Raw genomic sequence first — 144,179 nt, forward strand, 5'->3', positions numbered from 1 at the left:
AACAAAAGAGCAAAGAGTATCTTGAATAAATTACAAACATGCACAATGATTAACACACAGGACAAGACCCGTAATCATCTGCGCAATCCACAATGGCACAAAAGTCAAAACACACAGCACAGGTACTCACATGCACCGAATGGTGTGGTGGGGGGATTTGTTCCTCTTCAGATGGGTATAGAATAGGCTACAACCTTTTAGTGTCAATTAAGGACCTCTTACACTGTCGGTCCTTTCAGTTGAGCAGTGAATTTCCAACACAGATTCAAGCAAGGGAGGTTTTGCAATGCCTTTGAAAGAAGGGCACCTATTGGCAGATAGGTAAAAAAAAATAAACAGACATTGAATATCCCTTTGAGCATGATGAAGTTATTAATTACACTTTGGATGATGTATCAATATTCGCAGTCACTACAAAGATACAGGCCGCCTTCCTGAATCAGGTGCCGGAGAGGAATGAAACCGCTCAGGGATGTCACCACGAGGCCAACGGTGACTTTCAAAGTTACGGAGTTTAAGCTGTGATAGGAGAAACTAGCAATGATCAGCAACCTATCAGGTTTCAGGTATGAGTCAGATGCAGACAGTGTTAAAGTAACAAACGTTTATTTCTAGTACAGGGGCAGGCAAACAACAGTTGTAATCACTGACAAATATGATTATAACATGTTTTGTGTAAATGTGTAAATTATATATTTCTGTATTTCATTTTCAATAAATTGGACAAAAACATTTAAAATATGTTTCACTTTGTCATTATGGGGAATAGTGTGTACAGTAGGTGGGTGAGAGAGAAAAGGGCAATTTAATCAATTGTTTCACTCAGGCTGTAACACAACAAAATGTAGAATAAATCAAGGGTTATGAATACCTTCTGACGGTACTGTATATACAGTGCATTCGGAAAGTATTCAGAACCCTTCCCTTTTTCCACATTTTGTTACGCTACAGCCTTATTCTAAAATGTATTAAATAAAAATGTTTCCTCATCAATCTACACACAATATATTCAGAGTATTCAGACCCTCCTAGGCTACTCGGAGGCTAAACCTGCGCTGCTCCCAAACTGTTGCTTGAATACTGTGTCACTTTTTCATGGTAGAGTGGGTAAATGGGGAGCTAAAAAGGGACTTTTATATAAATGTGTTGTTATGAATGACACAGTAATACTCATGAAGGTGTTATGCCTGATTTCATGAAGGTGTTATGTATAGCCCTTTCAAATAAAGTGTTACCCTAAAATGCATAATTAATGTGTACCTGTAAACATGTACTACAAGCTGGAGTAGCAGAGCAGTTTAGAATGAAACATGCAGCTATGAGAAAATATTGAATATTTTCAGTTAAAATAAACAGTCATTGAATTCCACAGGAAACGACCCATTTATCTGTAACAGTCTGGATGATGTACAGTTGACGTCGGAAGTTTACATACACTTAGGTTGGAGTCATTAAAACTCGTTTTCAACCATTTCACACATTTCTTGTTAACAAACTATAGTTTTGGCAAGTCGGTTAGGACATCTACTTTGTGCATGACATGTAATCTTTCCAACAATTGTTTACAGACAGATTATTTCACTTATAATTCACTGTGTCACAATTCCAGTGGGCTAACAAATGGTTAACACAGAGATTTATTCACCTCTGAATCTACAGATCCCTTGTGTAAGTGTATATATTTTTGATACTCACTCCTATTTATTATAACCTTTTGAATGTAGATTTTAGCTTTAAACTATAGTTTTGGCAAGTCGGTTAGGACATCTACTTTGTGCATGACATGTGATCTTTCCAACAATTGTTTACAGACAGATTATTTCACTTATGATTCACTGATTCACTGTAGAGATGAACGTACTTTGGTGCAAAAAGTGCAAATCAATCCCAGAACAACAGCAAAGGACCTTGTGAAGATGCTGGAGGAAACAGATACAAAAGTATCTATATCCCCAGTAAAACAAGTCCTATATCGACATAACCTGAAAGGCTGCTCAGCGAGGGGAAAAAAAGCCACTGCTCCAAAACCAGCATAAAAATGACAGACTACAGTTCATAATTACACATGGGAACAAAAATCATACTTTTTGGAGAAATGTCCTCTGGTTTGATGAAACAAATATAGAACTGTTTGGCCATAATGACAATCCTTATGTTTGAAGGAAAAAGGGGGAGGCTTTCAAGCCGAAGAACACCATCCCAGCCGTGAAGCACGGGGGTGGCAGCATCAGGGTGTGGGGGTGCTTTGCTGCAGGAGGGACTGGTGCAATTCACAAAATAGATGGCATCATGAGGTAGGAACATTATGTGGATATATTGAAGCAATATCTCAAGACATAAGTCAGGAAGTTAAAGCTTGGTCGTAAATGGGTCTTCCAAATGGACAATGACCCCAAGCGTACTTGGAAAGTTGTGGCAAAATGGCTTAAGGACAACAAAGTCAAGGTATTGAAGTGGCCATCAAAAAGCCCTGACCTCAATCCTATAGAAAATTTGTGGTCAAAAATGAAAAAGTGTGTGTGTGAGCAAGGATGCCTATAAACCTGACTCAGTTACACCAGCTCTGTCAGGAGGAATGCGCCGAAATTCACCCAACTTATTGTGGGAAGCTTGTGGAAGGCTCCCCGAAATGTTTGACCCAAGTAAAACAATTTAAAGGCAATGCTACCAAATACTAATTGAGTGTATGTAAACTTCTGACCCACTGGGAATGTGATGAAAGAAACAAAAGCTTAAATAAATCATTCTCCCTACTATTATTTTGACATTTCACATTCTTAAAATAAAGTGGTGATCCTATCTGACCTAAAACAGGGAATTTTTTACTAGGATTACATGTCAGGAATTGCGAAACACTGAGTTTAAAGGTATTTGGCTAAGGTGTATGTAAACTTCTGACTTCAACTAAAGGTGTGCCAAGCTTGAAGCATGAAGACTCAAGGCTATAATCGCTGCCAAAGAAGCTTCAACAAAGTACTGAGTAAAGGGTCTGAATACTTATGTAAATATGATATTTCAATTTTTATTTTTAATACATCTGCAAACATTTCTAAAAACCTTTTCTTGCTATGTCATTATGGGGTACTGTATGTAAATGATGAGGGGAAAAAACAACGTAAACCATTTTAGAATAAGGCTTTATCGTAACAAAATGTGGAAAAAGTCAAGGGATTTGAATACTTTCCGAATGCACTGTATATATAGAGATTTTTAGCAAGACGTAACATATCAAATCAAATGTTATTTGTAACATTATTTGTAAACAACAGGTGTAGACTAACAGTGAAATGCTTATATACGGGCCCTTCTCAACAAGGCAGAAAGAAAAATGTAAAAATAATAACACAAGGAATAAATTCACAATGAGTGGCTATATATCTTGGCTATATACACGGGGTACCATTATCGAGTCAATGTGAAGGGGTAAAGTGACCAGGCAACACGATAGATAATAAGCAGTATCAGCAGAGTATGTGATGAATCAAAAGTGGTGTCAATCCAGATTGTCCGGGTAGCTACTTAGTTAAGTATTTAGCAGTCTTACGGCTTGGGGTTAGAAGCTGTTCAGCTTCCTTTTGGTTCCTGGCTATTTTTAGGGCCTTCCTCTGACACTGCCTGGTATAGAGGTCCTGGATGATAGGACTTTTGGCCCCAGTGATGCACTGGTCTGTACGCACTACCCTCTGTAGAGCATTGCGGTCGATTGCCAAGCAGTTGCCATACCAAGCCGTTAGGAATCCAGTCAAGATGCTCTCAATTGTGCAGCTGCCCATGCCAAATCTTTTCAGCCTCCTGGTGGAGAAGCGGCGCTCTCATGCCTTCTTCACGACTGTGTGTGTGGACCGTGTTAATTCCTTAGTGATGTGGACACAGAGAAACTTGAGCTCTTGAACCACTCCACTACAGCCCCGTCGATGTGGATGGCGGAGTGCTCAGACGTCCGTTTCCTGTAGTCAGCTCTTTTGTCTTGCTGACGTTGAGGGAGAGGTTGTTGTCCTGTCACCACTGAACAATTTTCTTCTACTGTCAAGCACAATGTATAAGAAGTCCAGTTTTTATATAAATTTCTATGTTTGTCACACCCTGGTCGAAGTATTATTGTGTTTGTCTTTATTTATTTGGTCAGGCCGGGGTGTGACATGGGTTTATTGTGGTGTGTTTGTCTTGGGGTTTTGTTAGGTATTGGGTGTGTGGCTTAGTCTAAGGCTGTCTGGAGTGGTCTATACGTATCTAGCAAAGTCTATGGCTGTCTGGAGTGGTTCTCAATCAGAGGCAGGTGTTTATCGTTGTCTCTGATTGGGAACCATATTTAGGCAGCCATATTCTTTGAGTGTTTTGTGGGTGATTGTTCCTGTCTTTGTGTTTGCACCAGATAGGGCTGTTTCGGTTTTCACATTTCATTATTTTGTAGTTTCTTCATGTATAGTTTTTCCTTTCATTAAAATATCATGAATCATCATCACGCTGCATTTTGGTCCGACTCTCCTTCACCACAAGAAAGCTGTTACAATGTTAGCTCATCTACATGTGTTTTAAATGCCAAAGTATTTCTATGAGGGGAATCACTCAATTTGGGCACCATTCAATGTGAAGAAATTAATGTCTGTGCACCAAGTCTGATTACACTGTGCTGTACTCTTCTGCCTACTCTGTGAAACAGGCTATAGCTGATATTTGTCATACAAAAAGCTATTGTTGACAAACTGAATACAGATAAAACAATGTACAGTATATGCTATTCTCAATAGCCCACAACATTGACTCCACAGACATTAATATCTGCACGTTGAATGGTGCCCAACTTGACCGAGTCCTCTCATATACAGTGCCTCAGAAAGTATTCATACCCCTTGACTTATTCCACATTTTGGAATAGGTTGTTACAACCTGAATTCAAAACCGATTCAATGTTTTCTTTCCTACACATAATACCCCATAATTGTGAAAACATGCTTTTGAAAACGAAATACAGACATATATCATTTACATAAGTAGTCAATACTTTGTAGAATGACCTTTGGTGGTGATTACAGCTGTGAGTCTTTTGGGGTAAGATTCTAAGAGCTTTGCACACCTGGATTGTACGATATTTATCCATTATTCTTGAAAATATTCTTCAAGCTCTGTCCTATAAGGAAAATTACAAGCACTGTTTGGTGTGGTGGTAACAAATTCACCTTTTGATTAGACAACCGGAGCTCGAATTGCAGACAGCATCATGATTCATGAAATCTCGTTCTACTCAATATAAATACATTGTGATTTAGATTTGGTATCAGACTAACTTTTCTTATGATATTGTTTGCAGAGCATCAGGCTGGCAGCATATCGCCAGTTCACCCTATGGGGACAAGGGACATTTGGACGAGGTGTACGGGCATGTCATCCCTTCGTCTCTTCCGTAAGGCGCACATACCCAGAAGTAAGAGGAATTTGCATAGGGTTTGAGTTTGTATCAGAACTCAGGATAAGACCCAGATGCAGACAGCTAGAGCCACAGATGTTTATTGACCCAAACAGGGGGCAGGCAAAAGACAGGTCAAAGTCAGGCAGAGGTCCGTAATCCAGGGCAGAGTCTATGCAGTACAGAACAGCATGCAGGCTCGGGTTCAGGATGGACAGAGGTTCGTAAACGGGTCAGAGTCAGGCAGGTACAGAACGGCAGGCAGGCTCGGGTTCAGGGCAGGCAGAATGGTCAGAACCTGGGGAAACTAGGAAACAGAACTTGAGAAAGCAGGGAGATGGGAAACCACGCTGGCAAGACCTGACAAGACAAGACAAACTGGCAACAGACAAACAGAGAACACAGGTATAAATACACTGGGGATAATGAGGAAGATGGGCGACACCTGGAGGGGTGTGGAGACAAGCACAAAGACAGGTGAAACAGATCTAGGTGTGACAGTTTAATAGAACCAGTTAATTTAGTAAATCTAGCCTTCTGTAATTCTTTCAAGATAGAGTGCCTGAGGCTTATGTAAAAATATAATTAGTTAGCTTGCCCACTATAACAAGTTCAAGTGTAACCAGAGAAACTTGCTTTAAAATTGTGTTTGAGTCCATCAGTTGTGTTGTGACAAGGTAGGGTTGTATACAGAAGATAGCCCTATTTGGTAAAAGACCAACTCCATATTATGGCAAGAACAGCTCAAATAAGCAAAGAGAAATGACAATCCATCATTATTACTTTAAGACATGAAGGTCAGTAAATACATTTCAAGAACTTTGTCAAGCAAATAACTGCTAGTCTCACAGTAATTTACCAATAAATAACATAAACACATTTAGCATCTACTGGCTTCCATGCATAACCTACAGGGCACTAATGCAGACCTTTGGAACACCTACATTTTAAAAAGTCTAATAAATCCATCAAATATAGCCTACACCATCACAATGAATCAATTTATTTTAGACAGGTCTAAAGAAACATGATGTGAAGAAAATGTAGTCTATTTCAGAAGAACAGAATAGCATACTCTGTGTTGTCCTTATATTAGGGCCTGATCTGACTATGAAATATGGCTGTGGGCTACGTTAGTTCATTTAGCAGACCAGATTTTCTTAGAATTCTATGGCATTATTTTATATTATTTTATAGTATGAAGAACACAAATGAGAATAGCTGAATTAAATAGAAAGGATCATTTCTCTAAACGATTTGAGAGAGCGTGCACATGCGGCTATTCTGTGTTGAGCGGTTAACAAAGAAACAGGTACTCCTATATGCTTAATTTAGAGTTTTTTTATGTATCTTTAGTTGTGATACAAATGTTGTGCTATATGTTTAGATTTTAAATATATTCTAAGGCTGCATGATGGAACTTTAATGATGATTTGTTTTTTTAAGTCGCATGAAAGACATGAGCTCTTTTGCTCAAGACTCTGAGCTTTTTGCTCAGGCTGTACACACTTCATCAGTCTCTCATTTGCAATATGACAAGAACTTGACTGCACCCCGTTTGTGTGGCCGGAATGCCCCCTAAAAGATTCCATGCCTTTTGCGGCCAGTGGCCGTTGTGCCCTTGGGCTGAAAATAACTATTATAATTCCCTTCTCTCGGCTGCATACAGAAACAACTCTCACTCACATGGCTCTCTGTCATGTGATCTGGTCTTTCTCACAGCACAGGCTACAAGTGAAGGCGGACACATCGGGGAAGCAACTACTTGTCCAATTTGTCCTTGTCCAATTTCAAGGCGCATATTGAAGATATTGGAAGAACTGTCCACATTTACTTTTTGCCAGCCTACAAGATGAGTTGGCTTACCAAACAGAAAAAGCACTTGCCTATGTCAATCTACTATCCCCCATACTACAAAAGTTGACCTATTCTATCTTGTGCGAGAAAGAAATATTTCAAACTGGTCTGGGATAGTTGTGGGATGCAATAGATCACCAATTAATACCACTACCAGCAAAAAAACTGTTTTAAGCAATGAGCCTGACATGGAAGTTGAGAATGTTTAGGTTAAGTGTTGATAAACTATTATGCTATTTCTTCACGCGCAGCAATGAGCACATGGCAGTAGGCTATAAGAGCGAATGTACCATTAGCAGGAAAACACCATTCTCAAAAGTGACCACAAATGTGATGATGTATGTATTGCTTTTGTTATAAAGGTGCATTTTTATGGTGAAAATGATCTTCCCCAAACTTGAAACTCATGTGGTGCGTGTGTATGCCAGTTAGGCTCTACACAAGTTGTAAAGTGGATTAATGTGCTTCATTTTAAGAAGTTATTTTGCCACTTTAGTTGTGACATATAGGCCTATGGGATAGAATACATGAGGTGTGTGAATAAGATTTGAAAAAGTCAGGAAAAGATGTACTTGCTGTTTGCCTTATTAAGATGGGCATCACTCACAAGTGACAATATATCATAAGTGATAGGCAAATATTGTCACCATCACACTATTCATGATTTAATTTAGTCTTTAAATGTACTAAATAATATACAGTATACACCACCGGTCAAAAGTTTTAGAACACCTACTCATTCAAGGGTTTTTCTTTATTTTTACTATTTTATACGTTGTAGAATAATAACAAAGACATCAAAACTATGACATAACACATATGGAATCATGTAGTAACCAAAAAAGTTTTAACAAATCAAAATATATTTTATGTTTGAGATTCTTAAAAAATTCAAAAGGCACTCGCACATCTGAGCAATCTTATTTGCAGGTGCATGGCAACAATTGAACAAGATGAAGGAAAAAGGAAACCGCACACTGCTCTTGATAGTATCACTGATATTTAATAAGCTTATGTATCGGCCTCACGGCCTTCGTCAGAGCTTTTGTGAATTTTTTAAAATTTGAACCTGGGCGCGAACCAGGGACACTCTGCACACGTCAACAGTCACCCTCGAAGCATCATTACCCATCACTCCACAAAAGCCACGGCTGTTGCAGAGCAAGGGGAACCACTACTTCAAGGTCTCAAAGCGAGTGACGTCACCGATTGAAATGCTATTAGCTCGCACCACCGCCATTTCACATCCGTTACATAGACCTAGCCCCACCCACATCCGTTCCACACATCGAATGGGGTGGGAGGCGCAGGAAAAACAAATAAGTGCTACCAAATATAACAATATGCATTTCATAAATATTACAAAAGTGTGTAAATAAGACGTATGAAACACGTCTGTAAAACCACAATGAGGACATAGCAAGTTTTCATTAGTCATTGAGTACATCGTACGAAAAACAGAGTAATCTTAAATAGGCACATAATTCATGTTCAAATTCACAACATAACATACACAGGCATTTCATCATTAAGTTCTTTAGGAAATAATGTCTGGTGGGTGAAAATCCCAAAACATTATCTTTTACTCATTACTCTTTTACTATTATTAATATCTCCTCCCCTGTCTGATATCTTAACTTTCTCTATGCCACAAAATCTAAAGGTAGAAATGTCATGCTTCAGGTCATTGAAATGCACTGCGACTGGATAATCCCTGTCGTTTCTCCTGATTGAACATTTGGGCACATTAGATGTCGAGAGTCTATATGTCAGCACTAGCACACTATTTGGGAGACAGAGATACTAATGAATATCCACCAACAAACTTCATTCTAGAGCTGGCTGAATATGTTTTCACGTAAAACTATTTTAGGTTTGATGATGAATAATACTTCCCAAGCAAGTCTCTTCTTATTATTGGTGTCCTTTGGTAGTAGTTTCCTTGCAGCAATTCAACCATGAAGGACCTGCTTTACCCAGTCTCCTCTGAACAGTTGATGTTGAGATGTCTCTGTTCCTTTAACATTGTGAAACATTTATTTGGGCTGCAATTTCTGAGGCTGGTAACTCTAATGAACATATCCTCTGCAGCAGAGGTAACTCTGTTTCTTCATTTCCTGTGACAGTCCACATAAGAGCCAGTTTCATCACAGTGCTTGATGTGACTGCACTTGAAGAAACATTCAAAGTTCTTGAGATTTTCTGTTTTGACTGACCTTCACGTCTTAAGGTAATGATGGACTGTCGTTTATCTCTGCTTATTTGAGCTGCTCTTGCCATAGTATGGACTTGGTCTTTTACCAAATAGGGTTATCTTCTGTATACCACTCCTATCTTGTCACAATATAACTGATTGGCTCAAACGCATTAAGAAGGAAAGAAATTCCACAAATTAACTTTTAACAAGGCACGCCTGTTAATTGAAATGAATTCCAGGTGACTACCTCATGAAGCTGGTTGAGAGAATGCCAAGAGTGTGCAAAGATGTCAGAGCAAAGAGTGGCTATTTTGAGGAATTTCAAATATGAAATATATTTTGATTTGTTTTATGACTTTTTTTTTATTCCACAGATTTTATTTCATAGTTTGATGTCTTCACTATTATTCTACAATGCAGAGAATAGTAAAAAATAAAGAAAAAACGTTGAATGAGTAGGTGTGTCCAAACTCTTGATGCAGAAAAAAGCTTTTGATAGACGAGAATGATCATATCTCTAGTCTGTCTTGGAACATATGGGAATTGGCTTCAATTTCAAGAATATAATAACACATATTATTTTCCAATCCCTCAGCCATTGTTATAATAGGCAATATTTTGATTTATTTGTTAAGAACAAATTCCTATTTACAATGATGGCCTACCAAAAGGCAAAAGCCTCCTGCGGGGATGGGGGCTGGAATTAAAAATATATTAAATAAAAATATAGGACAAAACACACATCAAGACAAGAGAGACAACACAACACTACGTAAAGAAAGTGTAACGGGGTTCTTCCGTCGAAGGAGAGGCGGACCAATACGCAGCGTGGTTGAAGTTCATGGTTTTTTAATAAGAAAAACTATACATGAACAAACTACAAAACAATAAATGTGAAGACCCGAAACCAGTCCCGTGTGGTACAAACACTGACACAGGAGACAATCACCCACAAAACCCAACACCAAACAGGCTACCTAAATATGGTTCCCAATCGGAGACAATGACTAACACCTGCCTCTGATTGAGAACCATATCAGGCCAAACACAGAAACAGACAAACTAGACACACAACATAGAATGCCCACTCAGATCACACCCTGACCAAACAAAACATAGAAACATACAAAGCAAACTATGGTCAGGGTGTGACAGAAAGACCTAAGATGACAACATAGCATGGCAGCCACACATGATCACACAGCATGGTAGCAACACAACATGACAACAACATGGTAGCAACACAACATGGAAGCAGCACAACATGGTAGCAACACAAAACAGGGTACAAACATTGTTGGGCACAGACAACAGCACAAAGGGCAAGAAGGTAGAGACAACAATACATTATGCAAAGCAGCCACAGCTGTCAGTAACAGTGTCCATGATTTAGTCTTTGAATGAAGAGATAAAACTGTCAAGTTTGAGTGTTTGTTGCAGCTCGTTCCAGTTGCTAGCTGTAACAAATTGAAAAGACGAGTGGCCCAGGGATGTGTGTGCTTTGTGGACGTCTAACAGAATGTGACTGGCAGAACAGGTGTTGTATGTGGAGGATGAGGGCTGCAGTAGATATCTCAGATGGGGGAGTGAGTCCTAAGAGGGTTTTATAAAAAAGCAACAACCAGTGGGTCTTGTGACAAGTATACAGAGATGACCAGTTAACAGAATATAGAGTGCAGTGATGTGTCCTATAAGGAGCATTAGTGGGAAATCTGATGGCCGAATGTAAAGAACGTCTAGCCGCTCGAGAGCACCCTTGCCTGCCGATCTATAAATTACGTCTCAATATTCTACCATGGGTAGGATGGTCATCTGAATCAGGGTTAGTTTGGCAGCTGGGGTGAAAGAGGAGCAAATACGATAGAGGAAACCAAGTCTAGATTTAACTTTAGCCTGCTGCTTTGCTATGTGCTGAGAGAAGGACAGTGTACTGTCTATCCATACTCCCAAGTACTTGTTTGCGGTGACTACCTCAAGCTTTAAACCCTCAGAGGTAGTAATCACACCTGTGGGGAGAGGGGCATTCTTTTTACCAAACCACATGGCCTTTGATTTTGAGGTGTTCATAACAAGGTTAAGGGCAGGGAAAGCTTGTTGGACACTAAGAAAGCTTTATTGTAGAGCGTTTGACACAAAATCCAGGGAGGGGCCAGTTGAGTATAAGACTGTATCATCTAAATATAAATGGATGAGAGAGAGCTTCCTACTGCCTAAGCTTTGCTGTTGATGTAAATTGAGCTCCTTTAACACCTCGGACTCAGTGACCACCTGCAGGAAGAAACTTTGTAGCGGGGCAGGGGAAAAAGAGGGAGGAGCATCATGGCTAGTCACATTAGAAGGGGTGGGAGATGAGGAAATATTGGAAGGGCAAGGAGGCATGGCTGGGTCAAATAGGAATTCTGACGTAATGAAGTGGTGATTAAAGAGCTCATCCATGTGCTTCTTGTCAGTAACAACCACATGGGCAGCTGTGAGGAGGAGGGTTTATTCTCCAGGTCGTTAACCTCTCTGGGATATGAAGCCAGGGAAAATGCAGATCGCCAGTCAAATAAAAAAAAAGTCAAATAAATTACTATAAAATCAAACTTTCATTAAATCACACATGCAAATTAAAGCTACACGTGTTGTGAATCCAGCCAACATGTCAGATTTCAAAAAGGCTTTTCGGCCAAAGCAAAAGAAGCTATTATCTGAAGATAGCACCCCAGTAAACAAAGAGAGAGAAGCATATTTCAACCCAGCAGGCGCGACACAAAACGCAGAGATAAAAATATAATTCATGCCTTACCTTTGACGAGCTTCTTTTGTTGGCACTCCAATATGTCCCATAAACATCACAAATGGTCCTTTTGTTCGATTAATTCCGTCAATATACACTCCTCAAAAAAATTAAGGGAACACTTAAACAACACAATGTAACTCCAAGTCAATCACACTTCTGTGAAATCAAACTGTCCACTTAGGAAGCAACACTGATTGACAATAAATGTCACATGCTGTTGTGCAAATGGAATAGACAACAGGTGGAAATTATAGGCAATTAGCAAGTCACCCCCAATAAAGGAGTGGTTCTGCAGGTGGTGACCAGACCACTTCTCAGTTCCTATGCTTTCTGGCTGATGTTTTGGTCACATTTGAATGCTGGCGATGCTTGCACTCTAGTGGTAGCATGAGACGGAGTCTAGAACCCACACAAGTTGCTCAGGTAGTGCAGCTCATCCAGGATGGAAATCAATGCGAGCTGTGGCAAGAAAGTTTGCTGTGTCTGTCAGCGTAGTGTCCAGAGCATGGAGGCGCTACCAGGATACAGGCCAGTACATCAGGAGACGTGGAGGAGGCCGTAGGAGGGCAACAACCCAGCAGCAGGACCGCTACCTCCGCCTTTGTGCAAGGAGGAGCAGGAGGAGCACTGCCAGAGCCCTGCAAAATTACCTCCAGCAGGCCACAAATGTGCATGTGTCTGCTCAAATGGTCAGAAACAGACTCCATGAGGGTGGTATGAGGGCCCGACGTCCACAGGTGGGGGCAGTGCTTACATACAGCCCAACACCGTGCAGGACGTTTTTCATTTGCCAGAGAACACCAAGATTGTCAAATTCGCCACTGGCGCCTTGTGCTCTTCACAGATTAAAGCAGGTTCACACTGAGCACATGTGACAGACGTGACAGTCTGGAGACGCCGTGGAGAACGTTCTGCTGCCTGCAACATCCTCCAGCATGACCGGTTTGGCGGTGGGTCAGTCATTGTGTGGGGTGGCATTTCTTTGGGGGGCCGCACAGTCCTCCATGTGCTCGCCAGAGGTAGCCTGACTGCCATTAGGTACCGAGATGAGATCCTCAGACCCCTTGTGAGACCATATGCTGGTGCGGTTGGCCCTGGGTTCCTCCTAATGCAAGACAATGCTAGACCTCATGTGGCTGGAGTGTGTCAGCAGTTCCTGCAAGAGGAAGGCATTGATGCTATGGACTGGCCTGCCCGTTCCCCAGACCTGAATCCAATTGAGCACTGGGATCTGGGACATCATGTCTCGCTCCATCCACCAACGCCACATTGCACCACAGACTGTCCAGAAGTTGGTGGATGCTTTAGTCCAGGTCTGGGAGGAGATCCCTCAGGAGACCATCCGCCACCTCATCAGGAGCATGCCCAGGCGTTGTAGGGAGGTCATACAGGCACGTGGAGGCCACACACAATACTGAGCCTCATTTTGACTTGTTTTAAGGACATTACATCAAAGTTGGATCAGCCTGTAGTGTGGTTTTCCACTTTAATTTTGAGTGTGACTCCAAATCGAGACCTACATGGGTTGATAAATTTGATTTCCATTGATCATTTTTGTGTGATTTTTTTTGTCAGCACATTCAACTATGTAAAGAAAAAAGTATTTAATAAGAATATTTCATTCATTCAGATCTAGGATGTTTTATTTTAGTGTTCTCTTTATGTTTTTGAGCAGTGTATATCCAAAATATCCATTTATTTGGTGCGTTTGATCCAGAAAAACACTGGTTCCAACTTGCGCAACATGACTACAAAACATCTCAAAAGTTACCTGTAAACTTTGCCAAAACATTTCAAACTACTTTTGTAATACATTTTTTTTTTTTATGTAAATAATTGGTAAAATTGTAGGCGGGATGTTCTGTGTTCAATACAGGAGGAAAACAAACTGTAGCTAGCTTTCTGGTCACACGCCTCTATCTAACAGTACACTACAAGTTACCCTCGTTCTGAACAGTGCTTCTTCATTACACAAAGGAATAACCTCAACCAATTTCTAAAGACTGTTGACATCCAGTGGAAGCGGTAGGAACTGCAAGAAGAAAACCCATTGAAAAGAGAGTGACCTCAACAAAAATTGAGGTTCTTAAACTGATTCTTAACTCAATTGGTTCTTAACTGATTCCATATGTGTTTTTTCATAGTTATGATGTCTTCATTATTATTCTACAATGTAGAAAATAGTAAAAATAAAGAAAAATACTGGAATGAGTGGGTGTGTTAAAACTGGTACTTGCTAAATTAATTTGATACATTTTATGGTGTTTCTATTCCATGAAAAAACAAAAAACCTCTTGGTTTCTGTTAGAATGGAGCGGAAAATATGGTGCTGTACAACGTGATGGTAGGCAGTACAGTACTGGGCTATTTAGCTAAAGAATCCCTGTGTTGTGCAGAGAACAGCGACGGAGAGGAAGGAGTAGGCTGTCTTTGTTCTGAACTGATTCCATATTTGTTATTTCATGGTTGTGATGTCTTCACAACATAGTTGTGATGTCTACTACAGAATGCGGGACAAGTGGGAGACCGAGGTTCAAATTCCCGCTTGTTTTCATTTAACCTAGAGTGAACGAGAAAAAGGCCATTCTTGAACATGGGGTGAGACATTCTCACTAATTTGTAAATAAAGCCAGTACAATGTGATGGTCGGGAGTAGGCAACAGGATTGGAGGATTGGAAATTGTTTGCCTTCATTAGACAATACTCAACACAAGTGAGACTCATTTCGCCTATGGTAGGTCTACAGTATATCGAAAAATATTTCTTTCAATGACGTGACTCTCCGCCAATAATTACATTTCGAGGATTAGAGGACTCTAAATAAATATCTAAGGGGCACTTTCCATTAGGATCTGTGAGAATATCTGAGAATATCTAAGGGGATTTTATATCATTCTAAATGAATTAATAATAATAATCACTTTGTTTAAAAAGTAACAATATTTTAGAGATTTAGTTTTCATTTAACCTAGAGTGAGCAAGAAGAAAGGCAAATCAGACATCACTTGTTTATATTCAGTCAACACATACTGTATCTCAAGAATATAATGGCATATTTGAACAAGTTATTATAATTTTTAAAAAATTATTTCCTTTCCCCAAAAGGGGATGTATCTCAGTGGTAGAGTGCATGCTTTGCATGTATGAGGTCCTGGGTTCAATCCCCAGCTTCTCTTAAATGTTTTACATTTTCATCTACACAACTCCTACTTTCCAGAATGTTGAAATTCTAAGGAGGAAACAGAGATGTGCTAAATCATTTGGTCTCGTAATCTGAAGAACATGCGTTCAATCCCTGTTCGTATATTTATAGGACAGAAGTGGTATTGTTTGATTTTTATTTATTTTAAATGTATTTTTATTGAATATCCGAAACATAATATTATACTTGCAGTGAAGCCGCTCAACAACTACATCATACCAGTCATCCAACAGACTCCCATTCAGAGAGACACACAGAAGCATCCAGGGTCAATGCCCTGCTCAAGGGCACGTTGACAAATCTACCACTACGCTAAAAAACGTGAACCCAAACCCTCCAAGATCCCCCCCCCCCCACAGTTCCCCAATAGTTGTCCCTCAACCATTCGAGACCCCTCCCACAGTCCCCCCAAGAAAAAAAAATGAAAAAATACAATTAATCCCATTCACCTCACCAAGAACCCCCTCAATGCACCAACAACCAAGAGAATAAACTAAAGAGAAAAAAAGGAAAAGACAGAAGAAAACAGAAAACAACAAAGCAAAACATAATAATAAAACAAAATAATACATTTAAAATAAAATACATTAAGGTCAACTAAAATCACAACAGCAATGCCAATTGTATATGTTTGTGTGCATGTCTGGCACTATTACATGTGCCAGACATGCACATGTAATAGTATATGTATATGTTTATTTGAATGAGAGTGTGTGTATATGCATGTGTACAAACACCTGCACGGCATCAGCCTCAAACAAACCGGCATTAGTTGAAAAACACTGCCCCTCAGTGTAATTCAAACTGACTTTTTATTGTGTTTTATTTTGACTTAAAAATAAATAAAACACTTTTTTCTTTGACCATCATTCTATCTCCCACACAGCAACTCCACTCACACTTGTCTCCAATTCCACATCCCAACCTTCAGCTTCCCTCAGCCCATCCCGTCGATCTCTGCTGGCCACCCACTTCGGGTTTCTAAGCAACCCATATCTTTCAACTATGCTGTGATGTTTAATGTACCATTTCAATCTATCAAATTGAATAGAATCCATAGATTGCGAGTTGAAGATAAATCATTTTACTCAGAGTATTAGTATATTAGTAATTGACTGAACGGTCTCTCCAGATCTCCTAACATTACTATTTCTAGGGTCAATTTTAGATCAATGCTATGCATTTTCAGCCATCCCTGAACCTGAGACCAGAAGCAGGCTACCTGACGGCAATACCAAAATAAATGGTCTATTGATTCTGTATCCTCACAACAAAATCTGCAGAGCTTCGATGACTTCATTCCCCAAATATTCAACATTTTGTTGGTGGCAAGAATTCTATATAATCATTTTAGCTGAAAAGCACAAAGTCTTGAATCTTGCGTTGTTTAATATATCAACTCATACACCCTGTACCATGGAATCTGTAGATCAAAAATCTCTTCCCAACTATTTTGCAATCTGTATGGCACAGTTGTCAACATCCTGGTCCTCAAATGAAACTAGTATACTTTCCCATTTATGCTATTCCTCCGACAGTTTTGATCCTTTATATTGGGCAGACAGACCAGTTCCCTACCTCATCCCACTGCCACATGCCTCCTCCATTTTTGGGGTAATGCTGTAATCAATTGGTTGTACTCTTGGATTGAGCAGACCTTCCCGTACAATTCTGATAACTCCATGAAGGACATAACTCTACCATTCCAATTTACAATATAATTTAAGAACAAAATACCCTTTTCAGACATCTTTCCCATAAATACAGGTATTTTATCAACCAGCACATTTGAGGTTAGCCATAATATTTGTTCTATCTTTTCAGGGGGATGAAACTGAAATTGTAGCCAGCTCTGCAATGCGTTTTTGAAAAAGAGAGATACTTTGAAAAAAGTATCATTTTCAATTAATTCAAAATGAGACATGGCAATCTGCAAGAGGCAAAAAGGCAATTTTTTAAACAATGTATGAGCTTTTCTTAGTAATGTAATTCTTAGTAATTTTTTTAGTAATTCTTAGTAATTTAGTAATTTTTAGTAATTCTTAGTAATGTAAAGTAGTAAAGTAACGTTTGTTTATTCCATGTGTAACTCTGTGTTGTTCTTTGTGTCGCACGGCTTTGCTTTATCTTGGCCAGGTCGCAGCTGTAAATGAGAACTTGTTCTCAACTGGCCTACCTGGTTAAAAAAAGGTGAAATAAAAAATGTAAATTAAAAGGTCTCAGAGCAAATAGCCTTGATTGTTACTCCCATCTCATTCCTCGCTCTCTTCCACGCGCGTGGGTGTGCTGGCAGGATGTACTGATTTTTTATCTGTATATATGAATGACAAAATCATGTTTCTAGTCTATTGCATAGTTACAATGTGTAATCATTGATGTCCCATCAATGTCCCATTGATGTTATTCTGGAGCAGGAGTGTTAAACACCGTTGAAGTGTACATACATATATATATATATATATATATATATATATATATATATATATATACACTGTATGTATACATACATGCCGACACAGCATCATTCACAGAATGGCATTTGATACACCTGGTATTGGATATGACAGAAAAAAACTTGCAAAATAGCAATCTTCGTAAATTAACTTTATGACAAACAAATATGCTCAGTCTCTACATTAACTAACATATTCCTCTCATTTTTTGCTTGACTCGTTATGATGTTATAACTACTGACATTTGCCTCCCCGTAATGTTTTGTCAGCCATCTTTGCTGAAGAAAGTCACCAGGGAGGGGTGGCTCGCATCAAATTCGTCATTGGAACCACTCGAAATGATTTGTCATATAAAAACCTTGGGACCAAAATGCATAATGAGTGCTCTAACTCCCCCTTGTGGTGGTCTGGAGCAATGAAGCCGTGACGCTGGGTATCTCCAAGTCCCGCGGTATAAGCTCGCAACATTTAAAGGAGGAACCACTGTATATCCCTTATTAAACAATTTATGTAAATTATGCTTTGGTCCTCTTATTGCTCACACAATTTCTATTTGATGCAAAATGTTTAAACAACATAATTGGGAATCAAAATGGCAAGCCTTTCGATCTGGAGGGCAACCTTTTGCATCTCCCCAATGGTCCAAATGTGGAATCCGTACCCTGACCGATATCATGGTCAGTAAATATATCCTTGGCATCCCGTAATCCGAACCATTAATTACACATTTTAAGTTTGTTAACAGACTGTATTTAACGCCAATGAAATGTTTTACAATGAAATTGGCCCCAACTCCACACTGTTCACTGTGTCCCCTAAATCAGGTAGGAACATTCCTTCATATGATGTGGGAGTGCCCTGCAGTTAAATGCTTCCGGGGAAAAGTTACGGAATTCATTTTGAAGTGCAAAAATTTAAATATTCCATGCTTGCCATTATGTTACCATTGGTATTGTTGTGGGGTTGGACAGGGAGGGATTTGGGGGAATCTAAGAGGAGACTCAGGGGATGGATGGGTGGGAGGGGAACTGATAAGTAACCTTGGTTGATGGGTGGGATAGGAATGGGTGGGCGGCATGCGTTCTTCGGGGGTGAGAATGGGTCAGGGTTATCTTTGTATGCATTTATTTAAAAAATGTTTTTACCTGTAACCCAAAACTAAATAAAGAAACGAGACTAAGAAAGAAACGTGTGTCAAATACAACATTGAGTAAATTACAGAGAGTAATTGAAAACACAAACTAGCTAGACTGATCATCGTATAATCTCCAAACAGGGATTAACACACAGTAATAATAACGACTGTCTAGTTACTGTCACACCCTGATCTGTTTCACCTGTCTTTGTGCTTGTCTCCACTCCCTCCAGGTGTCGCCGATCTTCCCATTATCCCCTGCGTACTTATACCTGTGTTCTCTGTTTGTCTGTTGCCAGTTTGTTTTGTTTCGTCAAGGCTACCAGCGGTTTTCCCGTGCTCCTGTCTGTCTCTAGTTCCTGTTTTCTAGCCTTCCCGATTTTGACCATTCTGCCTGCCTTGACCCTGAGCCTGCCTGTCGTTCTGTACATTGTTATACCATCCTGGATTACTGACCACTGCCTGCCCTGACCCTGGGCCTGCCTGCCGTTCTGTACCTTTCGGACTCTGCTCTGGACTACTGCCCTCTGCCTGCCCTTGACCTGTCGATTGCCTGCCCTCCTGTTTTTGTAATAAACTTTTGTTACTTCGAAACTCTCTGCATCTGGGTCTTCTCCTGAACCTTGACAGTTACAGCTAATAAAGTTAATGAATAATTGGTGAGGGAGGTAGTAAATACTTTATTGTTAAAAATTCAAGTAGTGGGTCTGGCTAATGGTTAACCACAATCAAAATGAAAGATCATTATAGGGGCTGGCCAGATAGCTGGAACAGGGACGGATCAGGAAAGAAAGGTGTGAACTGCTCTCACTGCTCTCTCCCTTTCTCCCCCATCAAATTGGCAATACAGTCCTTTCCCTTCATTCAAATCCAAGGGTAGCCTTCCTTGGGTGTTTGCCTACATAAGCTCAGTGGGGTTACCCACCAGCATTTGGCCATCGCAACGCAGCACCAATGTAAAGTAGCCCAAAAACCTTGGCCGTAGGCCCAAATGAATTTTAAGTGACTGCTATTCCATTTGTGTGTCTTTGCACATTACTCTCACTCTTCCTTTGCTTTTTCTCTCCATCTGTCAGTGTGACTGGGGGGGGGGGGGGGGTATTTAGCCAACTACAGCACAAGCCCCCTCTTTTCTCTCCTGAGGGGCTTCGGGACAAAATGTCTTATCCCCCTGTGTCTCCTCATGGGTAAAAGCCCGCCCACTGCCCCCCACCCCCCATATAAGAGCCGGTGAGGGAGAGATGATAAGAAGTTAGTCTTGGGACAAGCTCGGACCATGCAGTGTAAAGTCCTTCTCTGCCTCTACTTCCTGACAATCATAAAGCATGGTGAGTGTTGTGCCATTGCCCTCACACTCATGATAACAAACAGGCCACATTGATTTGCATGTTTGCCCTGGTTTCACATTAAATCCAGGTGACAATCTGCGAGTGTGGCGTTGTATGCGTTCAACTATCTCAGATAGCTGAATGATTGCTTGTACTGTCGTTTTCTGATAGTGTCAATAGCAGTAGTAATAGTTAAATGAGGATTGGGTAAGTGTTAGACCATTATTCTGGTAAGCATTGGATTTACATGATGTTGGCATGCAGGTAAAACTTAAGTGTTGGTAATTTTGTTTATGGTTTATAAAGGTTTATATGTCAGACATTGGATTGTTTTTTCCGCAACACCTAATTTTGACAGTTGTCGGACTAGGATTCAGTATAGGCCTATAGGTGGTGACTGAATATGCGTAGTTGCACATTATAGGGAATACATAAATTATTGCTTTTACCACTGTATGTGAATATATAATTAATGTTTGTTGGTAACCATTTTATTTTTCTTTAAATGTGATACATGTCCATGTAAAGAGTTGTTTTAAAACTAATTAAAGGGCACAATCTAATGTTTTTCAGCCAAAAGGCAGTCCTGCCACTTGGTTTGCTACAAAGCTAATGGATGGGGTTGGAGAAATGTAACCACTTTCTGATTAGAGCTATGATGCAAGGACTGACCACTGTCCATGAGATCAACATGTTTAAGCTAGACATTGTCAGTGGCGTGTATTCATGGAAAAAATGTACAAAGAAAAAAACGTAATACATTTTATTTTGTCTCTTTGTGCTCCATAATTTTCCTTCAATTTACAAGAGACTGAATATATCTCACCGAAGAAAACATCAGAGCGAACAAAATAGCGCCTCTCTGTATCTTTATGTGTAGCCCATCTATCTGATGCTATCTGGTCAAAAAGAGTATGATATTGTTGCTCTCCATAGCATTGAATACAAAGGAAGCCAGCATTTGGCCTCCCTTGATAAAACATTTTTATAATAATATTAGCCCATCAGCGTTGAGCTAAACTGAGTGAACTCAACTGTAAATGGTTCTGGCTTTGGATTCACACCAATCACATCACACCAAAAGCCAAACGGAATTTAGAGAAAAAACTTGAATTGTTGCATCTTGTTATGTTGTTGTCCTCCAGTGGCTATAGCTAGCTAGCTAGCTTAGCTAAAATTTACCCTTTCCTAAATTATCCAGGGATGGAGATAGGGATTTGAACTTATGGTTTTACTGAATTCTCCGTACTGGCCAATGAATATATCGGCGATTCTGATCCAACCTTAAATACGTACATTGTTCCCCTTGCCTGAGAGGATGGAAGTTCAATATGTAACTAGATGTAGCAGGCTGATGTTAATTAGCTGGTTCATCGTTGCACATGAAAGGAAGTTAGGCAAACAAGCATTTTAGCCAGGTAGCCTAGAACAACAAACTAATAGTTATAGACCATTATGGCAACATGAAAGAGAGGAGGATGGCATTTTCACTTTTCTACAAGGAGGGCGAGTCAACATGTTACGGCCCTGGATCGCTATTGATTCACTTTGACTGAATGAGCTGCAGAAGATCCTGAAACAAACTAATTGTGTTTCCATCTATGCTCAAAAGTGCTTAGGGTTAATAACAGACTCTTGAACTTGCCGAGTACAGTGTATTTGTAATGTCTTATCACCTTATCACTTGTCTTCCACTTCTTACCATGGTCATTCATCTGCATAGTTTGCTTGAATGCTTCTTGGGCTGTGTATAAGGCCTCTCACTATTGTTTTACGTTGTCAGAATGAGCTGCAAAATATTCTGAAACAAACTTAATTGGATTTCCATCTTGCCTGCGGGTAACCAACATCACACTGTGTTGAATGTACACTGATATTGTTTTGAATTATCAACTGAATAAATTCAATGTACACCCAACTAACAAAACACAACTAAATGTGCATGTTGAAACTCTTGTACTTGCCTGGTATTTGCTTTTTACAATGCCTGATCATCTTCCATCATCTTATACTTTGTCACGACTTCCGCCGAGGTCGGCTCCTCTCCTTGTTCGGGCGGCGTTTTGCGGGCGACGTCACCGGCTTTCTAGCCATCGCCGCTCCATTTTTCATTTATCCATTTGTTTTGTCTTGTTCCCTGCACACCTGGTTTTCATTCCCAATCACACATAATGTATTTATTACTCTGTTCCCCCTCATGTCTATGTGTGAAATTGTTTGTTTGTTACGTGTAGCCCGTATTAGTCTTGTTAGCACCGGGTCTGTGTTTGGCCGGTGTGTGTTGGTTATTTTGTACCATTTCGTGTACTTTGGGCGTATATGGCTATTTTCATTGGATATGAATAAAGTGCGCCTATTATCACCCATGTCTGCTCTCCTGCACCTGACTTACCTTCAACCAGTAGCCCACACCGTGACACACTTCTTACCGTGATCAAACATGTGCATATCTTGTTTGAATTATTGTACTGTTTTATTGCATTGTTGTGTATTAGGCCAATATAAAGGCCAGGACATTACTGTAAATGAGCGCATTATTGCCTATTTTAAATTAATCAGAGAGCGAACAAAGAGACCAAAGATAACCCTGAAGAAGCTACAAAGCTCCACAGCGTGGATTGAAGTGTCTGTCCATAGGACCACTTTAAGCCATACACTCCACAGAGCTCAGCTTTACGGAAGCGTGGCCAGAAAAAAGCCATTGCTTAAAGAAACAAATAAGCAAACACGTTTGCTGTTCGCCAAAAGGCATGTGGGAGACTCCCCAAACATATGGAAGAAGGTACTCTAAAATGTATCTTTTTGGCCATCAAGGAAAATGCTGGTGCAAACCCAACACCTTTCATCACCCTGAGAACACCATTCCCACAGTGAAGCATGGTGGTGGCAGCATCATGCTGTAGGGAAGTTTTCATCAGCACGAACTTTAAAACTGGTCAGAATTGAAGGAATGATGGATGGTGCTAAATACAGGGAAATTCTTGAGGGAAACCTTTTTCAGTCTTCCAGAGATTTGAGACTGGGAAGGAGATTCACCTTCCAGCAGGACAATGACACTAAGCGTACTGTTACAGCAACACTCGAGTGATTTAAGGGGAGACATTTACATTTCTTGGAATGGCCTAGTCAAAGCACAGACCTCAATCCAGTTCAGAATCTGTGGTATGATCTAAGGATCGGTCCAATCAACAGGACAGTTGTAAATCATGTCAAGACCGCAAATTTTAGAGAAACGAAAAATGTCGGTACATATAAGTGTCTTATATCGGCTGAAAGCTTAAATTCTTCTTAATATACCAGCACCGTCCAATTTACAGTAGCTATTATGACAAAATGCCACGCTATTGTTTGAGGAGAGCTCCTAACAACAAAACACTTTTTTCACCACGATAGGTTTGATAAGTTCACCTCTGAAGGTGAAATGTGTACTTACATTCTGAAATCTTGCTCTGATTTATCATCCAAAGGGTCCCAGAGATAACATGAAGTGTCGTTTTGTTAGATAATATCATTTTTCATATCCTAAAAAGGTCCATGTAGCATGCACGAATCGATTTTGTATTTCCACTCGTTCAATTTGAAAAGAAAGGAATCTGTGAAAATCTCACCCTAAAAGTTGTTTCAACAAGTCAAATCACGTTCGTATATATTCCTCAGAGATCCTAGAAGGTAACAAGACTTCACTATATCATTAGGGGTGTAGTATATCCTATAGGACACCATATTTGGTCAGAAAGCGACGCCTTCATGGCACGCCAATGACGCGGGCGGTCATCACTTGAACGACTGTATCTTTGTCAAACAAGCACCATTCGGGGTCAAACAAAGCTAGCTAGATAGCCAATGAGCTGGGCTATATGGGAGTTTATGACATTATATGTCATAAAATGTAGCTATTAACCTTGTACGACAGCATGCCTTTTCAATTTGGACAAGAATTATAAGGATATTCAGAGTTATGAAGTTATGAAACTGGTTGTTTTGCAAATGTTGAACTTATAATACTTGCTAATACTTGGAAAATCAAAGTCCAAGTATATAGATTTGACTATATTCTTGCAGAAAAATGTTATATGAATGCGAATATCTCCTTCACGATTTGCCCAAATGTACCTGGGAACTTCACGCTAAAAGTATTGCACTTCACTCATACTTCAAGTTATCCATCTGAAACGTTGCACCCACACTTCTGCCATCTTGTGGACACTGTCGGAATTACAACCAGGGTGATGGCTTTAACTGTGACCTTTCTCTTGCATTTCAAAGATGGTGGTAGAAAAAGTTTAGTTGGTTTTTTTCTTCGTATTTTCTTCTACCTGATCTATTGTGTTATATTCTCCTACATTCAATTCACATTTCCACAAACTTAAAAGTGTTTCCTTTCAAATGGTACCAATAATATGTATATCCTTGCTTCAGGGCCTGAGCTACAGGCAGTTAGATGTGGGTATGTCATTTAGGCGAACATTGAAAAAAAGGGGGCTGTCGCTGAGAAGTTCTTTAAGGATTGATGTACACCAGTGGAACCCATCCAACTTTTGAGGAGCTGGAGAAGTTTCGCATTGAAGAATGGGCACAAATCCCAGTGACTAGATGTGCCCAGCTCATAGAGACATACCCCAAAGAGACTTGCAACTGTAATTGCTGTAAAAGGTGGCTCTACAAAGTATTGACTTTGGGGGGTGAATAGTTATGCACAATCAAGTTTTCAGTTTTTTTGTCTTATTTCTTGTTTGTTTCACAATAAAAAATATTTTGCATCTTCAAAGTGGTACGCATGCTGTGTAAATCAAATGATACAAACCCCCCAAAAATACATTTTCATTCCAGGTTGTAAGGCAACAAAATAGGAAAAATGCCAAGGGGTGTGAATACTTTCACAAGCCACTGTACTCCAAAAGCACAATATCAACAGTCATATCACAATTGAATCTGGTTTTGCTCTATCCAACTCCCTAAAAACATTTTCTTAGAGAATAGTATTGTATTAGAATAGTTCAGAATAGTTTTCAGATCTTTCTTTACTTTTTAGGAACATGTAGCAAATACATCTCACATCTTGAGGTTTCACTCATAATTCACATTCAAAACCATGTTTATAGGGATAGTTTATGCATCATGTATTTTGTTTGTTGTCACTCATTACCTATCTTGTTGTCTCTCTTCTTACAGGTCAGACACTGATCTTAGGAGTCTTAGGGTCCACTAATCAGATCTTTCTCTTTATCAAGATTCCTACTATACATATGCCTTTTAGCAGGCACTTTTATCCAAAGCAATTTACGGTAGTGCACGCATACAATTTCGAATGGGTTGCCCCAGTGGGATTCGAATCCACAACCCTACCAACTAAGCCACACAGCTCTATGTTCTTTTTCTCTCAACCTCTCCTCTCCTTCCGCTCTCCTGGTCACTCCACCCATCATCCATCCATCATTCTGAAAGTTGTGCTAATATTAACACTTCACCTTCTCCTCAAGTATCAAACTTCACGGCTTGCCTTTAATCCTATCTACTAATATTTATAGCGCTTGTTATTTATTAATATAGGGAACCAGCCTTACCAGTGTTCCTGTAGTGGAACATGTATTTAGCTATATTTACCTATATATAGCATTCTGCAAAATTGAGGCTAAATTTACCTTTTGAGAGAGATGCTGGTCAGAGGTGAGAAGAAAGCCTGGAAAAAAAGTATGAAATGGAATTTCACCAACCCTCCTCCTTTTTAACTTGATGGTTTAGATTTGTGTGTTGTGAAATTGCATACATGTACTGGAGGCCTACTGTGTGTTCAAACCCAATAGGAATGCATTCTTTTCACAACAATAATTAGCTGTTCTAACATTTTGTTGTAAGTTGTTGTACGTTTTTATCTTTGTGGTTTGTGTTTCTCTTGATTGCTTGACAATGGCTGTTATATGTATTTCTCAAGAAATTCCACTCGTGGAACAAGCAACAGTCAGGAATGTAGTTTGCCATAGGATACATACATCTGATACCATTCTGCAGGTTAACGTTTTTCATCATGAATCTTGTTCTGGAAGCAGCTCTGCAGAGTGGTCAGTAGCTGGCACAGCCACAAAGTCATGAAATATAATTTTAAATCTAACTCTAACCTTAATCCTAACCTTAATTACACTGCTAACCCTAATGCCTAACCCTGAATAAAAAATAAAAAAAGGTATTACAATCTCGCCAATTTTTACTTTGCAGCTGGCCTATCTCAGGGGAAATCACTCAGTTCTGCCGCCAGGACAAGATTCATGACAATGCGGTTTGAATGTCTGACTATGAAAAGCCAACTGACACTGAATCTTGAAGCGTTGAAGTGTTGCACCCTCTATAGCCATCATGGATATTATTTGGCACTGCTGGTAATCTACTAGGCAGCAAGTAGCCTAGTGGTTAGAGTGTTGGACTAGTAACTGAAAGGTTGCAATATCAGGTTGCAATATCAAATCCCTGAGCTGACAAGGTAAATATCTGTTGTTCTGCCCCCGAACAAGGCAGTTAGCCCACTGCTCTTAGGCTGTCATTGAAAACAAGAATGTGTTCTTAACTGACTTGCCTGGTAAAAAAATTTAATCTATGAACATTTGAATGTCTTGAAAAATGATTTGGCCACATGTAGTCTTAAATCTATACCTGGTACAGCCAGAAAAGGACCGGCCACCCCTTGGAGCCTGATTCTTCTTAGGTTCTTGCCTTTTAGGGAGTTTTCCCTAGCCACTGTGCTCTGCATTGATTGCGCTTTGGGGTTTTAGGCTGTGAATCTGTAAAACACTTTGTGACAACTGCTGATGTAAAAAGGGCTTTATAAAATACATCTGATTGATTTATTGATTGATTGTGGTCTGCTGGGATAAGTAAATCTGCTCTAAACTCACTGAATTAACTCATGTTTCATCAACTGAGCTTTCAGTGAGTTGACCAAGATGTATATATAGCTATTGATCTTACAGGTTATGTTGAACTTTACATAACTTCATAATTAAGATGTTGCTGATACTCAGAGATGGTAATATCTCTATTTCTAGTATTTCTATTATGGTAGTATTTCTATGTATTTGACATATGTATTTCAATTACTTTTGAGTATTTGGTCATTTGTATTTGAAACATCAAAAAAAAACATGTAATTGTAGTAAGATACTTCAGGGAATGGTATTTTGCATTTTCAAATGACTAAATATACTTTTCTACCATTGTTTATAGCACTTCAAAATGTTGTGGCCCCCTTCATGCCAAATTTGCTGCATTGGTATCAGAAGTCTGATGGCACTATCGTGTGAGGCCATGTGAGGTGTTGATGGATGAGAGGAGGTCCTTGAAATAAAGTTGTATGCACAGGGATGCACTTCCAGAGTGAGGATAATGGGGTGAATTAGACCAAAAGTGGGAAGTGAACTCAACTTTGAAAGCAAACACACACAATGTTATTGCCACACAATCACTACACTCACTCTCATTCGGGTAATGAGTGCCATGCCTCTCATTTCTTTCAAACCGCTTTCTACCTGCACCTCTGATATCTAATTTCAGACACCAGTGCAGTGAATTTGGACTTAAAGGGTGCCACAAAGCTCTGAAGATTAACACGCCATGAACTGTGCCAATTAACTGGACTTTTGGTACTGCTCATAGCGTGTTAGCCAAGGGTCGCAAGTTTATTTATAACTCATTTAAAGCTGAAATCCGTCAAGTGGGAAACACCGCCACTGTTCGACCCAGCAGCTTTGTTATTGTTTAAGTTTTATTGATGAAACAGAGGAGAGGAGTGTCCAGCAGCATGGTAAAAATAATTGTAGTACATATTCTGGTGTTCTATCGCGCGTGTTGTAATATCCCAAAAGGGCATTTTTCCCCCTTTACAGATTAGAAAATACAAAATACATTTATTTGAATTGCATAATTTTTTCGGCACCAGTATTTTGTATTTTACTTTGGTACGTTAGTCTTTAGCGTGTTTTGTAACCAGATACATTTTGATGTAACTTCATCCATCTCTGATGATACTTTTGTTTGTCAATAAGGACAAAACCTTTATGAACATGTATATAGACCACTGATATTTTCAATTTTTTTCACTCTTTCTTTCAGTCTCCCCAACTGAAGTTTGGGTCCGGCCACATACGTCTGCCCTTCTCCCCTGTTCTATCTCAGTCCCTCCTGTAGGCGACTCTCTCCTGGGGATCAGTTGGACCTTCAACGGATCTCATATAGCCTCCTTCGGGACGACAGACGACAACCATGTCGACAAAGGCTTCAGTTGGGACACCAGTTTATTTGTCAATGGGACCTTCTCTCTGACTGTGCTTAATGCCACTCTTGACCAACAGGGCGTGTATGAGTGTCAAGTCAGATACAACGTCTCCGAGCTACACTTCAGCAATGTTACATTGGACATCAAAGGTAAGTCTTTCGTAGTCCTTTCAGTTTTAAATTAGGTCTAAGGCCCTGCTCAAATACCTCTCTTCCACACTTCCGTGATGTATTGAATGATCTAACATGTTTGGATAGGTAAAAACACGAGGTCCTCTTCACAGCTTTCACCAATCCAATAACATTCACTAAAGGGAGAAAGGAAAGGATGCCATGAAGTAGTTTATAATTTGTAGTTGTTCCCTCATGTGACATTCATGTATCCAGTTCTCTCAGACAAGTAAGGGCAACAGGAAGTTAAGTAAAAAAAAACATTGGACACAACTGGTCATGTGAATCTGAATGCTTCACCATGAAACAAATAAATGAATCTCTCTCATTTCTTAGTTCCACCCACTCTCTCCATTCCCTCCACGATGGTGGTACTGGATGTGAAGAGTGAGCTTCAGTGTATTGCAGAGGGTTTTAGCCCTCCACTCATCTACTTCTCCTGGACCAGAGCTGGGGAGGTAGTCCAGCTAGAGCAAGCGGTCACAGCGGTCGACCGCACCCCAGAAGGGACCTACTGGGCGGTCAACATCTTGAAATTTATCCCTTTGGTGGACGACCAGAATGTGATCTATGGCTGTGTGGTCACTCACGCCGCCCTGGACAAACTGCTGAGCTTAGAGTTTCAACTCAGCTTCGTCTGTAAGTGTCAACTTTTTCAATTAATTACTATCATTTGATTAATACAATACATGGTTATCAACATGATACATGTCAAGAGACCATTTTCAGATTTTTTATATGGTATAGAAGTTCATTGAAAAATATAGGATGTTTTTGTATGCTATTTTAATACATGAGAATTAACCAATGATATCAGGCCACACCCGGCCATGAACACAGACACCTGTGTGTGTCTTTTGACACTATATAAATTAGTTATCCTTCAGTGTTTGTCATTATACCCTGATGAAGACAACTTGTCTGTCGAAAGTTGGACATAAATATTGTTGCATCTGAGCTCCTAGAGTGTGCGGCTCTCCTTCATTTTTTAAGTGTTCCACTCCGCTAGCCAGCACCTCGCTTGAATACTGTAGGTGTGCGTTTCTTTCGCCTCTAGATTATAGAAGTTCATTGAACATTAACAATTTGTCATTTAGAATTCTCACTATCCATTTCCATCCGCAGTTTGTGAGTAAAGTCATACCATATATAAAAAATGTATGACAGCTATGATGGGAACAAAACATTTCTGTGCAATTTTATAAATGCCGACAGATCATTTGTTCGTTCGACATGGTGGGATCTTTTTGTGCCAGTAAAGTTAATCATGCGAGAAATTTGTGGAAATGCCTTTATGCGCAAATATTGATATAACCATATTGAAGTAAGTCACGAATTGATATGGTTTGTGGTCCTCCCACTACAATTTCGGAAACCATGCAATTTAAATTAGGCTACAGATAAAATACGTGATGAATTTCACAGGGTGGTGAAAGTGCATGGTATGAGCTGCTGACACAATAAATACTTGACTGCAGTTTTGGCAAATAAAAACACCATTCCCACTTATTCATAATCCCATTATGTAGACTAGCCTAACCACACAGCCTACAAGCACTGTATCTGAGAGCTGTATGCCAAGAGCGCAAGTGCCAAGACCAGAGTAGGGCCATTTGATATTTAACGCAACAGTTTGACAAAACTAATCGGTAGAGTTGAAAAGGCACTGGAAACACAATGAACATTAGATTTTAGTTGGTACATGAAAACTTAAGTGAATTGTGTGCACTATCACCACACTGATTTTTATCTGCAACAAGTCAGTTTGATGGAAACACCACATATTTTCTTTATGCTTACTTGAATAGTCGCATAAAAATGTTGCCAATTAGATGGAAACCTAGCTACTAACCAGGTTTCCAGCCAACCTTTGTGACTTAAGCAAATGTCAGATAAAATGGAAACAGAAAACATTTCGGTAAACTTTCCAAATGTTAAGAAACAAAATACACTACACAAGGTTAGATATTCTTGTGTCTGTAAAATTAATTATGTGAGAAAACATTTAGGTGGAAACACTTATAACCAAATATTGATATAATATTGCTAGTAGAGGGGCAGGCAAAACGACAGGTCAAGGGCAGGCAGAGGTCAGTAATCCAGATAGGGTGCAAAAGGTTCAGAATGGCAGGCAGTCTCAGGGTCAGAGCAGGCAGGGGTGAATAATCCAGTGTGGTGTGGCAAGGTACAGAACAGCAGACAGGCAAACAGAACGGGTCTAAATACACTGGGGATAATGGGGAAGATTGGTGACACTTGGAGGGTGGAGACAAGCACAAAGACAGGTGAAACAGATCAGGGTGTGACAATACCTCCTCCCCCAAGGGTGCCACCTGGCATCCTCCCTGGGCACCTACCTGGTTGAGTGGGGTGTCGGCATTGGAAATAAAGTATGGCTTGGGTCCAGGATGTCCCTAGCGGGGACCCAGCACCTCTCCTCTGGGCCATAACCCTCCCAGTCAACTAGGTACTGGAACCCCCTGCCCTGAGGTCGAACCTTCAGGAAACCTCACCATGTAAGCCGGTTGGCCGTCGATGAGACGGGGGAGAGGGATGGGTCTGGAAACAGGAGACAGATGGCTGTGAGACATTCTGGAAACATGAAAAGTGAGATGTATATGGAGGGTACGAGGCAACAGAATCAAATCAAATCAAATCAAATCAAATGTATTTATATAGCCCTTCGTACATCAGCCGATATCTCAAAGTGCTGTACAGAAACCCAGCCTAAAACCCCAAACAGCAAGCAATGCAGGTGTAGAAGCACGGTGGCTAGGAAAAACTCCCTAGAAAGGCCAATACCTAGGAAGAAACCTAGAGAGGAACCAGGCTATGTGGGGTGGCCAGTCCTCTTCTGGCTGTGCCGGGTGGAGATTATAACAGAACATGGCCAAGATGTTCAAATGTTCATAAATTACCAGCAGGGTCGAATAATAATAAGGCAGAACAGTTGAAACTGGAGCAGCAGCACAGTCAGGTGGAAGTTGAAACTGGAGCAGCAGCATGGCCAGGTGGACTGGGGACAGCAAGGAGTCATCATGTCAGGTAGTCCTGGGGCATGGTCCTAGGGCTCAGGTCAGTTGAAACTGGAACAGCAGCATGGCCAGGTGGACTGGGGACAGCAAGGAGTCATCATGTCAGGTAGTCCTGGGGCATGGTCCTAGGGCTCAGGTCCTCCGAGAGAGAGAAAGAAAGAGAGAAGGAGAGAATTAGAGAACGCACACTTAGATTCACACAGGACACCGAATAGGACAGGAGAAGTACTCCAGATATAACAAACTGACCCCAGCCCCCCGACACATAAACTACTGCAGCATAAATACTGGAGGCTGAGACAGGAGGGGTCAGGAGACACTGTGGCCCCATCCGAGGACACCCCCGGACAGGGCCAAACAGGAAGGATATAACCCCACCCACTTTGCCAAAGCACAGCCCCCACACCACTAGAGGGATATCTTCAACCACCAACTTACCATCCTGAGACAAGGCTGAGTATAGCCCACAAAGACCTCCGCCACGGCACAACCCAAGGGGGGGGGCGCCAACCCAGACAGGAGGACCACAACAGTGAATCAACCCACTAAGGTGACGCACCCCCTCCAGGGACGGCATGAGAGAGCCCCAGCAAGCCAGTGACTCAGCCCCTGTAATAGGGTTAGAGGCAGAGAATCCCAGTGGAAAGAGGGGAACCGGCCAGGCAGAGACAGCAAGGGCGGTTCACAGATGAACAGCAGAGGGGTTAATGATCTTGGAGACGTGGATGGGTCAATAAACCGGGGGGGGGGGGGGTTGCAGGATTTCACCAGGAGGGGCAGATCCCGAGTGGACAGCCATACCTTCTGCCCCTGACGATACCGGGGCACTGGGGTCAATCCGCTTGTCATCAATATCTGGAGGTGGTTTTGAGAAGGGCCAGCCAGGCTCTCGTCCAGGTATGACAGCAGAGGACAAACATCTGGCCCGAAGGTATGCTGACATCTTCCTCCTGCTCAGGGAACAGCAGGGGCTGATACCCCAGGGAACACTCAAAGGGCGATAGACCCGTGGCAGATCAAGGAAGGGTGTTGTGGGCGTATTCAACACTAGTTGCTGGCTCCAGGTGGTCGTAGAGTCGTCTCCGGGTCTTGGTTGACTCGGGCCGACTGGCCGTTGGACTGGGAGTGAAACCCCGAAGACAGGCTGGCCGATGATCCAATGAGTGTACAGACCACCTTCCAGAACCGGGACGAGAACTGAGGACCACTGTCGGAGACCATGTCCATGGATCCGGAAGACGTGCTGGCAGAGGAATGTAGGGCGGCTTTGGAAAACCGATCCACTATGGTCAGAATGGCGGTGTTGCCATCGAACGGGGGGGGGGGGGGGGGGGGCATCAAATGGGGGGGACCCATGACAATGTGAGATCAGGGACGGTGAGGGACAGGCAGAGGTTGAAGCAGAGCTTGCCGAAGAGTCTTGTTCTGTGGACAGATCGTACATGCGGCGACGAACACGGAGATGCCAGGAACCATGGTAGGGCACCAAAAGTATTGTTGCATAAAGGCCATGGTCCACCAGGAGCCCGGGAGGCAGGCAAGCCTGGAGAGTGGGCCCACTCCAGGACCAAGGAGCGGACCGCATCAGGAACGAACATCTAAGGCACTTGGCGGTGTGAAGATACGTCAGATTCTTGTGGGCAGTCCACACAATGAACGGATGTTCCGCCCCCTCCAACCAGTGCCTCCATGCCAACGCCATCTTCATAGTGAGAAGCTCACGATTCCCCACATCGTAGTTCCTCTCTTTGGCATTGAGGCGGTGGGAGAAGACGTAGGAATGCAACTTGAGATCCAGGCCAGAACACTGGGACAGGACAGCCGTCACCAAAAATTCTGAGATTTCCATACCCAACTATAACATTTTCTGTCAAGATAGAACTGCCAAAGGGGGAGGAGTTGCAGTCTACTGCAGAGATATCCTGCAAAGTAATGTCATACTTTCCAGGTCCATACCCAAACAGTTCGAACTACTAATTTTAAAAATGACTCCAGAAATAAGTCTCTCACTGTTGCCGCCTGCTACCGACCCCCCTCAGCTCCCAGCTGTGCCCTGGACACCATTTGTGAATTGATCGCCCCCCCATCTAGCTTCAGAGTTTGTTCTGTTAGGTGACCTAAACGGGGATATGCTTAACACCCCGGCAGTCCTACAATCTAAGCTAGATGCCCTCAATCTCACACAAATCATCAAGGAACCCACCAGGTACAACCCTAAATCTGTAAACAAGGGCACCCTCATAGACGTCATCCTGACCAACTGGCCCTCCAAATACACCTCCGCTGTCTTCAACCAGGATCTGCCTCATTGCCTGTATCCGCTACGGATCCGCAGTCAAACGACCACCCCTCATCACTGTCAAACGCTCCCTAAAACACTTCTGTGAGCAGGCCTTTCTAATCAACCTGGCCCGGGTATCCTGGAAGGATATTGACCTCATCCCATCAGTTGAGGATGCCTGGTCATTCTTTAAAAGTAACTTCCTCACCATTTTAGATAAGCATGCGCCGTTCAAAAAATGCAGAACTAAGAACAGATATAGCCCTTGGTTCATTCCAGACCTGACTGCCCTCGACCAGCACAAAAACATCCTGTGGCGGACTGCAATAGCATCGAATAGTCCTGCAACTGTTCAGGGAAGTAAGGAACCAATACACGGAGTCAGTCAGGAAAGCAAAGGCCAGCTTCTTCAGGCAGAAATTTGCATCCTGTAGCTCTAACTCCAAAAAGTTCTGGGACACTGTGAAGTCCATGGAGAACAAGAGCACCTCCTCCCAGCTGCCCACTGCACTGAGGCTAGGTAACACGGTCACCACCGATAAATCCATGATTATCAAAAACCTCAACAAGCATTTCTCAACGGCTGGCCATGCCTTCCTCCTGGCTACTCCAACCTCGGCCAACAGCCCCCCCCCCCCCCCCCCCGCAGCTACTCAAATCCAGAGAGCAGATGTTCTGAAAGAGCTGCAAAACCTGGACCCGTACAAATCAGCTGGGCTTGACAATCTGGACCCTCTATTTCTGAAACTATCCGTCGCCATTGTCGCAACCCCTATTACCAGCCTGTTCAACCTCTCTTTCATATCGTCTGAGATCCCCAAGGATTGGAAAGCTGCCGCAGTCATCCCCCTCTTCAAAGGGGGAGACACCCTGGACCCAAACTGTTACAGACCTATATCCATCCTGCCCTGCCTATCTAAGATCTTCGAAAGCCAAGTCAACAAACAGGTCACTGACCATCTCGAATCCCACCGTACCTTCTCCGCTGTGCAATCTGGTTTCCGAGCCGGTCACGGGTGTACCTCAGCCACGCTCAAGGTACTAAACAATATAATTACCGCCATCAATAAAAAACAGTACTGTGCAGCCGTCTTCATCGACCTTGCCAAGGCTTTCGACTCTGTCAATCACCATATTCTTATCGGCAGACTCAGTAGACTCCGTTTTTCTGATGACTGCCTTGCCTGGTTCACCAACTACTTTGTAGACAGAGTTCAGTGTGTCAAATCGGAGGGCATGCTGTCCGGTCCTCTGGCAGTCTCTATGGGTGTGCCACAGGGTTCAATTCTCGGGCCAACTCTTTTCTCTGTGTATATCAATGATGTTGCGATTCCCTGATCCACCTCTACGCAGACGACACCATTCTGTATACTTCCGGCCCGTCCTTGGACACTGTGCTATCTAACCTCCAAACGAGCTGCAATGCCATACAACACTCCTTCCGTGGCCTCCAACTGCTCTTAAACGCTAGTAAAACCAAATGCATGCTTTTCAACCGTTCGGTGCCTGCACCCGCACGCCCGACTAGCATCACCACCCTGGATGGTTCCGACCTAGAATATGTGGACATCTATAAGTACCTAGGTGTCTGGCTAGACTGTAAACTCTCCTTCCAGACTCATATCAAACATCTCCAATCGAAAATCAAATCTAGAGTCGGCTTTCTATTCCGCAACAAAGCCTCCTTCACTCACGCCGCCAAACTTACCCTAGTAAAACTGACTATCCTACTGATCCTCGACTTCGGCGATGTCATCTACAAAATAGCTTCCAACACTCTACTCAGCAAACTGGATGCAGTTTATCACAGTGCCATCCGTTTTGTTACTAAAGCACCTTATACCACCCACCACTGCGACCTGTATGCTCTAGTCGGCTGGCCCTCGCTACATATTCGTCGCCAGGCTCCAGGTCACCATGCTACAGTGCCTTGCGAAAGTATTTTGCCCCCTTGAACTTTGCGACCTTATGCCACATTTCAGGCTTCAAACATAAAGATATAAAACTGTATTTTTTTGTGAAGAATCAACAACAAGTGGGACACAATCATGAAGTGGAAGGACATTTATTGGATATTTCAAACTTTTTTAACAAATCAAAAACTGAAAAATTGGGCGTGCAAAATTATTCAGCCCCTTTACTTTCAGTGCAGCAAACTCTCTCCAGAAGTTCAGTGAGGATCTCTGAATGATCCAATGTTGACCTAAATGACTAATGATGATAAATACAATCCACCTGTGTGTAATCAAGTCTCCGTATAAATGCACCTGCACTGTGATAGTCTCAGAGGTCCGTTAAAAGCGCAGAGAGCCTCATGAAGAACAAGGAACACACCAGGCAGGTCCGAGATACTGTTGTGAAGAAGTTTAAAGCCGGATTTGGATACAAAAAGATTTCCCAAGCTTTAAACATCCCAAGGAGCAGTGTGCAAGCGATAATATTGAAATGGAAGGAGTATCAGACCACTGCAAATCTACCAAGACCTGGCCGTCCCTCTAAACTTTCAGCTCATACAAGGAGAAGACTGATCAGAGATGCAGCCAAGAGGCCCATGATCACTCTGGATGAACTGCAGAGATCTACAGCTGAGGTGGGAGACTCTGTCCATAGGACAACAATCAGTCGTATATTGCACAAATCTGGCCTTTATGGAAGAGTGGCAAGAAGAAAGCCATTTCTTAAAGATATCCATAAAAAGTTTTGTTTAAAGTTTGCCACAAGCCACCTGGGAGACACACCAAACATGTGGAAGAAGGTGCTCTGGTCAGATGAAACCAAAATGTAACTTTTTGGCAACAATGCAAAACGTTATGTTTGGCGTAAAAGCAACACAGCTCATCACCCTGAACACACATCCCCACTGTCAAACATGGTGGTGGCAGCATCATGGTTTGGGCCTGCTTTTCTTCAGCAGGGACAGGGAAGATGGTTAAAATTGATGGGAAGATGGATGGAGCCAAATACAGGACCATTCTGGAAGAAAACCTGATGGAGTCTGCAAAAGACCTGAGACTGGGACGGAGATTTGTCTTCCAACAAGACAATGATCCAAAACATAAAGCAAAATCTACAATGGAATGGTTCAAAAATAAACATATCCAGGTGTTAGAATGGCCAAGTCAAAGTCCAGACCTGAATCCAATCGAGAATCTGTGGAAAGAACTGAAAACTGCTGTTCACAAATGCTCTCCATCCAACCTCACTGAGCTCGAGCTGTTTTGCAAGGAGGAATGGGAAAACATTTCAGTCTCTCGATGTGCAAAACTGATAGAGACATACCCCAAGCGACTTACAGCTGTAATCGCAGCAATAGGTGGCGCTACAAAGTATTAACTTAAGGGGGCTGAATAATTTTGCACGCCCAATTTTTCAGTTTTTTAGTTGTTAAAAAAGCTTGAAATATCCAATAAATGTCATTCCACTTCATGATTGTGTCCCACTTGTTGTAGATTCTTCACAAAAAAATACAGTTTTATATCTTTATGTTTGAAGCCTGAAATGTGGCAAAAGGTCGCAAAGTTCAAGGGGGCCGAATACTTTCGCAAGGCACTGTACATGGGACACTTTAAATGTGCCTTTGGAGGCCATGCAATTCAGTACTCATCTCAAAAGCAAAAGTAATTTAGGTCAAGAGTCCATATTAACAAAGGAAAGGGAAGAACAAACCATACAGATAGCAATCAAAACTGTACCATAGAGGCTCAGAATAAGTTAGAGGAAAAGCAAAACGAAATGGAAGAACTCATTCAAGAAGGATCAAGTGTAATATATTATAAAAATAAAGCAAACTCGATAGAATATGGGGGAAAATGCACCAAATAATTGTTTTATCTTTAACATAGACATGCTTCCAAAAAAAAAAATCTGAAAGTTGTTACAAATGACGGAGTCACCCATGATTCACCAAACAATATTTTGAAAGAGGAAGTACTTTAAGCATATGTTTACATTTGTCTCCATCTCCACGAACCAAAGCTAATTGTATGGATTTCTTTTCTATTAATAATGTAAAATTGACAGCTCTACTGTCAATTGATGTGAAGGCCAAATTACAGAGGAAGAACTTCTTGACGCAATTAATGCCTTTAAGTCCGGGAAAACTAGGGCTGGAAGGCATACCAGTGGAAGTATACCAAACCTTTTGATATACTCAGAGGGCCGTTATTAGCATGTTTTAACCGCTCCTATAAAAATGGTACATTATTTGACACATACCAAGAAGGTCTGATTTCATTATTACTAAAACACGATCCAAGTGGTAAATATAAAGATCCAGTCCATTAAAAAAGTCGTAGGCCTCTTACACTTCAGCGTTGTGGTGCAAAAATTATAGGAAAATGCATAGAATTAAAAAGCTATTGTCTGATGTTATACATTGTAGACAATATAAGACAAGTACTGGAAATAATAGAACACTATGAAAAATATGGGAAACCAGGCCAGGTATTCATAGCTGACTTTAAAAAGGCGTTTTGATAAAGTATGACTGGAGTGTGTATATATATATATATATATAAATGCTTGGAATATTCCAATTTTGGAGAATCTCTTATAAAATGGGTTACACCTTAGGTGTAAAACAGTAAATAATGGCTACTAGAAATGAAGACTATTACAAGATCTTCAGTTTCTTGGCAATTTCTCACCACGAATAGTCTTCATTTCTCAGAACAAGAATAGACTGACCAGTTTCAGAAGAAGGTTATTTGTTTTTGGCCATTTGAGCCTGTAATCAAACCCAGAAATGCTGATGCTCCAGATACTCAACTAGTCTAAAGTTTTATTGCTTCTTTAATCAGGACAACCGTTTTCAGCTGTGCTAACATAATTGCAAAAGGGTTTTCTAATGATCAATTAACCTTTTAAAATGATGAACTTGTGATGGTTGCTAATAATGGGCCTCTGTACGCCTATGTAGATATTCCATAAAAAAATCTTCCGTTTCCAGCTTCAATAGTCATTTACAACATTAACAATGTCTACACTGTATTTCTGATCAATTTGACGTCATTTTAAAAACAAGGACATTTCTAAGTGACTGCAAACTTTTGAACGGTAGTGTATAATTACTCTTTCCTCCCCAGACCTCCCGACTGTCACCCTCTCCGCAATGCCCTTGCCCTCCCGCGACTCCCCACTCACCCTCTCCTGCGACATCGAGGGCTTCTATCCGGAGGACGTCTCCGTTTCCTGGCTACAGAATGGCACGGAGCTCCCCGCACCTCTGCTGAGCGAGTCGGGCCCGGATGGCACCTTCAGAACCAGGCGCTACTACACCCTGAGCCCAGAGCAGAGGGAGCTAGCCGGGGAGGTGGAGTGCGTCGTCCATCTGCCCAGCGTCACTGAACCTGTGGTCACCTCCGCAGCCCTGGCCGACATTGACCCCATCATAGGTAAGAAAGAGAGTGGGGAGGGGATAGGGAGAAAGAGAGAGAAGAGGGGAAGAGGACAGAGAGAATGTTCACAAATTCAAGAAATCCCAACATTGGGTTTGATCAAATTCTTAGCTGGGTTTCCACCATAACCCGCTCTTAGAAACAGCAGAGGGTGGTAAGAGGTTAGAGAGATGGACCAGTAACCAAAAGGATTACTTGATGAAAAAGCGTGGACTGAACTGGACTGTGGAGGGCTTCTGGTGTAAATCATTACTACCAATGCTGTTGTTCCCTTGAGCTAGGCACTTAACCCCAAAACTAGCTCTCCATCCAGGGGCGCTGCAACACGGCTGACCCTGTGCCTCTCAACGTGTGTGTGTGTGTGTGTGTGTCTGAGGTTGGGGAAAAGAGAACAAATGTATGTCCTTACCAAATGGACAATAAAGTATATATTCTATTCAGCCTGGCCTCAAACATATTCTACCCTCCTCCCTTGTGTATCTCCTCTCCCAGAGACACAAACTGCGCTGACCAAGTCTGCCAAGGCATCTGTGGCTCTGATGTGCATCTCTCTGGTGCTGGTCTTTCTGCTCTGCTTTGGCTTCTCCTGGAGAAGGCGAGATGGTGAGTAAAACATAATATTATTTCACTTTATTAATAATGTACATCATATTTAAATATTCATATATTTCCATATGTATATCTGAATATAAATACAGTATATAATGAATGATGTGTTCATGCACTGTGTACTGTAATACCTGCTAATGCCATCTTCATGAAAGTAGTATACACAGTATATAGATTGGTTGGTGCAACATATACCGCTGTTCAAAAGTTTGTTGTCAGTTAGAAATTCTTGTTTTTTAAAGAAATGCAAAAAAAATATGTCCATTAAAATAACATCAAATTGATCAGAAATAATATGTTATTGTTGTAAATGACTATTGAAGCTGGAAATTGAATATCTACATAGGCGTACAGAGGCCCATTATCAGCAACCATTACTCCTGTGTTGTAATGGCACGTTGGGTTAGCTAATCTAAGTTTATAATTTTAAAAGGCTAATTGATAATTAGAAAACCCTTTTGCAATTATGTTAGCACAGCTGAAAACTGTTGTCCTGATTAAAGAAGCAATAAAACTGGCCTTCTTTAAACTTGAAGAGTATCTGGAGCATCAGGGTTCAATTCTTGGACCAACTCTCTTCTCTGTATACATCAATGATGTCGCTCTTGCTGCTGGTGAGTCTCTGATCCACCTCTAAACTCTCCTTCCAGACTCACATCAAACATCTCCAATCCAAAGTTAAATCTAGAATTGGCTTCCTATTTCGCAACAAAGCATCCTTCACTCATATTGCCAAACACCCTTGTCAAACTGACCATCCTACCGATCCTCGACTTCGGTGATGTCATTTACAAAATAGCCTCCAATACCCTACTCAATAAATTGGATGCAGTCTATCACAGTGCCATCCATTCTGTCACCATAGCCCCATATACTACCCACCACTGCAACCTGTACGCTCTCGTTGGCTGGCCCTCGCTTCATACTCGTCGCCAAACCCACTGGCTCCAGGTCATCTACAAGACCCTGCTAGGTAAAGTCCCCCCTTATCTCAGCTCGCTGGTCACCATAGCAGCACCCACCTGTAGCACGCGCTCCAGCAGGTATATCTCTCTGGTTACCCCCAAAACCTATTGTTCCTTTGCCCGCCTCTCCTTCCAGTTCTCTGCTGCCAATGACTGGAAAGAACTACAAAAATCTTTGAAACTGGAAACACTTATCTCCCTCACTAGCTTTAAGCACCAGCTGTCAGAGCAGCTCACAGATTACTGCACCTGTACATAGCCCATCTATAATTTTGCCCAAACAACTACCTCTCCCCCTACTGTCTTTATTTATTTTGCTACTTTGCACCCCATTATTTATATCTCTACTTTGCACATTCTTCCACTGCAAATCTACCATTCCAGTGTTTTACTTGCTATATTGTATTTACTTCGCCACCACAGCCTTTTTTTGGGGGGGGGGGGGGCCTTTACCTCCCTTCTCACGTCATTTGCTCACATTGTATATAGACTTATTTTTCTACTGTATTATTGACTGTATGTTTGTTTTACTCCATGTGTAACTCTGTTATTGTATGTGTCGAACTGCTTTGCTTTATCTTGGCCAGGTTGCAATTATAAATGAGAACTTGTTCTCAACTTGCCTACCTGGTTAAATAAAGGTGAAATATATATATATTTTTTTTAAATCAGCAGAAACAGACGCCTAACAAGTCCTCAACTGGCTACTTCATTAAATAGTACCCGAAAAACGCCAGTCTCAACGTCAACAGTGAAGAGGCGACTCTGGGATGCTGGCCTTCTAGGCAGAGTTGCGAAGAAAAAGCCTGTGTTCTTTTGCTCATCTTAATCTTTTCTTTTTTTATTGCTCAGTCTGAGACATGGCTTTTTATTTGCGGGTACTATTTAATGAAGCTGCCAGTTGAGGACTTGAGGCGCCTGTTTCCCAAACTAGACACTCTAATGTACTTCCTCTTGCTCAGTTGTGCACCGGGGCCTCCCACTCCTTTTTCTATTCTGGTTAGAGCCAGTTTGCGCTGTTCTGTGAAGGGAGTAGTACACATTGTACGAGATCTTCAGTTTCTTGGCAATTTCTCGCATGGAATAGCCTTAATTTCTCAGACAATAATAGACCGACAAGTTTCAGAAGGAAGTTATTTTTTTCTGGTCATTTTGAGCCTGTAATCGAACTCACAAATGCTGATGCTCTAGACACTCAACTAGCCCTTCTGCTGTATTCCAGTCGACTTGGACCAATTTACAAGTTTTATCTCTGAAAAATGTAGTTCATTTAATCTGATTGTCATAAGGTTCCATGACTTTGTCCACACAGGGCATCTGAACACACAAAATACATTTTGATTATATTCATTACATTTTGTGTGTTTTATTTAACTTTTGTACACCTCTGGTGGTCCCAGTCAAAAATGACCAGTCATTAGAAATGAATGGGTGAGACTACAATTTGGGTATAAAATTGAGTTCAGGCACATGCCCATTCATCAGATGGACACACTTCCTCTCCCAGACCCCCACATGCATATGTGTTTGAGCGCACACACACACACCTCACTCCCCTTCTTGACTTCCATGGCAACCCCCCACGGGGGTTTCCAATATACAGTTGAAGTTGGAAGTTTACATACACTTCGGTTGGAGTCATTAAAACTCGTTTTTCAACCGTTCCACAAATTTCTTGTTAACAAACTATAGTTTTGGCAAGTCGGTTAGGACATCTACTTTGCATGACACAAGTAATTTTTCCACAAATAATGTTTACAGACATTATTTCACTTATAATTCACTGTATCACAATTCCAGTGGGTCAGAAGTTTAGATACACTAAGTTGACTGTGCCTTTTAAACAGCTTGGAAAATTCCAGAAAATTATGTCATGGATTTAGAAGCTTCTGATAGGCTAATTGACATCCTTTGAGTCAATTGGAGGTGTACCTGTGGATGTATTTCAAGGCCTACCTTCAAAGTCGGTGCCTCTTTGCTTGAAATGATGGGAAAATCAAAAGAAATCAGCAAAGACCTCGGAAAAAAAATTGTAGACCTCCACAGCAATTTCCAAACGCCTGAAGGTACCACGTTCATCTGTTCAAACAATAGTACGCAAATATAAACACCATGGGACCACGCAGCCGTCATACCGCTCAAGAAGGAGATGCGTTCTGTTTCCTAGAGATGAACGTACTTTGGTACGAAAGTGCAAATCAATCCCAGAACAACAGCAAAGGACCTTGTGAAGATGCTGGAGGAAACAGGTACAAAAGTATCTATGTCCACAGTAAAACAAGTCCTATATCGACATAACCTGAAAGGCCACTCAGCAAGGGAGAAGCCACTGCTTCAAAACCACCATAAAAAAAGCCAGACTGAGGCTTGCAACTGATCATGGGGACAAAGATTGTACTTTTTGGAGAAATGTCTGATGAAACAAAAATAGAACTGTTTGGCCATAATGACCATCGTTATGTTTGGAGGAAAAAGAGGGAGGCTTGCCAGCAGAAGATCACCATCCCAACCGTGAATCACAGGAGTGGCAGCATCATGTTGTTGGGGTGTTTTGCTGCAGGAGGGACTGGTGCATTTCACAAAATAGATGGCTTCATGAGGAAGGAACATTATGTGGATGGGAAAATTATGTGGATATATTGAAGCAACATCTCAAGACATCAGTCAGGAAGTTAAAGCTTGGTCGCAAATGGATCTTCCAAATGGACAATGACCCCAAGCATACTTCCAAAGTTGTGGCAAAATGGCTTAAGGACAACCAAGTCAAGGTATTGGAATGGCCATCACAAAGCCCTGACCTCAATCCTATAGAAAATGTGTGGGCAGAACTGAAAAAGCGTGCCTACAAAGAGGCCTACAAACCTGACTCAGTTACACCAGCTCTGTCAGGAGGAATGGGCCAAAATTCACCCAGCTTATTGTGGGAAGGTTGTGCAAGGCTACCTGAAACGTTTGCGCCAAGTTAAACAATTTAACGGCAATGCTACCAAATACTAAATGAGTGTATGTAAACTTCTGACCCACTGGGAATGTGATGAAAGAAATAAAAGCTGAAATAAATCATTCTCTCTACTATTATTCTGACATTTCACATTATTAAAATAAAGTGGTGATCCTACCTGACCAAAGACAGGGAATTTTACTAGGGTTAAATGTCAGGAATTGGGAAACAGTTTAAATCTATTTGGCTTAGGTGTATGTAAACTTCTGACTTCAACTGTAATCTTTCCCCCATTAGAACCACACCTGTTGGGATTCTCACAAACAATCACAACATTGTTTCAGTAATATATAGAACTTTTCTTGCCGCTCTGGTGTATAAAGCTTTTTTGAGGCCAATTAATTCTGTGGCAGCACAATGACCAAATGATATACTGCATGTGAGGCTCTTGATCATATCTTTGATCACGACACTGGTGAGGAGGAAAGAGGCCAGGAAACTGACAGTGAAGATGCATTAGAGGAGGAAGTGTCAGTAGTTGATGACAACAAAGAATATGATCCAGACCAAGAGACATCCGATGTGGAACAATTTAGTGATGAGAAAGGGGCCCTGTTGAGGTTTTTGTTACATTCCGGTCAAATAATGGGAATTTGTCCTGGTCTTCATCCCCACCTGAGAGGAGAGGTCGGCTGTCGGCTGAAATGTTATCTGGATGACCCCAGAGCCAACGAGATATGCCATATCCCGGGTTGATTACATGAAATCCTGCCACTATTTAAAAAATTGAAATGGTTTCGAAACAAATATCCTTGATAAACTTTGACACAAAGTAGTCTGTGATAAATAGCACAATATGTTTAATCTGAGTATTTGTTATAGTCAAAATAATCCATACATTATGCAGCTCAAAAACGAGTTGTATGAGCTCAGGTCAATGAGGCCTACAGGACATAAATAGCTAATTGAAGTTCAAAACTTCTGTCATTTGAGATGGACTGGTGCTGCATATAGAGCCGGTTTCCCGGAAACAGATTAAGACTAGTCCTGGACTAAAAAGCATGCTCAATGGAAATATTGGCACCCCTGTTTTCAATACCTCACCTTGCGAGGTTAACAGCATTGAGCCTTTCTCTAAAATGTTTTGAGATTGGAGAACACTTGGGAGGGGTCTTAGACCATTCCTCCATACAGAATATTTCCAGATCCTTGATATCTTTTTTCTGTACTTATGGGCTGCCCTCTCCAATTCAAACCACAATGGGCTTTAAGTCCAGAGGCAGAGATGGCAATTGAAAACTGTTTATTTTGTGGTCAATTATGGCATTTCTTTTTGGATTTGGATGTGTGCTTGGGGTTATTGTCTTGCTAAAAGATATACTTGCGGCCAGGTTTCAGCCTCCTGCCAGAGGCAACCAGATTTTTAGCTCACATGTCCTGGTGCTGGGTAGTTCATAATGCTGTTGACCTTGAAGGATAAGTTTTACAATGAAATCTCTATTTTGGATGTAAATTGCATGTTATAGAAAGATTCAGACACATTATTTTGGTGACTTCACTTGATTTTGAGAAGCTTACCCCAAACTGCAAATCAACTCCTCATCCTAATTGTGTAGTATGGGTGCCCTTAAAAACATGAACAAATACGTCCTTTTAGAAAAAGCAAAGCTCTCATTATAGTGATGCAGGTCTGTAGTTGTACACATGAAATTTGCGAACATTATCCGCAATGTCATATTCCCTTTTGTGCAACTAGAGCCATTTCCTCAATACAGCTGTTCCATTCTCTGTGTAGCCTGCTACTACAGGTAACTGTCAAAATAAAGGAAACACCGACATAAAGTCTCTTAATAGGGCATTAACCCAAAATGAGCTGCCAGAGCAGCATCAATGCGCCTTGGCATAGATTCTAGAAGTGTCTGGAACTTAATGTGTGGAAGCGCCCCATGCTTTCAATATGCTTTTCCTTTATTTTGGCAGTTACCTGTAGAATAAGGGAGAGGTATTGCTCAAGTCGCAACAAAATGGAATATAACGCTATGGAGAAAGTTCGAAATTACACAATAAAAATGTAAAAATTACGATTTTATTTGATCTTTTATAAACAGTACAATACATACACATACAAATGACAACATCAACTACATCAAACATGCTCAGACCCACTAACACACAGCCCATCTCCAGCGCCCGCATCATTTTCCGCCACATGGCCTGAAACTGCACCATTTTTTGTTTCTCTAAGTAGCATACACACTTTCAAAATTTAAATAATAAATCATTTTATTTTTCCATTGTGTTAATGATGGCAGATTTATTGATTTCCAAGTCTATAGTATACGCTTTTTTAAAGGTAAGTTATGAGAAGAGGATCGTCCAACCCATCGGGTATCTCACTACACCCCACTGTGCCACGTCTTGAAATATGCAGACCGATGGATTAAAAGTATGTTTACATTGTAATACTTCTGAAAGCCAACTTTCTTACTCCGCCCACAACTTCTGGACGTTGAAGTATTCCTTGAAAGCATTGATTAATTAGTCATTATTAGTTTTACACTTAAGACATGACTCTGCTGTTGTGCTGTTGTGCTGTAGAATTTCTGAATTTTGTCTCTTGTATCATACATTCTTGGATATGATCTCTGCAAGGTGTTATATATCTTCCCTATCATATGAACATCCTATTCTGACTCAAATAGGATTCCCTCAAGGTTGCACTGATGTCTGAATGATTTCAAAATGAAACGTATTTACAGTATATGTAACATTTAAGTTGCATGTATTTTAAATCATCTACATTGGTCAGTCCAAAATTACTTTTTAATACTGTCTTGGAAATAAAGGTATTTCCTATTACCAAGTCATTTACAGTTTCTATGCCTTTAGTTTCCATGTGCACCAATTTATTGGTGAATTCTGAAAAGCTATCCAAGGATTGTTTTATAGGTGTTTATAGGAAGACATATTGTTTTTTGTCAAATGTGTTTTATTTGATTCCATATTGTTATTCTGTTCTTACCTATGAAGTTGTTAATGTTCTTAGCTTAATCCTTTGAAAATAGACATGTAAAAATATTCTGGGGATGAGCATGCATGTCTAAAATATGTAACCGTCGCTCCTCTTTAGTGCATTTTATATATGTCGCAAGTAAAAGCCTTGGGTAGAGAGTTGATACAATTCCAAGGTTAAAACCACCCTCAGACTTAGGGAGATGTAAAATGTTCCTTTTTATTCTTCAAATTTTATTTGCCCACACGAACTCTGTTATGACAGAGTATACTTTTTTTAAAGGATGTCTTCTGTGGGGTAATTGGTATTACTGAAAATAAATACGAAAACTTTGGCTGCCATGCTGTTCTAAAAGAGGTTTATTATACCTGTAAGATTTATTGGAAGATGTATTCTATTTAATTAGATCTGCTTTCATGTTGTTGACACAATGATCTTTATATATTTGTTGTTTGTTGTCACTTATTAAAGATCCTAAGTAGTTATTTAGTTTTTTCCACCTAAATTTTATATCCAGATTTTTTGGGGTATTCAGATTTATTTATTTTTTAGCAAAGGGTGCATTGAGTTTTCAATATTGGTCAGGTATATCAAGACATCATCATCAAACAGGTTTAGTTTATAGGGACCTCCCGAGTGGCGCAGTGGTCTATCTGTGCCACTAGAGATCTTGGTTCGAGTCCAGGCTCTGTCGCAGCCGGCTGCGACTAGGAGACCCATGGGGTGGTGCACGATTGGCCCAGCGTCATCCGAGTTAGGGGAGGGTTTGGCCGGCAGGGATGCTCCTGCCCCATTGCACACTAGCGACTCCTGTGGCGGGCCGGGTGCAATGCATGCTGACACGGTTGGCAGGTGTACGGTGTTTCCTTTGACACATTGGTGCGGCAGCCTTCTAGGTTAAGCGGGCTTTGTGTCAAGAAGTTGTGTTTCGGAGGACTCTCCTGTGTCCGTTCGGGAGTTGCAGCGATGGGACGAGACTACCAATTTGGATATCACGAAAAAGGGGTAAAAAAAGGTTTATTTTAATTCATGTTTACCAATACTGTCACGTTTGGATCCTGTCTAATTCTTTCTGCAAGTGATTCAAGGAGGGGGGATAGGGGACATTCCAGCCTTGTGCCCCTTTCTAAAGCAATTTCATCAGATAATGTGTTATTTGTGTATATTTTTTTCTTTAGGGAATTTATACAAGAAGTTGAAGGCTTCCAAAGTGTTGAATAGAAAAGACCATTCAAGCCTTTTCGGCATTAACAACCATTATTGATAAATCAATATCTTGTTTTTTTGCGTATTGAATTAAACTGAAACATGTTCTTGTTTGTAAGTGTCTATTTTTAATAAACCGTGTTTGATTGTTATGTATCAAGTCTGGTAAGACTTTTGCCATTGTATTGCTTATAAACTTTGTTATTTTATTTTCACAATTTATTGCATTTATGGGTCTATAATCAGTAAGGCACTCTCCAGATTTTCTTGTTTTAAATATAACTGAAATTACTGTTTGATACATGGAACTGGGAAGTACTCAATTGAGTGATGTGTTGTCATTTGTGTAAATAGGGGGGGCTACTTTGTCCCAAAATGTTGAATAGAATTCTATGGGAAAGCAATCCATTCCTGGTGATTTTCTCCGTGTGAATGTTTTAACAGTATCTAATATTTCTTATTGGGTAAAGACTTTATTTAAGATAGTGATTTATTTTTCTTTCATTTTAATTTCTAAATAAGATTTAATTTTTGCAGAGCATGAGATTGTAATCCCCCTAATGTATGCCTTAAAGGCTTCCCAAATTATATCGCGGGTCTGCTTTTCTCTGTTCTCCATGTCTACATTTGTAATGGTAAAAGTGTAGATTTTTTTCTTTATGTATTTAATACATTTCGGGTCCAGAAGATGCGTTCTGTTCATTCTCCAAACTCAGTCGCTAAGTGTATGTTCTATTGGTGTAATGTTACATGTTACTGGAAAATGATCCGATCACTATATGATAAAACATTTTTATCTAGTAAATTGTTTAGTGCATTTTTGGAAATATAAATGTTGTCAATTCTTCAATAGCTTTTCTTACTTTGAGAAATAAAGGAATAGTATTTTGTAATTAAGTGATAATGTCTGAGAAGACCATTTTTGGAGGATATATTGGCATGGGTGTTGTTAGGCCCGAGGCAAAGTTGAGGGCTGGCAAACCGTGCCAATATATCCTCCAAACATCAGCTTCATCACTTTTATACAACGGGTCACCTAAATATTCAAATAATGATTGACATTTTCAATAAAAACTTTATTTTTAATTTATTCATACTATTTAATCATTCCACAAGATATACTGTAGTCCCGATACAAATCTAGGGTTGCTACCCAAGCCGGCTGGTCGTTCGTTCTATCGGTTTGGTTGCTGGAGAAGCGACCCAGTCGTTCAGTCTTTTTGTTCTGTATCTATGAACCCGACCCAGTTGTTCATTCTAAATGTTCCACTGCCATACTGGCTGACAACATTCTTATCCCTTGCTTGCTAGCTAGCCAGCTACGGCTAATTTACAGTCACATCAAGCATTGCAGCCAGAATAACAACAAAGTAACTGCATTTGCATTTTTTTAAGTGGTTTTCTTTTTAATTGGATACATCCATAACAATGAGCTAATGAGGCATGACATCGCCTGGCATAGAAAATGTGCTCGCTCGTCAGGACACTGTTGTTCCGAGGAGCTATCCAACAACACAGCTAACACAATCACTTCAAACTGAAGCTGAAAGACCGCAAACTAGCTGCACTTTGTTTCATAATTTAAAAATCAATTGACATTTCTTTGTATATATCCATAAAAAGGATGCCAGCTGATTCATGATTTCGACTGGTTAAGAAACGCTGTCTGCCTGTCTGTTTCGTCCCGACTCCCGACATGTTCATTACCACAGTATGGGACAGCTGGAGATCGAATTTTAATATTGAAACAATTTTGCAAATGTCAGAGAGACAGACAGCAAGGTTTATACAAATCTATGTGTTTAAAAGCGAAATGTTAGTCTAAAAGAAATTAGATCATGTTTAGATGCTTTTAATAGTGGAGATCATGTTTATAAATTGCTTGGCTGGGCTGATGAGACAGTGGATTGCACAGTCAGATGGAACAAAGTAAATAGGCATTTTAACATCATATTTAGCCGGTGGTAACTTGTGTAATAGACCGGCTGGAATGCGGTTTTAACCAATCAGCATTCAGGATTAGACCCACCCATTGTGTAATTGGAAATAAATGCCCTAAAGTTGGCATATCCACACCTCGTGGAAATCTAATTAGCGTAATACACAATTCCTTGTAAAAATCTGTCAGTTTAAGCTAGAGACATCTGCGTCTCAATCCACTGCATCCGCCGATGTCGCACTTCTGCATGTGCCATGAAAGGTGACAGAGCTAGAGCGATATTTGTCAGACCATGAGACATCCCGAATTCGGTCTTCTCACAAAATTGTCTGTGGTGTCTGACCGAACACAATGATGCTCTCCATTTTGCTCTACGGCCCCCACAAAGTCTTGGGACTGTCTGAAGTTGGTACAGCCGATCTGCCAACTTCTGTCTGTATCATTCAAACAGTTTGGGCGACACACTAATATATTAGTGGAAAGGTGAGACTCTCACAAACACGTCAGTTGTTTTGGTCTAAGACGCCCACAAGCCTCACAGGATTCGTCTGAAGGTTCCTAGGTAGCAGTTGAAAAAATGTATGGAAGTAAAGACCGTTTAGTGCCAAAAATAAGGGGTTAAATACATGAAGAAAAAAATGTTTTCTGATCTTTCTTATATCTCTCAGATATAGGACAGACACATCAGAACAAACTTCCTTTAGGGGGGGGGACTACTATCTGATCTTCCATGTAGTGAATCTGTTATTCAATGCGTTTGTATGGGATAATAGCAGTAAAGCAAAATGATCCTAGGTATGACCTACTTAAAACAGTTTCATATAGCTTAGTACGACCAGGTTTAGACAGGGCTTTGACTGTAATGGGATAATAATCTCCTGTAAATTATTTGTAGAAATGACAGTTTTCAGCCTCGTTGGAGGCTCCCAAAATGTGCCTTTTTTGTTATTATGTCTGTCAATCTAATCGAATGTATAATTTAGGTCACCTGCTAAAATAATATTTCCCATCTGGATTTGATCTAATATAGCTTAGATTTTCCCCGGGTCGGATATTCAATGAGAACAATGTCTATTTTCACCATTTTAAGGTAAAATTCAACATTCAAAAACGTCCTTCTTGGTCAATGTGCTGGGATATAAGGGGAAATTGTATAGTCTTCTTTATCAGGATGCCTACACCTCTGCTGATACAACAGTAGGTGGCATCATAGGTCTCTCCAACCCAGCTCCTCTTTGAATGTTCATTTTCTGCGTTTTAAAAATGTAATTCTTGCAAGAAAACCACATCTACTGAGAATATCTTTAAGTGTTTGAGACCCATATGCTTTCTTTTTTCATCATGGAGCCCATGCACATTCCATGTGATAAATCATTGAAACCAAGTACAACATTTTAGCAGACATGACATATGAGCGTGGTCGGCATTCCATAAAATGGGAGGATAATAGAATAAAAACATAGTTATTGTAAACATTACATAAATAGAGCATGTGGGCTGAGAAGACATATGTTATGTCTTTGTACTTGAGGCGCCATGCCTTTTTTAGGGCTTTTTAGCTTGGACTTGACCACCTCGATTCCGTCTTATGTAGCAACATTTGAAATTGTGTTTTTTGCGTTGGATAAAAGTAGAGACTCAGAGCTAAAAATTGTATATTACACTGCAGTTGAGGAACAATTGGAAAGAAATTCTACTTTGAAAGTTGATAAACTTGTAACCCCACTTTTGAGAAAATGGCCCTTGAATGTTTCAGTACACCTACTGGAGAGCTCTTCTTTGTCTACACCCACTCAGCATCGCTCACACCCATCTCGTTAAGGATTCACATGTGAGGCCATGTGGTAAACACTAGCTATATGAAATAAAATCAGTTTATTTGTCAAATGCACAGTATACAGAAGGTGTAAACGGTACAGTGAAGTGTTTACTTGCATAGTAGAAATATCAAATACAGAAAGTGTCCAGATAAAAATATTTTATGTATATTTTATCATTATTAGATTATTCTTGTCCGACAAACAGATATCACCACTCTCCATTCTCATGAATAACCACCATTATTAACTCTTAGTTGTAAAGACGAACACGGAATAATAATGATTCGATATCCTTTCCTAATCTGTCCAGAACTCTAAATAATTTTAGTCATGAACAAAATAAATACAATTACAATGTAGTATAATCAAGTCCTTCCTTCCTTCTCTCTCTTCCAAACCAAATCCATTGCTCTCCACCACCCCCTTCCTGTTCTCCCCCCTTTACCCCGTCCAAGCCGAGCTCATCCCCACCAATATTTACTCCCCCTTGCCCCCCCCCTCCCCAAGCCAAGCTCTTCCCACCCTTCCATCCTTACCCACACTTGCCCCCCCAAGCCAAGCTTATTACCATCTCCCCTCCTTACCCATCTAGGCCAAGTTTTTCCTGCCTCCCATCTTCTCAAACAAATTTACTTACGACCCTCTACACATCTACTTACTCATCCATTCTCCTTCATTCACACACAACATATACCCTATGCCTCTGCACAACCATTCTTTCTCGCCCTCCTACACATATTCATATTCGCCCTCCTTCACTCTCCCATTTGTATGCAGAGGCACACACACACACACAACATGTACAATTGAATTCTGAATTCTACATACACCTTAGCCAAATACATTTAAACTCCATTCTTCATAAATCCTGACATATATTCCAAGTAAAAATTCCCTGTCTTAGGTCAGTTAGGATCACCACTTTATTTTAAGAATGTGAAATGTCAGAATAATACTAGAGATTTTTTCAGCATTTATTTTTCATCACATTACCAGTGGGTCAGAAGATTACATACACTCAATTACTATTTGGAAGCATTGCCTTTAAATTTAACTCGGGTCAAATGTTTTGGGTAGCCTTCCACAAGCTTCCCACAATAAGTTGACTTCCGCGAAGTCCGGTCCTCTCCTTGTTCGGGCGGCGGTCGGCGTTGCCGGTCTTCTAGCCATCATCGATCCACTTTTAATTTTTCATGTGTTTTGACTTGTTTTTCCTCACACCTGGTTTCAATTCCCTCAATTACTTGTTGTATATTTAACCCTCTGTTCCCCCCATGTCTTTGTGTGGGATTGTTTATTGTAAGTGCACGTTTTCTCTGGTGCGCGACGGGTTTAGTACTCATTTGTTTGTTTTTCTGGATTCCGGTGGTTTTCTGAATAAAACTGCTCCGTTGATTACCCTGTTTTGCTGTCCTGCGCTTGACTTCCCTGCCGCCAGTTACACACTCCCTTACATTGGGTGAATTTTGGCCCATTCCTCCTGGCAGAGCTGGTGTAATTGAATCCGGTTTGTAGGCCTCCTTGCTTTTTCACGCTTTTTCAGTTCTGCCCAAACAATTTCTATAGGATTGAGATCAGGGCTTTGTGATGGCCACTCCAAAACCTTGACATTGTTGTCCTTTAGCCATTTTGCCACAACTTTGGAAGTATGCCAAAGTATGGCCATTTGGAAGAACAATTTGCGACCAAGCTTTAACTTCCTGACTGATGTCTTGAGACCTTTCAATATATCCACATAATGTTCCTTCCTCATGAAGCCATCTATTTTGAGAAGTGCACCAGGCCCTCCTGCAGCAAAGCACCCCCACAACATGATGCTGCCACTCCTGTGCTTCACGGTTGGGATGGAGTTCTTCGGCTTGCAAGCCTCCCCCTTTTTCCTCCAAACATAACGATGGTCATTATGGCCAAACAGTTCTATTTTTGTTTCATCAGACCAGAGGACATTTCTCCAAAAAGTACAATCTTTGTCCCCATGTGCAGTTGCAAACCGTAGTCTGGCTTTTTTATGCCAGTTTTGGATTCTTGCGTACTATTGTGTGTACCGATGAACGTGGTGCCTTCAGGCATTTGGAAATTGCTCCCAAGGATGAACCAGACTTGTGGAGGTCTACAAATCTTTTTCTGAGGTCTTGGCTGATTTCTTTTGATTTTCCCATGATGTCAAGCAAGTTTGAAGGTAGGCCTTGAAATACATCTAGAGGTACACCTCCAATTGACTCAAACGATGTCATTTAGCTTATCAGAAGTTTCTAAAGCCATGACATCATTTTCTGGAATTATCCAAGCTGTTTAAAGGCACAGTCAACTTAGTGTATGTAAACTTCTGACCCACTGGAATTGTGATAGTGAATACAAAGTGAAATAATCTGTCTGTAAACAATTGTTGGAAAAATTTATTGTGTCATGCACAAAGTTGATGTCCTAACCGACTTGCCAAAACTATAGTTTGTTAACAAGAAATTTGTGGAGTGGTTGAAACACGAGTTTTAATGACTCCAACCTAAGTGTATGTAAACTTCTGACTTCAACTGTACATCAATCAATTATTGACCATGAATGACTTACATGCTATATTTCCTCTTTTATACTGTATTTTCAGTGTCTGTGTATATCTCATTGTCATTGGCTAATTCTATCGTTACATCCTAGAGAAGAACAGTTACTTGGGGACAATATAGTTTGGATTGTATTAGGGGGAGAGGGAAGGAATATGGTCTCAATTAACGATAAGCTGGTCTTGGGCATCACTGTATGTAGCCTAGTGTTCTTATCAGTTTTTTTCCACTTTTACCTCTCCTCAGGGTACTAGGCTCTCTCTCAACTTGCAAGGTTTCCTGCAGCCTGTTCTGGGCTTCATCGGTGCTTGTGTACTCCATTCTCTGTTTCTTCGCCTTCGGGTATGCACAATATTTTCATATTATTTTGTCTTGATCAGTTCATCTTCTAAAGTTCACACCTTTTGTATCCAGAAGGCCAATTTTTGTTGTCTTGTTCGTCCACACGCCCACCCTGTATATACATATCTGACACAATAGACTACTTTCTTTTCGAGCAAATCTTATTTTTTAACAACAGATTGTAACAATTTGTTTGTTTTGGTGAGCATTGACAGCATTTTAGCTATGCTTTCCTGGACATCCTTTATCTGTGTGTTGCTTTCATTTGCATCTGCAAGTTGTTCTTTGTCTTTTCCTCTAAGGGAAGCCATGGCTCATTGGGTTCGAGGCTCAGCGTCACTTTAATTAAAGATTGGTTCGCTATTGTGTATAACTGACCGCTCACTCTATCCTGTTGCAGTGAACATATTAACGCCGTAAAATGGTAAGAGTCATGACCGCCGTAAAATTGTACATGACGGTTGAGTTACAGTAATCTCCTCTTATGCACTCTGAACATGTTTTAGCAGTACTCAACTCGTTAATGATTATCAGGTCACTAATAGACTGGTACTCTGGGCTCTATTGTCCCTCTAGCACTCTGATATCTATACACCGAAATCGAAAATCACGTCAAACACTTATCATCAAAACACTATGTGCTTTTAAAACTGACCTCACTGTGATTGATACATTTGAAGTAAGAAGTTCAACAACAGGTTGAAACGGAGTGGAAAAAGTAGGCTTTGAAACAACATACACAAGGACTAACACAACGAAATGGACAGTGCTTTCTAAGGTGATGATTAATTCAAAAGACCCATATGCATTTTAGAGCGTATGGCATACACAGGCCTATAATTATTGTGCATTTGTATTTGATTTTGAATAGCCTAGTAATGGGGTATTTTTCTAAATATTTTCATGATTAATAGGCTGACAGTTAACTTTAGCAACAGAATATCTCACCACTGTGCATTTCCATCCCCTCCCCTCTCTCCTTCATTTCTTTCTCCAGCGAGAGACAGTTAACAGTTTAATTAAATATGTTTTGTTGTTACTATCGATGTTCCCAAACAGATTTCACTTGGATTCCCTAATTAAGCAATGGGTAGCTGCAGGAATAGGTTTGAGAGACCATGGAATAGCCTACAGAGTTTGGCCAAAATATGACCTGTCGCTTAGCGAAATAACCAGAGTAGCCTACCTGACATGAGTGAAAAGCATGGGCGGGAAAGTGGCCTCCATTCTGTATTCAAGTGCATATGGATGACATACCTTTTTTTCTCTTGCCTCTGTTCCAGCCCATTTAATAATGGGCTATTCTAAATCGAAACTAATTTGCCATATTAGTAAAGATGAGATGAAATTGAGGATAGTCTGGGTGAAAATATGATCTCTTGAAGAGAGAACAGCTGTGCAGCCTAAGGCAAGGAAAAGAGCAGAAGTTTTTTTTGCGACTTCTCAATTCATCAATAGCCTATAGTCGCATCATGCAGCCCATATACTGTATCTTTTGATTTCTAAGGCATTCTATGGTTTAAATCCTTCACAACTAAAGTAGCCAAATAACTCAATCTAACATCTAGAACCTGTTTCAAATGATCACTTTTACGCTCAACATAGGCACTTCATATGTGCACTCTCGCTCTGGAATGGGGAAAATATCCTTTCAATTTTTTTCAGCTAAGTTAAATTATATTCTTCTTACTATAAAATCATACAATATAAAATAATGACACCTGACTTATAAGCATGTCGTGTCTGCTAAATGAACAAACCTCCAGCCTATGGCATGGCACATAGCCAGATAACATACAGTGGGGCAAAAAAGTATTTAGTCAGCCACCAATTGTGCAAGTTCTCCCACTTAAAAAGATGAGAGAGGCCTGTAATTTTCGTCATAGGTACACTTCAACTATGACAGACAAAATCCAGAAAATCACATTGTGGGATTTTTAATGAATTTCTTTGCAAATTATGGTGGAAAATAAGTATTTGTTCACCTACAAACAAGCAAGATTTTGGGCTCTCACAGACCTGTAATTTCTTCTTTAAGAGGCTCCTCTGTCCTCCACTCGTTACCTGTATTAATGGCACCTGTTTGAACTTGTTATCAGTATAAAAGACCACAACCTCAAACAGTCACACTCCAAACTCCACTATGGCCAAGACCAAAGAGCTGTCAAAGGACACCAGAAACAAAATTGTAGACCTGCACCAGGCTGGGAAGACTGAATCTGCAATAGGTAAGCAGCTTGGTTTGAAGAAATCAACTGTGGGAGCAATTATTAGGAAATGGAAGACATACAAGACCACTGATAATCTCCCTCGATCTGGGGCTCCACGCAAGATCTCACCCCGTGGGGTCAAAATGATCACAAGAACGGTGAGCAAAAATCCCAGAACCACACGGGGGGACCTAGTGAATGACCTGCAGAGAGCTGGGACCAAAGTAATAAAGCCTACCATCAGTAACACACTACGCCGCCAGGGACTCAAATCCTGCGGTGCCAGACATGTCCCCCTGCTTAAGCCAGTACATGTCCAGGCCCGTCTGAAGTTTGCTAGAGAGCATTTGGATGATGCAGAAGAAGATTGGCAGAATGTCATATGGTCAGATGAAACCAAAATATAACTTTTTGGTAAAAACTCAACTCGTCGTGTTTGGAGGACAAAGAATGCTGAGTTGCATCCAAAGAACACCATACCTACTGTGAAGCATGGGGGTGGAAACATGCTTTGGGGCTGTTTTTCTGCAAAGGGACCAGTACGACTGATCTGTGTAAAGGAAAGAATGAATGGGGCCATGTATCGTGAGATTTTGAGTGAAAACCTCCTTCCATCAGCAAGGGCATTGAAGATGAAACGTGTCTGGGTCTTTCAGCATGACAATAATCCCAACACACACCGCCCAGGCAACGAAGGAGTGGCTTCGTAAGAAGCATTCAAGGTCCTGGAGTGGCCTAGCCAGTCTCCAGATCTCAACCCCATAGAAAATCTTTGGAGGGAGTTGAAAGTCCGTGTTGAGCAGCAACAGCCCCAAAACATCACTGCTCTAGAGGAGATCTGCATGGAGGAATGGGCCAAAATACCAGCAACAGTATGTGAAAACCTTGCAGAAAACGTTTGACCTCTGTCATTGCCAACAAAGGGTATATGACAAAGTATTGAGATAAACTTTTGTTATTGACCAAATACCTATTTTCTACCATAATTTGCAAATAAATTCATAAAAAATCCTACAATGTGATTTTGTGGATTTTTTCTCCTGTCATAGTTGAAGTGTACCTATGATGAAAATTACAGGCCTCTCTCATCTTTTTAAGTGGGAGAACTTGCACAATTGGTGGCTGACTAAATACTTTTTTGCCCCACTGTGTAGTAGGCCAAGTCATGTTCTGTTCTTCTGAAATACATTTTCTTCATGTCATAATGTTTCCTTAGAGCTGCCTAAAAGAAATAATGGATTTATTGTGATGGTGTATATTATCAAATAGATTTATTCAAATATCTTAATGTAGATCAGCGGTTTCTATGCGTGGAGGCTAAATGTGTTCATGTTAATTAACTGTCAATTACCTTGAAAGGGGCAGAACTTTGCATGACAGCCACAGCCGTAATCCCGGTTGCTCTGGGATATTTTGTTCTATCAATTTTAAAGACTTAAACTATGTTGTCTGGTTTCTACATATAATCATACTTTTGATGGTACAAAATGGAGATACTATCTCCCATGTGTCCTATCGGTACAACATCTTAAGATCTGCATCACTATACTGAGAACTTTGCAGTTTCTTAAAGGACATAGTTCACTGTTTTTGGAGACTTTATTCATGTTTTTCCATACTACAGAATGAGGATGAGGAAGTGATTTCCTGTTTGGGTAAGTTTTTCCAAAAGTGAAATCACAAAAAGTTATCTGGACCCTTCTATAACATTCAAAAAAGATTTTGTTGTAAAAAAAGAGAACTTCTCCTTTAACAGTGGAACCGCCATAGGCCAACCCCCACTGAAGTTTTGACTTTGAATTTTTTTTTTTATATATCCCCATGACTTTTCCAAAATGTTTATTTTAAATTTTAACATTTTCAGAAGGACATTGGTACCCTAATTAGCATTGGTACCCTAATGCTAATGCTTCTTTCTCACCTCACTGAATGAATGAAAAAAATGGATGAATGGGCGATAATTATGCACATTACTTCACAATAGAATTATCCCTAAATGAATGATAAGGAGGGTGAAGAGGTTGATTTTAATTTAGAAAGTGTAATGATGAGTTTGTTATGCCTATTTATCATCATTGGCGCTCATGTTAATAATTTGACCGAGCGTCTTGCAGGTTGATACCATTCTTTTTTACGTTGTACTTTGTAAAAAAAGAGGCTGTTACGGGACTGCTTTATTAACTATAAAGCCATTACAAATCTCATTTATTGTAAAAGAAACTACAACATGCTACGTGTTTTTTTCAGATTTTTGCTACATGCTACATTGTTTTTTGCTTTTCTAATGTTACCTTAGGCCTTTATAAAAACAACCAAATTATTATTCTTCCGATAGCATAAATTAAATTTATTTATTAGACTGTTAGAATGTTGATGCGTCATTGGCTAGAAGAATTCGCTTTTTTTCACTAGGACTTTGTAGAATTATACAAATATATCAAATGTATTTATATAGCCCTTATTACATCAGCTCATATATAAAGCGCTGTACAGAAACCCAGCCTAAAACCCCAAACAATAAGCGATGCAGGTGTAGAAGCACGGTGGATAGGAAAAACTGTCTAGAAAGGCCAAAACCTAGGAAGAAACCAGGCTATGAGGGGTGGCCAGTCCTCTTCTGGCTGTGCCAGGTGGAGATTGTAACAGAACATGACCAAGATGTTCAAATGTTCATAAATGACCAGCATGGTCAAATAATAATAATAATAATAATCACAGTAGTTGTCGAGGGTGCAACAAGTCAGCACCTCAGGAGTAAATGTCAGTTGGCTTTTCATAGCCGATCATTCAGAGTGTCACGTTCGTTGTATGAATGAGACCAAGGCGCAGTGTGAGATGAATACATCTTCTTATTTAATGAAATGAAGAACACTTAAACAAACTTACAAAACAACAAAACTAACGTGAAGCTATATATGATAAGTGCAGACACAGGCAACTAACACATAGACATAGATAATCACCCATGAAATACTCAAGGAATATGGCTGCCTAAATATGGTTCCCAATCAGAGACAATGATAAACAGCTGCCTCTTAATTGAGAACCAATCTAGGCAACCATAGACACACAAAACCCCTAGACTGGTCCCAACCCCATAAACATACAAAAACCCTAGACAGGACAAAAACGTATATCACCCTTGTCAGACCCTGACCTAACCAAAATAATAAAGAAAACAAAGAATACTAAGGTCAGGGCATGACACAGAGTATCTCTACCGCACCTGCTGTCTCTAGAGAGTTGAAAACAGCAGGTCTGGGACAGGTAGCACGTCCGGTGAACAGGTCAGGGTTCCATAGCCGCAGGCAGAACAGTTGAAACTGGAGCAGCAACACGGCCAGGTGGACTGGGGACAGCTAGGAGTCATCATGCCAGGTAGTCCTGAGGCATGGTTCTAGGGCTCAGGATCTCAGAGAGAGAGAGAGAAAGAAAGAAAGAAAGAGCGAAAGAGAGAATTAGAGAGAGCATACTTAAATTCACACAGGACACCGGATAAGACAGGAGAAATGCTCCAGATATAACAGACCTATCCTTCCTGTTTGGCCCTGTCCGGGGGTGTCCTCGGATGGGGCCACAGTGTCTCCTGACCCCTCCTGTCTCAGCCTCCAGTATTTATGCTGCAGTAGTTTATGTGTCGGGGGGCTGGGGTCAGTTTGTTATATCTGGAGTACTTCTCCTGTCCTATTCGGTGTCCTGTGTGAATCTAAGTGTGCGTTCTCTAATTCTCTCCTTCTCTCTTTCTTTCTCTCTCTCGGAGGACCTGAGCCCTAGGACCATGCCCCAGGACTACCTGACATGATGACTCCTTTGCTGTCCCCAGTCCACCTGGCCATGCTGCTGTTCCAGTTTCAACTGACCTGAGCCCTAGGACCATGCCCCAGGACTACCTGACATGATGACTCCTTGCTGTCCCCAGTCCACCTGGCCATGCTGCTGCTCCAGTTTCAACTTCCACCTGACTGTGCTGCTGCTCCAGTTTCAACTGTTCTGCCTTATTATTATTCGACCATGCTGGTCATTTATGAACATTTGAACATCTTGGCCATGTTCTGTTATAATCTCTACCCGGCACAGCCAGAAGAGGACTGGCCACCCCACATAGCCTGGTTCCTCTCTAGGTTTCTTCCTAGGTATTGGCCTTTCTAGGGAGTTTTTCCTAGCCACCGTGCTTCTACACCTGCATTGCTTGCTGTTTGGGGTTTTAGGCTGGGTTTCTGTACAGCACTTTGAGATATCAGCTGATGTACGAAGGGCTATATAAATAAATTTGATTTGATTTGATTTTATCATGAATCTTACCCAGTACCAGGACATTTTTGCCAAAAACCTGGTTGCCTCTGCCAGGAAGCTAAGGCTTGGCCTCAAGTGGATCTTCCAGCAAGACAATAACTCCAAGCACACGTCAAAATCCACAAATAAATGGTTAATTAACCACAAAATCAACATTTTGCAATGGTCATCTCTGGACTTGTAGTTTGAACCTGTAGTTTGAGTTGAAGAGAGCAGTCCATAAACGCAGACGCATGATATAGTCTTTTTTTCCCTCATAGTTATCAAGGGTGCCATAATTTCAGACCCCACTGCATGTATATAATTGCACTTTTATTATGAAGTTTTGTAACATGACTAGTCTCAGAAAATTGTGTTCATATCACCACTGACATGTATCTCCCTCTCCTCTCTCTCTGTCCCTCTACCTCGTTCCCTCCCCAGAGAAGCAGAAGTTTCTAAATGTATCGGGGATCATTCTACCTCCCCGGGTCATTGTGGGTCAGAAGGGCAGGGTGACCATCAGTGTGGAGGGGAGGAGGGTGGACAGGGTCCAGACCACCTGGTTTCTCAATGACACCCCCATTTCAGACACCTCACACACAGGTAGAGCCAAACCACAATATGTTACATAACATATTGTAAGCTTTATTCATAAGGCATTTTTGAGGCCCATTCATGATTATAATATGTTATAAAGCATTATACTATTATAAAGCATCATAGCATTATATACACTCTATAACATGTATTTGGACAGTGAAGTTACATGTTTTAATGTGGCTTTAATGTGGCTATGTATATTAAGTAGTCAAAAGTTTAGCATTTGATCCCATATTCCTTGCACACAATGACTACATCAAGCTTGTTGGATGCATTTGCAGTTTGTTTTGGTTGTGTTTCAGATGATGTCTTGTGTCATTTTGGAGCCACTTTTATTGTTAGAGTAAGAATAAGAAATGTTTCTGAACACTTATATTCATGTGGATGCTACTATGATTATGGAAAATCATGACTGGATCGTGAATAATGATGAGTGAGAAAGTTAGAGTCACAAATATCATACTGTACCCCGCAAAAAAATTGCGAACCTCCCCTGTTGTTAGTAATAGTGAGAGGTTAGCATGTTTTGTTGTAGCCTCTTTAACATTATCCCTCATCGTTATTCTTGATTCATTCATGAGTTTCCCCTAATTATGGCATAAGCGGAATTAATTTAGATGTGTTCAGAAACATTTGATCTACTCACTTAGAAAGAATATTACTGCTTATTCACCCTTCAGTTACTATTGGGCAAAACGTAAACCAAACCAAAACAAACTGCAAATGCATCCAACTAGTTTGTAAAGTCACAAGCCTGATGTAGTTATTTGCTTACAAGGAATATGGTACCAACTACAAAACGTTGGATAAAATAAAATAAGTGCTTTCATTTTAAAATGGTAAACGGATATCTATGAAAATATCTTCAAATTAATGGTGACACTCTGTCCAAATCCAAAATGCTGGAATATAGAGACAAACTGAAAATGCTTCACTGTCCAAATGCATATTGTATTGAGTGTATATACACATAGAGCCAGACCACAATGTCTCTTTCGGTAACACTTTAATTACAGCCTATAGGTATAAAACATTATTATACAGTTAGAATGTATTGTAAGACATGTCATAAGCATGTATAATGTCTTATTATCATCTCATAATGATCCTGACTGAATAACTGACAGAATTTGTATAGAATTTTCAGCCAGTTTATAATGTCCTATATAGAGAGACAGCAGTAGGCACCATAAAGGCTCATACAAGTTATAAAGTATTATACAAGTAATTATACAAGGGCTTTTAATTAAGTGAAGTATTACTTTATTTTGTCATTTATTTAGCATTTTGCCTTTGTTCAGTACATTATCTTAAGTAACTTGTTGCCTTTTGTCTTTTTCATGACATAATTCTACTAACAAATATTGTCCAACATCAAATGACCAGAATCCCGTCCCACATTCAAAGCGTATGCTAACAACACTAACTTTCTCCGTAACCAACTAAGCACCATGCTTCTACCCTATGGTCTCACTTTCACCTCCCCAGTCTCGGAGAAAGGTCCCCTGCTGCTCTCTGGTGGCGACGTGGGCTATTACAAGCTGCACACCCAGGGCCCGCTGCACTCGACGGGGGACAGCAGCAAGCAGCGACTGCTGTCCTCGCTCTCCTTCATCCCCCTGATCTCCATCCACAAGGGTGCGGTGTTCAAGTGCCAGGTGTCTTATGTGGGGAAAGACCAGGTTGTGGTGGAGAGGGTGTCAGACAAGTTCACCATATTAGGTAAGGGACAGCTCTCGCAACAGGGTTTGTGTCAATTTTCTTCAATTCAGGAAATGTTATTGAATTAAAATGGAATTGAATACAACCCTGTCTCTTTTACAGAAAGGCTGTATTTAACTTTTTCTCTTCCTTCTGTCTCAGGCTACAGTGCCTTCAGAAAGTATTCATACCCCTGGACTTATTCCACATTATAGCGTGAATTCAAAATGGATTAAATAAAATAAAAATGGCACCCATATACACACAATACCCCATAATAGAAAGTGAAAACATGTTTTTATATATTTTTGCAAATTGATTGATCGAGAAATATCTCATTTACATATTAAAATCACCTTTGGCAGTGATTACAGCTGTGAGTCTTTCTGGTTAAGTCTCTAAGAGCTTTCCACTCCCGGATTGTACAATATTAGCATATATATATTTTTTTATTCTTCAGGCTCTCTCAAGTTGGATGTTGATCAATGCTAGAAAGCCATTTTCAAATCTTGCCATAGATTTTCCAGTAGATTTAAGTAAAAACTAAGCCACTCAGGAACATTCAATGTTGTCTTTCTTGGTAAGCAACCCCAGTGTATATTTGACTTTGTGTTTTAGGTTATTGTCCTGCTGAAAGAATAATTTATCTCACAGTGTCTGTTGGAAAGCACACTGAACCAGGCTTTCCTCTAGGATTTTGCCTGTGCTTAGCTCTATTCCATTTATTTTTATCCCCCCAAAAAACCGATGATAAGCATACCCATAACATGATGCAGCCACCACAATGCTTGAACATATGATGCTGTGTTGGATTTGTATTCAGGACTAAGTTAATTTCTTTGGCACATTTTTTTGCAGTTCTACTTTAGTGCCTTAGTATAGGATGCATGTTTTGGAATATTTTTATTCTGTACAGGCTTCATTCTTTTCACTCAGTCATTTAGGTTGCTATTGTGGAGTAACTACAATGTTGTTGATCCATCCTCAGTTTTCTCCTATCACAGCCATTAAACTGTAACTGTTTTAAAGTCACCATTGGCCTCTTGGTGAAATCCCTAAGCGGTTTCCTTACTCTCCGGCAGCTGAGGTAGGAAGGATGCCTGTATCTTTGCAGTGACTGTGTATTGAAATACCATTCAAAGTGTAATTAATAACTTCACCATGCTCATGTGTCTTTGAATCTGTCTTTGAAATTCACTGCTCGAGTGTGGGACCTTAAAATTATCTGTATGTGTGGGGTACGAAGATGAGGTAGCCATTCAAAAATCATGTTAAACACTATTATTGTCGAGAGTGAATCCATGCAACTTACTATGTTACTTGTTAAGCACATTTTTACTCCTGAACATCCTTTTTTTCCTAAGAAACATAATTCCACTTTGACATTATGGGGTGTTGTGTGTAGGTCAGAGATGACAAAACTCAATTTCATCCATTTTAATTTCAGATTGTAACACAACAAAATGTGAAAAAAATACTTTCAAATTACTTGTCCTGTCCTCTCTTACTTTTCTTCAGCTCCCCCCAAGGTCTCAGAGATTCAGCTCACAGAGGCAGGTGATGACTCCAGTAAGATGAACTCAAGTTAATTTTAAATTCAAATTAAAGTACATTGCATATCAGGATTGGAGTCAATTCTATTTCAACTTGACCAATTGCGTTTTTTACAGTTTTGACAATATAGCAGACATTTTTATCCAAAACAACTTACAATTCAGTCCGTGCAAAAAAAATTGTGTGTGTATGATCCCTGTGGTAATTGAACACACAACCTTGGCTTTGCCAGTGCTGCACTGTTACCAACTGAACCACACAAGTCTATACGCTTCATGTCTCTTTCCACTCTCTCCTCCAGGTGTGGTCACCCTGACCACCCAGGCCTTGTGCTTCCATCCAGACATCATCACCTTCCGTTGGTTCTGCCAGGGGGGCGAACTGAGCCCTGTGGCTTCCCAGGCCCTATCTGCCCCACGGCCCGACACCCAGGGCTTCTTCTCGGCCATGAGCCAGTGCAAGCTGCCCCGCGCCGAGCTGGAGCACGGCGGCACCAAGGTGTGGGTGAGCGTCCATCACATCGCCCTCAAGCACCCCATCACCCGCGAGACCCGAGGTGAGAGGAAGGTGGTGTTTGTGAGGGTTAAAGGTGTATTATTTGTTCCCTTACATATAGTTTATGGAAAAGGAGAGACTGCAACCCAAGCTTTGGTTTTATTTACCTAAGAGTCCACAGACTGCTTTTAGGCTAAGGAAACAAATACATAATTTCATAATTTGGGTCAACTACCCCTTTAAGGGAGGAGGGGCAGGAGTAATGACATATTTTGTGTCTTTTCCACAGAAGTTTCATAAATGTAACAAATAGGTGTGAGGAATGACCAATGTTCCCTCTAAACTGCAAACATGCACGCATACAGTTGTCCTAAGATTGTTGCACAGCTCCTTTGAACTGCCACTCAGGAACGACCAATGTTCCCTCTAAACTGCAAACATGCGCGCATACAGTTGTCCTAAGTTTGTTGCACAGCTCCTTTGGACTGCCACTCAGAAATAGACCTATCAGCCCAAAGATTGTAATTCACTCAACTTTCTAGAGCTGTGGTCACCAACCGGTCGATCTCCAAGGCATTCCTAGTCAATCTGCAAACATTCCTGTAAAACTACGATAAAGCCTTCTGTTCCTATTTTCTTCTTCTTCTTTTTTTTCTCTCGGGCTGTTGGCCGTAGGTGCACCCGATTCAGCTGCACTGCAGTGCTGGGTAGGTGAACTGTTGCCATTTTGAACCATTTAATTTGTCTGAAGGTACAAACTCTAACTTCCCCGCAGACCCAGAGAGCAAATCAACTGCACTACAGGCCTACCGCTGACCAATCAGATGGCTCAGATGACCTGTCTGCAGTAATGTAGCAGGCATAAAAGAAAGCTACACAGAGAGTGAGGGCTCAACAACCCTAAGCACACAGCCAAGAAAACACAGAAGTGTCTTCGGGACAAATCTCTGAATGTCCTTGAACACGATTGAACATCTCTGGAGAGACCTGAAAATAGCTGTGCACAGACACTCCCCAACCAACCTGACAGAGCTTGAGAGAATCTGCGGAGAAGAATGGGAGAAACTCCCCAAATACAGGTGTGCTAAGCTTGTAGAATCATACCCAAGAAGACTCGAGGCTCTAATCGCTGCCAAAGGTGCTTTTTTATTTGACCTTTTATTTAACTAGGTAAGTCAGTTATTTACAATGACGGCCTAACAAAAGGCAAATGGCCTCCTGAAGGGACGGGGGCTGGGATTTAAAAAAATATATAATAATAATAAAATCAAAATATAGGACAAAACACACATCACGACAAGAGACAACACAAAACTACATGGAGACCTAAGACGACAATATAGCATGGCAGCAACACATGACAACACAGCATGGTAGCAAAACAACATGGTAGCAACACAACATGGCAACACTATAACATGTTAGCAGCACAAATCATGGTACAAACATTATTGGGCACAGACAACAGCACAAAGGGCAAGAAGGTAGAGACAACAATACATCATGCAAAGCAGCCACATCTGTCAGTAACAATGTCCATGATTGAGTCTGAATGAAGAGATAAAACTGTCAAATCTGAGTGTTTGTTGTAGCTCGTTCCAGTCGCTAGTTGCAGCGAACTGAAAAGATGAGCAACCCAGGGATATGTGTGCTTTGGGAACCTTTAACAGAATGTGACTGGCAGAACGGGTTTTGTATGTGGAGGATGAGGGCTGCAGTAGATATGTCAGATAGTGGGGAGTGAGAGGGTTTTGTAAATAAGCATCAACCAGTGGGTCTTGTGACGGGTATACAGGGATGACCAGTTTACAGAAGAGTATGGAGTGCAGTGATGTGTCCTATAAGGAGCATTGGTGGCAAATCTTATGGCCGAATGGTAAAGAACATCTAGCCGTTCGAGAGCACCCTTACCTGCCGATCTATAAATTACAACTCCGTAATCTAGCATGGGTAGGATGGTCATCTGAATCAGGATTTGTTTGGCAACTAGGGTGAAAGAGGAGCGATTACGATAGAGGAAACCAAGTCTAGATTTAACTTTAGCCTGCTGCTTTGATATGTGCAGAGAGAAGGACAGCGTACCATCTAGCCATACTCCCAAGTACTTGTATGAGGTGGCTACCTCAAGCTCTAAACCCTCAGAGGCAGTAATCACACCTGTGGGGAGAGGGGAATTCTTATAACCAAACCACATGACCTTTGTTTTGGATGTGTTCAGAACAAGGTTAATTAATTGAGGGCAGAGAAAGCTTGTTGGACACTAAGAAAGCTTTGTTGTGGAGCGTTTAACACAAAATACAGGGAGGGCCAGCTGAGTATAAGACTGTATCATCTGCATATAAATGGATGTGAGAGAGCTTCCTACTGGCTGAGCTATGTTGTTGATGTAAATTGAGAAGAGCGTGGGGCCTAGGATCGAGCCTTGGGGTACACCCTTGGTGACAGGCAGTGGCTGAGACAGCAGATGTTCTGACATTATACACTGCACTCTTTGGCCTGGTTTGGTAACTACCTTTCTCAAAGACCCCTCAGAGACACCAATACTCCTTAGCCGGCCCAAAAGAATGGAATGGTCTACCGCAGGTATTCCCAAACCGGGGAATGCCATCGGGGTACGCCGAATAAAAATATACTATATTTTCCAATGGGGCTATACATTTGGGTGAGGTTTCTTTCTCGCCTGAGTAGCCTCGTTTCACTGCCAAAAATGAAATTAAACCACCTAATGTTCAGCTAAATAAAAACACAATGTCAAATACATAATTTGAGCCAACTGGAGGTGTACCTGTGGATGTATTTCAAGGCCTACCTTCAAACTCAGTGCCTCTTTGCTTGACATCATGGGAAAATCTAAAGAAATCAGCCAAGACCACCAAAAAATTGTAGACCTCCACAAGTCTGGTTCATCCTTGGGAGCAATTTCCAAATGCCTGAAGGTACCACGTTCATCTATACAAACAATAGTATGCAAGTATAAACACAATGGGACCACGCAGGCCGTCAGGGGCGGCAGGGTAGCCTAGTGGTTAGAGCGTTGGACTCGTAACCAGAAGGTTGCAAGTTCAAATCCGAGCTGACAAGGTACAAATCTGTCGTTCTGCCCCTGAACAGGCAGTTAACCCGCTGTTCCTAGGCCGTCATTGAAAATAAGAATTTGTTCTTAACTGACTTGCCTAGTTAAATAAAGGTTTAAAAAAAATATTTTAAAAAATACCGCTTAGGAAAGAGACGCGTTCTGTCTCATAGAGATGAACATACTTTCATGCGAAAAGTACAAATCAATGCCAGAACAACAGCAAAGGACCTTGTGAAGATGCTGGAGAAAACAGGTACAAAAGTATACATATCCACAGTAAAACAAGTCCTATATCAACATTAATCTAAAAGGCCACTCAGCAAGGAAGAAGCCACTGCTTCAAAACTACCATAAAAAAGCCAGACTACAGTTTGCAACTGCACATGGGGACAAAGATCGTACTTTTTGGAGAAATGTCCTCTGGTCTGATGAAACAAATATAGAACTGTTTGGTCATAATTACCATCGTTATGTTTGGAGGAAAAAGGGGGTTACTTGCAAGCCGAAGAACACCATCCCAACCGTGAAGCACGGGCGTGGCAGCATTATGTTGTGTGGGTGCTTTTCTGCAGGAGGGCCTGGTGCACTTCACAAAATAGATGGCATCAAGAGGTAAGGAACATTATGTGGATATATTGAAGCAACATGCCAAGACATCAATCAGGAAGTTAAAACTTAAAGTTTAAACTTCCATATGGACAATGACCCCAAGCATACTTCCAAAGTTGTGGCAAAATGGCTTAAGGACAACAAAGTCAAGGTATTGGAGTGGCCATCACAAAGCCCTGACCTCAATCCTATAGAACAGACCTACAATCCTGACTCAGTTACAGCTTTGTCAGGAGGAATGGGCCAAAATTCACCCAACTTATTGTGGGAAGCTTGTGGAAGGCTACCCAAAACATTTGACTCAAGTTAAATCATTTAAAGGCAATGCTACCAAATACTAATTGAGTGTATGTAAACTTCTGACCCACTGGGAATGTGGTGAAAGAAATAAATGCTGAAATAAATAATTCCCTCCTACTATTATTCTGTCATTTCACATTCTTAAAATAAAGTGGTGATCCTAACTTTTTTATTTTATTTATTTCACCTTTATTTAACCAGGTAGGCTAGTTGAGAACAAGTTCTCATTTGCAACTGCGACCTGGCCAAGATAAAGCATAGCAGTGTGAGCATACAACAAAGAGTTACACATGGAGTAAACAACTGACCAAAGACGGGGAATTTTTACTAGGATTAAATGTCAGGAATTGTAGAAATGTATTTGGCTAAGGTGTATGTAAAAGTCCAACTTCAGCTGTATATTCAATGTGCGGGACAAAATTCAATAAAATGCAAATTAATTACTTAAAAATCATACAATGTGATTTTCTGGATTTTTGTTTTAGATTCCGTCTCTCACAGTTAAAGTGTACCTATGATAAAAATGACAGACAGGTTGTGACAAACTCACACTCATTCTTATGTTTAATAACTGTGTCGTATAGTGTGTGTGTGGCAGGCTTACAATGAAGGCAAAAAAACAACATTTGACGGTGTGCTTACCCTGGTTGAATGTTTGAAGGGGTACGGGACTATAAAATGTTTGGGAACCACTGGTCTACCGTATCAAAAGCTTTGGCCAAGTAAATTAAAATTACACCACATTGCTTAGAATCCAGGGCAATGGTGACCTCATTGAGGACATTTTAAGGTTGCAGTGACACGGAGCGGACACCAGATTGCATACCAGAGAGAATACTATAGACATCAAGAAAGCCAGTCAGTTGATTATTGACAAGCTTTTCGAACACTTTTGATGAACATGGCAAAATAGGCCTATAACAGCTAGGATCAGCTTGATCTCCCCCTTATAATAAAAGACGAACCGTGGCTGCCTTCCAAGCAATGGGAACTTCCCCAGAGAAAAGAGACAGGCTTGGCGAATATAGGCGCAGCAGAAAGGGTCTAAACCATCTGACCCAGAAGTTTTTTGGGGGTCAAGTTTAAGGAGCTCCTTTAGCACCTCGGACTCAGTGACTGCCTGCATGGAGAAACTTTGTAGTGTGACAGAGGGAGGAGCATCAGGGCTAGTCGCATTAGAAAGGGAGGGAGATGAGGAAATGTTGGATGGGCAAGGAGGCATGGCTGAGTCAAATAGGAATCCTGACTTAATGAAGTGGTGATTTAAAAGCTCAGCCATGTGCTTCTTGTCAGTAACAACCACATCATCAACTTTAAGGGATATGGGCAGCTTTGAGGAGGAAGGTTTATTCTCCAGGTCTTTAACCATTTTCCAGAACTTCTTGGGGTTAGACCCACAGAGAGAGAACTGCTCCTTAAAGTAACTAACTTTGGCCTTCCAGATAGCCTGAGTGCACGTATTTCTCATTTGCCTGAAAGAGAGCCAGTCAGCCTGAGTATGCGTGTGCCGAGCCTTTCGCCAAATGAAATTCTTAAGGTGGAGTAACTCTGCAAGATCACCGTCGAACCAGGGGCTGAACCTGTTTTTAATTCTCATTTTCTTTATGGGGATGTGTTTGTTAACAATATCAGTGAACATATTTTTTTTAAAGGTCCAAGCCTCTTCGACAGATGGGATCCAGCTGATTCTATACCAATTTAAAGAGGCCAGGTCATGAAGGATGGCTTGCTCATTAAAGTTGTTTAGAAAGCATCTATGACAAATCAGGACATGACGTTTCACTGAGCAGCCATTATGAACACAGGCTGTAAAATAGTGATCACTAAGGTCATTACAGAAAACACTAGACTAATACCTATCTAATACCTATCAGTATTGATAACATCGAGGAGAGTAGCCTTGTCTGGGTGTTTAGAGTCATACCTTGTGGGATTGGTAATAATCTGAAAAAGTTTTAGGGAGTCTCACTGCTTTAGTTTTAAGCAGGCTTTTACGAGAGCAAAAAGTCAACATTGGGGCTAGTAACAGTAAATGGGCCAGGGTGTAAATGCACATTTCCAGATATCATCAACACTAATACAATCAATGCACAGCAGAGGACAGGGAGAGCTCTGCAGTGCTGATTTATGACGTTTGAATGTGCATTAGATGGAAACAAGATCATATTATACAGCAATTTCATCAGGTAACATGAATGCAAAGCCGGCGAGAGGTGGTTCGAATAGGATGGGAGGCCAAGAGTCCATGTAACCAATAGAGAGTCAGAGTACCAAGTGTGAGAACAAACAGTCTGTCCCACGGTTGGGTAAACAAGAAAGTTCATAGTCAACAAAGCATGCAGGAGTCATGAGGCAAATAGCAAAATACACAAGAAAAAATATATAACGACTTGGGGCTAGCCATTGTAAGTTCAGAGTCACTCGCCCCAACAGTGCCTGTGTGCTGGAGGCGAGCGAAATCTCGGGAGAGAGGGGGGAGTGTGGTGGGGGTACCTGTACCAGACGGGGGGAGACAACCAGGGCAGACGGAGAACAGATCGCCAGGTGGAATCCAAGCAGCAGTGCAGCAGGCAACGGGAGTATGTGTCACACCCACTTGGGAGAAGCTTTTTTCTGGAGGCAGATTTCTTGTAGAAAATGCCAGTAGATGGTCTCTGAATGGCAGGAGGGGGCTTCAAGACCTTTAGATTTGGGTGGGGTAGCCTGCCATTTGTTGGGCTCAAAGGCCCTCTCAGTTCACACGTCAGTGCTAATTGAAGTTGTATCTGGTCTGTCTCAGTTCCAGGTTGGATGGTAGCTTGGTAGTATTAATCCTTCCAGGTCCTTTTGTCCAAAATTAGGTTGTAGAGGTTTGAAGGTTTGATCTGGAGTGAAGGTTATGCTGTGGAGGGTAGTGTCCTGTATATGTCCCTACCAAAAACCAAAGTTGATCTAACTCCAAATCTATCTTTTTGTAAAAAACATGTTGAAAAATGTGAGAGCTCACATGCAGCTGTGTTTCTCTCTCTCCCTCTCCCTGAAAGTTGGATAATTGTTGCATCGGCTTACATTTTTGAGTCATGTGAAAAAGAAATCTGAGTGGTAGATCTTGGTTTGCATTTTGACTCAAAGTGATCTTGACTCAGAAAAGGTTGGTGAACACTGTTCTAGAGTGTTTCCTGTTATTAACACTATCAACGTTTCCCTTTACTGTGACAATTTTAGCCACTTTCAATGCAACATAACAAAACAAACTACACAAGAGATTTTGTTGTCTGCAGAACGCATCGGAGTAGGATTCTATTGCATTGACACACACTTCTCAGCCCAGACTAGTTTACACAGACCGGTGTGGCATTAACAATCAAAGCTGCAGTAGGCCTATATACAAATAGACCATTTCCATATGTGACTCACCACCTGGATTCGGTCTTATGTAGCAACATTTGAATTTCTGTTTTTTACATTGGATAAAAGTAGAGACCCAGAGCTACAAAATTATATATCATACACTGCATTTGAGGAAACAATGGGAAAGTAATTCTGCTTTGAAAGTTGATCAACTTGTAAACTCACTTTTGAGAAAACCGTCTTTCAATGTTTTGGTACTACTATTGGAGAGGCCTTCTTTGTCAAATCAAATCTAATTTTATTGGTCACATATACACAGATGTTAATGCGAGTGTAGCAAAAGGCTTGTGCTTCTAGTTACGACAGTGCAGTAATATCTAACAAGTAATCTAACAAATTCACAACGACTACCTTATACACACAAATATAAAGGGATGAATAAGAATATGTAAATATATGGATGAGCGATGGCCGTGCGGCATAGGCAAGATGCAGTAGATGGTATAGAATACAGTATAATCATATGATATTAGTAATGTAGGATATGTAGACATTATTAAAGTGTCGTTATTTAAAGTGACTAGTGATACCTTTTATTAAATCCATTTAAAAAATAAAAAATAATATTTCACCTTTATTTAACCAGGTAGGCTAGTTGAGAACAAGTTCTCATTTACAACTTCAACCTGGCCAAGCATTTTTTACACATACAATAACACAGTTACACATGGAATAAACAAACATACAGTCAATAATACAGTAGAAAAAAATAGACTATATACAGTGTGAGCAAATGAGGTAAGGCAATAAATAGGCCATGGTGGCAAAGTAATTACCATATAGCAATTAAACACTGGAATGGTAGATGTGCAGAAGATGAATGTGCAAGTAGAGATACTGGGGTGCAAAGGAGCAAGATAAATAAATAAATACAGTATGGGGATGAGGTAGTTGGACGGGCTATTTACAGATGTGCTATGTACAGCTGCAGTGATCTGACAGCTGATGCTTAAAATCTCTTTGGGCTAGGCGTGCCGCTAGTGGCACACCTTGACAACATCCGGTGAAATTGCAGGGCGCCAAATTCAAAATACAGAATTTTAAATATTTAACATTCATGAAAATACACATGCATTACATAAAAATAAAGCTTAACTTCTTGTTAATCCAGCCGCGGTGTCAGATTTCAAAAAGGTTTTACGGCGAAAGCATACCATGCGATTACCTGAGGACAGCGCCCCGCATACAAATGCATGAAAATATTTTTTGAACCAGGCAGTTGTGACACGAAAGTCAGAAATAGCGATGTAAAATATGCCTTACCTTTGAAGATCTTCTGTTGGCACTCCAAAAGGTCCCAGTTACATTACAAATGGTCATTTTGTTCGATAAAGTCCTTCTTTATATCCATAAAAACAGAGTTTAGCTGGCTTAGTCAATAATCCACTGGTTTCCCTCCATGAAAATGCATACAAAATGAATCCCAAACGTTACTAATAATCTTTTCCAAACAAGTCAAACAACGTTTATAATCAAACCTTAGGTACCCTTATACGTAAATAAATGATCAAATTTAAGGTGGAGAATCGTTATTGTCTTTACCGGAGATAAACAAAAAGAACTCGCACTCGTCCATGCGCATGGAACACTACAAGCCAAAATGGGAGCCACTTACAAAAACTACAACCTCTACCTATTTTTTTTTAAACAGCCAGAGCTTTCTAAAGACTTGACATCTAGTGGAAGCCCTAGAAAGTGCAATCGGGGAGGATTTCGCCTTATAATAATACTGCCAGCCATTGAAATCAGTGGTAGGATTTTTTTATTTTTTTATTTTTTTTTAACAGTTTTAGAAACGTTAGACTGTTTTCTATCCAAATCTACCAATTATATGCATATCCTAGCTTCTGGGCCTGAGTAACAGGCAGTTTACTTTGGGCACGCTTTTTATCCGGACGTGAAAATAGTGCCCCATGGCCCAAAGAGGATAAAGCTAGTGAGGGAGGTATGAGTCTCCAGCTTCAGGGAGTTTTGCAGTTCGTTCTAGTCATTGGCAGCAGATAACTGGAAGGAATGGCGGCCAAAGGAGGGATTGGCTTTGGGGGTCACCAGTGAGAAATACCTACTGGAGCGTGTGCTACGGCTGGGTGCTGCTATGGTGACCAGTGAGCTGAGATAAGGCGGGGCTTTACCTAGCAAAGACTTGTAGATGACCTGGAGCCAGTGGGTTTGGCGACGAGTATGAATCAAGGGCCAGCCAACGAGAGCATACAGGTTGCAGTGGTGGGTAGTATATCATGCTTTGGTGACAAAACGGATGGCACTGTGAGAGACTGCATCCAGTTTGTTGAGTAGAGTGTTGGAGGCTATTTTGCAAATGACATCACCGAAGTCAAGGATCGGTAGGATGGTCAGTTTTACAAGGGTATGTTTGGCAGCATGAGTGAAAGATGCGTTGTTGCGAAATAGGAAGCCGATTCTAGATTTAATTTTGTATTGGAGATTCTTAATGTGAGTCTGGAAGGAGAGTTTACAGTCTAACCAGACACCTAGGTATTTGTAGTTGTCCACATATTCTAAGTCAGAACCGTCCAGAGAAGTGATGCTGGACGGGCATGCAGGTGTGGGCAAGGATCAGTTGAAGAGCATGCATTTAGTTTTACTTGCATTTAAGAGCCGTTGGAGGCCACGGAAGGAGAGTTGTATGGCATTGAAGCTCGTCTGGAGGTTAGTTAACAGTGTCCATTGAAGGGCCAGAAGTATACAGAATGGTGTTGTCTGCGTAGAAGTGGATCAGAGACTCACCAGCAGTAAGAGCGACAACATTGATGTATACAAAGAGAAGAGTCGGCCCGAGAATAGAACCCTGTGGCACCCCCATAGAGACTGCCAGAGGTCCGGACAACAGGCCCTCCGATTTGACATACTGAACTCTATCTGAGAAGTAGTTGGTGAACCAGATCATTTGTAGTCAGCAGTGAGGGGAGTGATTGCTTCCTGCAAGAGCACAAAACAAATACATTTCTAGACATCTTTGAAAAGCTTTGTCTTAATGGGGTACTGTTGTATTTTGAGGCGGTCTTGAATAAGCTAAGTAGCCAATAGGCAGAGGGTAGCATCATTTGTCTGATTCTCTGTAGTAATGGTATCAGAATAATAATGCATTTTATTTGGTAAAGTGGTTTCTTCCAAAAAACATCACAACATTTTCAGTCGCCTCCTTGTCTGAAGGACAAGTGGATAAACAGGTTAATGTCAACCCCCTGCATGTTTTTTTCTAAAGTTTCATTGAATGTCGGCTTAAATTGAACACCACACATTGGCTGCTACTGTAGGCTGAATGATAGAACAGCTATTTCCATGTTAAAATGTTATGGGAAGCATTTATTCCATTGTTTTTGATGGTAGGCCACACTGGTTAGACGTACATTATGATCAAATAGCCACAGTAGCCTACATGGCTGTTAAATCTAATTTAAAGCGGGTACAGACTCAGTGGTCACAGTAAACGTGGCTGGAAGTTGCACAGAACGTTCAATTTTGCGCTCAACAGACCTGAAATTTGCTCAGTGTAGAATTTTTTGAACATTGGTCCACTCATCTTCAATTACATCTTGTTCCTTGCAGGTTTCATAAAGAGGCCCAATGTGTCCGAGATCATCACCTCTGCCTCCTTCCCTGGTCAACATTTGACATTGGGCTGTGACATGACTGGGTTCTACCCTCCAGGCATCTCAGTCACCTGGCTCCATCTGAGAGAAGGAGAGGTGGATGACCGAGAGGAAGAGGTGATAGAAGGAGGAGAAGTCTGGGGGCCCCTGCTGAGCGGTCCCAGTACCTACCGTGCCAACGCCACTCTGAGGAAGAGGGGAACAAATGAAGAGAAGGAGAGCACAGGAGGGGTGGTGTGCCGAGTGGAGCACTGTTCGCTGGAGGAGCCCATCGAGAGACAGTGGAGAAATATTCTTATCGGTACCTGTCTCTCTTTAGTCTACATTCATGTAATGTGAACATTGTTAGTATAGACTTCATTTAAATGTTGTTTAGCATTACACCAACTGTTTTAAGACTATAACTGGTCATATGCACTTTCTTATATAACCTATCAAACAGTCTATATATATATTTTTTAAGTATACTGTATGTTATATCCAAGGAATTCTATCTACTATACATTTTCAAATACTTTGACCTTTAATCCTCCCTCTTTCTCTCTCTCTTTTTCCCAGCTGCTCCCTCCATCCCCTCCTCTCTTACTGTCCATTGGACCAGCGAGGGTGTTGGGGTTTTCAATCTCCTATTGACGGGAGGCCACCCAAAAGCTAAAGTGCTCTGGGCAGCAGGGGGCACCACCCTCATACCCCTGGTGTCCAACGAGACAGGCGGGAAAGGAGTGGACGGACAGAGAGAGTTTAGGAGCGTGTGCGCTTTGGAGAGATCCACTTGCTGGCTCAGTCAGACAGACGGAAATGGTCAGATGGACAGTCGGAAAAACGGACACACACTTAGTGGGTTTTTAATAACACTAGTGAAATAGTACCTGTCCATGTTAGAACTGGATTGTGTTCATTAAGCATCAAATGGAAGAAAACGGACTGAAAAGGGAGGGACTACAAGCATTTGTCTAATAAGAAACACTCATTTAGTTTTCAGTTTCAAAACTATTTGCAATGATTTGCCTTATTGAACATCTCCCTGTTTCGACCCAAGCTAATGCTATTGTGGCTAATTAAGTCAATGTTATGTGTGCTTATGCAAACTCATTGCGCCTATGATTTAAGTTTAAACATTAGCTGGAAGTGTGCAACATTTCATAAGCATATTCATTAGTAATACAAATCCTATGCAGTACTTGTACATGCATTCACATGCATTCACATTTTATCCAGTAAAGTGACTAAATATCTCTTTATATCTATTAATGTCTGTAGAAACAAAAGCAGCAGTCGCTGACCCCGAAACGGAAGGAATAGAGTACATTGACGAAAGAGACGGAGAGAACAACAACGTGGAAAGGAAGGTGACGCAGATGGAGGTGGAGGAAGAGAGTAGGGAAGAGGAAGAAGGAGTGGAAACGTTGCACATAAACAGGGTGAACGTGAGAAAGGGGCCCAGAGGGGAGGAGAGAGCACGACTGAGAGTGAGCGTGGAGATCACCCACCCGGCCCTTAAGCTACCTGTGCACCGAACATGGAAAGGTACTGTATTACACTGCTTATCCTATAAAATCATTCAAATGTAATATTTCTATACCATATCACATACAGGCCTATCCAATGAAACTTATACTATAACATTGCTATATGCTGTCAAAGTAACAGCATATATGAACTAGATGGTAACTTTAAAAGTAAAGTTGTTGGTCTTGCTTTAGCTCTTTACAAGTATTTTTGTGGTTATGGAAGAAATTTAAAAAGTTTTACTTTACTATTTAAAGCAAATCAGACATATAGACAAAGTAAAATATTTAGTCTAATTATTTTTGATAGACTACTTTTTCAACCTTTATTTCTTTCGATTGTGTGGCAGTTAGATTGCAAAAATGGCTAAACTACAGTTGATGCGTGTGAAAACTGATACAAGAAAGATACAGAACAAAGCGATCTTCTGTCAGAAGATGGGAATAAAAGGCAGGATCATGTGGACAACACTCTAGGAAAGCAAAGCAACTCAATCATTCATGCTGTGGGTTTCAGATAAATAGATGCGCAATTTACTTTTTTGAAATGTTTAGTGTAAATGAGATTTTAGTTGAATGATGATGTAATGAAAATAGAGTGTTACGCTATTTGTGGAAAGAAATATGATGGTGCATCTAGTGATGGCAGCTCTTTAAAAGTATTTTTGTGGTAGTTGAAGAACTATATAGAATAGGTTTGTACATTGCATTCGGAAAGAATTCAGACCCCTTGACTTTTTCCACATTTTGTTACATTACAGCCTTGTTGGTTTTCTCGTCATCAATCTACACACAATACCCCATAATGACAAAGCAAAATCATTAAACCAAAAACTGAAATATCACATTTACACAATGTGATTTAAACCCTTTACTCAGTAGTTTGTTGAAGCACCTTTGGCAGTTATTACAGCCTTGAGTCTTCTTGGATATGACGCTACAAGGTGGCAAGACTGTATTTGGGGAGTTTCTCCCAGTCTTTCCTGCAGATCCTCTCAAGCTCTGTCCGGTTGGATGGAGAGCGTCACAGCACAGCGATTTTCAGTTCTCTCTAGAGATGTAAGATAGGATTCAAGTCCTGGCTCTGGCTGGGCCACTCAATGACATTCAGAGACGTGTCCCGAAGCCACTCCTGCGTTGTCTTGACTGTGCTTAGGGTCGTTGTCCTGTTGGAAGTTGAACCTTCTGGAGCTCTGTCAGAGTGACCATCGGGTTCTTGATCACCCCCCTGACCAAGACCCTTCTCCCCTGATTGCTCTGTTTGGCCTGGCAGCCAGCTCTAGGAAGAGTCTTGGTGGTTCCCAACTTCTTCAATTTCAGAATGATGGAGGCCACTGTGTTCATGGGGACCTTCAATACTTCAAGATACCCTTCCCCAGATCTGTGCATCGACACAATCCTGTCTCAGAGCTCTACGGACAGTTCCTTTGACATCATGGCTTGGTTTTTGCTCTGACATGCAAACTGTGGGACCTTATATAGACAGTTGTAGGTGTGTGCCTTTCCAAATCATGTCCAATCAATTAAATTTACCACAGGTGGACACCAAGCAATTTGTAGAAACATCAAGGATGATCAATGGAAACATGCTGCACCTGAGCTCAATTTTGAGACTCATAGCAAAGGATCTGAATCACATCAAATCAAAGTGTATTTGTCACGTGCGTCGAATACAACAGGTGTAGACCTTACAGTGAGATGCTTACTTACAGGCTCTAACCAATAGTGCAAAAAAGGTATTAGGTGAACAATAAGTAAGTAAAGAAATAAAAACAACAGTAGAAAGACAGTGAAAAACAGTAGCGAGGCTATATACAGTAGCGAAGCTATAAAAGTAGCGAGGCTACATACAGACACCGGTTAGTCAGGCTGATTGAGGTAGTATGTACATGTAGATATGGTTAAAGTGTCTATGCATATATGATGAACAGAGAGTATCAGTAGCGTTAAGAGGGGTTGGCGGGTGGCGGGACACAATGAAGATAGCCCGGTTAGCCAATGTGCAGGAGCACTGGTTGGTCGGGCCAATTGAGGTAGTATGTACATATGTACATGAATGTATAGTTAAAGTGACTATGCATATATAATAAACAGAGAGTAGCAGCAGCGTAAAAGAGGGGTTGGGGGCACACAATGCAAATAGTCCATTAAGCCATTTGATTACCTGTTCAGGAGTCTATGGCTTGGTGGTAAAAACTGTTGAGAAGCCTTTTTGTCCTAGACTTGGCACTCCAGTACCGCTTGCCATGCGGTGTAGAGAGAACAGTCTATGACTGGGGTGGCCGGGGTCTTTGACAATTTTTAGAGCCTTCCTCTGACACCGCCTGGTGTAGAGGTCCTGGATGGCAGGCAGCTTAGCCCCAGTGATGTACTGGGCCGTATGCATTACCCTATGTAGTGCCTTGTGGTCAGAGGCCGAGCAATTGCCGTACCAGGCAGTGATGCAACCAGTGATGCTCTCGATGTTGCAGCTGTAGAACCTTTTGAGGATCTCAGGACCCATGCCAAATCTTTTTAGTTTCCTGAGAGGGAATAGGCTTTCTTGGTGTGTTTGGACCATTCTAGTTTGTTGATGATGTGGACACCAAGGAACTTGAAGCTCTCAACCTGTTCCACTACAGCCCCGTCGATGAGAATGGGGGCGTGCTCGGTCCTCCTTTTCCTGTAGTCCACAATCATCTCCTTAGTCTTGGTTACGTTGAGGGATAGGTTGTTATTCTGGCACCAGCCGGCCAGGTCTCTGACCTCCTCCCTATAGGCTGTCTCGTCGTTGTCTGTGATTAGGCCTACCACTGAATAAGGTATTTTATTTTTAATAAATTAGCAAAAAACTGTTTTTTCGCTTTGTCATTATGGGATATTGTGTGTAGATTGATGTGGACAATTGTTTAAATACATTTTAGAATAATGTAACAAAATGTGGAAAAAGTCAAGGGATCTGAATACTTTCCGAATGCACTATATACCTACTGATATCTAGCTGTAGTTCTAGCTAATAAATACCATTTTCAGGATAACAGTCATCACTGAAAAGTACATTTCCTGAAGAAAATGTGGTGTGCTTGCTAGTTTGTTTTAAAGTATTTATGGTTTTGAAATTATACTTAAAAAAGTAGGTCGATGAAAATATTGATTGATTGATTGATATGATAGGACAGCCTGAACTTGTGGAAGTTGGTTTGGTGTCTCTAGCTTGAATGATTAAAAGGTTACTTAATTAAGGTTATTTAATCTTAGTGGGTATTATATGCAAATGTATGCACATTTAAGTCGTTTTAATTCATAGTGCAAACCAGAACTTGACCAGAGCTAGAGTGAACCGGAGATAGCTAGCTATGCCCAGGACCAGAGGTGGACCAGAGCTAGTGCAGACTAGAGCAGTAGTTGTGGTCAGTAATTTCGTAGTTGTGGTCAGTAATTTTGTGGTTGTGGTCATTATTTGTGGTTTAGTCGTTGTGGTCAGTAGTTGTGTGGTTGTGGTCAGTTTTGTGGTTGTGGTCAGTAGTTGTGTGGTTGTGATCATTATTTGTGTGGTTCAGTAGTTGTGTGTCTAGTAGTTATGTCAGTAGTTGTGATTGTGGTCAGTAATTGTGGTCAGAAGTTGTGTGGTTGTGGTCAGTAGCTGTGGTCAGTGTAATATTCATATGTGTAAACATACTGAATTGTAATTGGATGCATTTTACCGCCATACTATGCTATGATTGGTTAAGATCACCCAGATGGTTAGGTCATGGTCAGTTGATCATGGTTGGAGATACATGAACATTCCAGTTGTAGCTAGCTAATAAAGAGTTAAGAAATATCCTGTAGTACTGCATTTTATTATTTTGTGCAAAACAAGACAGTCCGTAGTTGTGGTCAATAGTATTGTGATTATTGTAAGTAGTTGTGCTCAAAAAGTGTGTGGTTGTGTAACGGTCTTCCTGTTGTGAAGGAGAGTCGGACCAAAATGCGGCATGTAGATTGTGATCCATGTTTAATAAACAAACGTAAAACACAAATCAATACAAACACTACAAAACAAAGAACGTAATGAAAACCGAAACAGCCCTATCTGGTGAAAACACAGAGACAGGAACAATCACCCACAAACACAGTGAAACCCAGGCTACCTAAATATGGTTCCCAATCAGAGACAATGACTAACAGCTGCCTCTGATTGAGAACCATATCAGGCCAGACATAGAAATAGACAAACTAGACATGAAACATAGAATGCCCACTCAGCTCACACCCTGACCAACCAAAACATAGAAATATACAAAGTAAACTATGGTCAGGGTGTGACAGGTTGGGAGGACTTTTGTGTCCTAACCTGTCAGGGAGGGGAGGGATTCTTTGTATCAACTGTTTTGATACATTTGTCAGGGTTTTGGGGTGGAATGTCAATCTGAAGGGTTTTGTATACTCAAATCAAATCAAATTTATTTATATAGCCCTTCGTACATCAGCTGATATCTCAAAGTGCTGTACAGAAACCCAGCCTAAAACTCCAAACAGCAAGCAATGTAGGTGTAGAAGCACGGTGGCTAGGAAAAACTCCCTAGAAAGGCCAATACCTAGGAAGAAACCTAGAGAGGAACCAGGCTATGTGGGGTGGCCAGTCCTCTTCTGGCTGTGCCGGGTGGAGATTATAACAGAACATGGCCAAGATGTTCAAATGTTCATAAATGACCAGCATGGTCAAATAATAATAAGGCAGAACAGTTGAAACTGGAGCAGCAGCACAGTCAGGTTGAAGTTGAAACTGGAGCAGCAGCATGGCCAGGTGGACTGGGGACAGCAAGGAGTCATCATGTCAGGTAGTCCTGGGGCATGGTCCTAGGGCTCAGGTCAGTTGAAACTGGAACAGCAGCATGGCCAGGTGGACTGGGGACAGCAAGGAGTCATCATGTCAGGTAGTCCTGGGGCAAGGACCCAGCCGAGAAGAGATCAACATCCGACGAGCTTCTCCTTCACGTCTCTATGGATTAAAATGACAATTTTTTTAAAAGTATTTTGTAAGGAACATTTGTATGAACAATATTTTCCAGTTGTAAACTGAAAAAATTGTCATTTTAATCCATAGAGACGTCCCCAGTCCACCTGGCCATGCTGCTGTTCCAGTTTCAACTGAAGCAATTTCAATTTCCAGGAACTTCTCTTGGGTAGCAGCAAATGTATACTGGCGTTATGGTTGCAGTCACTAGAGCGCTTCAAACCCAATACCTTTCTTTTCCATATTTTATTACATTATTTTGATAAGGAACTCTTAAAAAACAAACCCGACTGACTAACAATGCCGACCACCCAAGGAGGCAAGAAAAACGGCGCAACTCTGAATTCTTCCCCTGTAGTTAAGCGTCAGAAGACAGCCCTCAGCACTGAAACTGAGGCCTTCATAGCTGGTGTGATTTCTGAGGCATTAGCCAAGCAACAGAACTCTCTCAAGGATATGCTACAACAGGTGTTAGCTGAGGCGGTGGAACCACTCAACAGAAAACATCAAGACTTTAGCGACTGTTGAAGCTCTTACAATCGACATTGAGAGAAGGATGAAAGTGATTGACAACCTGTCTGCTAAAGTGGACAATCTGCAAGCTGAAAATAGGGAAAGCAAATGGAAAATCAGCGACTGTTCGTCACAACTGGAGAAGATGCAGTTCAAGATGGCTGAAATGGAGGACCTTTCACGTCGCTCAAATGTAAAATTAATATCTTTAAAAGGAGGAGACAAGACTGACGATCCCATCGAATTCCTACAGAGAATGAGCCCATCCATATCTCACAAGGTTGACATTAGAAAGAGCCCATCGCAGCTACTCGGGACCTGGGACAAGTAATGCTTTCTTGCAAGATATTTAGGAAATGGAGTGAGACGTACAGGGATATTTGGGGGGGTTTAGTGATAGACACCGCTGCGTTCAGTCATAGGTCTTAACATTGAGTGGAGAGGGAGGACTTTTGTGTCCTAACCTGTCAGGGAGGGGAGGGATTCTTTGTATCAACTGTTTTGATACATTTGTCAGGGTTTTGGGGTGGAATGGCAATCTGAAGGGTTTTGTCATTTTATCCAACAATGGATATGTTTACAGTTTTTTTTCAGGAATATCTGGTATACAGTTCTTTAGTTGGAAACCAAATAGTCATTTTATAGTTGTCATAAATTACTTTTCTCCCCTTTTATCCATCAAACTGGTATTCACATTACCACAGCTGGATCATGGCTAATTTTGTGATAATTTCTTGTAATCTGAGGGGTTCTACTGAGCCAAATAAGCGAATGTCTTGACGTATTACATAGGAATAAAGTTGACATTGCTCTATTGCAAGAGACACATCTTCTAGAGGGTGATGTCCATTGACTTCAAAACAAATACGACAAAAGGGCACTTATTCTACATAAACGCAATCTACCCCTTACAATTGAAAAAAGTGGAAATTATAAACAGGGCTGATTTACTAACATATGTTCCACTCTGTATGTGTTTAAATAGCGTTTGTATCTATTTATGCTCCTATAACAAAGATTTTCTCCATTCAGATTATACGCATATTATTGGAGCTGACATGAATGCTATTATTGATTCTTAGCTAGATATATCTGGACCTTCTCATAGCTCATCACAAGTGATTGCTTCCAATGCACTTAAACCATTTCTTAAAGATCTTAGTTTTAGTAACTGTTGGAAATGTCATAATCCCAAAACTAAGGACTATACAATGCTTTTCTGCTAGATTTAAGACTTTCTCGAAGATGTACTGTTTTGTACTGTTTTAACATCTACTGATATTACAGGTAACATGGAATTTATAAAAACATTACTGGCCATTCTATTTGATCATAATCCCATTCTTTGTAAATTAAAAATCTTACCAATGAATATGTGTGCACTAAAATGGAGGTTTAATAATCCTTTACTACACAACTCTGATTTCATCTTCAAGTTTAGATCTTTAAAAATATATATATATATATAAATAAGTTACCACTCAGTGGAGGACTCAACTATGGTATGGTTAGCTGTACAAGGTTTCATAAGAGGAAACACTACACATCTTCCCTCTAATTTACAGAAATTAAGACTTTAGAAGATCAGTGAATTTGAAAATCATTGGGAAATGCTGGAAGACTCTTAAAAACAACCATTCAACAGAGAGAGACATGTATCTAAAAAACAAGTAGATGCAGAGGGTGCGACAAAAATACTATTTTCAAGGGAGTAGGCCTAGCCACTTACTGTAGCTGCAGCTTAAACATGCTTTAACAAGACCATCAATACAGCTGATCAGACCTCCTACTAAGGGACTGTTATCTTATCCTACAGCAATAAATACAACTTTAACAGCATATTATTCAGATTTATACAGTTCCTCACATAGCTTTGATACTTCTGCTTGTTCGGCAGTTCCTGGAGAACCTTACGTTGCCCAAACTTTCTCAAGAAGATTTATTAGAGGACACTATCTCAACTGAAAGCTGCTCTTTTAAATATGAAAAAAAGATAAAGTGCCTGGTATTGATGGAATAACTCCTGAACTCATTCTCATTTTTGGGATGACCTAGGACCAGTTATTCTTGAATTGCTTAACATTGCTATTGAAAAAGGACAACTCCACAGAGACATCAATACAGCTATTATATCCCTAATCCCTAAGAAAGGAAAAGACCTCACAAATTGTGCAAATTTTCGGCCAATCAGTTTAATCGGAACAGAAATGAAGATGGATGCCAAAGTTCTAGCCATGCGTCTAGACAAAGTTATTAACAAGATCGTACATCCTTACCAAACAGGGTTTATTAAGGGTTGTCATGGAGCCCATAACACGCCTATGCTGTGTTATCTTTAGATGCAAAGAAAGCATTTGACCTCTTGGAGTGGCTTGCATATTTTGGTTTTGGGGCTAGATTTATACATATGATTCGCGCCATGTATGTGAATCCTTCTATTATATCTACAGGCACTATCCATTCTAAACCATTTATCATACAATGAGGATGTAAACAACATTGTCCCGCCTCCCCTATGCTATGTCCCTATGCTATGTCAAAATTCGGCTTCCTCACATATCAAAATCAAACAAACTGAACAAGCAATTTCTCTGTATGCAGATGGCATACTGCTCTACATCGCAAACGCTCAGAAATCCCTCCAGACAATAATGTCTATTTTCACAGCATTCAGCTCATGGTCTGGTTACAAGACCAACTGATCTAAATCAGCTCTACTACGTCTTAACTCGGCTATGGGAAACGTGCAACTACCACCCATGGTCCCAGTGAAGAAACAAATGTATGCATTACCATATCCTCCTCTATTCCACTACTTGCAGGAAGAATGATTTAGAAATCTTTCAAAAGATCCAAAAATACATAAAAAGATGGTCCACTAGGGCCACTTCTTTGCATTCTAGAATCTCAGTTATTAAAATTTATGTCCTCCCTCAATTTTAAAAGTTTAATGTTACCACTGCCTCCTCCTATAGACTATTGTTCTAAACTCTGTCATAAAGAAGTTAATTTGGGGGAGAAAGAGACCACAAATTAAATATGCAACACTATAGAGAAAAAAAAGCATCAGGTGGACTTGCAGTTCCAAATCAGAAATTGTATCACCTATCATTCCAAATAAATTTCCTGAAGACCTGCTTAAACCCAGAGACTTCTGTTCCTTAGCATGCTATGGAAGAGTCAATAGTTTCACCAATTAGATTACAATTTTTTTTCTGGATTGACTCCTAAAAAAAATTGCATTATTGTTTGGACCCATTATAGCATACTCAGTAAATGTGTGGAAATCTACAGAGAAGCATATGAGATCTAATCTTAAATGCCTTTCATACTCTCCAATATGGCATAATAAAGAATTCTTAGTGTGTAAGAAAACATATCTGATTATTGGTCTAAGGGTATTTATACTTTCAAAGCCATATTCAATTTGAATGGACTCCTCATTTCCCAGGAAATTTTTGAATGTCCCAAGGTTCATAATTTTGCCTTTACCTTCAACTCTGCATATCCATGCGAGCCTGCTCCCCAAGAACTAGCAGTACACCCAGTGGTCATTAGTTATGTGGTTTAGTAGTTGTGTGGTCAGTAGTTGTCTGGTTGTGGTAAGTAGGTGTGTGGTTCAATGGTTGTCTTCAGTAGTTGTGTGGTTGAGGTCAAGCTAGTTGTGGTCAGTAGTTTTGTGGTTGTGGTCATTAGTTATCGTTCAGTAGTTGTGTGGTGTGGTCAGTCTAAACTACAGTTGTTGCGTGTGAAAACTGAAAAGTGTGATGAGAAGTGCTCGGGTGAAATATGAAGCGAGTGAATGGAGATAGCTTTGCTCTATCTAATCAGAGCAGCAGGATCAACGTACATCCCACCCTTAACTTTACAGACAGGCAAACTTGCCAGTTGAGTTACTTAGAGGACGGGGCACGATCCTGAGAAGGAGGATGAAGCTAGTGAGCATTAGAAATCTTGTCTTTATCGTTCCAGATCGTCCAGACTGGGAAGCATTTGAAATATTCTCTGTATCATTTCAGGTAATGCCTTAATGTACTTATTTTGGTAGATACTTCCCCATAATAGCTGAAATCGGGGGGGGGTTTCAAAGCCATTTTAGCTGTCACACTATGCACAGGACCAGAGCTAGTGCATAACAGACCAGTAGTTGGGGTCAGTAGTTGTGTGGTCAGTAGTTGTGTGATTGTGTTGCAGGTTCTTTGGGCCCTACAGTATGGACATGGTCAGTAGTTGTGGCCATACGTAGTGTGGTTGTGGTCAGTATTTTGGTCAGTAGTGGTCAGTAATTTTGGTAAGTAGTTGTGTAAATTCATTAGTTGTGGTCAGTAGTTGTGTAGTTTTGATCAGTAGTTTTGTTAAGTAGTGTTGTGGTCAGTAGTGGTCAGTAATTATGTGGTCAGTAGTTGTTTAGTTGTGCATAAGTTGTGTGGTTCAGTAGTTTTGTGGTTAGTAGTTGTGTGGTTGTGGTCTGTCGTTTTGGTACATAGTTGTGTGGTTCATTAGTTGTGGTCAGTAGGTGTGTGGTTCTGGTGTTACGGTTTTCTTGCGGTGAAGGAGAGGCGGACCAAAATGCAGCGTGGTCATTTTGATACATGTTTAATAACCGAATAAACACGAACAATACAAAACAAGAAACGTAAATAAAAAATAATGTATTATCTTCAATACCATTCATTCTTTACAACTCATAATTTTCATACATACTCAAATAATGGTATTTTAATTTAACTAATTTAACTAAACAAAAACACCAAACAAAACCTCAGGGGAGCATTTTCCCTCCCCGTCACCCTACAAACTACCTTTCTCTATCTCCCTGTCCCTAATCTATCCCCTTACAAATCTAAATGACACCCAGCCCTAAACCCCCCTTCCACCTCTTCCGAGCAGCATGCTGCCCCCACTTCCTCTCCTCCCTCTTCATCCTCCCCCTCAAATCTCCTTCCACCCTCCTCACTATCCCTTCCACCCCCCAATATCTCCCTGTCTTCACCATGTTCTGCCTGGCTTCCCACAGCCCTCGTTTAAAGAGACTCATGAGAAGCCAGAGCAGAAACCTGTCCCTATCCGTCCCTCTCGCTCTCCCTACACCTCTCTCTAACCTGGCCCACGTCAATACAAAATCCCCCCTTACCAAACCTAACAACACCCGTGCCCTAGCCCAAACTACTCCGGCAAAGGCACAGTCCCAAAACACATGGCGCACAGTCTCCTCCCTGCCACAAGAGGATCTTGGACAGGTGGGGGATTGCACCAAACTATACCGGTACATGATGGAACGTACCGGCAAGCACTTATGGAGGCTCAACCAATTCAGGTCCTTGAGCCTGTTGTCCAGACCCCGCGCCTGCACTCCCTCCCAGACCACTTCCGAGATGCCCACTACAGGCGCCGGACTCCCTGCCTTTCTGACCTCCTCGTACAGGTGCCTGTGATCTAAACCTACTCGGGCAACTTCAACCTCAGGGTGCGCACGCAGCCACTTGGCCGCATGGCCAAAGTGCCACGACAGCTGTTCCGCCCGAGGACCCGTGTTAGACCACACCATTACGCTTCTCGCCTGATACGAGAAGAACACCCGCAGGAGGTAACCGGACGGGTGTATCACTGGATGAGCAAGCTCCGTTAACAGGAAAGAAACAAAAATTGCGTCCAGCTTGAGGGGGAAATGTGGTACCCCCCTACCTCCCTCCCCGATGGAACAGATCATGCGTGCCCTGGCGACCCACTCGCACCTGCCACTCCACATGAACTGAAACACAAGCCTCACTAGAGGCCTCCTCAGACAAGCCGGCAATGGGTAGATGTACGCCAAATACAAAATAGACGGCAACACATCCACCTTTAGGACCAGGACTTTGCCCATAAAAGACAAATACCTAGCCTTCCACATTGCTAGCTTCCTCTGTACCACTGTGATACGCATGTTCCAGTTTAGCGTCGCTGAGCCGGAGGTCTCAAAATGGACCCTGAGAATCCTCAGGGCCCCCTCACAGAGAGATAACCCCCCGGGCACATCCGTTCTACCGCGCCATCTTCCGAAAAACTTGACGGAAGACTTTGCATGGTTCAGAACTGCTCCCGACGCTCGGGTGGAATACCCAAAAATGGCAAGGGACCTTGTCAGGCACGAGTCCTTGCACAGCAGCAAGGAAGTGTCGTCGGCGTACTGCGTCATCTTAACACGCAGCCCACCACTTCCAGGGATCAACAAGCCTTCCACCCCTGTGTCTGCCCTAATGGCAGCCCCCAGAGGCTCCATGTACAGAACGAAGAGGAGAGCCGAGAGTGGGCACCCCTGCCTGACCCCAGACGAGAGGTAAAAAATGTCACCCAAGTTACTATTTACACTAACTCGGCACCCCGCTCCGACATATAATGTACGAATCCATCCTATGAACTTCTCCCCAAATCCTAATCGACCTAACACTCTGAATAAAAAGGATCTATTCACGCGATCAAAGGCTTTCGCCTGATCTAGCGCTGCTACCATTAAAGGCAGTCCTCTATCTTCAACCCAAGCGATGGAGTCCCTGATTAACTGGAGGTTCCATCTAATAGAGCGGCCCTCTACCCCGCACGTCTGATCCTCATGGACGACGTAGGGAAGGGCTGTGCGCAACCGGTCTGCTAAAACCTTTGCAAGTAGCTTGTAATCTACACACAGCATGGTCAACGGCCGCCAGTTGCCAAGGTCTGTTACTTCCCCCTTCTTATATAAAAGTGACAGCACACCAACAGCCATTGATCCCCCCCGGGACCCCCACTGTTTTGGGGTCCAAGTATACCCCAAAACTTGAGATAAAACTCAGCCGGCAGCCCATCCATTCCAGGCACCTTCCCTTTTCCCATCCTCCTAAGAGCGCTCTCAACCTCTTCTAGTGAAATCTGGTCCTCCATCACTTCTCTAATGGCCTCCGGCAACCGCCTGGACAAGTGTTCTAAAAACACATTTCCCTGCTCTACATCTATTTCCCTTTCCTTAAATAAACCTTGGAAATGATCAGTTGTCACCCTGACCATATCCTCTGGTTCTCTAACTATACTACCATTTTCTTCCCTAACGCCATGCATTACCTTCCTACTCTGTCTGGCCCTAACCGACTTAAAGAACATAGCAGAACAAGTCTCATTGTGTTCTAGAAAGCCACTATGCGCACGCTCCAGGATTGCTCGAGCCTTCCGCTCCTGCAACTCCCTGAGCTGCGCCTTTAGGGTTGCGGATCTCTCCCAGTCAAACGACCCGCCGAGGTTGCCTGCCTCGTACTCGAGTTCAATTAACTTTTGGATACCTCCCTCCTCTCCTCCCTTTTTTCCTCTTGCAATACCCTATTATAAAAGCCCTAATCCTCACCTTAACTAATTCCCACCACTCTAACACCCCCTCGCACATGGACCGGAGGCCTTCAAGCCTCCAAAAGAAACCATAAAACCCGTCAACAAAAGCCTGCTCCTCCAGCACATCCCGATCTAACTTCCAGTACCCCCTACCAAAGAGGCAGACTGGCGACCCCACCTGCAGGAGCACCCCGTCGTGATCCGAAAAGAAAACAGGCAACAGCCACCCAGACAACTTACCCAAAGACCTGGGTACAAAAATATAGTCGAGCCTCCGCCCAACCCCCCTGGAGTTGCGCCATGTAGGACCGGCCATTTTCGGAGTAGTGTGCAGACCACCATCAACCAGACCATGGCAAGCCATTAGCCCTAAATCTGTATTAAAATCCCCCCCTATCACTAATTTCCTATTTGTGACACACAGGGGCGTCAGACAGTCCACCATCTCCCTCCTGTCTGCCACCACCTGTGGCCCATACATCACCACTATCTAAATTTACAATCCCTTATCGTGACATCCACCCCTATAACCCTCCCCTGCATTACCACAAAAGAATCCTCCACTTTTACCTCCCTGTGCCCACACAAAATCCCTACCCCCGATGAGTGCACCCCCCCAATACCCCAAACCGACTCCCCCTTGTCCCACTCCCTCTTAAACCTACTAACATCCCCTCCATCCCTCAGGTGAACCTCCTGTAAAAAACAAAAATCAAACCCCACATCTTCCAAATAACTAAAAACCGCCCTCCTCTTAACAAAATCCCTTAAACCCCTTACATTTAAAGTAACAAAAGTAAAATTAGACCCCATGAAAGAATCAAATAAAAACATGTAATACACTCAAATTCTAAACCCAGACAGAAAAAAACAAAAACAGGAGACTCACCCGATGCTCCCCTGCTCCATATCTACCGGTGAAAACAGCATCCGTACTCCCGACATCCCCCCCTCTTCCTCCATCTCACCAACCCAGGATGCAGGAATAGTGTTTGGCTCCGGGGTGCCCTGCACCCTGGGTCTACCCCCACACTCCTCCACCTCCCCAGTGCTGCAGCTGGTTTGGAAAAAAATCGGGGAGGCTGAGTCCCCAAACAAAAAACTCCCCACCTCCTCCTGTACCCAGTCCTGAGTCTTGTTAGGTGTGTCCCCACCCAACAGAAGTTGAGGGCCTGGGGAAACCAGCAGCAACCCAGAGGTTTCTCCCACCCCCATCACTCTCTTGGCCATCCCCTCCCTCTCACTGTCGGCCAATCGCACCCTCCTCTTCATTCTCTTCTTTGGTGATGGCGGCAGTGGAGAGATACCACCCTCCCCCCCCGCCAGCTCCTCCACCATACCCCTCATCTCTTCCACCAGGGCACTTTCCCCCCACTCCACTTGCTCTTCCACTGTCTCCTTCTCCACCACTCCTCCCTCACTTTCTTCTCTCTCATGCTCCTCCACTCGGTTGCCTTCTTCCGCCGCTTTTCCTGGTTCTCCCACTCCCGTGCCTTCCATTTCCTTCTCTCTTCAATCCGCCTCTTCTTGCTCCTCCTCCTTCCTTGCGGCCTTCCCCTCTGGACCTGTACTCTGGTCATGAGGCGTGCTTCCTTCCCCTCCTCTTCTTCCCCCATCCCCCGCTCCTGCTCCCCCCCAGCCGCAGACGCATATGACCTCTGACGAGCCGGGCACCCCCGCCACAGGTGTGCTGACGATCCACACCCGTGGCACGCCTTAGGCTTGTCACAATCCCTCGCCTCGTGTTCCTCAGATCCATAAAATCTGCATTTTCTTGTGCTGCACGAAGCGAATATGTGGCCGTAGGCCATACAGCGCCTGCAAAATGGGGGCTGACGTGCATAAAACAACGCCCCCTGTCAGCCCCTAGAGAGAACATAGCAGGAGGATGGAGGTAGCCACCATGTCCCTTTGGGTCCTCCCTGAGGAGGGCCTGGAAGCCTCTCCTCCCATTCCAAAACCCAAGGGAGTCTTTGAGGTGCCTTGCTGAGGAGACGTTATCCATGTATCTCCCCAGAAAGTCCCTCACCTCTTCGTCCTTAACGTAAGGGTTGTAAATGTTGACAGTTACAACCCTAAAGTTGTTCTTCGCCAGGCTTGTTATTTCATAGTGCCTCATCAGCCTCTCACCTCCCACTGCTCTTGCCCTTCTCAGGATATCATTGTGTTTCTCCTCTGTATATAGTGCCACGTCGTATGCTCCCTCCAACGAGTTGCCTTGGAAACAAAACACGTCCTTCACCGTCAGCTTTAGAATCCCCATCAATATTATCCTTCCAAAAGTTTCCCGTCCTAAAGGCTCCAACTCCTTTTCCTTCCAAGCAAACCGAATCGTGTTGGCCAGCCCAATCCCAGGGACCGACCGTGTTGATGGATTTAGCACCATCTCCGCAAGGAGAATGGCGCTCGTTCTTTTCTCTTCCAAAACAATGAAAAAAGAAAAACCAAAGTGACTGAGCCTATCTGGTGACAACTAACACAGAGACAGGAACAATCACCCACGAAACACTCAAAGAATATGGCTGCCTAAATATGGTTCCCAATCAAAGACAATGATAAACACCTGCCTCTGATTGAGAACCACTTCAGGCAACCATAGACTTTTCTAGAAAACCCCACTATACCACAATCCCAATACATACAACAACAAAAAACAAGACTAAATACACCACATAATAAACCCTGACCAAAATAATAAAGAAAACACAAAATACTAAGACCAGGGCGTGACACTGGTCAGTAGTTTTGGTAAGTAGTTGTGTGGTTCATTAGTTGTAGTCAGTAGGTGTGTGGTTGTGGTCAGTAGTTTTGTGGTTGTGGTAAGTGGTTGTGGTCAGTAGTTGTGTGGTTGTGGTCAATAGTGGCCAGTAGCTTTGATACATAGGTGTGTGGTTCAGTCGTTGTGTGGTTGTGGTCAGTAGCTAATTGTGGTCAGTAGTTTTGTGATTTTAGTCAGTAGTTGTGGTAGTTTTTTTACGTTTTTTTATTTCACCTTTATTTAACCAGGTAAGCTAGTTGAGAACAAGTTCTCATTTACAACTGCGACCTGGCCAAGATAAAGCCAAGCAGTGCGACAGAAACAACAACACGGAGTTACATGGAATAAACAAGTGTACAGTCAACAGAATAGGGTGAAAAAAGAGTCTATATACAGTGTGTGCAAATGGCATGAGGAGGTATGGCAATAAATAGGCCATAGTAGCAAAGTAATTACAATTTAGCAGATCAACACTGGAGTGAAAGATGAGCAGATGATGATGAGCAGATGATGGTGTGTAAGTAGTGATACTGATGTGCTAAAGAGCAGCAAAGTAAATAAAAACAATATGGGGATGAAGTAGGTAGATTGGGTGGGCTATTTACAGATGGACTATGTACAGCTACAGTATTCCAGGTTTGGTAGTTATGTTCATTAGTTGTGTGGTTCAGTAGTTGTGTTGTCCCTAGTTATGGTCAGTAGTTTTGTGGTTGTGGTCAGTATTTGAGGTTTAGTAATTGTGGTCAGTAGTTGTGTGGTTATGGTCAGTAGTTGTGGTCAATAGTGGTCAGTAATTATGTGGTCAGTAGTTGAGTGGTTGTGTTGCAGGTTCTTTGGGCCCTATAGTGTGGACATGGTCAGCAGTTGTGTTTAATAGTTGTGCCGTTGTGATCATAAGTTGTGTGGTTCAGTAGTTTTGTGGTTAGTAGTTGTGTGGTTCATTAGTTGTGGTCAGTAGGTGTGTGGTTGTGGTCAGTAGTTTTGGTATGTAGAGGTGGACAGTAGTTTTGTGGTTGTGGTCAGTATTTGTGGTTTATTAGTTGTGGTCAATAGTGGCCAGTAGGTGTGTGGTTGTGGTTAGCAGTGGTAGTCAGTAGTTTTGTGGTTTTAGTCAGTATTCCAGGTTTAGTAGTTGTGGTCAGTAGTTGTGTGGTTGTGGTCAGTAGTTTTGTGGTTGTTGTCATTAGTTGTGTGGTTCAGTAGTTGCTGTGGTCAGTAGTGGTGGTTAGTAGTTTTGTGGTTGTGGTCAGTATTTGAGGTTTAGTAGTTGTGGTCAGTAGTTGTGTGGTTGTTGTCAGTAGTTGTGGTCATTACTTTTGGTAAGTCAAAACGTAGTTGCTAATTTTATGACAAAGCAAAGAGAACTTCAAAATGTAATGTACTTGTATTGGAATTTTCAGCTGTTTTTGGTAAGTAATGAATCTTCTAGTTTCTGACATGACTTCCTGCATCTTTAATGAAAGCAGTTGGTGATTTACTGAAACAGCTCTACTTAGAAGCTATTCCTATTCTGATTTCAGATTTGAAAAGCAGACAAGTAGAGGAACATTTCATACGCTAAGTTTTTGTCTGCATTTTTGGGGGAGTAGTCAAAATGGCAGTTTGGAAGAATTTGGGAAAAAATGTGTCAATGCAGTTACTAAAACAGCTGTATTGTTGGATTGGTAACAGATATTTTTTTTGTTACGATGACAGATTTGAATAACAGAAGTAGACAAAGATTTTCTGACCTCTACATTTTTGTTTAACTTGTTGACATTACTTCTGAGTTCAGATTCGAAAAGCAGATAAGTAGAGGAAGATTTTTTGTCTAAGAAGTAGTTGGCAAAGTGGTCAAAGTAGCTGATTTTGTGTTAAGAGTTGCATCATAGCATTTACAGTGAATGGAATGTTGAAAGTCAATGGGGCCTTTAGAATGCTGAGGAAATCCCAGGAAAAGTTAAGATATCAATGTTCTACAAGCACACTATTCCAGACCCGATCTGCATGTATTGACGTGTGAATGACGTTTCTAGCTTAAACAGTGTAGGAGGAATCACGTTCCAAAGAAAAATAAGAAGTATGTCAAAGATTTAAAATGGGGGTTGTGCGTCACAAACCCCACTAATAATACAGTGTAACTACAGTATCATAAGTCAGAAGTTTGTCAAAGATTTAAAGTTGGCGCTTTCGCAAGCCCCATTAATTAATGAATATAATGCATCACAAGAAATACATTTAACTTATATGCAACATATAGTATATCACAGGACATAACTCTAACTCCTGTCTTTTGTTTGTTGCAGAGCCCAAGGAAGAGGTTTCATCTTCACTGTGAATGGGGCCTACAAAATGGGTTTATTTTTTATAACATAGATATAAAATACTTATGGAATACGACTCCTCAGGATGTCACACTTTATCCTATAAGTAAGCATTTCACTGTTAGTCTACACCTGTTATTTACAAAGCCTATGACAAATACATTTGATTTGATGCTTGTTCCCACATAATGTCATTTGTAATTGTATGATTCATACATTTCATATTCAAGTCATATTTAGTTTCAGGTTCAGCACAACGTGTGTCGCATAATCTTCTAAAAACATATACATTTTTGAAAATAATTTTGTCAATAAAATCTTGGTTCACTTTTTGTGCAGAATCTCATTTAAGTTGGGGGGAAAAACAGTTCTATCTTCCTTTACACTGACATTGTACTGTGTTGTTCATTGTTTTTACATCGGGACAAAATGTGTGAGCCTGATGCGTTTCAAAAATAGACGTGGTTCTCTGTCTCTTGCTTCTCTACGCAGACGACACCATTCTATATACTTTCGGCCCGTCTTTGGACACTGTGCTATCTAACCTCCAAACAAGCTTCAATGCCATACAACACTCCTTCCGTGGCCTCCAACTGCTCTTAAACGCTAGTAAGACCAAATGCATGCTTTTCAACCGGTCGCTGCCTGCACCTGCATGCCCGACTAGCATCACCACCCTGGATGGTTCCGATCTAGAATATGTGGACGTCTATAAGTACCTAGGTGTCTGGCTAGACTGCAAACTCTCCTTCCAGACTCATATCAAACATCTCCAATCGAAAATCAAATCAAGAGTCGGCTTTCTATTCCGCAACAAAGCCTCCTTCACTCAAGCCGCCAAGCTTACCCTAGTAAAACTGACTATCCTACCGATCCTCGACTTCGGCGATGTCATCTACAAAATGGCTTCCAACACTCTACTCAGCAAACTGGATGCAGTCTATCACAGTGCCATCCGTTTTGTCACTAAAGCACCTTATACTACCCACCACTGCGACTTGTATGCTCTAGTCGGCTGGCCCTCGCTACATATTCGTCGCCAGACCCACTGGCTCCAGGTCATCTACAAGTCTATGCTAGGTAAAGCTCCGCCTTATCTCAGCTCACTGGTCACGATGGCAACACCCATCCGTAGCACGCGCTCCAGCAGGTGTATCTCACTGATCATCCCTAAAGCCAACACCTCATTTGGCCGCCTTTCGTTCCAGTACTCTGCTGCCTGTGACTGGAACGAATTGCAAAAATCGCTGAAGTTGGAGACTTTTATCTCCCTCACCAACTTCAAACATCAGCTATCTGAGCAGCTAACCGATCGCTGCAGCTGTACATAGTCTATTGGTAAATAGCCCACCCTTTTCACCTACCTCATCCCCGTACTGTTTCTATTTATTTACTTTTCTGCTCTTCTGCACACCAATATCTCTACCTGTACATGACCATCTGATCTTTTATCACTCCAGTGTTAATCTGCAAAATTGTAATTATTTGCCTACCTCCTCATGCCTTTTGCACACATTGTATATAGACCCCCCCTTCGTTTTCTACTGTGTTATTGACTTGTTAATTGTTTACTCCATGTGTAACTCTTTGTTGTATGCTCACACTGCTATGCTTTATCTTGGCCAGGTCGCAGTTGCAAATGAGAACTTGTTCTCAACTAGCCTACCTGGTTAAATAAAGGTGTTCTCTTTCTCTTTCTTTCACCTCAACCACAATTGAAACAAGGGGAGTGCATTTCACATGCCTTCACATTGCACATTTCACACACTTCTGCCTTGATCTCAGTGTTAATAGTTAAGTATTAACTTTTTAATTATTTATAATTATATTACTTATGTTCTGTGCAATGTCAATGCATAATCTGTATCATTGGGTTGGTTCTTGTGTAGCCAAAGCCACATTTAACATATTAATTTAGTTTACTTTGTTTGCTCTTATAGATTTGGACTCTTATACAGAAAAGGAACAAGGTTATTGTATTTTTATAGTCAAGCAGACATGGGTCAGTGAAAGAATGTTCCAATTGCCAGGTGATTAAGAATCCATGTGGTATAGCACTGTCTGCAACTAATCTTGATATAAAGTAATAGATTTAGACATATTTTTTAAATATTAATATAGCCTACATTACAGCCGTACACTATCGATCCTTTTGATCACGCTTCCCGCAATGATGCGCATGCAACGTGCCACAATTAATTAATGCGTTCAGTTATCCTCTTCCTCATATGGATGTATACTGGACATCTCAGCCTCAAGAACAACATTTCTACAAGCTGTTACCGAAATGCCAATTTTAAAATTTGCTCACGTTTAGACCGCTCATCAGAAAAGTTATTTGTAGGACAATTAATAGGCCTATTTTGGGATTGTATGTTGTCTCTGCGTTTGACAAAATAATAAATACCAAGAAGTAGTTTACCTCAGGTTCCAGTTTGATGTAGGCCTACTCTGATCTGAAGTTTATCATCTTATCGAAGAAGCCACTGAAACACCAAAAGATGGACTCATCAGCAAGCCCCCTTTCTCATGCTGGGAGGAATTTCTGGACAGTTTGGGTGAGTTTATGCGCTGAAATAATTTACTGAAGGACACCGTTTCTATAGCCTACAAATAATTATATATTATGCACAATTGTCCATGGTACTAGCTTTTGTTACTATTACTGGGTCGTTCAACCAATTCTGTGCCTTTTGAGAAGTCTAACTTGGACCAAAAAAGTTTCACCTAATTTTAACATTCTGTCATAAAGAGCACAAGTTCAACTTTATGAAAAACATGTTTCCCGTCTCAAAATGTGAAATAAAAACATACAAGTAAGTGTCTATTAACTAGAGTCGATTGACGGACCAGTGCGTTATAAAAAAAAATACAAATTTTTGCATTGGATGCATCTAAATCCACCACATCCGCCGATGTCGCACTTACACATCTGAGGAAACCAGGCACCATCCTTATGGTGAAGCATGGTGGTGGCAGCATCATGCTGTGGGGATGTTTTTCGGCGGCAGGGACTTGGTGACTAGTCAGGATCGAGGGAAAGATGAACGGAGCAAAGTACAGAGAGATCCTCGATGAAAACCTGCTCCAGAGCGCTCAGGACCTCAAACTCGGGTGAAGGTTCACCTTCCAACAGGACAACGACCCTAAGCACACAGCCAAGACAATGCAGGAGTGGCTTCGGGAAAAGTCTCTGAATGTCCTTGAACCCGATCGAACATCTCTGGAGAGACCTGAAAATAGCTGTGCAGCCAATATCCCCATCCAACATGACAGAGCTTGAGAGGATCTGCAGAGAGCAATGGGAGAATCTCCCTAAATACAGGTGTTTTATTTTATTTTATTTCACCTTTATTTAAATCAGGTAGGCTAGTTGAGAACAAGTTCTCATTTGCAACTGCGACCTGGCCAAGATAAAGCATAGCAGTGTGAACAGACAACACAGAGTTACACATGGAGTAAACAATTAACAAGTCAATAACACAGTAGAGTCTATATACATTGTGTGCAAAAGGCATGAGGAGGTAGGCGAATAATTACAATTTTGCAGATTAACACTGGAGTGATAAATGGTCATGTACAGGTAGAGATATTGGTGTGCAAAAAAGCAGAAAAGTAAATAAATAAAAACAGTATGGGGATGAGGTAGGTAAAAATGGGTGGGCTATTTACCGATAGACTATGTACAGCTGCAGCGATCAGTTAGCTGCTCAGATAGCAGATGTTTGAAGTTGGTGAGGGAGATAGAAGTCTCCAACTTCAGCGATTTTTGCAATTCGTTCCAGTCACAGGCAGCAGAGAACTGGAATGAAAGGCGGCCAAATGAGGTGTTGGCTGAAGGGATGATCAGTGAGATACACCTGCTGGAGCGTGTGCTACGGGTGGGTGTTGCCATCGTGACCAGTGAACTGAGATAAGGCGCCGCTTTACCTAGCATGGACTTGTAGATGACCTGGAGCCAGTGGGTCTGGCGACGAATATGTAGCGAGGGCCAGCCGACTAGAGCATACAGGTCGCAGTGGTGGGTGGTATAAGGTGCTTTAGTAACAAAACGGATGGCACTGATGAACTGCATCCAGTTTGCTGAGTAGAGTGTTGGAAGCTATTTTGTAGAGGACATCGCCGAAGTCGAGGATCGGTAGGATAGTCAGTTTTTTTGTTTCAAATCTTTTTTATTGAACACACACAAGAATGGTGTATAGGTATACAAGACAGGTATACAATTCTTATCTAAACATAAAATAACATACAGGAACAACAAGACCCAGAGTTCTGGGTGCAGAACAAATAATACAAAACACGACATACAAAACAAGGACACGTAGAAAGAAAGAGGGAAGATGTCCCCCCTATCCCCCCCCCCCCTTATTACCCCCCCCCCCCCCCCCCCCCCCCCCAACTGCTCGGGTGGCAGGGCCAGCACATGCTGACCAAAGGTAGATTCAAATATTACAATTGAGAGTGCGTTAAAAGGTACAAATTCACAGCGCCGACTCGTCCAAGTAGGTGAGGAAAGGCTGCCAGATTTGATCAAATGTTGATAATTTATTGTTCAGAATATATCTAATTCTTTCTAAGTGTACAGTGTTTGCCAATTCACTGAGCCATAATTTGGTAGAGGGCGCTTCCCTCCTTTTCCAAAACAACAAGATTAGTTTTTTTGCCGAGATGAGACCGTACGAGATTAGTTGTTTTTGGGGGTTGGTTAATCCGTTTAGGGACTCAGATACTCCCAGGATTATCAGAAGCGGATCTGGATCTATTGAAGTCTCCAAAACTTCAGAGAGTTTTCCACACCAATAACCGAGCAGGCTAGAGCATAGGGCAAAGCAGTGGAGTAGTGTACCCTGCGTAGCCTGACATTTATCACATGTAGGGAAACCTTGTGAACATGAGAGTAAAAGGAGTATTCCCTACCCGTAGGGTTAGCGATCCTCCATATATCAAATAAGTTCTAATTTTTTATGTAGGTATTCAAGAATTCGCTTGAATAGGAGGTAGGGGTTCGCCGGGTAGAGGATCTATCCAAATATTGGTCTAGCACACAGTCCCCTCCAATGACTGTCATTAGTCCCCTCCAATGACCAGGTTAGTATGAGAGATATCTGGAATCAGGGCAAGGACTCTTTTGAAAAAAGAGGGGTTGTCAATGTTTGGCCCATAGATATTTAGTAGAGTTACTGAGGTAGAGTGGATTTCTCCTATTGCGATCACATACCGACCCTCTTTATCCACAATAGTGGTTTTATGTAGAAAGGGAATTCCTTTCCGTATCAGAATCGCTGTGCCTCTCGTCTTGGCAGAGAAGTTAGAGTGATACACTTGCCCCACCCACCTACACTTAAGTCTGCTATGAGAGTTATTCTTCAGATGGGTTTCTTGCAAAAATATAATATCAGACGAGAGTGCTTTCAAGTGGGCTAGGACCTTGCCCCTCTTAATTGGTTCGTTTAAACCCTTGACATTCCAGGAAGTGAATGTAAGCCCCGCCCTCCTCTCGTTTGTAGTTCCTATGGTGGCCTGCATACCATGTAACTTGATAAAAAGGTAAGAAAGCGCACCAAACCATCACGATCAGCATATGTAGCACCTACACCCGAGCAGTATCCAACCCACCCCTCCCCCCCTGCAAGCACCTTTACTTCCCACCCTGTTCCCCTAATTTCCCCAACACTTACCCCCCCATCAACCCACATTTAACAGGCATGTACAAACAGGAGAGAGAAAAAAAGGAAAAATAAAAAACACATTGTCTGGCCGATGCCAAAAAAGCACGGAGAAGAGGTAAAACAAAAATAAAATCCCAACTATACGTTCACCTCTCACTATCCTGGAACTTCTACTAACATATGAACTGAGGAGGCTCCCGCGAGTTAAGTGTTCAGTTAGCATCTAATAAACCTAAACCGAATAAGTTGCAACTTAAACATATTGCGCATTTAAGCGTCATCCTGGGTCAATCCCAGAGATAAGCAAGATATAGCCTCAAGATTATATTGCTAAGCACTGCCGGTCAAAAAATAAACCATCCGCAACCGACATAGTCAGCCGTACCTTTACATACTGTGGGTCAGGAGATCGGAACAAGGATTTGTTAAATTAAACGTTCCCCCCATAAAAAAAACATGTTTAATAAAAATAAAATAAAAATATATACATATACATACACACACATATACACATACGTATACACATACATACATATACATATACATACATACACACACACACACATACATACATACATACATACATACATACATACATACATACATACATACATACATACATACATACATACATACATACATACATACATACATACATACATACATATATACACACACACATGTATACATACACACACATATACATACATACACACATATACATACACATACCTATATATACACATTCACACATATACATACACATACCTATATATACACATATACATACATACATACATACACACATATATACATGTATGTGTACATACCCACACAAAAAAATCATATATAAAAATATATATTTAAAGAATATGTATATACATCCATATGCACACCTACACATACAAACATTCATACCCCAAAATAACAATCTACACTGATTTAAAATATACACATATATAATACTAAAATGCTAAGAGAAAATAGTAATAAAGTACAAATAGTAATTATATGTACGCACACCTACACAGACATAAGCACTACAGAGGGCTGGTGGGACTCTAGTCGGGAGAGAGGCCCACGGCCAGACAAAGGCAGAACCGCACAAAACATCAACCTGCTAACCAGGTGTCTGCCCCCTCCCAACCATCACCCCCAGTCCCCTGCAAGCAATAAATAAATGGTATGGTAGTAAGAATAATGTAAGGATTGTAAAATAAATAACGAAACAAAACAAAAGTGGGGGATGATCAAACCTGGAAGTAAAAAATATGCATCGCTGAGCACAGCTGGGATGAAAGTGAATTTAACGTTAAATGAGAGCTCTGACCGCCCTCCATTGGTCTGCTCAGCGTCTTACATGTTCAGTAGCCCTTGTTGAGCCCGTTTAATACGTTTTCACCCAGTATGGTATAGTATGGATTCGAGTCCATGAGCAGACCCTAACACGCAATAACAAGGCACTCTAACCTGTACGGGGGATTGGTGTATATCCCCGGATAAACTTCTCTGCGTCCAAAACCGAGGAGAGCCAAATCTTCTCACCGGAAGGCGGGGTAATTCTTAGTCTTGCAGGGAAGAGTAAGGCTGGGCGAAGATGGAGTTTGTAGAGTTTGGTCATGACATCTCTGTAGTCGGCGCGATGCTTTGCCACATCGGGCGCATAATCCTCATAGACACGGAATGGATGCCCTTTATGTGACAGGTTGCCCCTCATTCAAGCTTCACGCAGGATAAGATCCTTGGTCTTGAAACTGTGACAACAGATGATTACTGGGCGAGGACGTTGGCCCGGTCCAGGCACTGGGACAAGGGAGCGATGTGCGCGGTTCAGCTGGGGATCCGAATCCAAAACATCCGATCCCATTGCATCCTTCAATAGCTTGGCGAAGAAGTCGGTGGGGCGAGAGCCCGCCTCTACCCCCTCTGCCAGACCAACAACGCGAAGGTTATTACGTCTGGATCGGCCCTCCAGGTCCACCACTTTCACTGAAAGCCTCTGCACAGTATCCTGCAATGACATGCATAGCTTCTCTAACTCGTCGATCCTACCAGCGTTGAATTCAGAAGCTTTCTCAAGGTCCACAATACTCTGGCCATGCGAAGCGACCGTTCGAATGATGCTCTCGATTTTGGTGTCCAGTTCAGCAATAGTGGCCTTAAGATCCTCAGCTATAGCAACACGTAGCTCCCCCAAAGCACGGGTAAGTTCTGTAAGTGTCACGTTGTTGCATGTGCCTCCCGCCATGTCTGTCTCGTTGTTTAGTGGGGAGTAGGCCTCCGCTGTGGATTTATTGTCCTTTGGTCGCTTATTATTCGGCATTTTCATATAAAAAGTTACAATCTTGTATTAGAAAGAAACGTTTGTTGTAAAAAGTGCCATAAAGTAGGTTAAATTAGATTATTTCGCAAAAAAGTTGCAGGAGCCTCTCACGCACAGCCGTTCACTCCAACATGCTAGCTCCGCCCCCGGATAGTCAGTTTTACTAGGGTAAGTTTGGCGGCGTGAGTGAAGGAGGCTTTGTTGCAGAAAAGAAAGCCGACTCTAGATTTGATTTTAGATTGGAGATGTTTGACATGAGTCTGGAGGAGAGTTTACAGTCTAGCCAGACACCTAGGTACTTATAGGTCATATTCTAGGTCGGAACCATCCAGGGTGGTGATGCTAGTCGGGCGTGCGGGTGCAGGCACCGAACGGTTGAAAAGAATGCATTTGGTTTTACTAGCATTTAAGAGCAGTTGGAGGCCACGGAAGGAGTGCTGTATGGCATTGAAGCTCGTTTGGAGGTTAGATAGCACAGTGTCCAAGGACGGGCCGGAAGTATACAGAATGGTGTCGTCTGCGTAGAGGTGGATCAGGGAATCGCCCGCAGCAAGAGTAACATCATTGAGTCGGCCCGAGAATTGAACCCTGTGGCACCCCCATAGAGACTGCCAGAGGACCGGACAGCATGCCCTCCGATTTGACACACTGAACTCTGTCTGCAAAGTAGTTGGGGAACCAGGCAAGGCAGTCATCAGAAAAACCGAGGCTACTGAGTCCGCCGATAAGAATATGGTGATTGACAGAGTCGAAAGCCTTGGCAAGGTCGATGAAGACGGCTGCACAGTACTGTCTTTTATCGATGGTGGTTATGATATCGTTTAGGACCTTGAGCGAGGCTGAGGTGCACCCGTGACCGGAGAGGAGAACCTGGAGAGGCTTGGGCGAGTAGCTGCGGGGGGGGACGGAGCTGTTGGCCGAGGTTGGAGTAGCCAGGAGGAAGGCATGGCCAGCCGTTGAGAAATGCTTGTTGAAGTTTTCGATAATCATGGATTTATCGGTGGTGACCGTGTTACCTAGCCTCAGTGCAGTGGGCAGCTGGGAGGAGGTGCTCTTGTTCTCCATGGACTTCACAGTGTCCCAGAACTTTTTGTAGCTACAGGATGCACATTTCTGCCTGAAGAAGCTGGCCTTTGCTTTCCTGACTGACTGCGTGTATTGGTTCCTGACTTCCCTGAACAGTTGCATATCGCTGGGACTATTCAATGCTATTGCAGTCCGCCACAGGATGTTTTTGTGCTGGTCGAGGGCAGTCAGGTCTGGAGTGAACCAAGGGCTATATCTGTTCTTAGTTCTGCATTTTTTGAACGGAGCATGCTTATCTAAAATGGTGAGGAAGTTACTTTTAAAGAATGACCAGGCATCCTCAACTGACGGGATGAGGTCAATGTCCTTCCAGGATACCCGGGCCAGGTCGATTAGAAAGGCCTGCTCACAGAAGTGTTTTAGGGAGCGTTTGACAGTGATGAGGGGTGGTCGTTTGACTGCAGGTCCGTAGCGGAGACAGGCAATGAGGCAATGATCACTGAGATCCTAGTTGAAGACAGCGGAGGTGTATTTGGAGGGCCAGTTGGTCAGGATGACGTCTATGAGGGTGCCCTTGTTTACAGATTTAGGGTTGTACCTGGTGGGTTCCTTGATGATTTGTGTGAGATTGAGGGCATCTAGCTTAGATTGTAGGACTGCCGGGGTGTTAAGCATATCCCAGTTTAGGTCACCTAACAGAACAAACTCGGAAGCTAGATGGGGTGCAATCAATTCACAAATGGTGTCCAGGGAACAGTTGGGGACAGAAGGCGGTCTATAACAAGCGGCAACGGTGAGAGACTTGTTTTTGGAAAGGTGGATTTTCAGAAGTAGAAGCTCAAATTGTTTGGGCACAGACCTGGATAGTATGACAGAACTCTGCAGGCTATCTCTGCAGTAGACTACAACTCCGCCCCCTTTGGCAGTTCCATCTTGTCGGAAAATGTTATAGTTAGGGATGGAAATTTCATGATTTTTGGTTCCCTTCCTAAGCCAGGATCAGACATGACTAGGACATCCGGGTTGGAAGAGTGTGCTAAAGCAGTGAGTAAAACAAACTTAGGGAGGAGGCTTCTAATGTTGACATGCATGAAACCAAGTCTTTTAAGGTTACAGAAGTCAACAAATGAGAGCGCCTGGGGAATGGGAGTGGAGCTAGGCGCTGCAGGGCCTGGATTTACATCTACATCACCAGAGGAACAAAGCAGGAGTAGGATAAGGGTACAACTAAAGGCTATAAGAACTGGTCGTCTAGTGCGTTCGGAACAGAGAGTAAAAGGAGCAGGTTTCTGGGCGTGGAAGAATAGATTCAAGGCATAATGTACAGACAAAGGTATGGTAGGGTGTGAATACAGTGGAGGTAAACCTAGGCATTGAGTGACGATGAGAGAGGTTTTGTCTCTGAAGACATCATTTAGACCAGGTGAGGTCATCGCAAGTGTGGGAGGTGAAACAAATGGGCTAGCTAAGGCATATATATTGAGCAGGGCTGGAGGCTCTACAGTGAAATAAGACAATAATCATTAACCAAAACAGCAATGGACACGACATATTGACATTAGGGAGAGGCAAGCATAGCCGAGTGATCATAGGGACCAGTGGGAAGCTAGGCGAGCTGGAGACACGGCGATTCAGACAGTTAGCGGGCCGGGGCTAGCAGGCTAGCAGAAGGGCCTTAGGAGGACGTCGCGACTGAAGAAGTCTGTTGTAACCCCCTCAGAAGGTTATGTCGGCAGACCAGACGTGTTGGACCGGCAGGGCTCCGTGTAGGCGGTAAAAGGGTCCAGGCCAATTGGCAAAATAGATATTGTAGCCCAAGAAATTGGCTGATGGTCCTCTTCAGCTAACAGTCCGATATGCTCTAGACAGCTAGCGGGCCGCAGCTAGCAGGCTAGCAGATGGGCATTCAGGGGACATTGCGACGGAGGAGCCTGTTGATACCCCTCGGGCGGATTACGTCGGTAGACCAGTCGTGATGGAATCGGCGGGGCTCCGTGTCGGCAGTAAAAGGGTTCCAGGCCAATTGGCAAAATATGTATTGTAGCCCAAGCAGTGGCTGTTGGACCTCTTCAGCTAGCTTGGAGATGGGCCTAGCACGAGGCTAGCTCCAGGCTCACTGGTGCTTGCTTCAGGACAGAGACGTTAGCTAGGGGGTAGCCACTCGGAAAACAGATAGCTTGCTGCGATGATCCAGGTGATAAGGTTCAGAGCTTGCGGTAGGAAACCGAAGATGTGGAGAAAAAGCAGTCTGGTATGCTCTGGGTTGAATCGCGCTGTGCAGACTGGCAGGAGTTGACCAGGCTGTTAGTTGATGACCGCTAGCAGTGGCTAACTGACTACTAGCTAATAGCTAGTTGGCTGGCTAGCTTCTGTTGGGAGTTCCGGTTCTAAAGTATAAACAATTGCAGATCCATACCACATTGGGTGAGGCGGGTTGCAGGAGAATATGTTGAAACTGAGGTTAAAAAATATATATGAAATATATACGAAGGTAAAAAATATATATACACAGGACACGACAAGACAAAGACGTCTGAACTGCTACGCCATCTTGGAATGGCGAGACAGGATTGTGTCGAACATTTCTGCAGCATTGAAGGTCCCCAAGAACACAGCTGCCTCAATCATTCTTACAGGGCATTCGAAAAGTATTCAGACCTCTTGACTTTTTCCAGATGTTGTTGCTTTACAGCCTTATTCTTAAATGGATTAAAGTGTTTTTTCCCTCATCAATCTACTAACAATAGCCCATAATGACAAAGCAAAATAATGTTTTTACAAATGTATATAAATGTATATAAATAAAACTGAAATATCACATTTACATAAGTATTCAGGCCCTTTAGTCAGTATTTTGTTGAAGCACCTTTGGCAGTGATTACAGCCTTGAGTCTTCTTGGGTATGACGCTACAATCTTTTCTGCAGATCTTCTCTGCAGATTCTCTCAAGCTCTGTCAGGTTAGATGGGGAGTGTCGCTACTCAGATATTTACAGGTCTCTCCAGAGATGTTCGATCGGGTTCAAGTCCGGGCTCTGGCTTGGCCGCTCAAGGGCCACTCAGCCACTCCTGCGTTGTCTTGGCTGTGTTCTTAGGGTCATTGTCCTTTTGGAAAGTGAACCTTCGCCCCAGTCTGAGGTCCTGAGCAGGTTTTCATCAAGGATCTCTCTCTCCAGTCCCTGCCGCTGAAAAACATCCCCACAGCATGATGCTGCCACCAACATGCTTCACCATAAGGATGGTGCCAGGTTTCCTCGAGACGTGACGCTTGGCATTCAGACCAAAGAGTTCAATCTTGGTTTATCAGACCAGAGAATCTTATTTTTCTCATGGTCTGAGTCTGTTAGGTGCCTTTTGACAAACTCCAAGCGGGCTGTCCTGTGCCTTTTACTGAGGAGTGACTTCCATCTGGACACTTTACCATAAAGGCTTGATTGAGGTGCTGCAGAGATGGTTGTCCTGTGATAGGCCTCACAAGCTCACAGTACAGGCCCGTAGAGTGTTGAAGCACGTAGTGCATAAAAAATTGTCTGTCCTCTGTTGCAACAGTCCTACAGTACAGTCCTACAGTACATTACCATTGCAGAGCGAGTAGTCAATGTATCATACCTTGACTACTCGTTCTGCAATGGCTGACAAATTGTGGGATCACAGACCATTGTGTCATGGTAATACATTGCAAACCACTAAAATGCCGCAAAACCATGGTATATTGACTCCATCCATGGTCACTTTCTGCCATGGTTTTTTGGTCACTACCATGGTAAAAAAAAAAAACGTACCATTGTATTTCCACCGGAGCTGTGGTATTTTCCTCCCATGTTTTTTGGGGTCAAATACCATGGTGCTTTCCTGTCATGACAGTGACGAAAAACTTGTGATAGAACCATGTTTTTTTTATTGTGCTACCATGGTACATTTTTGCATGGGAATTATCAGAGATGCTTCGTAAAGTAACTTAAAACATATATTTTCTGCTGCTTCCATCACTCGGATCTGATCTGACAGGGTCTGGATACAACCAGGTCTATATGGAACGGGTCAAGTTGTCCTCGGGTCCGTTCGGAACAGGTCCTCTATATTTTATAAATGTATTTATGCATATCAGGTCTAGGTGGGAAAGCCCAGGTCCAACTTTTTGGAGCTGATAAGACCTCTAATTTGGAGTTATTTTCATGAAATAAACACACACAGTGAATTATTAGACATACAGTGATGATTTAAAAACAAAATTAAAAGGACTGCATGGGGGCTTTAATGCTGTCAACTATTAAGTTTACGTCTCCTCGTTGAGGAGGTTGACCCCGGGGGGAGGTTGATCCCTCTAGGTATCCCAAAAATATATTAAACAATTATTTTGAATTGGGCCATTACTACTGTAGGCCGGAGAAACGCATTGAATAACACATTCAGAAATGGCAAAAAAAAAACGGTCAAAAAATAAATAATAAGAAACAAGGTTTTGAACAATCTTACCCCTTCATTCGGGTAGGATTTGTGTTTCATTCTATCGTCTTTCCTCAACTCTCTTGTAGTTTTATTCATTCAGTAATTATTGATAAACTTCTGTATGAGAAAATGTAAAGTGTAAGTGTGATATATTTAGCTCATTCCCATTCCCTTTCCGATTCTGTCTCAATGTCTCTTTTCCATTTCTGCTCTTTCACTCCATCCATCCTTTCAATATGCAACCAAACACATTTTATTATACATGCAAACCCAACCCACCCTACTCTCTCTCCCTCTACACAGATTTGGCACGCAACATAAGCCCAGTAATTTATCAGATACTTTCAAAACTCTGGCATGGGACTCTTTCCATCTGCGTTTCGATTTGTGGGAGAGGCCACCAGTTGGCAAATTGACCATTACCAACTCAGTGAGATGTATCTCCTTGTCCTGCTTGCCCACAATCCACTGTGTTAAACCAAGTCCCAAGGAGGGGACTGGTTTGTCTTTTAAGAAGACTGCATATTCCTGTTTTGCCATAATTAAGCATGTAAATCAGAAAGAAAGTGTCATTACAACTCAAAATTCTTCATAAACATGCAGCTGGCGAGCTAATTCCATATGAGCTAAAACAACTGTTTCATTAAATTATCACATAGCTACTTAGCTAACAAACACACTTTGCAATTTAGGTAGCTAACAGCAGACTTAGAAGCTATAGTTGACAAACTTGTATTAAATCATAAACAGCGGATTTGGCCAATATAAATTAGCTGGTCACCTGGCTTGCTAAATGTTTAATTACAACCATAGAGACATAACTGTTCTAACTAGCTAGCTATGTCAACAACAACCAGTTAGTGGAGCTTGCTAGCTAATGGTATATCTAACTAGAACCTAACCTAAAGTTAGCTTAGCTAACGTTAACTAGCTATCTAGCTAGAACTAACATTGGCTGTCTAGTGCTATTTAGCTAGCATTACCTAGCTAGCACCAAATATGATCTATTCCTTTGCTAGCACTAACGTTAGCTAGTTAAGCTAACACGCTAGCCTTAGCTTGCTAACATTAGCTAGCTAGCAATGTTAACTTGGCTAGCTAACGTTAACGTTAGTGCCTATAGTTAGGAAAGGAAACCCCAGAGTTACCTCTGCCGCAGAGGATAAATTCATTAGTTAACTGCACCTCAGATTGCAGTCCAAATAAAAGTAACAGACACATCTCAACATCAACTGTTCAGAGGAGACTGCGTAAATCAGGCCTTCATGATCAAATTGCTGCAAAGAAACCACTACTTAAGGACACCAATAATAAGAAGAGACTTGCGTGGGCCAAGAAACACGAGCAATGGACATTAGACCTGTGGAAATCTGTCCTTTGGTCTGATGATTTGTGGTTCCAACCACCGTGTCTTTGTGAAATGCAGAGTAGGTGAACGGATAATCTCCACGTGTGGTTCCCACCATGAAGCATGGAGGTGTGATGGTGCTGGTGACACTGTCAATGATTTATTTGGAATTCAAGGCACACTTAACCAGCATGGATACCACAGCATTCTGCAGTGATACGCCATCCCATCTGGTTTGCGCTTAGTGGGACTATCATTTGTTTTTCAACAGCCCGTTTTAATAGAAATATGCTTGCAGTTCGTATAGCTTCCACTAGATGTCAACCGTCTATAGAAATTGGTTGATGTTTTTCATTTGAGAAATTAAGAAGTAGCCCTGTTATTTTCCTGTGTCACTCCCGGTGCACTCTGTTTTGGTGCTCGTGACCTGGAAAGTGCTTCACTTTGTTTTCATCCGGTATTGAACGCAGTTTATCCTGTCTTAAATTGTATCGATTATTTACGTTAAAAAATACCTAAAGTTGTATTAGGAAAGTTGTTTGAAATGTTTGGACAAAGATTACAGGTAACTTATGAGATATTTTGTAGTCAAGTAGCTCGAGTTGGAACCGGTGTTTTTCTGGATCAAACGCGCCAAATAAATGGACATTTTGGATATATAACAACGGAATTAATCGAACAAAAGGACCATTTGTGATGTTTATGGGACATATTGGAGTGCCAACAGAAGAAGCTTGTCAAAGGTAAGGCATGAATTATATCTTTATTTCTGAGTTTCATGTCGCGTCTGGCGGGTTGAATTATGATTGTCTGTCTTTGTTTGATGGGGTGCTGTCCTCAGATAATAGCATGGTTTGCTTTCGCCGTAAAGCCTTTTTGAAATCTGACACGTTGGCTGGATTAACAACAAGTGTAGAATTAATTTGGTGTATTGCATGTGTGATTTCGTGAAAGTTTCTTATTTAAAGTCATTTAATTTGAATTAGTCATTTCACCAGATGTTGTCAAATCGATCCCGCTAAAGGGATTTGATCCAGTAGAAGTTAAAGCATTAATCATTCTCGTCTTGTCTTTATGCTTCGGGTCCACAGTCAGCACACAGCTTCGGGGGATTGTGTAAGCAAGTCCCACAAACAAATCGGTAGCACTGTACACAGTTTTCATGGGCACCTGTCGCAAGTGTCGCATAATTTTTCTTTAGCGGTTGTGTGGCATAGTCTCTCGGGAAAAAGTCCACCCCATACCTATCAGACCAAAATAATTTCTCATACATTTTCTTTCAGCTGTATGCCCCGCAGACATAAAAGTTGGTAATATATGCTTTGAGTTCATCCATAGACATGTCCAACATACTGTTTCCTTTTCCATGGGCAACAGTACAATCTCTGGTGTTCTGCAACATCTGCATGTCACATAAACTCAACACTCTTTTCTACCCAAACCGTGCCATCCCTCCCAGACTCCTGTCTCACCATCAAAGTTATTGATTTAAGACCCTGTGTCCATGATGACGTGCACATGTCCAAATATGGGCCTCTGGCCAGGCCATCCTGTTCCTGTGGTCACGTGTTAGAGGGGGTGTGTTATTTTATATCTATATTGCATCCTTTGAAGTAGTCATGCTGATTGATGTCTAGGGGCCTGGTTGAACTGGGGGGGTTCAGTGTTTGAACTTTTGAACGTGTATGGCCCCCACCCCCAGTTTCATTGCCCTTATGGTTGTTATCTGATGAAGCAGGAATGTCCGGGGTATTGGCTGTGGCATACGCATTATAAATGTCCAGAACAAGGCGTGCGATCCCAGAACAGTAAAGTCTGTAAAGATTTTTAAACATGGATTTTGCGATCAGTGGCAAAGCTGTGATGACTGTAAAAACAGAAGCAGGACCACGGCTGAAACATAGAGAAAGGGCAAAGTATACTGCCGCAATATACGATGCTCCAAAAAAGCGGTTTCTAAGTGTGTATAGAACCCAGATACCGCCCGCAACTACGCTGAAAGATGAAGTGCTGATGTCTAATGGACAGCAATGGGGGTATCTGCTTGATTACTTGGCCTGTAGAGTGAACCTCTATATGGTAGCCGAAGGAGAAGAATATACCGACCAGACATTAGGGGTGGACTATGGGGTTGAAGACTGGACGGTTTTTCGACAGGTTTTGTGTCCCGAACTGAGACGTATCACCAAGGGGTATAGCTTGTTCACAGGCTACGAGACCCATTGGGAAGGTACCCCTGACTCCTCAGAAAGAGTATTTCACAGGGTGAAAATACAGAGAAAGAATGGACTTCCCTGTGGCTATGTGGAGTTCTATATCAGCACCGAGGAAAACCGCAACCAAAACATCCGTGATGGAGGCTTGGTCTGTGATTTTAGGTTGCGCATGCTTATTCCTTTTAAAAGTTGGGATTTAATGGAATTGAAAATGTTGGGGTTGTTGGACGCTCTGTTTGTATAGAGCCAACAGCGACAGCATTGTTCGGCTAAAGAAGTGCATAATATATACGAATCCTGAGGATTATGATTCAAAGGAGCCCCAAGAAGGTACATCGTCAGAAGGGTCACCCCACGAAGAAAACTAAGTACGCGGCTGCCTTAACCACGCCCAGATACCCAGAGGGCTGGTTCAACAATAAAAGGAGGGTCCTTAAAACCTACAGTTCTTCACTTACGCATTAACCATGGATATTCCTACCGCACACCAGAACTCCGAAACGTCATGGGGGCCCGACCCTAAGGATTGTATGCCTCACAGCCCAACATTCTACTCCCCCCTGGCAAGACCCGCGACACCCCCTACATGTACACAGCCTGAAGACGTGTTTGATGGGGTGGTCAGTACTATTTTTGTGGACACCATCAAGGCCTCTGTAGCCACGCTTTTAGACGTGGTGATTGGAGAATATATACGAGAAAAATGCATCGGTTGTGAGATTAATCACCCCAGCCAGCGCAGGCATCCATACCTATACGACCCCCCAAGATACTACTTCTTTAACCGTTTTGAGGCGCTGGTGAAAAGACTTTGGTCCTGCAGGTTTATACCATCGCTGGTCAGAGCCCTGGAGTCTATGGGCCTTGTGCCGTCTATCCCCAGAGTTTACGGGGTAACCGAGGCATTCCTACATGAACTGAAGGAGGCGATCTACATCCACGAGAAACTCAAAGAAATCCGACACACCCTGGTGGACGATAACAAATACAGGGAGGCTGTGGTGGCTGATGTGATGACTTTCTGGCTAAACCCCAAGAGACCGAGTGACATTTTTGTTATTTAGATGTAAAGCAATGGGTAACTATGTGTATACGATGTTAGAGAGAATAAATACATTTTTTATTTTGAGAGAACTTAAATGTTATGCATCAAATTATTGAAAATAAAGTGAACAATGTATCGTTCTACACAACCCACAATTCCGGGACTAATGTAGAGCGTGTGTTGAAAATAGAACAAATCATGAATCATGTACGACATGCGGGCGAGTGTCTACAATAGACACAAATGGTATCCCGGCTTGGTGGTGATTCTGAAGAACTAGAAAAAACCTTGTCTAAGATTTTACTTTATTTGTTCGAAACACCATTTAATTGTAACATGTATTTGTTGTTTATATACTTTTATAGCGGATGTGTGTGTTGTAAAAATTCAGCGACACAAACCTGTTCATCTAAACCAAATATACAGGGTTTTGCATGATGTGATCATTGAGAAAACGGGGACATGTATCCTGCAACGAATTCTGAATTGTCTGTATACGTAATACATAATGTTTTCTTGAAAATAAAAATCCCAAAAATTTAAATGAAATGTTGTCATTATTTGAAAGTGGCTCATTCACGTTATTGTACCTCAGAGAGGCAAGAAGGATGGCAGAGCAGATGTTGAAAAACATTTATTATAATCCCTCTAATCCTGGGTCTTATGGGAACGTTTACAGAGAGCTTTAGCCGAAGAAACAGGTAGCCGGTTAAGCGATGCTAAAGTGAATGAGTGGCTATCAGAGCAGGATGCGCACACTCTACATAAACCCGTAAGAAAACAATTTCCAAGAAATATAGTTTTTTTCTACCCAACCATTGTCCCAATTTCAGGCTGATCTATGTGACATACAGGCCCTTGCAGATAAAAATGATGGAAATCGCTACATGCTAACGGTTATAGATATTTTCTCTAAAATAGCTTTTGTCAGGGTCTTAAAAAATAAGAGTGAGGCAGAGGTGACCCGGGCCTTTGACTCTATCTTGAAGGAAGGAGGAGCCCCCAAGAAAGTGCAGACTAATACTTTTCAGAAACTCATGAAGAAGCACAATATAGTACATTTTGCTACAGGCTCGGATTTGAAAGCTTCAGTTGTTGAACACTTTAACAGAACTCTGAAGGAGCAGATGTGGCACTATTTTACAGCTCACAACACGCATAGATATATCGATATAGTTCAAGATTTAGTAATTGGGTATAACAATAGTTAGCAAAAGAGTATATGGATGAAACCCTCCGAGGTCTCTTCTGAAAACTCTTTTCAAGTCTTTAAAAATCTGTATGGTTTGTTCCCCCTTCGCCGTAAGAAAAAAATACATTTTAAATTCATTGTGGGGGACTTGGTTCGTATATCCAAGTTGAGGTGTGTTTTCGACAAAAAAATATGAGCAAGGATTCAGTGATGAGCTATTCACGGTTACAGAATGTCTGCCGCGCATACCCCCGGTCTACACATTAAAAGATTATGACGGGAAACTTATAGAGGGATCTTTTTATGAGAAGGAATTACAGAAGGTACAGTTGGGTAAAGACAAAGTGTTTCACGTGGAGGAGATTCTAGATCAAAAGAGAGAAAAGGGTCAAAAATGGGTGCTGGTCCGCTGGAAAAACTGGCCCCAAAAGTTCAACAGTTGGGTATTAGAGCAGGATGTGGTGGAGGCATCGGGGGTTAATTTAAACCCACATGCATGATAAAATACATCATCATTCGTGTGTACACCGGAGTGCATAATGGAACACAGCAGCTTCTACCTGACTCTCCCCAGTATGCGTCCGCACATATATATATATATCGTAATAATCAGAGTTCGAATTATACAACCAATTTTCCAAAGCCTATAGAGTTATCAGAGGCCTGGGAAGTAGGTCTCAGCGAGATTACATACCCCCATAGCTGGTATAATATCAAAGATAAGGACCGTGATTTTTATTGAAAAAAGTTCTCGGAACCTGCGAAACTTATTAAGGTTAAAAAAGGGTTCTATAGAACCGTCGACAGGATCGTCTCCGAGTTGAATGAATGCCTATCACTGAACAATATGGAAATATTCCTGATGTACAACCCTATACATAAGTGTACAAATCGCAGGAGATGCTGCCTGGGGGATAAAGACCGGTGGTAATTTAGCCTACATGTTGGGGATGGGTCCCAATAAATGGACGCATGTGAAAGATAAATTATTCCCATTCCCCGCGGATATACATGCAGGATTTTACAACATATTTGTGTATACCGACATCATATCCTATCAAAGGGTCGGAGACAGCTGTGTGCCACTCCTGAGAACGGTACATTGAAAGATGTTTGTATTTTTAAAACTGATTGTTAAAAGAAGCGTATAATTAATTGAATACTTTGTGCTCACAACAGAGTCAAATGTGAGAGGGCAGCCCAGATGACCAAGTGGCTGAACAACATCTGGCTGGCAAACCAGGTTGCAGAGTACATGAAGGAGGCCGGGATCCAGAGGGCTCAGTGGACCAGACAGAACGGGGCAAAGACAGTTGAGATAGTCAGAAAGTATCTGCGTCTGCTGGATACTCCAGGCATGATGGGTTACATTTTTTACAAAAACATTAGACTTTTCATTCTGTTTGCTGTGATTAACTAGCCTGGCTGACGTGACTCACAGCACAGGTAGAGCTGTGACTACACTGGTCTGGAAACTAGGCTGTTTGGTCCTGCAATATTAGCTAATAAATTGTGCGACGGTGTTTGATTGGTTCTCTCAAATGTAATTTTTTTCTCAGGGTTGATACCTCTCATTGCTGGATTTGAAAATCCGACCATTGTAATTAGTAGGGGGCGGTGCTCAGGGGCTGTGTGTCACGTCTACTCCCGGCGCTCGACGTCGCCAGTCTACTAACCACCGGTCCTGGCAACCCCTCATTATGCACACCTGACAACCCACATTATGCACACCTGCGCCCCATCATGAGGCACACCTGGACTCAGTCACTACCCTTATTACTCCCCCTTTGTCCAGCACAACCTAGCAACACTCTTCAGGCGGTATTAGTTATGTTTCCTTGTCAGACATTGCGCTTGGTTTTTATCATTCTACGTTCATTATTATTAAACTCCCTAACTGCACCTGCTTCCTGACTCGACGTTACAGAATAATGCCTCAACAATAGGAAGCAGCAGTTAATCAGGACATCTCCCAGATGGGGAGCAAACAGGGACACCAACTTGACACCACACTCACTCAAAAGTTCTGCAGGCTCTAGTTTTGTCCAATCTTGACTATTGTCCAGTTGTGTGGTCCAGTTCTGCAAGGAAAGACCTAGTTAAGCAGCAGCTGCCCCAGAACAGAGCTGCACATCTTGCTCTACGTTGTAATCAGAGGGCTGATATAAATACTATGCATGCCAGTCTCTCTTGGCTAAGAGTTGAGGAGAGACTGACTGCATCACTTCCTTTTTGTAAGAAACAGGAATGTGTTACAAAATTGTTTGCGTAGTCAACTTATACACAGCTCTGAAACACACACTTACCCCACTAGACATGCCACCATGGGTATTTTCACTGTCTTCAAATCCAGAACAAATTCAAGAAAGCGTACAGTATTATATAGTGCCATTATTGCATTGACCTCTCCATCTGATATTGCTAAAATAAACCGCAAACCTGGTTTCAAAAAAACAGATAATGCAACACCTCAGGGCACAACGCCTCTCCCCTATTTGACCTAGATAGTGTCTGTATGTATTTTGCGGTGGCAGGTAGCCTAGTGGTTAGAGTGTTGGGCCAGTAACCGAAAGGTTGCTGGATTGAATCGCTGAGCTGACAAGGTAAAAATATGTTCTGCCCACTTTTATATATATATTTTTTTTATATATATATATATTTTTTTCACCTTTATTTAACCAGGTAGGCTAGTTGAGAACACCTTTATTTAACCAGGTAGGCTAGTTGAGAACACCTTTATTTAACCAGGTAGGCTAGTTGAGAACAAGTTCTCATTTGCAACTGCGACCTGGCCAAGATAAAGCATAGCAGTGTGAGCATACAACAAAGAGTTACACATGGAGTAAACAATTAACAAGTCAATAACACAGTAGAAAACAAAGGGGGGGGGTCTATATACAATGTGTGCAAAAGGCATGAGGAGGTAGGCAAATAATTACAATTTTGCAGATTAACACTGGAGTGATAAAAGATCAGATGGTCATGTACAGGTAGAGATATTGGTGTGCAGAAGAGCAGAAAAGTAAATAAATAAAAACAGTATGGGGATGAGGTAGGTGAAAAGGATGGGCTATTTACCAATAGACTATGTACAGCTGCAGCGATCGGTTAGCTGCTCAGATAGCTGATGTTTGAAGTTGGTGAGGGAGATAAAAGTCTCCAACTTCAGCGATTTTTGCAATTCGTTCCAGTCACAGGCAGCAGAGTACTGGAACGAAAGGCGGCCAAATGAGGTGTTGGCTTTAGGGATGATCAGTGAGATACACCTGCTGGAGCGCGTGCTACGGATGGGTGTTGCCATCGTGACCAGTGAGCTGAGATAAGGCGGAGCTTTACCTAGCATAGACTTGTAGATGACCTGGAGCCAGTGGGTCTGGCGACGAATATGTAGCGAGGGCCAGCCGACTAGAGCATACAAGTCGCAGTGGTGGGTGGTATAAGGTGCTTTAGTGACAAAACGGATGGCACTGTGATAGACTGCATCCAGTTTGCTGAGTAGAGTGTTGGAAGCCATTTTGTAGATGACATCGCCGAAGTCAAGGATCGGTAGGATAGTCAGTTTTACTAGGGTAAGCTTGGCGGCGTGAGTGAAGGAGGCTTTGTTGCGGAATAGAAAGCCGACTCTTGATTTGATTTTCGATTGGAGATGTTTGATATGAGTCTGGAAGGAGAGTTTGCAGTCTAGCCAGACACCTAGGTACTTATAGACGTCCACATATTCTAGGTCGGAACCATCCAGGGTGGTGATGCTAGTCGGGCATGCAGGTGCAGGCAGCGACCGGTTGAAAAGCATGCATTTGGTTTTACTAGCGTTTAAGAGCAGTTGGAGGCCACGGAAGGAGTGTTGTATGGCATTGAAGCTTGTTTGGAGGTTAGATAGCACAGTGTCCAAAGACGGGCCGAAAGTATATAGAATGGTGTCGTCTGCGTAGAGGTGGTTCCCTGGTAGGCCATCATTGTAAATAAGAACTGACTTGCCTCGTTAAAAAGTTTAAATAAACAAATATTTTAAAAATTGATATGTAGGCTACGTGTGCACTGGATGCACTAATCTGGAATACCTTCTCCGGGACAGTCGGGACACCCATCGCCTCTCTCCCTCCTTCGTTGACTGTTCAGAGCCTGAACCAATGGAGGTAGGGGCCACATGCCTCCTCGCGGCTGAGCGACGCTGTCCCTAATGTAACCTGGAGGGGCACCAGGTTTAATGGTGTTCCAACCCAGAATCCACGAGAGCAGAGGGACGGCCCCGTGATCATCCATCTCTTGGGTTAGGTGTGAATAATCCATCATCACTTCCGCCAAACCTTTTTTAGTATCGATTTCACTAGCTGGCTGTCCCTCATATATTGTTTCTACAGCTCTAGCGGATTCCGGTGCTGCTGGGAATTTTATTGACCAGGCTCTTGCCTCCTTCCTGCACATCACCTCATAGCTGCTCTCCTCTCCATTTCCAGTCCAAGTTTAGGATATGCGACAATTGGGAACTGTCACTATTACGCACGTCACAGCTCCACTCACCATCCCCGTGGGACCCAAGCACCAGGAAAACCTTCCCTTCTTCATTACCTCTGCACCCTTGTACAAAGTCATCCTTGGCCTCCCGTGGCTCCAACTCCATAATTCCACCATCTCAGAGGGGACGATTACCGCCTGGGGACCAGAATGTCAGATTATGTGCTCTCCCTCCCCCTGTGGTTCCACGTTGGTGGAGGGCCCTGTGAGTGCCCGCGAGCCCATTAATCGGTCCTCCTGTATTATTAGCCCCGTGTTTTGGGATGTAGATGCGGGCATCCACCAGGGTCTGGAGAGGGCTCCTGCCACCTGGCCCCCGGAGCGCAGCTACATCTCCACGGGGGTCAGAGATTGGTTGCTGACCTGGGCACACACATCCCTCGCCACTGGACACCCAGGTATCACCCGCACCACTCAATCCCTTTCTGAGAAATACTGGCGGCCCACTTTGACGCAGGACGTTGCATACTATGTCAACTCATGTTCAGTATGTACTCAATCTAAATCACCCTGGCACGCTCCAGCAGGTAAACTCCGTCCCCTTCTCGTGGCTCAGCAACCCTGGTCTCATCTGTCCGTTGATTTCGTCAATGGTTTCACCACCATTTTGGTGGTTTTGGACAGATTCTTAAAATCATGCAGTTTCATCCCTCTCTCCATACCTCTCTCCAAGTCGTAGGGGTACTGTTCCAGAAGGTCATCCGGCACTATGGCCTTCCGGAGGATATCGTCTCCGATCGTGGCCCCCAATTTACATCACGTGTATGGAAGGTTTTCATGGATAATCTAAGGGTCAAGATCAGCCTCACCATGGCAATCTAACGGGCAGGTGGAGAGGACGAACCAGGAGCGGGGGACGTTCCTGAGTAGTCACTGCCAGGACCGGCAGTGGGAGTGGGCTTGATTCCTTCCATGGGCTGAATACGTCCAGAATTCATTACGACACTCCTCCACCGGCTCCGTTGGCTACAAGCCAGACCAACGCTTCTGCAGTGGGCGAGTGGTTCAGGCAAGCAGAAGAGGTATGGAATGATGCCCTTGTGATCCGCCATCAGAAAGAGCAGGCGGCTCACCACCGCAGTGAGGCTCCCGTGTTCCATCCTGATGTTGACGTCTGGCTCTCCACCAGGAACCGCTCTCTCTGCCCTGTAAGAAGTGGAGTTCCCAGTTTGTGGGGCCAGTCAAGGTCATACAGAGGGTCAACAAGGTAACATACAGATTACAACTCCCCACTAACTACCTATCTCACCATGTTTTCCTTCTCAGGCCGGTGGTTCCTGGTCCTCTGGCTGATGCCGTCCACCATGACACACTTCCGCCTCCCTTAGGCAGGGCTCCCCTCATTGTCTATGTCGTCAGATCACTCCTGGATTCCCAACGTCGTAGGGGTTGGCTCCAGTACCAGGTGGACTGGGAGGGGTGCAGTGCTGGGTTCCGGTGGACAAAATTCTAGATCCCAACATCATCCGAGAATTCCACCTTCCGGCCCGCTCCCCACCCTCGGGGCTGTCCTCCTGGCCGACGTTGTCCTGTGGCTGGTGCTACGCAGGGGGATACTGTCATGTCTACTCCCTCTCCGGGGCGCGATTTCACCGGTCCTGGCATATCTTCATTATGCACATTTGGCAACCCTCATTACGCACACCTGCACCCCATCATGAGGCATACCTGGACTCCATCACTACCCTGATTACTCCCCCTTTACCTAGCTCTCCCTAGCATCACTCTTCAGGCAGTATTGGTTATGTTTCCTTGTCAGACGTTTCTCTTGTTTTGTATTGTTCTATGTTCATTATTATTAAACTCGCTAACTGCACCTGCTTCCTGACTCCCTACGTTGACGTTACGCTGTGGGGTGTTTTGAGTGAGAAAGACTGAGGATAACCAACCAGAGGAGAGCCAATCACAGCCCCCTTCATTAACTACGCATTGTGCCAACAACATCAAAGAGCCATGCCAGACTATGAAGTTAGGTGTTAGCCAGACAAGTGATTAACTACAATGGAAAGTAACTGTTTTTCTGGCTACAACATAACACAATTTGAAGTAATGTGGGGCAGACTCTCACAATAATTAAACATCATTGGGTGTGGATACAGTGAGAATGTGGATCTGAGCAAGTGTGATGTCAAACATTTTATGGATATGTACAGTATGGAAATTATCATGGGAATTCTAACCAATAAGGAGAGTCTTTGTTGTTTCTTAAAACAATCATTTTAATATAAATTAATTATTGCAATAATGGAGCTGGTCAATGACCACCCATAGGTGATCGTTGAGAGCCCAATGATTCTGAGTTGGGTCTTGCCTTATATAGCCTAACCTTGTTACATTTCCTTTATCCATAAGCTATAAAAATAGTCGCACACTCCATAAACACAGTAATTGATTGGGTAAATCACCAATGTTTCGGCATCACTGTGCCTTCGTCACCCTGAAGAAGGCACAGTGATGCTGAAACATTCGGGATTTACCCAATAAATTACTGGGAGTTTATATATGGGGTGTGTGACTCTTTAGCTTATAGTTTGTTCACAGTACTCAGCACCTCTACATAAAAAGTCTGGGTGTGCGCCAGCTCATGTTTTTTATTTGACATTTCCTGAATCCACCACAACTGTCTCAATGTGTCGGACCAACAAATATCTACTGGATGATGTGGCCAAATGTTCGGAGTCCTCTGTTCTCCTGCGAGTACTAAGAACTGTTTGTTCTTAGAATAGAGGATAAGGAGAGACTTCGTTCGGGAACAGAGACACCTCGTTCCGAACATGCAAGTTTCAGAGTACAGAGGGTGGGAACACGAGATGTGCACAGCCGTGGTGAATTAGGTAGAGAGTTATGTGAACACAGCAATTTACACAACCAGAGTAACAGGATTGTGCACACCTATAATTTATATAAACCTTAATGTAATGCTACTTAAAAATGTTCCTTACACTCCCCTCAAGACACTCTCAAGTTTCTTATATAAAAATGTAAGGTTACAAACATTAAATAATTATTGTTAAACTTCTTATGGCTGGGGGCAGTATTGAGTAGCTTGGATGAATAAGGTGCTCAGAGTAAACTGCCTGCTACTCAGGCCCAGTTAATATATGCATATTATTAGTAGATTTGGATAGAAAACACTCTGAAGTTTCTAAAACTGTTTGAATAATGTCTGAGACATGAGACAAAATCCAACCGGGAAAATCTGAGGTTTGTAGTTATTCAAGTCATTGCCTATGGAATATACAGTGTTTATGGGGTCATATTGCACTTCCTAAGGCTTCCACTAGATGTCAACAGTCTTTAGAACCTTGCTTGAGGCTTCTACTGTGAAGGAGGGGGGAATGAGAGCTGATTGAGTCAGGGGTCTGCCAAATTGGCATGAGCTGATCACGTGTGCTCACGTGAGAGTGACCTGCGTTCCATTGCAATTCTAAAGACAAAGGAATTCTCCGGTTGGAACATTATTGAAGATGGATGTTAAAAACATCCTAATGATTGATTCTATACATTGTTTGACATGTTTCTACGAACTGGATTATAATTTTTTTTACTTTGTCTGAACTTTCACCTAGACTTGCCCGCGCCTCATGATTTTGGATTTGTTTACTAAACACGCTAACAAAAGGAGGGATCTAAAATGTCATGCATAACAGTTGTATCTTTTATCAATGTTTATTATGAGTATTTCTGTAAATTGATGTGGCTCTCTGCAAAATCACCAGATGTTTTGGAACTACTGAACATAACGTGCCAATGTAAACTGAGATTTTTGGATATAAATATGAACTTTATCGAACAAAACATACATGCATTGTGTAACATGAAGTCCTATGAGTGTCATCTGATGAAGATCCTCAAAGGTTAGTGATTCATTTATCTCTATTTCTGCTTTTTGTGACTCCTCTCTTTGGCTGGCTGTGTTTTTCTGTGACTAGGCGGTGACCTAACATAATCGTTTGGTGTGCTTTCGATGTAAAGCCTTTTTGAAATCAGACACTGTGGTGGGATTAACAAGTTTATCTTTAAAATGGTGTAAAATACTTGTATGTTTGAGGAATTTTAATTTTGAGATTTCTGTTGTTTGAATTTGGCGCCCTGCACTTTCACTGGCTGTTGTCATATCGATACCGATAGCGGGATTTCAGCCATAAGAAGTTTTAAGCATACATTTAAACAAACAAAATACATCTTTCTGGTGTCTGACATTGAATCTATGGTCAACAACCTTCCTTTAGGTTGCTGAGTTTAATACCTTATTTATCAAAACACAATCAGGAAAATAATAAACATACTATTTAAATCACACAAGCTTCATTATAGCAAATGGGACAATCATCCTGCTGACAACGAGCGCAGTGGTAGGGGTCAGCATGATAGAAATGTTCATCTCGTTGAGAACCCTTCCTACACCAGTGTAATTGGCTAAAAAATAACCAAACTAAATTTTGTGATGGCATTGTCAGTGTGCCTCCATGCTTTGCACAAGTCCTTATATTCTAAAATCAAATGATTTCTCTAACAGGTTGGGACCTACATGGTTGAGTACCTGCACCAGGTGGAGGTGACCAGACTCTTCCCATTTGTGTTGGCTCTTGGGGACTGCTCACAGGTGTTTACAGTCATTAGTGGACACCCATTGGAGCAAGGTACACTGTTTCGAACACTGGATGTGTACTTCAGGCTGTGGTGTGTATTCATGGATGCCAAGGGAAGCTAGGCTTCCCAACAAAAATGTACCAATAAAAAAAACGAAATAATTTCTTTCGTCTACCTTTGTTTCATAACTTTCCTTGAATTCGCAAAAGGAATGTATCTCACAGGAGAAATCATTTGAGCAAGCGAAACAGCACCCCTCTGTCTCTCTACATGTAGGCAATATATCTGATGCTGCCTGGTCCAAACGAGTATGACATTGTTGCTGCCCGTAGCATTGATGGCAAAGGAAGCCAGTGAGCATCTGGCCTCCCATGATAAAAAAAAGTATACAAAATTGACCAATCAGCATTGAGCTAAACTGACCGAGCTCAACTGTGAATGGTCCTGGCGCACCAAAAAGAAAGTGTCAAGAGAAGCCAGCTTGGATTTTGGCATCACTCCTATTAAATCCCATTGAGAGCGTACGTCATTGAGATAAAAATTTGAATGGTTGTGTCTCATTGTATTGTTGGCCTCCGGTTGCTAGCTAGCCCCTAAACGGCCCCTTCAAGATATAAAATTGCCATGGATGGAGATAGGGATTTGGACTTGTGGTTTTACTTAATTCTTCATACTGGCCAATGATTATAACGGCCATTCTAAGCCAACCATTTATTCATACATTGGATGGAAGTTCAATATGTACAGTAGCTAGATGTAGAAAGCTAATGTTAACTAGCTAACGTTGCCCATTAATGGAAGTTAGGCAAGTGAGCAAGTATTTTAGCCAGTTAGCTACAACAAAAAATAAAAGTATGTACTGTATGACAGAGTGATAGACCGCTTCGTCAACATGAAAGAGACGTTTCTCTACAAGTAGGGTGAGTCAACATGTTTTTATACTTGCACAAAATCAAATCAAATGTTACTGGTCACATACACATGGTTAGCAGATGTTACTGCGAGTGTAGCGAAATGCTTGTGCTTCTAGTTCCGACGGTGCAGAAATATCAACAAGTCATCTAACAATTCTACAACAAAATATAAAATACACAAATCTAAGTAAAGGGATGGAACAAGAATATGTACATATAAATATATGAATGAGCGATGACCGAGCGGCATAGGCAAGATAGTATAAAATACAGTATATACATATTGGATGAGTAATGAAAGATATGTAAACATCATTATTAAAGTGGCATTAATAAAGTGACTAGTGATCCATTTGTTAGAGTGGGCAATGATTTCAAGTCTGTATGTAGGCTGAAGCCTCTCTGTGTTAGTGATGGTTGTTTAACAATCCCGAAGTCCAGAACAGACTATGGGAGGCGCACAGTTATACATAGAGCCATGACTACATGGAACTCTATTCCACATCAGGTAACTGATGCAAGCAGTAGTATCAGATTAAAAAAAAAATAAAAGATAAAAGATAAAAAATACACCTTATGGAACAGATAAAAATAACTCTTATGGTCTCTTCTGTGAAGAGACACACACACAAGTACAGACACACGCTAGCGCACACGTACATTGTAATATTATTGTATGGTGGTATTATAACTTTTTGTATTGTAGATATGTAGTGGTGTAATAATGTTATATAATGTACTGTTTTATCTTTTGTTTTATGTGTAATGTAAGTGCCTTAATGTGTTTGGACCCAGTAAGAAGGCAGCAGCTAATGAGGAACCTTAATAAATACATATAGAAACTGTACAGCAGTGTGATCTGTCATGACTCGTGGTTGCCGCGGATCAGCGTGAGGCGGTCAGGGTAGCAGACCTGGCCAGGGCAAGACAAGTGTGTTTTGTTTATAAATATCCTTGCAAACATGCCAGTTTAAAAAGGCATCAGGATTACTTTCAAGAATTTCCCCATAAAGATATTATCATGAGGACCTGGACAGGGATTTCAGGTAGAGAAGAAAGGTGAAGGAGACAGTATAGGGAATGAGATGGACAGCCGGTATTGTGATTCAAAAGGACAGTGGGTACGGAGAGAGAAAAAACAGTCAACTGAATCCACAAAGCGTAGCGTCACACCAGACCCAGATGTAGGCTAAGTATGGGTGATACATGGTGTGCAAATTAATTACACAAAAGCCAATAAGCAACACAGCCGTAATTCATACGTTTACTGTACATGAGCTTGATCCGGTAGACAAACAAACTTTCTCTCAAAACTTTATCAACCAAGATAAATTGTGTATTGCAGTGGTTACCAAAAATGTTTGGCCTCCTTACTGGAAAATGGCTTCTGGCAAACAGTTGTGGCAAAGCTTTGGAAAATTTGCTGCAAGCTCATATTTTCACATGCAAATTAGTTTTGCGGGGAACTGTTGTAGTAAACTTGCTGCAACTTGTGAACTTCTGGCAAACAATTCTGGCAAACAATTCTGGGAAACATTCTGTTTGCCGCAAACTCAGTTTGAATATGCAAATTAGATCAGGCTTTTGGTTACTGTGTTAAACATTGAAATGTATCTACATAAACCAAACCAAAACTTTAAATGAACTTACTTCACAGAGAAAAAAAACTAAAAATACTAAATGTAGTAAATATACTAAACATGTTTTCAATGTCTAACAGATAAAAATAAATCCAATACAAATCATCAGCATGGAAATTAAGAAAAGATTGGATATTTCGCAAATACATAAAAAAAATTTTTTTTATGTAGCTGCAACATTTACATGAGAAATGTGAACAGTATAGGGATGTTGACCTTAGGATATTTAAAGGGACAACTACATCATTATTTACATGAGCCAAGTGATAACTGAGCAATAGATTACCCAATGGAAGTTTAAAAGACAATTAACACAATTTGAATAATTAAAACAACAAAAACTAAATCAAACCCAGTTCAGAACAATTGACTTTTCGAGTGACCTTTGAAGATGGTGGCCCTGTGCATGCACTGAAACAATCAGAAAACAAAATTAGGATACTGAAAACAATTTATATTTTGGCACCTTAAAAGGTAGACATTTAGTTATGCCTAATATGGCAATTCATATTATTTTTCCAAAATGAATCATTGTTACTCAAACACAGCATTGACATAATTCAACCCAAGGGGTTTGGGTTGTGCTTCTAACCCAGCGTCTTGGATTGAGCCCTTGACCCAACTGCTGGGTAAATTAGACTATATTGCTGGGTTAAAACAACCCAGTGTTTTGGGTTATGACATAAACCCAGCACATTTGGTTGGGGGATTGACCCAGTAGCTGGGTAATTTATGTAATCCTTGGGTTATTTTCAGTGTCATCCTACTTGAAATTTTGCTTGCTTATTTTTGCCTTCTACCATCCCACCCACTCCCTTTCCGATACAATGTTGAATTTCAAATCATGAATTTCTATTGTGTGCGTTTCAGAACATGCATCACGTCAGTGAACATATGGAAGAATATATAATTTGTTTAAATAGCACATTGAAACAACGCATTATTGTCTAAATATGTTATTTCACAAGACAAGATTTCATAAGATTGATTAGAATTTATTTATATTATTTCATGAACCAAACAATCCAAACATTAGACTAAAGCCTCAATTGAAATTGATGTGCACACAAAGCATGAGTGCGTGACACAGTCTGTTTTAAGTGGTATTAACACAGATCTGTCTATCAGACCGTGCCAGAGCTAATTCATAGATATTCACATTCACTGACACACTTCGGCTATCTTAGGTGACAGCACACACACACACAACATGCTGTTTTGCCATAAAATAATGTTCTACATTTGGGTCGAGTTAAAACATTGTTACACAAAACATTTGAAGGTCACTACTAAGGACATGAACTAATGACTTACTTTTATTTGAATTTTTTTCAATAAGCACTTCACAATCCCCAAAACGTAACATTTGTAATTTAAAATAAATTGTGATAAAATGAAAGAATACCAGAACGAGCCACATAACTTACTGTCGGAAAATGCAGGCACAAATGCATTAGAAAACTAACTAAAAGTCAATTTAACAGAGCTATAAATAGTGCCTAAAGAGCATATTAGCATTGGAATGAGACACTCATGACTCATCCATCCATCTATTAATTCACAGGAACACATCAGCAGGAGGGCTGTGCTTCCTCCTGTCACTTCTCACACTGCATACAAGAGCAGATACTTATCCACTATTGTTCAGTGGGGGAAAAAGACATGCTCGCAACAGTCTTACTGCAGGGTATTCTGTTCCTGGCAGCTGATACACTGTGGTGTGTAGGAATTTCCATGCTGGAGCACAGTGGGAGAGTTGATATCAAACACATAATAGGACTTGAAACCAGTAGCAGCGTGTTGGTGACAACCTATGTGTTGTAATAATTGTGTTGTTTGCTCTATAACCTGTTAATTCATATGCCTTGCGACCGTGATGCAGTACATTGGCCTTAAGGCCGAGACAATAAGAAGACACAGTGGCAAAATAAATTCAACCACACCTTTGTTTTATCACCGGATAGCAACCTCTGTCCAGCTGCTTAGTCTTAATACAGTGACAACTAAAAGATACCAAAAACAATTTAATTCAATCAACGTAAGATAAATATGATGTGGCTATCTATGGTTCTGATTTCTCTGTGTGTGTGTGCGCGCACACATACCAGCTGGCTGATGTGTTTACGGACATATTCAATCTCTCCCTACCCCAGTCTGCTGTGCCCAAATGCTTCAAGATGGTCACCATTGTTTCTGTACCCAGGAAGGCAAAAGTAACTGAACTGAATGACTATCGCCCTGTAGCACTCACTTCTGTCATCTTCAAGTGCTTTGAGAGACTAGTCAAGGATCATATCACCTCCACGTTACCTGTCATCCTAGATCCACTGCAATTTGCATACCGCCCCCAATAGGTCCACAGACGATGCAATCGCAACCACACTGCACACTGCCCTATCCCATTGGAGGTCTCACATTCTGTTCACTGACTACAGCTCAGCATTTAACACCATAGTACCCTCCAAGCTCATCATTAAGCTTGAAGCCCTGGGTCTCAACCCCCGCCCTGTGCGATTGGGTTCTGGACTTCCTGATGGGCCGCCGCCAGGTGGTGAAGGTAGGAAACAACATCTCCACTTCGCTGATCCTCAACACTGGGGCCCCACAATGGTGCATGCTCAGCCCCCTCCTGTACTCCCTGTTCACCCATGACTGTGTGGCCATGCACGCTTCCAACTCGATCATCAAGTTTGCAGACAACACAACTGTAGTAGGCTTGATCACCAACCGCCTATAGGAAGGAGGTGAGGACACTCGGAGTGTAGTGTCAGGAAAACAACCTCTCACTCAACGTCAACAAAACAAAGGAGATGAGGACTTCAGGAAACAGCAGAAGGAGCACCCTCCTATCCACATCGACGGGACAGCAGTGGAGAAGGTGGAACGTGTTATGTTACTCGGCATACACATCACGGACAAACTGAAATGATCCACCCACACAGACAGTGTGGTATAGAAGGCGCAATGGCGCCTCTTCAACTTCAGGAGGCTGAAGAAATTTGGCTGGTCACCTAAAACCCTCACAAACTTTTACAGATGCACAATTGAGAGCATCGTGTCGGGCTGTATCACCTCCTGATATGACAACTGCATTGCCCTCAACCGCAGGGCTCTCCAGAGGGTGGTGCAGTCTGCACAACTCCTCACCAGGGGCAAACTACCTGTCCTCCAGGACACCTACAGCACCCAATGTCACAGGAAGGCCAACAAGATAATCAAGGTCAACAACCATCCGAGCCACTGGCTGTTCACTCCGCTACCCTCTCAAGGCCATCAGACTGTTAAACCTGTTATGGCTGCATCCCTTTTGTTCTCAATTTCCGCCTGAAGACATACCCAAATCTAACTGCCTGTAGCTCAGCCCCAGAGGCAAGGATATGCATATTTTTGGTATAATTTGAATGGAAACATTCTGAAGTTTGTGGAAATGTTAATTTAATGTAGGAGAATATATCACACAGTAGATCTGGTGGAAGAAAAGAGAAAGGTAGAGCATACGTTTTCTGTTTTTATTGTTGTAGTATCATCTTTCACATGTACTAGAATAGCCACACAGTCAGATAGGATGCTGGAGATAATTTTGATGGATAACACAAGAGGGCAACTTTAGGTGTGCAAAGTTTCAGACTGATAACTTCAGGAATGGATGAGCTACATGACATTTAGCATGAAGTCACCTAGGTGTCCCACACAAGTTGCCCAAATGTACCCAAGTGGCCGAATTGGTGAAATGACCTATAACTATATACAGCAGTGCAAATAACTATATACAACACATCAAAAAGCAATTCTTACACACACACAAAAAAAAGAATGTTTAAAAAAATATTAGAAAATAAATATACTTTTTTTTTTAAACAGTACACCCCTTGGAAGTCCTCGTCACAGTATTTTGCTGCCTGTGCCATGTCCCATAGCAGTCTCTTTCTGATGTAAAGCAGAGGCAAACTGAACAAGTGGTGAATTTCATGCGACACAGAACACAACGACACCTCCATGCTGTGCCCTTTTGGCCCTGAGGTTCAGTCATGCCTGCAGTAATGAACTGTGGCATATGAACACCACTGGGGGCACAGGTAGAGCGGGCAGCTTGGCACCGGGGGTCGCTATCACTGTGAAAGAAAACATTAAAAAAAATATTTGTATTGTATGAGCCTTTTATCATCACATAAAATAAACAGATATGTATTGTATAGAGCAGAGGGAACAGCCCCTAAGGTGAAGTGCTGTTGTTGTGGAATTATCAGAATTAGTTGAGTAACATAGATAAGATGTGTTATTTTCATGATATGCTTATGAGTTATTTCTCATAAGAATGTATTTTGTTGTACTATAGTGGTGGCCATTGGCAGTTATCTGTTCTATGTCAGGACTAAGTTGAATGGGCCACAGAGAGGGGAGAGGTCAAGGGGTCATCATGTGTAAACATATCTTTTCGGTGTGGCAGTGACTCCCTAATTTTCTCATCGGGGAAAGTAGGGTGACAGTGTCTGGAATCATTCTATGCTCCCTCTTTGTTGACCTATAGGGTCACTCTCCTCTCCGTGAGTTTGTCCTCTGATTGGTTGTATTTAGAATTGGTTCTATCTAAATGACAATTTGATATATATCATAGGGTGGGGGTAATGTCTTGGTACCATTTTGTACCAAGGACGAGATAAGAGCTTTGTTTAGGAGACCAAACTGAACGATAATTTATAGCCCACTCTGTCTGACTAGGGGATATTCTCTCTGAAGTAAGGTTTTTTCTTTGTGTAAGTTCTAAAGACCTGTGTTTTGTCATGTCGTCTAGAAGGGGTGGATCTTTGCTATAAAGGATCCCATTTGCCATTGTGTAAGGGACTCTCAACTTTTCATTAGAGATACTGAAATGTTGAAAGTCAAAATGCTATTGCAAAAGCTTAATTATTATTAAAGGTGAAGATTAAGCATAACTCTGACTCGTGTGATTTGCTCTCTCATCAGTTGGTAATTAAGGAAATTTCCACGACACTGTTCCATTCAACTCTGGCCATTGTTGTAATATATATATATATCCCAACTCATCCCGAGTTGGGTTGTCATCCCAATGCCCAGCAGACCACCTCCGACCCCCCGTATCCCTTAGCCCTGAAGAGACTGGGATCCATCCTTCGAAAAGAGCACACAGTGCCATTTACAGAACAGAAGTAGATCTAATGCATTTCCAGCGCCCTTTGTATTATATATAGTCATCAAAAAATATATATTTTAAGAATCCTGTTTCTTATTTTCCATAATTAGCTATTCATATTTGTAGTAATGTAGGCAATTTATGAAAATGATTTTACCTCTCACCAGTCTTGCCATTACCAAAATTACATTATTACAAGCAATTATTATATTAGCAAACAATTGTTGTGAATCATCCTCTATTGTCCCTAACATCTTTTACTCCATCGCAACAGTTGTGGGATACGCACATACACACTAAACTCTTTACCCCCACATGACCATAGGCTCACATGCTCAACAGTTGCACCATCCCAGAGACCAACTCAAGAAAGGTCTTGATTTACAAATGCATATACAGTTGCAGCTGTATGAGAAGGCCTGCAAGACCGTGCAAACAAATGGGCAGAAATGGAGAGATGTTATTAACCATTGTCAACGTCCTAGATGATGGAGGTCAAATGTACACCTTTTCCCTGAAACACCCACAACACAGTCCCCCGTTTTGACCATATTTCAAAGCATCTCCATGTCAGAATTTTGATTTGGTGCCATCAGGGCCACAGTAATATACAAATCTTAATGCGTTCACCTTCTTCCGAATTCCGACAGTTACAACAACCCAAAACTAACATAGCAGCCTTTGTTGTAAAAAAAAGTGCCTAAAATCTCTTTCTGAGAGTTCAGAAATCAATTTTTATGTCTACACAAGCTGTCTACTCAAAGTGCCCAGTGGGAGGGAGGGACTGGCTCCCGCTAGTGAAATTTTCAGGCCAGACACTTTGAGTGCAGGGATTAAGATAAGCCTGTTTGACCAAATCCTCAAAGTTAAAGCCGCTCCAAAAAACGAAAGCTTTGAGTGAAGTGACCGACTAGAATTTGCAGATGGCACTGATGCGACCAAGTAAACATTAAACTTGCACAGCGAAGTCAAAGAGACGCAAAATGTGATTTAAATGGTCCCACTCTAGAGCCAGCCATGTGTGTGTGACCATGTCTCCCCCAACTCTCTCCCCCCTCCAGATCCTGTACAACAGAACCATGGTGCAGCTGGGGATCTGTGCCTTCCGCCAGGGCATGATCAAGGATGCCCACAATGCCCTGCTGGACATCCAATCGAGTGGCCGCGCCAAGGAGCTGCTGGGCCAGGGCCTGCTCATGAGGAACATGCAGGAGAGGAACGCCGAGCAGGAGAAAATCGAGAAGAGGCGACAGGTAAGCTACGGCTCAGCTAAACTAAACTCCGCGAAGAGACCACTGGTTGGTTACGGCTAGGCTAAATCCAGCAGAAAAGACCAGAGGTAACCTGAGGATGGGCTGATTGAAGCCAGCAGAACAGTAGAGGATTGAGAAGAGACTATCTGTACGCTAGGCTAATCAAAAACAACAGAGGAGACAATAGGTAGACAAGGCTAAACCCAGCAGAACTAATGACTGGTAGACTAGGCTAAACCAAGCAGAAGACGCAACATGTATGCTAGGGTTAGGCTAGGCAAGGCTAAACCAGCCGAACAGGAAAGGATCGAGACGACAGGTAGGCCAAGCTCGGCTAGACTAAATATGTAGACTAGGCTAAACGTAGGCTAGGTGAAACCCAATGTGCACGTCGGGATCAGCGACCTCTTCCACATAAGTTCTGAGCTGTAAGCCTTTGTCAATTTGAAATTGGCTCAAATTAAGCGCTGTCGTTGCAAAATTGTAAATTGGTTCATTCTCCAATATAAAAATGGCATACAAAGAACAGCATACAAAAAAACAAATGGATAGCATACGATCATAGATTCATTTCAGACTACACAAGGTTACAAACAATTACAATGGCAAAGTCACAATCACAAGAATGACTTCAGATCAAAGTCTACGTTGAGACCGAAGGGAGCAACGGTCTTTAAGTTAAAGATCCAGGCAGCCTCTTTTTAACAATAAATTATCAAGGTCACCCCCTCTCCTAAGGAGGGTGACATGTTTGATGCCAATATTACGCAGAGACGAAATCGAGTGGTTTTCTTCCAAAAAGTGGGCCGTAACTGGGTAAGTCAAGTTTTTGCACCTAATGGTATGTATGCCATTTTTATATTTGGGAATTAACCAATGATATTAGGCCACACTTGGCCATGATTACAGACACCTGTGTGTCTTTTGACACTATATAAACGAGTCATCCCGCAGTGTTTGTGATAATACCCTGATGAAGACAGCTTGGCTGTCGAAACGTTGGATATTACATTTTTGCATCTGAGCTCCTAGAGTGTACGGCTCTCCTTTATTTTCAAACTTGGATTAGTTAACACAACGTGCCATTGGAACACAGGAGTGATGGTTGCTGAAAATGTGCCTCTGTACGCCTATGTAGATATTCCGTTAAAAAATCTGCCGTTTCTATCTACAATAGTGATTTACAACATTAACAATGTCTACACTATATTTCTGATAAATTTGATGTTATTTTAAAAGACAAAAAAATATGCTTTTCTTTCAAGAACAAGGACATTTCTAAGTGACCCCAAACTTTTGAACTGTAGTGTGCGTGTGTGTGTGTATATATAGTGTACTAGAGCCTCCTTTATGAATATTGTACAGTATTACACTGATATACCACACTGACTGTGATTAGTTTACAACATGACATTGTTATCCATCTTGTTCCAGGTGCCCTTCCACATGCACATCCCCCCCTTCATGGCGGCCCACAAGTTTGACGCCCGCCGCAGGATGATCAGCAAGCAGTTCCACCACCAGCTGAGGGTGGGCGAGAGGCAGCCCATTCTGGGTACGTACAGTAGGCTGTGAAGACAAAGCAGGATTGTGTTCATTAGGCACCAATTGGAAGAAAAATGCTGAAACTGGGAGGAACTACCAAGACCTGTCCAATAATAAATGTTCTTTTATTTAAAAAAAATAATTGAGTGCCCTTATGTACACAGCCTAGTTTTAGACCAAAATGTGGGCGGGTACAAGTAACTCATACCTCAAACTAGGCAAATCAGTTAAGAACGGCCTACCCTGGCAAAAACCAGTCGACGCTGGGCCAATTGTGTGCCGCCCTATGGGACTCCCAATCACGGCCGGTTGTGATACAGCCCGGGATCGAACCAAGGTCTGTAGTGACACCTCTAGCACTGAGATGCAGTGCCTTAGACCACTGCGCCACTCGGGAGCCACAAAAGAGCTGCATGAAAAGACAGCCTGAAATTTCAATTTGTTAGGCTGGGTGGGGTTATGGACTGCCTGGTGATCACCAGGCGGTATAAGTTAATAGACCAATAAGAGTTTGTCCTTCTCTCTACCAATAATACCAGTATTGCCCCTCTCTGACCACTCCGACTCCCAGAATTATTGCTTGAGAAATAGCATCTAAGAAGCTGTTTTTCTTTTTGACCATTTTAATTTAAAACAATCACAGGAAGGTACTTCATTGTTAACCAGAAATGATTTGATATTAGGATTAAATACGGCTGCATTGGACCTAAGGATCAAGCCCTTTTCAATTTCCACCTAAAATGACATACCCAAATCTAACTGCCTGTAGCTCAGGATCTGAAGCAAGGATATGCATATTCTTGATACCATTTGAAAAGAAACACTTTGAAGTTTGTGGAAATGTGAAATGAATGTAGGGGAACATAACACAATAGATCTGGTAAAAGATAAAACAAACAAGAAAAATAAAAGCCATACATTCAGATAGGATGCTGGAGATAATTTAGATGGTGTCCACAAGAGGGCAACAGTATATGTGCAAAGTTTCAGACTGATAACTTCAAGAGCTACATGACATTTAGTATGAAGTCAACCAGGTGTCCCTCACGAGTTGCCCAAATGTAACCAAGTGGCCGAATTGGTAAATGGATACATTTTCAAGAAAATAACTATAGAGAACATACAAAAATGCTATGCTAATAAAAAAATACAAGTTTACACCCAGGAATGTCATACATGATGGATCACTAGCTTCCCTACACAATAAGAATGCTGATCCAATGTCTCCAAAAACAGAACCATCCTCTCATCTATGGACAGGTTTTTGGTCAGGCTGAAAGTGGGTCTTGCAGGCCTCAACCATGCTGGGGTAGAGAGGCTCTGCAAAATCAAACCGATCAAAGCTTGCTGTGCCTCTCTTCTTGTCATTGTCGTCATCAGCTTGTGGGTCACTGATATGAAACGCCCGCGAGTTAGAAACCTTTTAGTAGATATGACAGTGGTGGGAAAAGGCAGTTGGTAGAGTGTTGAGCTTCTCCAGTAGTCCTTCAGGTTTTTCAACTTCACAAGCCCCATCCATGTAAATGACCAGTGAGATGTAACAGTACAGGTCTTGGATGGAAATTGGCTTTCATGCCTCTTTCTTGCCTACTTGCTTTTTAGCCCCATACTTGTTGGTATTAGACACCAGCGAATCAAGAACTGACAAGGAGAAACACATCTGTAAACGATGAAGGAGGCTGTACTTTCTAGTTATGTCCAGCCGAGGTTCTGTCTGCCTTTTCGGTCAAAATGTTGGTGGAAGTGGCTCCAAATCATCATCTAGCACAGTGTGCCAACGGTCCCCTGCCTCTTCAGTTACAGCTGTTGCACTTCCCCTCCTCTGCTTCTTGGCTGGCCTCTTCACACCTCTTAGATGACCAGGCGGGGGTCGGTGTGGAGCAGGAGACAGCAGGGGTCAGCTGGATGAACCAGCTTCAACATCTGAATGAGTGGGCGAAGGACACCTGGACTTTGGGGGTTCCCATTGTTCATCCGAGTCCCTGGCACGATGGAAGAAAAAAAAATCTGTAAGAATACTTTTACGGATGGGCCCTGTATCAATACATAAAATAAACACATCTATAAACATATTTATTATAGAGTGCGGGGGGACACACACACAATCACTGTGGTGAAGTGTGTGTACCAATGGTAAATACGGCTGGTGAGGGGAGGACGGATTGTGTTAGGATATAGAAATTGATTTTATCAAACAAAACTACACTACATTTTATCTCTGGGACCCTCAGGGTGACAAATCAGAGCAAGATTACTGAATGTAAGTACATTATTTACCTTTAGATATGAATGTATCAAACTTGTCGCGGTGATAAGTGTTTTGTTGTTGTGCTCTCTCCTCAAACAATAGCATGGTATTTTTTCACTGTAATAGCTGCTGTAAATTGGACAATGCAGTTAGATAAACAAGAATTTAAGCTTTCTGCCCGTATAAGATGTACCGGAAAATTGGTGGTTGTTTACAAAGTCGTTCTAGTCACATTTTGCATATTGAGCAACAACTGTCCCGTTAACAGGACACCGATCCAGCAGAGATTAAGTAAGACATATGGGCATTTTCTTTTCTTCCCCGATTGTCCTTTATGATATCCAGTAATCCCGAGATGTCAACACACAATGTACATTAAACAAAAATGTACTTTGAGGAAAGTGGGTGGCTAAGAATGTCATTAAGCCTTACTATAAGATTGTACAGCTGATACAGACCAGTACCAATACAGATACAGCAATGGGCATACCATAAAACACTAAACAAATCCATCCCTCTCCGTGGCCCTTCCAGGACCCCCAGAGAGCATGCGTGAGCACGTGGTTGCGGCCAGCAAGTCCATGAAGATGGGCGACTGGCGCACCTGCCACTCATTCATCATCAACGAGAAGATGAACAGCAAGGTTTGGGATCTATTCCCTGAGACGCAGTGCGGGCGAGAGATGCTTGTCAGGTTAGTGTGTCAAAAATGTATGATATTAAAGGTCTGCTTTCACCCCTATTATGCAACTGTCCCTCGTTTTATCAGTAGTCGTGTTTCAGTAGGTAGTATCAACGAATCGCAGCATGGAATGGTCGAATAAAATGTATTCAATCAAGTCCATAGAAGGACTAATAAAACAACCCTTTTGAAAAATTAAGTTTCACACTAGTACACAAGTAGTTTGTAATTTCATGACTGAACTAATGTTTTGGCAACACAATGCCTCCTTCAGAGGTAGCACAGAGTTAGACTGTAAACTCTCCTTCGAGACTCACATTAAGCATCTCCAATCCAAAAGTAAATCTAGAATTGGCTTCCTTTTTCGCAACAAAGCATCCTTCACTCATGTTGCCAAACATACCCTCGTAAAACTGACTATCCTACCGATCCTTGACTTCGGCGATGTCATTTACAAAATAGCCTCCAACACTCTACTCGGCAAATTGGATATAGTCTATCACAGTGCCATCCGTTTTGTCACCAAAGCCCCATATACTACTCACCACTGCGACCTGTGTGCTCTTGTTGGCTGACCCTAGCTTCATATTCATTGCCAAACCCACTGGCTTCAGGTCATCTATAAGTTTGCTAGGTAAAGCTCCGCCTCATCTCAGCTCACTGGTCACCATAGCAGCACCCACCTGTAGCACGCGTTCCAGCAGGTATATTTCACTGGTCATCCCCAAAGCCAACTCCCCCTTTGGCTCCCTTTCCTTCCAGTTCTCTGCTGCCAATGACTGGAACGAATTGAAAAAATCCCTGAAGCTGGAGTCTGATATCTTTAAGCGTCAGCTGTCAGAGCAGCTTACCGATCATTGCACCCGTACACAGCCCGTCTGTAAAGAGCCCACCCAACTTCCTCATCCTCATATTGTTATTTTTTTTTTGCTCCTTTGCACCCCAGTATCTCTACTTGCACATTCATCTTCTGCACATATATCACTCCAGTGTTTAATTGCTAAATTGTAATTATTTCACCTCTGTTGCCTATTTATTGCCTTACCTCCCTAATCTTACTACATTTGCACACACTGTATATAGTTTTTTCTATTGTGCTATTGACTCTACATTTGTTTATCCCATGTATAACTCTGTGTTGTTGTTTGTGTCGCACTGCTTTGCTTTATCTTGGCCAGGTCGCAGTTGTAAATGAGAACTCTCAACTGGCCTACCTGGTTAAATAAAGGTGAAATTAAATGTAAAACTAAAAAAGACTTGGGTACACTCCCAACAGATGCGTTAAAGAAGTCAATGGAAAGCAGATGTTCCATTGACCAGATTGGCACATGTTCAACAAATCTAATCTAACAAAGTGAATATTTGTCAAATCCGTCATGATATATGCGTTTTAACATGCCCACTGTGCTTACTTAAGTCCGATTTGGATATATTTGGCTGTTTTCACTGCATAACATGTAGAAGTTGTCCCTTTTCAGTTTTAAAAGTGACTGCTAACTCCCATTAGTATAAACTCGCTAGCATACAGAAATCGTTGATGGTAGTCAGTCGTTTAACTGTAATGCAATTGATTGGTGAGGATGACATGAACATGTGTTTGGGTTGACATCCATACAATCATTATACTCTGATTTTTACCTCAACATAGTATAAAATACACATAAATAATAGCCTAAATGTAGACATTTTACTGGGGGGCAGTGAGGAGACCATCTTTCCCCCACGTTTACATAGCAATTCCATTGTTTTGGTCAAGTTGAATTGACCGCTTTACTGCATCTGTGGCTGCCTAGTATTGTGATGCAATAATTGCCATTGTATTTTTAAATGTTCTATCAACTGATGCTGGGTTGCCATGGTAATGTAGAATGTTCATTCAAATTATGCTAACTGATATGGCTCATGCAATGGAATGGGTATGCGTTTTATGGAAAATAATCAACTAGATGTGTTCTACTAACCTTCCACAGAGTTGCGTTATTTTCAAGGGAACACATAGAGCCCCGAGTTGATTATCCCTTTCACACCATGGCTATAATTGAACACATTTGCTGCTAATAATGTGTTAATTTGACAGTAGAAATGTGTTCAACATCATAGAAAATGAATGAATAAATCGGACTTAGAAGCTCTAACGCTGGCAATTTGACTGGTAAAGTCATGGGTACACTTGCAATGGCTGCCTGGTATTGTGATGCAATCATTTCCATGGTATTTTGTAATGTTCTGCTGGATTTCCATGGTAAAGTAGAATGTATATTCAAATTATGCTAACTGATGTTGATCATGCAATGGAATGTATTTTTTTTATGTTCAGTTGACTCAACAAAACACAGAACAGATTGAAGGGTACACTTCCTGCTTTTTCTTTCTGGCAATGGGTACACTCAACATGTCTATCAGTTCCAGTGGTGATTTTAGCATGTAAATCATGGGATACATGCCAGCAAAGCCACTACACAACACTGAACAATACATTAATTGCACTATCACGGTGACAAACGGTGCCTACAAACTTTTAGGGCCTATATAAACCTGTCCCAACAGCAGAGTCCCAACACCTTGCCACTGCTACACGTGGCTATCAGCGGAGCCTTGCCTAGCAGCGAAACCGCTCATTCAGCCTCATTTACTGCCTTTTAAAAATACATAGCTGACGTGGCTGACTTGATTAAACAAATGTGGTTTCTAATGACAATTGAGATGGACAAACTATGTCATAAGGGGACGACAAATGGATAAGAGGCAATCCGTAATTACAATTAAGACATTAATGATCGAGCTAGGACGTCCGTAGTCAATATAACTATTTGTTCAGCACTTTTGAAATGTACAGCGACAGAATTCAGAACATGGGCACCAAGTCAGAATCGTAGGACAAATAAAGGGGGCATATAAGCAGACAATGTAAGCTCTTACAATATTCATTGATTACATTTTTCAAAAACAGGTTAAAGGCTACATGTGCACCACCAAGTCAGAACAGTAGGCAAAATTAAGGTGAAAATATACCAAATTATTAGGGTGAGGGAAATGAGCTACTAACAGCTTACTACACAACATACACATATTACTTTCTTAGATACACTATACATATCTCCCTGGCATATTAAATCATTTATGCAGCAGCATACAAGAAATTTTTTGGACTCACCTTGTTGTGCTGCGCTCACTTCAACAGGAAGGTGGGGCGGCGGTCATACGTGGGCAAATTGTCATCAAAGTCTGTCATTCTCTGGATCTATGGTGCTTTCAAGACAACTGAGAACTCTGGTGGGTGGAAAAAAAGGTTAAATCGTGATTACTTTAGTAGCTCTAGAAAGAGGCCCGAGTTTTGAACTTTCATCAAACTTATTTTCCCAGTCGTAGCTCGTTTTTTCAGAGTTCCCAGTTGTCTTGAACTCAGAGCCCCTTAATCCCATTTGGGACCACACAGCCACTCCACTGAATAGCAGGTGTGGTAGCAGAATCAGAATCCTTTAGGTAACATTTAAAAAATAAGATGTTTTATTAATTTTCATAAGTATGCTTATGTGGGAAAGGATACTTTTTCCATTAGGGAGAGGTTAGGCTTGTCTTCTTATGGGAATGTGTCTAACTATTTACATGTCCCCTCTGAGGTTGCCCTTATCTTGATTTAGTATATGGCCTAGGAGGCTCACTGTCTCCGTGAGCTTGTACAGGAGGGGTTGTATTTGAGATGGGAGTATCTAAAATGACAATTGATATATACCATTGGATGAGGTAATGCCTTGGTACTATGTCGTACCAAGAACGAGATAAGAGCTTCGTTTTAGGAGAGCAAACTGAACAATAATTTATAGCTAATGCTGTCAGGCTATGGGATACTCCTCTGACTAGTAAATCTTACTTTGTGTGTTCCTAAGCTATAAATGATACTAAGAACTGTTTTGTAGGCACTCTCAGAGAATTCATTTATAGACACTGAATTGATCTGAGAGTCACAGGGCTATGGTGAAGCTCATATAATTAAAGATGGACTTTATGATAACTCTGACTTGTGTGTGGTTTGCTCTCTCATGATTTGGTAATACAGGAAATTTCCACGACACAGGCTAATGATTGCTTTGCAATGCTTGCAGTTAGCCACTGATTCCTTCCAAACCCCTCATTGTTGAATTAGCGATTTCCAACTTCTTGTGTAATGTTTATGTCCAATGGCTGATGAGCACAGATACGTTTTATCTAAATAAATTCTAAATATGACAAGGATTTGCCAGTAGATTGTCGACTTGATTAATGACTGCTAAGATTTTGAAAGTCCAATCAAAGCTACTGTAGATATAATGAGATTTGATGTTATTTTATCTGTGGCCAATGACCTTGAGCCTATTTGGATGGGCACTTCTTATGTAACTCTAGACATACTTGGTGTTCACATCTCAAAAAATATAAATGAACTTACCACAATTTCAATAAAGTTAGCAAAAATAGATAGGATTCTGCAACCATGGAGAGGTAAATACTTGTCTATTTATGGAAAAATCACAATTTACTTTACTTACTAATGGCACTGCCTACTCCAGATGACTCTTTTATAAATCATATGAGAAAAAAATATTTCATTTTATTTAGAATGATAAGCCAGACAAAATTAAATGTGCCTATTTAAATGTTGAATATGAGTTTGGGGGCAAAAATTATAAAATATTAAAGCTTTAAACGTCTCACTAAAAGCTTCACTCATACAGTGCCTTGCGAAAGTATTCGGCCCCCTTGAACTTTGCGACCTTTTGCCACATTTCAGGCTTCAAACATAAAGATATAAAACTGTATTTTTTTGTGAAGAATCAACAACAAGTGGGACACAATCATGAAGTGGAACGACATTTATTGGATATTTCAAACTTTTTTAACAAATCAAAAACTGAAAAATTGGGCGTGCAAAATTATTCAGCCCCTTTTACTTTCAGTGCAGCAAACTCTCTCCAGAAGTTCAGTGAGGATCTCTGAATGATCCAATGTTGACCTAAATGACTAATGATGATAAATACAATCCACCTGTGTGTAATCAAGTCTCCGTATAAATGCACCTGCACTGTGATAGTCTCAGAGGTCCGTTAAAAGCGCAGAGAGCATCATGAAGAACAAGGAACACACCAGGCAGGTCCGAGATACTGTTGTGAAGAAGTTTAAAGCCGGATTTGGATACAAAAAGATTTCCCAAGCTTTAAACATCCCAAGGAGCACTGTGCAAGCGATAATATTGAAATGGAAGGAGTATCAGACCACTGCAAATCTACCAAGACCTGGCCGTCCCTCTAAACTTTCAGCTCATACAAGGAGAAGACTGATCAGAGATGCAGCCAAGAGGCCCATGATCACTCTGGATGAACTGCAGAGATCTACAGATGAGGTGGGAGACTCTGTCCATAGGACAACAATCAGTCGTATATTGCACAAATCTGGCCTTTATGGAAGAGTGGCAAGAAGAAAGCCATTTCTTAAAGATATCCATAAAAAGTGTTGTTTAAAGTTTGCCACAAGCCACCTGGGAGACACACCAAACATGTGGAAGAAGGTGCTCTGGTCAGATGAAACCAAAATTGAACTTTTTGGCAACAATGCAAAACGTTATGTTTGGTGTAAAAGCAACACAGCCCATCACCCTGAACACACCATCCCCACTGTCAAACATGGTGGTGGCAGCATCATGGTTTGGGCCTGCTTTTCTTCAGCAGGGACAGGGAAGATGGTTAAAATTGATGGGAAGATGGAGCCAAATACAGGACCATTCTGGAAGAAAACCTGATGGAGTCTGCAAAAGACCTGAGACTGGGACGGAGATGTGTCTTCCAACAAGACAATGATCCAAAACATAAAGCAAAATCTACAATGGAATGGTTCAAAAATAAACATATCCAGGTGTTAGAATGGCCAAGTCAAAGTCCAGACCTGAATCCAATCGAGAATCTGTGGAAAGAACTGAAAACTGCTGTTCACAAATGCTCTCCATCCAACCTCACTGAGCTCGAGCTGTTTTGCAAGGAGGAATGGGAAAAAATGTCAGTCTCTCGATGTGCAAAACTGATAGAGACATACCCCAAGCGACTTACAGCTGTAATCGCAGCAAAAGGTGGCGCTACAAAGTATTAACTTAAGGGGGCTGAATAATTTTGCACGCCCAATCTTTCAGTTTTTGATTTGTTAAAAAAGTTTGAAATATCCAATAAATGGCATTCCACTTCATGATTATGTCCCACTTGTTGTTGATTCTTCACAAAAAAATACAGT

The 144,179-nt window shown here is 41.7% G+C and overlaps 1 protein-coding gene and 1 non-coding gene across 4 annotated transcripts; both read left to right on the forward strand.

Moving 5' to 3' along the window:
* Positions 1 to 15,344: 15,344 nt before the first annotated feature.
* trnaa-ugc (transfer RNA alanine (anticodon UGC)) lies at positions 15,345 to 15,416 on the forward strand. Its single transcript has one exon. It is a non-coding gene; the product is annotated as a tRNA-Ala (tRNA).
* Positions 15,417 to 20,240: 4,824 nt separating this feature from the next.
* Positions 20,241 to 96,447, forward strand: LOC109865994 (uncharacterized). 3 transcript variants are annotated; one of them, XM_020454520.2, is made up of 13 exons: positions 20,241 to 20,358; positions 28,459 to 28,770; positions 29,128 to 29,430; positions 39,192 to 39,500; positions 39,996 to 40,106; positions 61,823 to 61,984; positions 63,368 to 63,703; positions 65,201 to 65,251; positions 65,538 to 65,792; positions 76,674 to 77,018; positions 77,276 to 77,554; positions 77,978 to 78,244; positions 96,098 to 96,447. In XM_020454520.2, exons 1-13 carry the CDS (start codon positions 20,307 to 20,309, stop codon positions 96,127 to 96,129), a joined length of 2,814 nt encoding a protein of 937 aa, XP_020310109.1. In that variant the 5' UTR covers positions 20,241 to 20,306; the 3' UTR covers positions 96,130 to 96,447. The 3 variants fall into 3 exon arrangements, with proteins under 3 accessions (XP_020310109.1, XP_020310110.1, XP_020310111.1); XM_020454521.2 differs by having other exon boundaries at positions 77,276 to 77,518; XM_020454522.2 differs by having other exon boundaries at positions 63,470 to 63,703.
* The last annotated feature ends 47,732 nt before the right edge of the window (positions 96,448 to 144,179 follow it).

The sequence above is a fragment of the Oncorhynchus kisutch genome, linkage group LG20 (assembly GCF_002021735.2).
Source record: "Oncorhynchus kisutch isolate 150728-3 linkage group LG20, Okis_V2, whole genome shotgun sequence".
NCBI classification, from domain to species: domain Eukaryota; kingdom Metazoa; phylum Chordata; class Actinopteri; order Salmoniformes; family Salmonidae; genus Oncorhynchus; species Oncorhynchus kisutch.

Coding starts and splice junctions, on each gene's coding strand:
- LOC109865994 (XM_020454520.2), top strand. CDS start 20,307: ATGCAGTGTAAAGTCCTTCTCTGCCTCTACTTCCTGACAATCATAAAG. Junction 29,431..39,191: donor GTTTCAACTCAGCTTCGTCT/GTAAGTGTCAAC, acceptor TTTCCTCCCCAG/ACCTCCCGACTGTCACCCTC. Junction 78,245..96,097: donor TGTGCACCGAACATGGAAAG/GTACTGTATTAC, acceptor TGTTTGTTGCAG/AGCCCAAGGAAGAGGTTTCA.